At 40.2% G+C, this 109,924-nt stretch overlaps 1 protein-coding gene and 1 long non-coding RNA gene across 8 annotated transcripts; one reads left to right on the top strand and one right to left on the bottom strand.

Moving 5' to 3' along the window:
- Positions 1-4,317: 4,317 nt before the first annotated feature.
- VEGFD (vascular endothelial growth factor D) lies at positions 4,318-80,657 on the bottom strand. Of its 7 annotated transcripts, none has more exons than XM_064407623.1 (9): positions 80,566-80,657; positions 35,202-35,246; positions 34,601-34,659; positions 17,097-17,307; positions 12,939-13,129; positions 10,388-10,536; positions 9,026-9,123; positions 6,448-6,643; positions 4,318-4,983 (listed from the first exon to the last, which is right to left on the bottom strand). In XM_064407623.1, exons 3-9 carry the CDS (start codon positions 34,607-34,609, stop codon positions 4,857-4,859), a joined length of 981 nt encoding a protein of 326 aa, XP_064263693.1. In that variant the 5' UTR covers positions 34,610-34,659; positions 35,202-35,246; positions 80,566-80,657; the 3' UTR covers positions 4,318-4,856. The 7 variants fall into 7 exon arrangements, with proteins under 7 accessions (XP_064263693.1, XP_064263692.1, XP_064263696.1 ...); XM_064407622.1 differs by lacking the exon at positions 80,566-80,657 and adding an exon at positions 36,276-36,490; XM_064407626.1 differs by lacking the exon at positions 34,601-34,659 and having other exon boundaries at positions 80,566-80,648.
- A 6,993-nt stretch (positions 80,658-87,650) lies between these two features.
- LOC135295214 (uncharacterized) lies at positions 87,651-94,316 on the top strand. The gene is made up of 3 exons (XR_010357242.1): positions 87,651-87,741; positions 88,587-88,726; positions 92,287-94,316. It is a non-coding gene; the product is annotated as an uncharacterized LOC135295214 (long non-coding RNA).
- Positions 94,317-109,924: the final 15,608 nt, after the last annotated feature.

Raw genomic sequence — 109,924 nt, 5'->3', positions numbered from 1 at the left:
ATCCTGGCTTGCAGTGGTACAAGAAAACAAAAAATAAACCTAAGCACATTCACATTTGTTTTCGCTGGAGTACAGGAAGGGACCTTACGAGTCAGGTGGAGTGGATGCCCAAAGGATTCATACAGATTTATATGTTTGCAGTGTATATGAGTATGACAGGATTTATATGTGCTCTGTCAACCTTCCAGTGAATAATTCTTGCCATAAGCAATGTCACAGCATATGACCTGTGATAGCTTTTGAAGTAAATGAGAGCAGTGCTTTCAGGATGTGCTTGAATTTCTTCCATGTCACCAGCATTGGTAAGACCACACGTATCTCTGTCCTTCTGAAGTCAAGTTTGGTTTTTGCAAGTAGATAAATATTTCCTGACTCAATTAGCTATTATTCTGATTTATATTCTTCCTTGTCCCCTTCCTGAAGAAACCACATATAAGCGTAAGCTACTACTCATAAAAACTGATGGTTTGAGAAACTTCATATGTGTTTATTTAGAATTAAAAATTATTGTTTATGTACTATCATTCATATTACACACATAACACATATCACATTAAAGACATTCTTACTATATGAAAATTAAGACACACCACAACAGGAATTTGTAGCACTATTATTCTGCCTATGAAATCTCTAAATCATGTCCATATGCCTAAAAAGCACGTCATGCTGAACACAGTAATAAAAGGCCTTTCAAACTTCAAAGAGAACATTCCACTGCTCAATAACCTTCTCTCTCTGAGGGTCATTTAGTCATAGGTTAAGAGTTAATGACATCAGTCAAAAAAGAGATCTGCTATGAATTTTACATGCCTCATTTAGTTCTTCTGAGTTTTTATATTAAATATCCTAATTAAAAGTCAATCTGATGTGTCAATATGAAAAATGACGTAAAGCATTTCTATTTTAAAGTTTGTTGAATATTCTTAAATGAAAAATCCAGAATTTCATCATCAAAATAGCATTGAAATTTTATGGGTTCTCACCAATCTCTAATTATCTGCATGTGTTTGCATCTTCACCCAGACCCTCTTTTTAGTCCTGGTCTTCCATACAGAGAATTTATGGCTACACCATAGAGTTAGTGACATCCAGATATTCTTAGGGCTGTGGCAGTGAAGACCATCACACAGTACTGTCATTCACAGCATTGTGCTTAAATTCTTGAGCTTTTCCACATGGTGTTTCAGTGAATTTTACAGATATGCACTACATGCTCTAGCTTTGGTAATTTTCTAATGATTAGGAGAGCAGGGTAGCAAAGAGCAGCATCCTACAAGAGAGCGGCACAGGGCCTTAGAGCAGACAATCCACTGGGGTAGGAATTTATTTTAAAAGAAATAGACTGCAGGATGCCTGTAGGTTGCACCAGAGCTGACAATCCTGCTTGAAGCATGCAGAAGTACATTCATAAGGCTTCTACAAACTAGGCTGAAACCTCTAAGGAGAATCCAGGTTATAAACTAAATAAAAGCTTGTGTCTTGGCTGCTTAGGCCATCCTTGCTAGTGAATGTCACCACAAGCAGTTTCCTTTTCCATCTTCACAGTGGGCCTAAGAACCATTCTTAATCCACAAGCTTTCAGGCACGTTTCTCCTGCAAAACAGAAATCCTTCACAGGCACAAGAACCTGTAGGGGGTTAAATTCAGTGAGAATAACACTGAATTTTACATTGACCTCCAGGTGTGTTTTTGCTGTTCGCACATGCTCTGTTGCTTGAGCATGTTTGTATCTGTCCTGGTTTGGGCTGGGTTAGAGTTAACTTTCTTCTGAGTAGCTGGTACAGTGCTGTTTTTAGTATGACAATAATATTAATAACTCACTGATGTTTTGGCTATTGCTAAGCAGTGCTTTTCAATTTCCCATGCTCTGACAGAGAGCAGATGCACAAGAAGCTGTGAGGAAGCATAGTCAGGATGGCTGACCTCAGTGGGCCCAGGTGATATCCCAGTCCATAGAACATCATGGCCAGTATATAAACAGGGGGAGTTAGGGAGGGGGAGTCCCATCGCCCCTGGGATGGACTGGGCATTGGTCAGTGGGTGTGAGCAATTCTGCTGTACATCATTTGTGTTCCTTGGGTTTATTCCTCTCTCTCCCCTTTCCATTACAACTACTACTAGTAGTAGCATAATTATTCTTATTGCTGTGTTAGCTGTTATATTTAATTTTGTTTCAATTGTCAAATTGCTCCTACTTCAACCCATGAGGTTTACTTTTTCTTTCCAAATCTCCCCACTAGGGTGGTGGTAGGGAAAGTGAGTTGTGGGGTACTTAGTTACCAGCTGGGGTTAAACTACACTATCAAAAATATTTGCCTAAGTGTTTAACAAAGTGATCCATAAGATTTAAGAGCAAAATTTTGAGGTTAAAGGTTAAATTCACCCAGAGGCTTAGACTGAAAGAAGCCTATGGATATAGCAAAATCTCATCTCCCTCCATCCCAATGGGATCTTCAGCCTGCGTTGGACATCCAGGCACTGGTCTCTTTTACAGTGGAATGGGAAATGTGAAAAGCTCAGAGCAGGGCTCACAGTGGTGGTCAGTGATGGCACCTTTCCAGCCTAGGTATTCTAATGGCCATTGTGATTTCCTGGAGGTTAGGTGGTTCATGTTCAGATCCCTCTCCATTTCTGTAAGAAAAGCTCTGGGACATGGTGTTCAGCCCCTCAGTGACTGCTTTATCTAAGGGCCTTCTGGGGTTGAAGCAGAGTTATTTGTCTGTCTGGCAAGAGCATTCCATTTTGAAAAATGAAGTTAATTTATTCACTGGTGAGGACAGAAAACCAAGGAAGCCTCTACAGATCAACACTGACAAGACACAGATGTCATTAATACAGCATTCCAGTTGCTGAACTCCAGATAAGCTAAGAAATGTAAAAGCTTGGTTTCTTTCCACAGAATTTGGCTTTACAAATACTTTTGTGTGGTTTTACATAAAGATGTACTTTTACTCCATATACCTCTGGTGCTACCAGTTAAGTGTCAGGTTTGCCTCTGCAGCTGCCTGGCTTTCTGAGGAGTGTGCTACAGGTTTAATTTATTGGCAACACAGCCATTTGGTCAGGATGCCCCCAGATGAGATAGAGGGGAGATGATGGGGAAGTTCACTTCTTTCACTCCCCTGTGGGGCTCAGGGACCTCACCCCCACACAGGTGTTTAAATTTAGAGCTTCTAGGAGGAGCAGGAGAGATGTGAGAGTCTGCTTGTAGTGCCAGGCTGCTTCACTTGGTGTTGCACTGGGATTGCCTTCCCCTTCTTGTCCATGCAGAGTTCACCTTGGTGGCACACGTCCTCTCTGGAGGGGCACCCACAAGCAGGAGCCCAGTGCAGCCAGGGGTAGCCCTGCTGCAGGGGCTGCCCCAGGATGCTCACGGGTCAGTCAGGATCCCAGGCCAGCTCACAGAACAGGCAGCACAAGCAGCCTGCAGGGATGTTTGCACAGACCTAGGTCCCAGCTGGCTTAGGAAACACTCTCAACACTCGGGATCAAATCCTGAATGCCTTACTGAGACTAAAGGCATGTTAAATTGTTTGGTGCTTTGTCCAGCCATTCAATCAATCTTACAGGATTTGGCTCCAATTTTACTATAAAGCAATCTGGTTTTCCTATATGAATAAAAAAGAAATCTTAATTGCACATCATAAATCCATTTCCTGTTCCCTGTGTTGTGTCAAACATTCCATCTCTGTGGCTTTTGTTTCATATACTTTATTCCCTTTGTTCACAGTGCAGTGTAGAATTGGAGAATTCAGCAACTGGGAAAAAAATCATACAGATGTCAAGACTATCACTTCCAGTTCAAGATTATTGCTCATAATATTTTCTCTGGACTAGCTCACACCAGACTTCAGTGGTTCAGAAAATAGTACTGCCCCTTTCTGATCTGCTTAAAGCACTGTTACTCAGACCTCACACTGGGGAGAGGAATTTCAGTGCGAAGGAGATATTTTCATTGCATGGTAGGCTAAAAGGAAAACCATCTTCTAGTGAACAGTGCTTTTCCAAAAAATCACTGAAGAGTTACTACTAGTGCTGTTATCCCCTTAGGAAGATTAACACACTACACCAGGAACAAATAAATAAATCACACACACTGTCAAGCAGACATGGGAAAAAAATACTTCTTTTTTAATGAAACTATTGGTCAAGTGACCTTGTTTCGACCTGGGTTCGGGCAGGAGCCAGTCCCTGTGGAACAAATGTAAGAAAACTGTACTTGAAATGGCTTTGGTGTTTGTTTTTTGTTGTTGTTTGGTTTGGGTTTTTTTTGTTGGGCAGAGTTTTAAAATAACAGAGAAAAATCAAATCCACTCGAATAACTGATGTATTTATTTTCTTATATACACTTAAATATGGCACATCTGACAGTAGTTGTACAATAAACACAAAATGATAATCAAAGCTGAACAGTAGATCAAATAACTCAGTGCTGAACCTATTAGAAGCCAAATCCTGTACACTGAATTTCTGAAGAAAGTTTTACCCAGGAGCTGCATTAGCTAAGGATTCAGAGGCTAAGATTATCAAGTCTCAATTTCTGAACGACTGGCTGGAGACTGTGACTCTATTTCCAATACACAGTTTCATCTTCCATAGTGTAACATTGAACTGGTACTTTCCAGTCTTTCTTCCATGCAGCCAGAAATTCATCAGCTGTTGTTACCTCTTAGAGAACAATTACCAATGTCCCAGAGGATTCACTTGCAGTTAGTGATTACTCTAATAAATAAATGCAGACTGGATTAATTCTTCTGCTAGTAATGTGGAAGATGTTCATGTTTACTATTATTTGAAAGTCAGTGACAGCTACTTGCAAAGCAGTGGATTTTCGAAGAATAGGGGAAGCTCAGTCAAGGAGTTTCTCTGCTTTGGGACCCATGAGAACCTCTCTTCTCCTTTGGACAACGACAATGCCTGGAACACACTGGTTTGGCAGTTGGGCATGTTCTGGGTTGGGATGGACATCTGTCTTCACAACTGTTTGATTAAGGAGAAAGAATACAAAAGAGGAAAGCATTTTAATATGAAAATTCTTCACGGTCACATTCCTCAACTTTTTCATCATTGAATACTGCAATGCTTCCTACACACTGGGAAAGTGTTGGCATCCTACAAACAGAGGGAGACAAGAATTTGCTGCCTCACAATTTCTGTCTACAGTAACAAATCTTGTCCATTTGTCCAGATTCACAACTTAAGTGATGCTTTCCTTTCTTAAGACCAGCGAAGTCCTGAGGGTTAGCATTGGAAAGTGCTGCCCTTGGACTCTGCAAAGTAGCTGATCTCACTCACTGATTCAGCTTTGCTCCTCCATAGATACTGCATGGAAGTCTGGCATTAAGGTCCTGTATCCAGATTTCAGGAATTTTCAGAAGCCAAATTAATGTAAACAAATTATTTCATTGCTCCCCTCCCACCTGTCTGAAACATATAAATAACCAATTATTTCATGCTCATTTTTAGCTCTGCTAATTGTTTTATCTATTTTTATACTTGCCAACTTTTTTTGTGTTTGTCCTTGTTTTCAAAGCTGAACCTGAAGATGCAAATGCTAATTCTTCCACAGCATCTTCCCTGTCAATGAACCTATGAAGCCACTGGGAATGAACCCTGTGGGTGACCACTCAGTGAGCTACAGCTCTGCCAAGGTACCCAGGGAAACTGGATGCTGACTGTCCTTATATAAACTTTGAGACTAAGCTACTGCTTGCTCCTGGGTCTCTACACAGGACCAAAGCCTTCTGAAAAATTAAAAAGAAATTAACTAATCCATGAAAACAGGTGTTTTAAGAGGGCATTTTCTATCTGAGGTAAGACACAGAAACCTCAGAACTAATAATACAAACAGATTAGGGAAATTTATGGAGTATAGTAGCCCCAGAACCATTTTCCTGCGTCTCAGTGGAGTCAGAGCTGGTTGAGTAGATTTATATGTGTACAAAATTGCATTAGGTTTAGAAAATTACTTGCTCTGAGGACAAACTGGACAAGGAATGTGCTGTGTGCTCTGTGTGCAAATTTAGGGAGCCTTTCTCCCTAACCATCCATGAGATTGCCTTTAGCTGGTGCAGAGAACAGCTGTCACAGGATGAGCTCCGCCTACCTACAAGACCTGGTATCTCATTGCAAAAACTAATGCCAGTTGTAGTACAGTTTTAATCTTCATTCCCTAAAGATTAGCACAAAAAAAAAAAGGTAGCAAGTATTGACACTTGAATAGCGGCCATGTCCAGATTTCTTAAAAATACAAACAAGCCTTATATTCCTTTTATATGGTAAGTATTGTAAATATAATCTCTATTATTATTATTATTATTATTATTATTATTATTATTATTATTATTATTATTATTGTCCCAAGTGGAAATCCCAACCAATTAAGCACTTACATCTCTAATTCAGCTCTTTCAATGTAGACACTGAATGGCAAGGATCACTTACCTGCAGGTTTCAGCATGAAATATCTTGTGTTTTAGAGCACAGCTCTCCTGGCTCTCCCTACACAAATAGCAGCTGCAGTTCTCTTTACTTTGAAAGAAATCTGTGGGACACTTATGTCTACAGATGCATTCACAATTTTCTTCATCAAATTCCATATGTTGTCCACACATAGCCAGCTCAGCAAGAGGAGGGAGTCCTGCAATGGCACATACATCTTTTATCAGTAAGCTTTACATGACTAAATCCTGCTTTTGAAGATACTCTATATGTTCTATATTCACTAGGAATCACTCACACATGTACTTCCTGATAGATTCTAGACTTCACAATTTCTGTTGCAACTTCCTGAGCAGAAATGGACTCGAGAGGATTGCGCTGATTATTTCACTTTATTCTAATACTGCTATTTCTTGTAGGTTGAACTTAGCACAAAAAAGTTTTGGGTGATGTATATTGCAAGCGTTATGTTTTGGAATGCAAAAATATTTACTGGACAGCAAGATTTAAAAAGATAATCTTAAAAAGGATTTAGTCTATACCCATGACAAAAAAGGCACATCCATGCAAACTACCACACCCACCACATGTGTACTTCACTACACAGTCACTGCAGAAATTTTTTTAGCAGTAATGTTATGTCTACTAGGGGGCAAGCAGGCCTAGCACTTCAACAAGGAGCACATTCATATTTGTCAAAGATGAAAGAAAATACTTTGTTTCAGAGAAAAACCAGAACAGCCAAGGGAACTCACTGTCTAATGTCTCCCCTGAAAATGCACATCTGGAATACAATATGAAGCAAATTCCAGCAAAAAGGGAACACATTTTGTGAAAGCTGTATTAAAGCAAGCAGCACATCCCTGGTTAAAGGTCATGGCATATAAGGTGTCTTTGGGAAGGTAATTTCCTGTAGCTTTACAATTAGCTCTTGGATATAACCTATGGAATGTGAAATGTAAGCTGCACCTCTGCCATCTGATCCCTCATCTCAGTGGCCAGCAAAGGCTTGCACCTTACTTGAAAGAAACTTTCATTATTATTCACTCAGTGATGAAAAACCAGTATCTCAACAGAATAAAACCTAAGGCCTATTGAAAGCAAGGAAGAGTCTGCCCAAAATTCTGGGAAGACAAACCCTTTCCTTTGGGTGATAAAACCTGGCATGTGTGAAGTGGTGTTGAGTGTTTCTATCTCACTTTGTTTCAACATCAAAGACAGATTTTAAGTTATTTTGTCCCAGCCACTTGCCAAACATAATGTACTTCAGAGAGTGGTATTTTTTCTGAGGAAGTATTGAGTGTATGTCAACAAAGGCCATAATTACACTAGCCACAGATTTTAATGCTCCAAGCTGACTATACAAAAGACTGAGTTAAGAGGGCTCTGGCTATTCTCAATTCTTCAGACTCAATCTAAAATAGAGTACTAATCTTTTCTGGATTGAAATATCTAACTTGTGTTTGACTGCCTACCCTGATGGTCAGAGGATCCTATCCAGAGTGAGAAAAGATCCAACAGAAACAACTATGCAAATTATTTCTTGCTTATTAACATTAAGAGACTGCAATCAATAGACCAGTTTATGAGGTGATTTAGCTTTATTTTAGTTTGCTAGTGTAGGAATTGCTTGCCAGATTGATTTATTGTTGCCTTCAGTGGTTTATTCTTTCTCTTGCTGAATGTAGCTTAAAGCACAAAGGCAAGGTTTATTTCTCTATCTGTTTCCTCTAGTGCTATGACTGTGTTGTTTTGACCAATACAATTTCCCGACAAAAACAATTTTAAAAAACTTTACGCAGAACTTGGAGAAAATTTTATTTCTCTTAATATTTATTGCTAGTAGAGTAAGTTTAGACTTACACTATTACCACCCAGAATATTTCCTGCAATTTTCTTTGACAAATTAAAATTTTACAGGAGAAGCAGAGGAAGAAAGGCAGTTACTATTCTTCTACAAATTTTATCCTCTTCCATTTCCTTCCACAGAGTTGAAGTATACATAGTCCTGAATATGTAGGGTATATCAGTTTGAAAGACTCCTAAATAACTTAGGATTATCATTAAAAGTACTCAAATATTTTGAAAGGTTAAGGAACTTTTTGCACTGACTCCAGCTAATGAGCAGGACTGGTTTTGTCTATCTTATTGCTTATTAATTATTTTCTTAAGACCAAAAAATAAAATAAATAAAAAAGTACCTGCTCCATACAATGTATTCTAGGGCATTTTTTCTACAGTTAAGAAGTTTCCCTAATGCTCATCATACAATTTAAGGTGCACGTTAAATAAAAATTTGCACAGGGTGCTTATTTCACAAAATCTTGTAAATACTTTCCTATGTCCTTCTCAGGTTGCTGATACAGAGAGTAAAACATCCAAGCAAAAATACATGAGATATGGGGAAGCATATATGTGTGTTTATTTTCAGGTGAGTTTCCATACCATAATCCAAGTCTTATCTAGGGATGTGGAATAAAAACTTTAACTCTCTCAATGGAAAAAAATTAAAAGACCAGAATGAGAGACAAAGAGCTTGGAGAGAGTATGCAAAAGTGTCTCTTTGTCATTCCATCTTTACCTTCTCGTCTGCTGGAGTGCTGTGTGTCTATAACACATTCACATTTGTCACTATCCCAGATCCATCCATTATGGCAAAATTTGTTGGCAAAGGGGCATCTGGAAGAAAAAGAAATTGAGATAGGAATTTAAAAAAGATAATTAGGGGCATCAGAGTAGCCATTTGGCAAAATGAGCTGCTGGTGTGCTGGGTCTGCTGCCTGTCCCATGTGAAGGCGTGGCACCTGTGTGCATTACTGCTGCCAACAGAAGGAATGGGGTCTGGCTGGTCCTGGTGACAGCGGGGAGCTCCCTGGTTCCCAGTGGCACAGGAAGGAAGTTTAGCACCTATTTCAGACTACAGTCTTAGGAAAAAGCTACAGTTTTGCAGCTCCACTTTTGCATAAAACAGCTTTACCCCAGGCAAGGTGGTCTTTGTCCTGCAGTATTCATGTTGTGTAACTTCACTGAATTTTGCCTCGCTGCCAGAAGGTTCAGTTCCAGTTTAATTTGCCCATGCTTATGGATGCACAGGGGACTGTTTCAGTGTCAGAGGAACAGATTGACTTGCAGGCCCTTTCCTCTGGGAGGGAAACTCACAAACTGAAAAAAGACTGAGGTTCTACTGTGTTTGTCAAAAAAGCAGATTCAGAGTGGCCAGCTGAGGGAGGGCTGGAGTGGCTTTGCTGAAATGACACCTCTCGCCACCCCAAAGTCCATCTCAAGGGCAGTGATAAGCAGAATGCAGGGCTTGACAGAGGTTTTCCAGCTGACTTCCAGGGATTCACTCAAACTATTTCAGTTTCTAGAGTCTTTGTTTATTTATGTAGCCTTTTCTCACCAAGAGTACTAATATTTTATGCCCCATTTTGGAGTGAGATGTGAGGTCACTTTTCTCCTGTCCATGAGCCCAACAGATGCAAACCAAGACTGGATCAAAGAGTGAAAAGCCAAGATTCACACTGATTCTGACCCAGTACGCCATACAGTGCAACAGAGGGCTTTAGCTTGAGCACAGGACTCAGTGTGCCCTGGCTAAATAATGCACAAGCAGAGTTGCTGTGTCAGGCTGAAAACGTCTATGCACACATTCTCAAATAGCTCCAGAGGAGCATAGTGCCAATATGAGCACTTTGAGTCCCTGCTGAAGAACCTAAATATCTTAGTGACTCCAGATGCTGCTGAACTGGCCCTCAGTTTGTTGGATTCTGATGAGCATTCACTTAAAATTCACATGGTTTGGGTGAACTTTCTAACCATGAGCGACAACCAAGTTATTCAGAAAAACTGTTGGGATAACAGAAAGAGAACGGACCATTATAACATTCAGAGAAGGACAAAACAATTTCCATGTGTGTAGAAGTTTGCAAATGGGGGAACTTACCCATCTTCCTCAGGGTACTGGACAGATCTTCGTATTATGGTGTACTGCTGGCGCTGGGTGTTTGATGTACACTTACAGGCTGTGTGATTGGCAATTTTGATGGGCACAGGCTCGGGAACACTTGTCAAGGGAACCGAGATCTCAAAGAGCTAGATGGCACAAATAGCATTTATTTTTTAGTTTCCGTTCTACAGTTAATAATTAGTTATTAATAATAATTAATAATAACAATTTAAAAGAAAAATCTTGTATTCTTTTCCACCATTTTTCCTACCCATGCTCTTACCTAGAGGTAGTTACCATAAATATAAATGAGCAGAAGTGCACTGAGGGCTTTGAAGAGTCAGCAATGCCATCAAGGTAGAAACTTGCCAAAACGGGCATCCTAGTGCTGTATTACAGCTATTAAACACCCAAGACTACTCAAAATTATTTGCAAGCAAACACAAAAACCTCTTTTGGATGCCAGGGCCAAATGGGAAAGAGGTAGGTGTTGAAAACTTTGTTTTTGGTTATACCGTCAGATGAGTCTCCACTACTTACAGAGACCTATTTAACTGTCCTTGGGTATAATCACAGTATGCATCTTTAGGGACCTAACTTAACCCCCAAAGCCTCCTCAGAGAGGGAAGAAACAGGAGTAAATAGAGGAAAGTTCATTCTGCTTCAGCTGGATTTCTGCAGGGAATCATCCTGGAAACGTCTCTCTGTTGACTACAGCAGGAGCTGAAGGAGCAAAGCAGCCTGCCTTCAGAGCATCCAGGTTGTTGAGTGATCTCTGAGTAGGCCTGAGGAGGCTCTGGTTCCTTGGGCAGCTATGTGTAGGAGCTGTTGAAGGGATCCACACTCCCTCTGCCCCTCAAACCAGCTTCCTCCCATGGAAACCAAAGCATTGGGCACCTCCTGGTGTGCCAGCAGGTTTTGGCTCAAAGCTGCATCCACCTGCAGGGACTGAGTATTCCTAAGCAGACTGCTTAGGCATTAAAACTTATGTGTGGCAGTGTCTAACTTTAGATGGCATCAATATCCTGCAGTCGATATTTTATACCAAGGGGAAAAATTCTCTCACTAATATGGGAATATGGGAATAATTCTATTAGTTGAATAAATCTGAACTGATGATGGTGTATCCAGAAATGGAACTTAGCTGGGGACTTTTGAAGGAATGCTTATTTTGAAGGATGCTAAAGGAATGTTACACTCTGCAAAATTGCAGTTTTTCAACAAACTTATGAACTGTTGCTCAAAAAACACATAAATAAATAAATATTTCTTAACCTGACCTAGCTCCCTGAGCTGATCAGATGTCTTCTGTGTGTGGCCAACAGCTCATAACAGCTTTCTTCTTCGGGTGTGGAATGAAAGCAACTAATGAGCATTGACGCAAGAAGGACAGGCCCTGATTTATTTTACTCCAGCTATATTCCAATACAACCAGACACAGTGGAATTGCATTCCAACAAACACAAAATAAATACAGAAGTGAATTGGACCTGTTCCCCATAAGGGCTTCAATTTTCTTTTTGAAACAATTGCCCTTGATCTTTATTATGATTTAAAGAAAAGGCTTTTCATAAGTAGAATTTCATTTATTATGCCAAGTGAAATAGGAATGCACAAGACGAAGGTTTATCAAAGAGGACCAGTGTCCTGTGCTTCATCTGTGGGTATGAATCATAGAATCATAGAAAGGTTTGGTTGGAAGGGACCTTAAAGATCAGTTCCAACCCCTTACCCCCTCCCATGCGCAGGGGTGCCACCCACTAGACCAGATTTCTGATGAACAATGGATGGTTTCAGCCACAGGGTGGATTGAAGATACTAAACTTGGAGTTCTGCTCTGTCACCCACGGGAGCAAGATATCTCTGTACATAGCCTCTAGTGGGAGTCTACAGAAAGAAGCTGTCTGGCTATCCTATGCTCAGTTTTTGGGACTGGTCATTAAGACTTGGGTATCACCTGTTGCACATATTTAGTAACTGACTACTGGTTTATGCCTTTCTTTTCCCAAGAGGTGTGTGAATTGGGACATTCAGATCCTGAGGCATGCTAATTAAGAGCATCTGGTCTCTCCTGATGAATATGTCTCCTTTTTTGGCTTGCAAAATTGCACATCCAAAATTATTAGCCAGCCTTCTTGGCACGGATAATAATGTTGAAATACAGCAGCCCAACACAACAAAATTTCCTGGGGTTAAACCTTGGATACAGAAGATTCCCAGGAGACAATGCTCTCAAGGGGTCTCCAGTCCAAGTGACAATATATTAAAGAAGGATATAACTTCTGATCATCATGAGCCTGCAATTACTTTCTCAGGACCTGATTTTCCATCTCTACACATATATAAACAATTTTTAATAATGCAACATGGTAAAATGGTATTGCACACTCCTGCATTCACTCCACATGGATAAAGAATTAATTCTTCTGTTTGTTATGATAGTGCAGACAGATATTTCATAACAGGATCTCAGAAACCAAACATCCTCCTTCCCCTCCCTTTTTGGTGAGCCAGGGTAAAAAGAAAACAGATGAATAGCCTCATTTACCGTTTTCGACACGTAAGTTGTGCTTGTATTCATGCAGCTGAGACTCTCCTCGTTGCAGCAGCCTCCACATCTGAACACATTCACACAGGGAGGCTTGAAAAATTTGTTGGTTGTTGTACCCAGTTCTTTGGCAACTTCCACACAGGTTTCCCTTGGCACACACTGAGTCTTTTGCCATTCTTCATCTATGACTAGAGAAAACAGCATTTTTATGAACAATCATGGCAAAGCTAAACCTCTTGATTAGTGAAGGAGAAGCATTATATAAATAAAAATTAAGTGCTGGCAGGCCATTTGCACTTACTTGGATCAATTTGCACTTATTTGGATCAATCTAAGGAGCAGAGGGAGTCTGAGTGCAAAATTATCCCAGTAACTTACACCAGCTGCACTGGCAGAGAGGTTGTTGCGTTTATCTGCCTTTAGCTTTCAATGCAAATGACCAAAATCTCAGTTAATTCCAGCAGATCAGGTAGAGCTGCATTGGTTTCCCTTAGCTGAGGGTCCCCAGCTCCACAGTGTCTGTCTGACCAAGCTGCCCCACACCCTGCTCCCCTTTGCTCCAGGGCAGCCTTCCTTATTGTCACTTTATCCTCTCTCTGAGTGTACCGCACCACGGACTCAGCAGGGCCTGGGCCTTAGTGCAAAAGCACATTAATGATTACCAGATTCTGGTCAGAGGGTTTGAGTACTCCTGGTGGATGTCAGCCAGAGAGCACAGTTTCCAAAATGCCCAGTGAAATCCAAGACAAACAGTCTCACACCTCAGTACCACCAGGGGGTTCCTGAATAACAGGAATATGAGTTCAAGCGTGAGCTGTCTATTCAGAACACCATAGCATCTTTCAAAGTCTGAATTGCTGTGGACTAATAGACTAGGCTTGACTGATTTGTTAAATTCTGACAGTGAGAAGGAATAATGAATTAACTACCTGAGCCAGACAGACAAAAAAGTGATATTTACCTAATTAACATAATACAGTCTTGAGTTTTGTCAAGAGGTGGCTCTCCTTTATCTGCCTTTTGCTTATTTGATTCAAGTTATGGAATTGCTCATGAGTCATCAATGCTTATGCTTTAAGTTCTTCTTAAAATGATGAAAAACATTTTTCTTCTTTACCCCTTACATCAGGCTTGTGAAATATTGAAAACAACTTTTATACTACTAAAAAATGCTCTCTCTTCAAGCACAGTACACCTCCCTACCTACCTCCCTACTTGTAAAAGCAGTGCCTATGTTTACAGTGAAGTTCTGACAAAAAAGAAATCTTGGAATACTTTTAACCTCCAAGATATACCTCGCCTTCAGGTGAAGATCTATTTTTCTCATTCCTGACTTTCCTTTTGTTTTTTTTAACTTTTTCTTCAACTGACTTTGTATATTTAAATAATTTTGTTTATTCCTGAAAAGTCCTTCAACAGAGTTGATTTGCTCCATTTTTCAGTCATGCAGAGAGTACAAGAAATAAGAGTTTGATGTCTGAATTGTGAAGAAGAGGCATAAATTAAGAGAAGAATAATCATTACAATTAATAGAATTTTCTAGAGCAATATTAGTTCTATCAAACACCAATCTCATCCTAACATTAAAATAGAAACTAAAGTGTTTGCCAAACTCATTAATGTATGTGCATGTAATCACTTCAGATGTCACTTCAATGAGCATAAGCAGCGATGACCTTTCCAGCTACACACATCCTCACTTTATTAACCACTTCTTCAGCAGAAGGGCTGCTACAGCAACTGGCTGCCAAGCAACTGAGTGTCACATCTTGTTCAGAAGCCCCATTGTCACCGTGGTCATTTCTGAGACCAAGCACAGAGCAGTTTCTGAGAAATTTGTCTGTAATACAGTCTTCAGCTTGAAAGTGCTGCAGTCCTTAATGACTGAGCAGCTCAGGGGAGGCTGTGGTTAGATTAAGTGACACAAACTTTCAGTGAATTCATTGTTAAAGCTTTAGAAAGGAGGAACGAAGTCCTGAATTTTCCCCAGTGGAGTTTGGAGTGCTGTGGAAGATACTCAAGTGAAACAATGGTAAGTCTTGCACGGCCTTCTCATCAAAACATTTTATTAAAACAAAACAGATGCACTTGAAAGAAAGGTCACTGTTTCATGACTGGAAAGGGTGTGGGAAAGAAATACATGTTTATGGGCTTGTGGTTTTTAAAAGAAGCTTTAGTACCTTGAACATATTAATATATTAGAACAAAAGTACTTGCTGTCCTGGGATAATTCCACTTTGAATGGAAGAATGGCCAGCCCCAATGGGCTTTTTATAATTTGAATTTCAGCACCTTGACTTTTAATGAGCAACTTGACATCTCTGTGTCTAAATTTAGACTTTCAAAGGGAAAATAGCAAGCAACATAATAGCTGTTCCAACCAGAAAACTTTATCAATATGACCATAGTAAAATAGGACCACAGAACAGTTTAGTTGGGAAGGGACCTTAAAGATCACCCAATTCCAACCCCTCTGCTGTGGGCAGGAACACCTTCCTCTAGACCAGGATGCTTAGTGTTCAATCCAGCCAGGCCCTGAGCACTTCCAGGGATGTGTCATCCGCAGCTTCTCTGGGCAGCCTGTTCCAGTGTCTTCCTGATACCTAATCTAAGCCCTCTCTTAGCTTGGGAAAAGTCCCTCTCCAGCTGTCTTGCAGCTCCCTCTTAGGCACTGGAAGGCTGCACTTAGATCTCCATGGAGCCTTCTCTTCTCCAGGCTGAACAGCCCCAACTCTCTTAGCCTGACTTCATAGGAGAGGTGCTCCAGCCCTGTGACCATCTCAATTCACAGCACACTAAATGTCATAGTGACCTTATTATCTGAACATTATTTATGTTATAAATATTGAGTTACACCATTTTGCCATTGAAAAATGCCCATTTCAATGTTCCCTGCCTCAGTAACATTTAATAACATCTCCTTTTGTCATGCTGTTTTGACAAAAGGGATGCTTTAGTTTTGCAGAAATGTTCGTGTTCATTAAATGAGCAACAGTGAGTAGAGGATTACACCACTTGACTCTGGGTACTCCTAATAACTCTATGGATTTTTAATGTATTTGTGTAGAATTACAAGGGTATGTAAACAAAATGTTTATCACTATTAAAAACTGTCTTAATTGTTCTTTATGTATGTATTTGTTTTAATTTTTTTTCTATACAAAACTTCTGTGAAAAGATTAAAGCCATGCCTGTGATATGAAAATCCTCTTCAGACAGGCACTTGTATACACATTTTTGTGTTGTGGCTCAGAGAAGCAATTTAAGGCCTTTGTTCAGACATAATTTAGCTGAGTAATGGTGTGTGAATGTGGCTGGGGTTGTTATAAAAGTGGTATTGGAACAGGATCAGTAATATCTGATTTCCCAAAAGGAAAGTGATATGATAATATCACAGCAGGATAAAGACAACAAAGATTATCTTAGCCTGTCCTTCATTTAGCTACAGTTTAGGTTTGCTTTTAGGATGTCCATTTGCTGGACCAAAATATAGTAACTGATCTTTTGTTTTTTCATCCATGAATATGTAATGCCTCTTGAGCATCACAGCTCCAAGGAATAATATTCATATTTGCTCCAGATGGAAGGAGTGGGTTGTGATTCTCCACCTTTAGTTGCCTCAAGGTCATCCTTTCTCTGGAGAAACTTCCTCAAACAGATCAAGGTTAGGGCAACAGCTTCTTTCTCTCAATTCCCACACAGACACTGCTGCTGGTGCAGTGCCTTGTATCAGAGCACACCTAATAAAAAAGGGATTTCTATGCCTGCAGTAAAGTTTATTCATTTCTGCCTGCAAACAAGTTCTGAGATAGCACAATGCTGCTCTCCAGCCCCTCATCCAGTCATTCTGAGCTGGTTTTTGTACATTGACTTCTCTTTCTTTTGTGCACTGACATATCCCTGAACATTTTCCCTTTGGAGAGTATGCAGAGAAAATAAGCCTGATTTGGCCCCAAAACAGGGAGGTGTACTCAGGCTGTTGTCTGACACTTTTTCATACAAAGTCATTTTCCAGAAAAGCCCTGTTGTTTCTAGTATGGGTATATTCTAGGAAACCCCTTGACAGATTCTAGGAAACTTCTTCACAGTTTACCACACAAGAATCAGGGAGGGGCCTTGAAGCTGAGATAGACTTGGCCACAAACCTGCACCTACCTTTCAGCGTGTCGATATCATAGAAAGCAGCAGCAAATCTGGTAGAGCGGTGCGAAGCAGAGCGGGAGTCTAAGTTGGCCAAGCTCTTGAGTTTTAGCCTGCATTTCCACAGCTTCCAGTCCTCAGAGTGAGTAATGTGAAGCAGCTCTTCCAGGCTGGATGCTCTCCTGATCTGCTGTTCTGACCGCTCCAGTGCTGACAGAGATGTCCTCTGGAAGGAAAGGGGAAGTCAGAGAGGCAGCACTTTGCAGCCTCTCCCCAGTGCAGCACATGGAGCACTTGTCCCAAAGGGCAGCACATTACTGAGCACATCTGAGTGTGCCTGGAGCAGCACACAGAGATGTCCCAGGCTTAGAGAGTGCCCAGCACCAGACTTATCTACAGGATTTGTGCCCACATAGATTGGGAAGGGGAGATGCCCACTTCACCCTCTTCACCACAGCCCTCAGAACTATTTGACAAATGCAGAGTTTACTGTGTCCCTGGTCTCCAGGGAACCTGGTGGACACTGGCCACATCACTGCTGTGCCTGAGCTGGCCAGTCGTGCCAGAGTGAATCCCAGGTCACCCCACAGGTAACCTGAATCAGTTCAGCTGGTGAGCCCAGCCCATGTGCCTCTGCAACATGCCACCTCGGGTGCCAAAACTTGGTTCCAGCCAAGAGACACCACTGCAGAGTCAGGTGATACATCTGGAAGCTGCATGAAGTACAAGGGCCCATCCATATGGCAGGCAAGCACATCAGCCAACGTGCTGCAAAGTGCAGGATGCATCTGCCCTCTCCCATTGTGACTACACTTGGGTCCTGCCCATGTGCAGCCCCAGAGCTGTGGCTGTGCAGCCGCATCAGCACAGTCACTGCATTTTCCACCTGTGTGATGTTCATGACCACTCTGCTCCCATTGGAGGAAGCTCCCTACAAAGACCTGTACCACCAGTTTGAAGTTAATACTCACTTTAAAAATGGCTGTTTAACACTTCATATTGCACAGTATCCTGTAACAATACTGCTTTCTTTGGCTGTTGCTTTCTGACATCTGTGTTTGTGCCTTTATCAAGGCACTGAGTATTTGTTTCCACTGACTCACCAGATCTGCTGAAAACAGTCTCCAACACAAGTAAGAGGTTATCTTTGTAAAGGTCTGTGTTGCACTGGGCTGGCGCTCTCTCAGCTGTACTCTCTGGTCATACAGTGAACTGTATTTTTTGACTTGCCAGCTGTCATAAAATTCCAGCTCTTTAAAGCAAGGCTGCAGTACAAGAGGATGTCCATGGGGTGTGTAGCAGACAGAAGTCTGAACCAGTGGCAAGCGAGTGCTCTGTGTAGGGCTGGGGAAGGAGTGAGGGAAAGGGCCACCTATAACAGGAAGATTTTTAGATGAGATCTGAAATCCAAGCACTGAGTGCATCTGTTACTTGTTATAAAGACATCTGTGGCATTTAGTTTGCAACAATACAGATGTTAGCCTGTACACATGGGCCAAGTTAATTTTTGGGTAATTACCTTTCACTGACCTAAAATTCCTTAAGTAGTTAACTCAGAAAAATTTGTTTGCTCTCCTTTTATGCCCGTACAGAATATTATATTGTGTTTTAGCAAGTTGCCATATTTCATTATACAGATGGCTGCTTCATAGGTGAATGATTTCTCATGTATTTCATATGTGGTCAAAACTAGAAACCTCATCTCAATACTAATGGACAAATAGCTCTGAAGGAATGTGAATACTTAGCACCAGTAACTGAATTTCTAGACAGTTTTACAAACAAGATACCCAGAATTTTGCTGATCCAGGAAAGCTGAAATTCAGCTTGAGGTCAATGCGTCAAGACTTATTTGTTCTAAGAACCACAGCTTTTGCTCACTCCCATTCACAAACTGTCTCCTTGGTCTTGCAAAACATGCAAGTGTAGGACCAGAGCTGGCATGGTAATGGGACCAAAGACATCAAAACTGAACTCTGTTAAACATTAACTTTTTTCCTCTCTCTTTGTGGTACAAAATAATGTTCTAGCTGAATCAGCATCCAACACTTCTAAACTAGACTTAATTTACAGAGAACCTGTAAAATGAGATGATAGCATCCTGGAACTTGGAAGACATATCCCTGCACTTCTTGTAGGAGTCAGCAGTTTGGGGTGACTAGCTTCTCAATTTCTCTTACTCCTATATCAAGAGGTTTTATTAATCACAGAATTGTTAAGGTTGGAAAAGACCTGTAAGATCATCAAGTCCAACCATCAACCCAACACCACCACTGTCTTCCCCACTAAACAAAGCCCTGATTATTAGATGAGCAAAATAGGAGCCTGCCTAAGCTATTCAGCCCTGAAGTCAATCTGTTCCCCCTTCTCTTGTTTCCTAACATTGATCCAAGCTCTGCAGCTTGATGGGATTGCCTATCACGATAACACAAGAATAACTGTATTCCTGCTTATTATATTTGCCTTCTTCCCAGGGGGAACACATTTCACAGCTGCCTTTTTAACTTCACAGGATTCCCTATTCAGTACAGAATTTCCTGGTGCCCTTTCCCATAACAACAGCACTACAAGAGATAAAGTATGGTCTTTGCCTCTGAGCATTGCTGAGACTAGGCAAGATGGTGAGCTGAAGGCACTGTTGGTGTCCAAGGGAGGTCTGAATCTCAAGTAGTTATAGGATTTTATAGTAGGGACATCTATTTTGTTTGTGAGCTGGTTGCCCTGAGCTCCTTCTGTAGCAAAGACAAGAAATATAGACACTTTCAGAGCACGATTCATTTGAGATCACACTGAAAGTCTTTTTTTCTGGATGACTAGCAAGGCCAGGCTTACCAGATCACAAGAGGTGTCAGTATGGTAGATCTTTGATCAAACATATCTCAACACAGCTATCTGGGGTATAAAACATCTGAAGAGAAGCACTGAATTTTGCCCCAACCTTGCTAAGTGTCAAAACAGGAGCAGTGAAAAGCCCCTTATGTGTTTCTTTTAATTTGTTTACAATGCTCTTATCTAGAACCTTGTTCTAAATGCTTGCTAGAGCACACAGCAGACAGTTAAGCCACCAGAAGGACATCCTTATTGTAGTACACCTTGACCACAGAGGTGGCTTCCCACATCTTAAAAGCATTGAAAAGTAAAAGCTTGAAAAATGAAAAGTGTAGAAGGTGCATCAGCTCCATCAGGAGGGCAAAGCCCTACAGCCTGAACTGCTTCTGCTGGCCACCCTCTTCCTACACCACAGCACCAAATAGATCATTGTCATGAAAACTTTCCAAAGGATTCAATTCTGATCATACTATTTTGAAAAGGACAGCACCAAATAAAAACACAGAACCTCTTACAGTCTCAGATAATACCACAGATGAAGTGCAATAGGGCACCATGCAGGTCTGCAGACTTCTTTAATATACTGCTGTTTAAATTCAAATTCTGTTTAGATATAGACATGTTCTGGCAGACTGAAAAGATCTACTTAGAAGAGTGCAGCTTTGGACAAAAACGTGAATAAATGTGAAACTGGAGGAGGGTGTTAGATTCAACAGAGTCCCAAACTTTCCTATACTTTGATTTAGGATCTTATGCCCTCTCACCTTGATAGCAAGTAGAAAGCAGTTAAAACTAGCATTTGAACAGGAGGGAAGCTCTTCACTCAGCCACAGAGCAGAGGAAAGATACATAGATGTCTGACATTTCACTGACATTTCTGGGAGATCCAGCTCCTCACAGAAAGCACAAGGGGAACAGAACCACTGACTGCTTCCCCTGACTGTAGCCATCTACACATGCCGTTTCCCACTTTTTAGATATCCTTACCTCCCTTTTTCCGTCTTTCTCTGATGATTACATTCCTTCCTTCCTTCCACATTCCCTTCCCATTCTCCACTCTGCTCTCAGCATCTTGAACAGCTTGGATCCCACTGTGATTTCATATTGTTTGTTTTCACTGCTCTCCCCATATTCTGCTAGGTGGGAGTCTAGTGAAACCTATCTCAGGCTGAGCTGGTCAGCCTCCAAGTCTAGAGGAACATCCATTTTTTTCCCTTCCATGCCCTCATCCAACTTTCCTTCACATTGACACAGATTTTAGTAGACAGCTTGAGGGTGAGCTGTCATCATTGTGGAAGTTGTTGGTTGTAATGGTTGCAACCAAGATGTGGAGCAGAACTTCACTGCACTTGGCATGGTACCCATAGGGAGCAAAATCATGAACTCTGGCTCCAGAAACTTTAGAGCATGCATTAAGAGTTGAGAGAAAAACAAATTAGACAAGGGGTCTTTGGGAAAGGACCATGGCAATGTCATTTCCGTGCTCTCAAAATGAAAAAATTACCTGTGAATCCATATTACTGGAAAGCTCCACATGTCCTAAACTTTCAGTACCCAGCAATGTACAGCCCATAGTCCACCAAAGACATAATGCTATTCCCTGTGAGGAATGTTTGAGTAGAACTTATCAATAACAAATATCAATGTAGCAGGTTTAAGTAGTTCATTCTTATCTCCTCAGCTTGCTGCTGCTATTAATGTAAATTTTCTAAGTACATTATCTAAAAACAGATCCCATACCCCGAGATAAAAACTAGATTCATAATTAACTGAAGTCACATGTTTTCCAAAACACTGACCTTTCATATGTTCCAAAATTATTCTTCAATTCAAAGAGGAATATCTGTTTTCCTCTATCTTGGCTATGAGCAATCATCAGGAAATGATAACGCGAGTTAGCATTGTGATTTTTGGATAATTACAACTCTTGTCCTTCCAAAAGAAACCATAATGGGCTATCTTTCTTCTTCCCAGTAATCGCAGATGCCAGGAAAAGCCTACAAGTAGTCAGCATTGGAAAGGAACAAGAGAAAAAGCAGTGATACATCCAGTGGCCACCTTGGACACCGACTAAAATCAGCCACTGAGTTCATTTCCCCACTGATTTATGCTAGTCCAATGTTTGGCCTATGCATCATGTCATACAGATGCACAATCCCACAGACAGCCTGCCCTGCTCAAACTGGGCTCTTTCTTGAGTATTAGTACTGACCATACCCTCTCAGGGGCTGCAGCTCTGCAGTTTGCACCTCTTCTCCACCCTGACAAGCTCCTAGATTTCCTGCTTAGGAAAAATAAATCAAAATTATGTCTAAGAAAGCCATCAGAACCCACCTTTGCAAAACTCCTTTTTGTTTTTTCTTGACATGTGCTGCTCTCTTCAGCAGCATTAATGATGTGTTTCAAGACCTCCTGGAGGTATTTTGAACAACAGAGGAAAGATGTAGAGTACAACAGTAAAAAAAGGCCTGCTAAGGGCCTAAATTTATTTGAGGACCTACAGCATAAAAAAACATATGAGGTTGTATTTAAGAAAACAGATGCATGAATGATCTGCATTGATGCAGATGAATAATACTTTGTGTGCATGGGAAGGCAAAAATAAAAAATGATAGAAACTTATATTTTGCTCAATCTGCCTGCATTTCACTCTGTACTCAAGCATGCTCACAGACCCAGGAAATACATCCTGAAAGCTTTACACATGATTATTTTCCTTAAGCCCCAGCCTCACAGTCTTTCTCTACAGCAGGACATAAACCTCTGCTTAAAGCTAAACATGTGTAAGAATTCTTCTGATAAGGAATGTTTTTCTGAGTTAGGGTCACAGACGGTGTCATGGCAAGTGCTGCATAAATACCAATGGAAATTTTCAGCACTACCACTGTGTCTGGAGCCAGGACAAATGATTAAGGAACCTCTCGATAACCTTGCACTGTTTTATGATCCATCCTCTCAGCAGCTAAGCAATAGAAAGAAGGTAACACATTTATCATGCCAGCTAAAAGCAGATTGTAGCTGCATAGCACAGTGATGATTCTCTTAATGCCATTGTATCACAAACTTGGCCAAACAGGCTTTAGATAAGGTCAGACTAAAGCTTTCAAAATTAACCAATCTGGGGGGTGGAAGTTTTGTGTCAAAATGAGGGCACTTGAACACAGAGCCTGTGTTGGCAGCATGTGAGGACATTTTGAACCTTTATGCCAGTGCTGTGTGCTTTATGCAGCTGTAGCAACTGCATTCAGTTCAAAAGAAGTTATGTAGAAGACAAAGGCTTGATGCAACCAGAAGGTGAATTCTCCCTGTTCCAGTGCTGCCTGAAGGCTAATCTCTAGATTAGAACTAGATTCAAACCAGTTTAAACACTAGGTAGATGATTCATCACCTCAAGAAAATACCAGGAAATTTTGCTTCTGTGTATGCTACACCTGAAAATAACCTCCTTTTCTCTTCCATGATGTATTCCCCAAGGTGATTTTCAACAGTGTATAAACTGATTATAGTTGCAGGCTTATCTTGTGAAGATAGAGGGCCTACAGCTCCCTGCCACCCCACAATTATTAAAAAAAAAATAATCTCGTTCTATGATTCTATTCACCTGAATGAATATGAACTATTTATCTGAGACCCCTCTCATAGATCATGGAGAAAAATAAGGCCACTGGGTGAACATTCATCCCATTCTAAAGCCTGCTGAATTAACTGTGCCTCCAAAATGCCTCTTCCTTTCCACTGATGCTGAAGGATGAATTGGCAGATCACCAGCTCAGCCATAGTGAGGAGACCTGAATCCCACTCAGCTGAGAGCAGTCAAATGAAATTAAATAACCTCCCCTAAACTAAAGCAATTTATGAGGTACACAAATATAACCATCCAGGAAGTGCAATGCACCAGGGTCAGAAGGACCTGGGACTGGCTGAAGGCCAGGAGAAAGCCCTCCACTGCCTGCCTCAAAGCCACAGTGTCCCCAGCCATGCACACAGACTGTGAGCTGATGTGGCCAAGGAACTGCAAGGGAGCTCCCCTGGAAAAGTTTGGTTCTCTCTTGGCAGGAAAATGCCAAGCAGCTCCTGCCATTATGACACCAACACAAAGAACTGCATTTTCCTGGTAAGAATGACAAGCTTGTGTGGAGTTTTTGCAGTAAGAAGAACTCTTTTGAGGGTTTTCATCATTATTATTAGTATTTTTAGCATTATTGTGTCTCCTATCAGTTTGGAGTCAGGTAAAAACATGAAATGCAGAGATGATACCTAACCTGGTGTCTACAGCCAAAGCAAAATATATGAGAAAAGAGAGGAAGGCATTCATCCAAAGGGAGTACCAAGGAAACAGAAGATATCGCTCAGAGTGATGAGCCATGATTTTTAGGTAGCCGGGGCTCAACCATTGCTGAATTTTATCATAACAAATATTGTCTATAATACAGCATCTTGTATCCTTGGGGTGTTGCATAACAGGTAATAAAATAGTGAGAGAATCTTCTGCAGTTTGAAAACACGAGGCTTGGAGGAGTGACTTACTGCCCTATCAACAAACAACTGCAGCACCCCATAAATATCTATCATGAGGCACTAACTCTGCCACATGTCTGACACATATTAGCATGCAGTAATTTTATCATCACTTTGTATTTCACTTCTGAGGAGAGAAAGAGCATTTCCTTTTCAACAGCTCCAGTAAAATCATACTTTTGATTCTATGTCAGCTATGAACTTCTGATATATGAAGTTGCATCCCTGGCTATATTCCCTCTGGAAGAATCACTGTACTTTATTAGCACACAAATAAGTTATTTTTAATTATAGTGAACATGACCATAGAGAGACAATTAGATATTTTGACTTCCTACTAAAATTATTCTCTGAAACATGATGGGCTTGTCATGGGATTTTTAAGCGGCTATTACAGTCTTTGTTATCTCAAAAGCATGGATGAAATTTCAGGAGCATGCAGTACTTCACCTTCAAAATATTGTAAACAAATGCTCAAATCTCTTCTAAAAATGTTTCATCTCTCTCAGTGCACTGCTTTGTCCAGATTAACATTCATTTGAATCATCACAGTTACAACATTAATAACCTGAAGGGGCATTCTGTTTATAGTGGGAACAAGTTTGGGCACTGTGACACAAATCTCCAGCTGTCACTTTTTAATAAGGTTTTTTTCTCCAGTGAGAGCTGTGTTGAAAGCATACAGCGATATTGTTCAAGTATACAGCAAAAAAAAAAAATACACAAAGGGATGGAACTTCTTCCCTGAAGAAGGTCAAGGACTGAAGAACAGGCACAGGAAAATTTCGCTTCCCTCACCCACAGTCTGTTTAAAACGTCTCTGCAGTCCACCTTGAGAGTTAGAGAGTGTTGGCCTTGCTGTGCATCCTCTCAGGAAAGGGTGACTGTGATCACAGCACTCCATCCTGAAGTCCTGTGTGCCATGGCTGCTGGAAGAGAAACTGCACAGAGCCCTGGCTGTAAGAAGGGCAGTGCAGAGGTGCCAGAGCACACAAAGGAGGACTGACAGATATGTCACTGGTGGGTTTGGGAGGAATAAAAAAAGGTCAAACTTATAGTCTGGCCAGGTGTTGTATGAGGTGGCAGAGGGCTGGCAGGGCGACATTGACCTGAGACTGTCACATTTCTCACTGATACATTTGTGATGTTTGAGGGCCTCTTCTGCTAAAAGCCTGCCAGTACATCGTCTGACTGAGACACAAAACCAGAGGAGGAAGAAGCTCCAGACTGCTCCACCTCATGTTCAGTGTGGCAAAAAGCTTCCTCCAGACACTCCTTCTTGAGAGTCTGTCTTCTTGGTCTCCAGTTTAACTTCCACTGAAGAAGGAGACCTAATTACCAATTTTCTAAACTTGGTGGTGATAAAACAGCTTCTACTTTAGCTGAAGATGATATGCTTTCACAAGTAAATCATATTAACTTCTCCGGGGCTTCAAGAGAACAGCTGGTTTATATTTTGAATGGCCTTTTGAACTAGAATAGATCTTTTGTGGTGTTACCACAAACAAATCAGACTTCTTGCACTTTAGTAGCATGCTTACATTATAAAAATCCTTGGAGATGAGATATTTTCATTGCTGTATTCTCTCTTGAATAAACCAAAATATTGAAAGCAAATAACTGAAAACATCAGAACTGGACATGGTTTTGTGGAAGCATGAATCTCAGAATATTTAATATAATTTTTTATGTCCAAAGCAGAAACTGATAATATTTTATCAAAATACCTCTCAGAACTATATACCTTTAGCCAGTTAGGTGTTTACACCAAAATGAAGCACTTTTATCAGCCAGAACACATTTTGAGTATCAGCTACAGCTCTCTTTGAACAAATGCTTCTTCCCACAGCCAGGTCTTTTGGCTCTCATAGGAAACATCCCCCAACTGTGATTTTGAAGGTAACAGCATCCACTGTGCATCAGTTTGCTGTCAGTAATGGAAAAGCTGGGGTGGTATATGAAAGAAAAGAATTGGTCTGCCAAGGTATGGATTTTCTTCCTGTTCAAGCCAAGTCAACTACATTGAGAGTTTACCTTTAGGTCCCTTCTACAGTGATCACACAAAGAACATTCATAATGTCCAGTGTGGTAACTCACTTTTATATCCTAAATTCTACTGACAACTTTGGGAGTCTTACAGTACATTTTCTGAGCTTCTGCTAACATGCTTGCTCAGATGGTCTTGCATTGCTGCAATGTGTTGAGGCAGATGTGCTGCTCAATACAGAGCTCAGCTAGAGCATTATCACTCCACTGTACACCAGGTTAGGTGCTGGCCCAACACTATGACAGGATGCACACATCAAAAATAGCATATTAAATGTGTTTACAAAGAGCGTGTCCAGGCTGTAGTCACTGCCCCTTGATATTTGTCCATTCTTTGGAAGTCACTGGGGTTTGGAGAGTGAGTTTGGAATGGCTCAGTAACAGAGACTTGCATGAAATCAGATGACTATATATCCTTCTAATATTTGAAAATATTTTTTAATGTGATGAAGGGTCCTTCACTTAGTGCTTTCACTGGTTTTTGGGTTTCCCCCAAGACACTTTAATAAATGTTTTGGAGGTATGAGTAGCCAATTGGACAGCTGGGTTTCAAAATGTCACTCACAAAGCAAAGCCATTGCCAACACTGAATGAACTTATGTTACCCCAATCACACGCACACATTTTCCTGGAATTGTAGTTTTTCTTGAGTAATATTTCCCCAGCAGTTCAGAAAAGTATCCGAACATGGTTTCTGAGTCATGCTGCTAATTAAAGTGAAAAGTTTTGCCTGTCTTTGTGGCACATTCTCTGTGTGCAAAGTGACATATGATATAGTAACATGATGCAACTTTTTTGCAATTCATGGTGACTCAAATAGAATTCCCTCTCCAGCTGCACTCGGACAGTGACCGCGCTGCCGTCGGTGACCGTGAGCTGTCAAACGCAGCACAGCCTGATTCCCATGAAAGCACGGCTCAGGCAATCCCATCCTGACAGGGAGGAAGGTGGTCACCCCTTTCCAAACCCATTCACGTGGTGCCAATCACGCTGGATTGGACTCCCTGGAGTCCAGCTCCATTCCTCCAAACTCATTGTTTGTGCTCAGTACGACTTTGGAAGCAGCAGGACCCTAGATGGCGTCCTACCACCGGCCGAGTGCTCACACACCTTAAATCAACTTCGGCAAAAAACATTAAAAAATACTCAGCTGTCCTTCACGAAGGAAGGAAGCTGAATTTTTCTTAATGCAAGAAAGCTAAAATGGCCTGTGCAGTTGTTCTGCTGTTCATTGGCACAGAAGCCCATATCTCACTCTTGTGCCATAGTGTTAAAAAAAAAAAAAATCTGCTTGGTCTTCACACAGGCAAAGGGGGTCTGTGCAGCTGTAGTGGGGGCACTCAGCATTGTGTTTGCATTCCTCAAATCCCAGCAAGATGTATGATGATTTGCAGAGCATGCTGGGGAGGAAGGCAGCAGGTGGAGAAGTAGATAAGGGAATGTTACATAGTGAGAGGAATAAGAAATTTCTCAGGAATAAATGTTTCTGTAGGAAAGTTACCATATCAGATTTACTTCCCTGCAGCAGCACAGCTCAGGTCATTTTCCCCCCTCAGCAACATGGTCTCAAAGCCAAGTCCAAGAAAGGGTAAAGGCCAGTTTTGTAACTGGACTAGCCCTGAGAGAAAGGCCTAAAAGAATCACAGATCCCACCGAGTGATAACTGTAAAAAGTATTGTACAAGAGTTTTTAGTGGGAATTAGAATAAACGAGTTATCTCCTACAACAACTGTACCTCATTTATTTTTCCCAAATGCTGGGATGGTGTCCCCAGGAGATAAGACACAAGTAAACCTTGTGTGGAATAGTGGCAGTGTTGATCAGGACAAAAGCTGCAGGCACCGTGGCAGAGGTCTCACCAGCCAGAGTGTGCACCAGTTTTTTTGCTGTTTGCAGGCATATCTTTTCTCTGCTTGCCTCCTGTGTGAGCCTACATTGATACCACCACACCACTAGTTATACACAACACAAATGCCTGGGGGAGGAAAGCACCAGTAGGCTGCAGAAAACAGAAACAAGCAACATTTGCTGAGCCTGAGCTGATGGCTTGTTTTGGTTGCTTTTAGACCACTAATTACCAAAATTATGGCCCACTTCCCTCTGAACCTGCCCTCTGAACCTGCCTCCCCTTGGTTTCACAGACTTTCAGATGTGAGCTACAACTGATGGCAAAGTTTAATTAGTGCTTAATTTCAAACAGCTGATAATTGGGTTTCTCAAATTCTGCATCTGAATAATCTACACAGCCTGGTGTACATTTCCAAGCTCTGCTCTATCCTCAGACATTAAAATCCTAGCTGAGATGGGCTGGATTGGATCAGCAGCTGGGAGGGATTTTTTTGCTCTTTCTCATGAGCGAGAACTGTTCTTGATAAAGTAGCAGCGTGTTAGTAGTTGCCTTTCCAAACTGATAAGAGCCAAGGACGGATGCTCTGTGGCATGATAACAATACAGGATTGTTCTGTTTGCCTTCAGTGCACCTTGTCAAGACAGTAGCAGATAAGTCAGAACAAATTGGCTTTCCTCACCACTTCCCTGATAGCTTCTCACTTCTGAAGGAAAACACAAACAATCATTTCTGCAGGAATGCTGTAAGTATATTTTTGCACATTTTTGGCTCATTGTGCCTATCAGAGATGATAATCACAGAGAATCAAAAGCAGCAGACAAAACTGGGGGAATGAAATACTTCTGAAAACCACAATCTCATAATATTTGTTTAGAAGTGTTTCCTAACTTTGAAAGGAACCTGGATTTGAGGATGAAAATCCCACTTTAAACAGAGGAATTGTTTCCAATGACATTTCAAGATTCTTTTTCTAGCAGTTGAGCACTTTGCTGGAATTTCAGGAGTTGCCTTTGAGGAAGAGATCCCATGACACAGAAGATTGTTAGAATCTAACTGTTCTAGAAACTGAGCAACATGTGCAAGCAGATTTTAGAAAGCCGTGAAGATCTATCTGAAAACCAGTGTCAGTTATAATTACAGAGACAAAAGCTCACAGCCAGCTCTGCTGCTCAGGTTTCCTCACAGAGCTCTGTCTCAGTTGTACAGACAGACAGACAGACTGCAGCTGGCTCTGGGAGAGGAGATGTAAAGAGCTTCCTGATTTCTTCCGCCCATGGAGTGATGGCTCTCCGGGATTTCCATGCCTTCCCAAGGGCAAGGCATTTTCCACTTAGGTGGTCCAGGGCCTCAGGAGGGTGGGGAAGTGCTGCTTCCCTCTCACCAGCGGACAAGGACTATGCACCAGCTGTGTTTGGAAAGTGCAGTTCACAGGGACAGTCGGAGATGAAGGAGATCTGTTTGAGCAAGAGCCACCATTGGAGGCTTGAACAATGTTTAGGCAGAAGTAGAAAAGATTTAGCTGAGGAAAAGGAGTGCATGTAACAGAGACCAGCCATGTTTACCTCCCAGCTAAGCCCACCTGACCCCTTGGTCTTTTGATCAGAAAGCAGCTTTATAGTTCAGGGACACTCCTCAGGCCAGCTGTGGGTTTCTCTCTAACAAAACCAAAGGAGGGTTGAACATGGGGAGAACACCTCTGCAAAAGGAAAAGGTTCTGAGTCTAACTGGGAAGTGACCAGTTGTTCCTTTCTCTTGCCTGTCCCCCAGCGCTCTATCAATAATGTGAAGCAGCAGAACTGAGGAGGAAAGCAATGAGATTTTAATTCTCCAAGATCAAAACTTGCTGCCTCATTAGAGAGGCAGTTTTAGTGTTGGAAGGCAGAGCAACTCTGATGGATCGTTGGCTTTTCTTGGCAAAAATTTGCCTCAGCTCTGATGAATATAGGACATAGCTCTTCACATCTAATTTTAAAATTCTGGAAAAAGTATTTTATGTCTGTTTCTGCTCTAGGAGAGGAAAAATTTGAGGGGGAGAGACAGAGAGACAGTGAAATTTGCGGTTCTCTAGCTGAGAGGTTCCAAAACGTAAGAGACTGTCAGGACAAAAACTTCAATACGGAATTTTTAAAGCATTTCCTGATTAAAAAAAAAAAAACCTTAAAAAAATAATTCTCAGTCTTCAGAAAACCCACGTGGAAATCTAATTTTTCCATGAGGACTTTATATATTAGGTTAACATCCTGAACCAAGCCACTGGAAGGCAAGGGCCACCCTTGACATCAATTCAGCTCTGGAGCTGAGTCCTGTTGGACACCTGTGTGGCTGTGCTGCCCTGTCTGAGGCTGCCCACTGCTCCCCACCATGAGCCTGTGCTCCAGTTGTGCTTCTGACTGGCAGACATTTGATGTTCAGGCTGAAACTTTCCATACCAGATGTCTGCCTCGAAATTATTTTAATAATTTTTTTGCTTTCTCTGTCAAAATGGTTTGACCACAGTGGAGGATGAAGCTCCTCCTTTATCTGTGAAAAAAAAATTTCTATTTCTCTACTATTAATCACAGATGTGCATTTTTGACACCTGAGGTGCCTTTTTTTGCCTTAGATGTGTACACTGCTATCTTTGAAAAAAATTCCACATAGGCCTCCCAGGGCTTTGCAGCAGTTGGGTCCTGTGCTGGTTCCATTCAGGAGCAGAGCAGGACCTGGGTGCAGGCCACCCATGGGTGCAGGTCCAGCCTGTGGGGCTGAGAGCACAGGACCTGCCCTTCTTCACCCCCAGGCCACAGGGGTCTGGCATCCAGGGACAGGAACTGCTGGATTTGCCTGGGGAGGAAAGGAAATGAATACTCATGGAGGAGGGCAAGGCCTGGCCAAGGAGGCTGAGATCATCTTTGAGATCAGAACAAGAGAAGAGTCAGGAAAAGGAAAGCTGGGGCAGTTAAAACCACAGGAAAAAAGAAGGAAGCTATGGATGGAGAAGGGAAGTGGAAGCCATGGTCAGATATGACTGGAAAACAAAAGTGTCCATTAGGGCTGTCTCTAAGGAACTTGGACAAAACTCCTGAGGGTCTGTGAGAGAAGAAGGATGTCCCCATCCAGGAGGAAGCAAGTGGGAAGGAGGGTGACACTCGGATAGCACAAAAAAGGGACCAGTTGGAAAACTGAGTCCCTGAGTCCTGGAGGTGAGGGAACAAAGGTCAAGTGCTGGGAGTAGAACAGGGAATGGAGGAGGAAGGAGGAGCTCCAACAGGCAAGGAATACATGTACATGGTGGGGAAAAGGGGTTCATGTGCTCAAAAGAGGATGGAGTTTTTGAAGGGTTAGGAAAAGCCAACTTCCATGGAGATGCTGGATCACATCAGATTTTACATAAGTTTTTTAACATTCATGCCTTTAATCAGGATATTTGAAGGGGGAAAAGAGAATTTAAACCCTTAGCCCCGTGCAACTCTTGCATGATACCACACTGACGCCACCTGATGGTTTGAAGCAGAAACAGTTTTAAAATTTCAGGTGTCCTGGGCAGAGCTCACCTAACTTGGGTTCATGTAACAGGGGGCAGAGCAGGTTGCTGGTGCTTAACCCTTCCTAGGTCTCATCAGCTGTGTATTAGCTGCATCCTGACCTTGTGGGGTTTATCCAGGCAATGCTGCTGCTGATCTCAAAGAACTTTGAAAAAACAAGGTAGGGTAAGTGAATACAATACATCATTTCTGTGTACTGCAAATTCCATTTGAGGTGCAAATGGTAAAAATAATCATAACTCTGTGTGCCATCCAACACTGTAAAATGAAGCACGTTTTGTGGTATATTTCCACATGTGTACATACACTGAAGCCCGCAGGTCATACAGGAGAAAACAACCCAGAGAGCTAACACTCTGTGTAGAACGTTAAAAGAAAAACAAATGGTCTAGCAAAAACCTCTGTCTATACCAAAAGAGCCAGAACAAGCAGTTTTTTCTTTTTGGCAGTCAGCAGCCAATGCAAGTGAAATACAGCATTTGAATGTGACACCTTTTTGAGTGTGACCTGTAAGATTCCTTTAAGATAGACTTGGGAACTCTCAGTGAGTTGTTTCAAGAACAGTAGCCTGTGGCTAAGCTGGCTGCTTGACAGGGGTAACCAAATTTCAGTGAAAATAATCACAACTGCACCTATGTTGCATGGACAGCCCTATCACAGTGAATGAACTGTAAGCCAGCATAAGCTAGCAAGAAGAGCTCTTGCATTTACTCTAGCCAAAGTGGATATGGATTCAAAGTTTACAATTAAAGGGCTTTCTAGTGGTTTTACTATTGTGCTGAATAAACCTGTGTCCCACATGTGGCTAGAATTATCAACCCTGCCAATTATGGAATGGTTACTGTTCTGTGTTAGAAAGCACGTTCTGGTTTAAATGAAGTGATTCCTACGGGTACAAAACCAGCGATTTGTCATGCAATGCACAAAGTTAATGTATTAAACAAGGCTTGTTGCTCTGGTCCTAATGCCTTCAAAGAATTGATTGCTGAGGTTGTAAATTAAAAGCTTGTGAGCAGTCAGCAGGCATCAGTCATCCTGAGGCACACACTGCTCACCACTGCTGACTTACTGGGCTGGCAACAGCAGTCTGCAATTAGGCACACAACCTAGCATTTCTTTCCTAAAGCACAGGTCAGCATGCAGCAGCTCACAGACTAGCGTGTGGTCATTGCTTGCAAGCAGGAGGTTTTCTGAAGTGGAAAAAAAAAAAATTAGCTTGTTTTGCTCTGCTAGTGAAAAACAAATAATTTGTTCTGGACCACACAGTGAATTAATCATTTTTGGACAGACTGCACATGTAGAAACTTGTTCCAGTTTTTGCTCTGATTTTTCTAAATGATTGTCCTGGATGTTCTCACATTGTCTCAAAGCCAGATCTGAAAAATCCTATGCTCATGGTGAGGCTTCAGCTTAAATTTTGTTTCATGTACTATATTCAGAAGAAAAGTTAATTTCTGGGCAATGTGCTCTATTATTACTAGTTGCTGTTTATTTTAAAATCCTATGTAACCTTTTCTAATGAAGGAAAAGAAAAATGTTTCTCTGATATCTGCCAAACAAGTGAACAACTGATGAACACGTGTTCTTACAGGGAAAATTTCAATGCCAGCATACTAATTCCTGCAATTATAAATACATGAAATAAAAAAGTGCATTTACCAATTATTCTAAATACTCTGACTGGTGCTTCTTTTTCAGATTTTTCTTTTATTTTCCATGACTGAAACAAAAATTTTAACTGAAGAACAAAGTACACAACAAGTACTTAATAACTAGTAAAAAAGTACTAAAATATTAAACAGAGAATATGGATTTAAATTCCTTGTAGACTCATTTTCCTCTATGGCTGCTAAACATCTCTGCAACTAAACCATCACCAAACAAAAAACAACAATCCATTACAAAACAGCAAGAAACCTACTACCTTGCAGATTAAATGCAGCTAATTCTGGAAATTTGTATTATTAAGAATCACAGTAAATAAAGTTCACTTACCTTCACAGAACCATTCTCATAGTCAGATCCATGCAGCAGATGTAGAAAAGAAATTATGAAAATATTCACAGTTGCCCACGGTTTGTACATTCTGATGTTTAAAATCCACAGGTTACTGCGCAGTCGTTGTTGTACAGCTGGAAGTGTCTGTTCCAAAAGGCATTTCTCTACCACCAACACAGAAAAGCTTCCAGAATTTCTCTCATAAACTCACAAAGGATTCCAACATCTGAGAGTAAATATCTGTCTCTTTGCTGCTCAAAACAATTGTAAGTTCCTCTAGAGAATGTAATTTCTCAAAGCAGATATTAGATACACTTGAAATAAAATCATGATAAGGTTTTAAATAGATATATATCTGTATGTGTACACATACACACTCACGAGCGATCAGGTATGGATTCCAGTTAATGAAGTTAATATATCTTCCATCAGGACACAAGGAGACATTCAAAATCCATCTGTGGTCCAGAACATGTAAGAAATCTGCTTGATTCTGTGCTCGGTGTTACAGCAGGCTTTTAAGATGGTAGTGCAATGGCCAGTGCTTTGAGCCGAGAGCTGTAATCCAACTCTATGAAAACTTTTTTCACAACCTTCATGGAAGCTTGCAGAAGCATGTGTCTTAAATCTGATACAGACTTTGGCAGTAACACAGGCAAATTTTGGCTCAAATCCCATTTTCTTCCTACCAATAGCATAGCAGTTTTTAAACTAACTGATGCAATCTAGACTCCCATTATTTTAAAGGAGATTACCTGAAACATGAAACTTTAGCACACGTTCTTACACCACACACATATTTTATGTTACTTCTCTGAAAGAAGAAAAAAAAAGAGGGCGGGAAAAGAAAAGAGAAAGACTTTCTTTCATGCGTTCTATCTTATGTGTCAGAGAGGTTTCTGAATAAATTTTAAAAAGCAAAGTTAAGAACTATCTCTGACAACAAACAAGATTTTTATTTCTTAAAAGAAAACTCATGAAGCTGCAGTATAAAAGGACAAAATCTCTTTTTATTGCAACAAAACACAAGCAGCATTTGGCTCCAAGATAAGTATGTATTTTCTCTGTATATCCCTGCAGTTTAAAACAGAGATTTAAAAACAGAAATCAATCATTTAAAATTATAGTGGGAACAAAGACTTCAGTAATTATATATGTTAAATCTATATTGCTGTACTCATATATATCGTGTTCAGGAGAATAGTTCCACTCTCACAGGTTTTAGTGTTTGCAGAATCAGACTCCACAGTTGTTAACATAAAACAGTCAAGTACATAATACTTCAGAGTCCTGGTTTCCTACCTCTGATGCCCAAACAAGTGCTGTCTTAAATACAAGTTACACTTCTCTACTTACCATTAGGTTGAATAATTTCTTCTTCAGTATTGACCACAAATGGACCTTAGAAAGAAAATTATTTTAATGCAGTCTTTCCAGTTGTTGTCTGTTAATTTTCATTAGGTTTAAAAAAAAATATATGTAACTCTATTATTTTTTAGCTTTGTCTTTTCCCACTTGACTTGTGAAAGCAATCTATTTCTCTTTTTTTTAATTTTTACTCCCCCTCCCACCCCACACTGGTTAGTACAAGGACAGCAGGAATTTCACCTCTTTGAAATGAGAGTGAAAAAGCTGCTTTGTCAGTGTACCTGCTCCCTCCCATACCTCCCCTGCACCCAGCTGCCAGAGACATTCACACAGTTTTGCACAGCCCACACTATGAGGGTCACCCTGTGTCTGTACTGTAGGTAATAATTAACATTCTTTAAACTATTTCATTCATCATTTTAAATTATTGTGTTATCTAAAGCTTGTGTACGGTCCCCTTGACCTCATTTAATGTCTCTGGTTTGCTTCTGATAGTAATGTCCATCTCCTTGCAGGAGCTGCAAGCCTGCTAAAAGGAATGGATATGGCTCAGCCTCGGATGCACAGCTTCCGAGTAAGGGATCAAACCAAAAATAACCTCTGTGGGCTCAGGACTACATGAAAATAACTTTATATCGACCTGCAGGTAACTGGAGGGAGTGTCTGGCCATACTCACCTCTCATCTATGGGATCATTTGGAGCACAGACCCAGAACCACGGCAGAGTCAAGGTGCAAAATGTGCCTCCACAGCTCGGAGCCTGCTGAGTGGGATCCTTACACAGCCTCTCCCCAGTATTGTTCAGGGATGAGCTGCTCTGCTCCCTGCTAGGGCTGGTGCCAAATGCCCACAAACTGCCCTTGAGGGACTCTAAGCAATCTAGCATTAGAAAATTAAGGCTGTTTGGTTTGGAAATGTTGGAGAGAAACACCTCTGTATTATTTTCTGTATGTTGTAGTTCATCGCTGTTACTTACCAAATTCAGCCCTGAATCACAATGTTTGGAAAGAGCAGGCCTGTATCTTTCTGAAAGCAAACCATTCATCAGAAAAGGTCACCCACCTCTGGCTTCAGGGGGCTTTTTGGCAGGAAGGCTGAGCTGACCCTCAGGCACTGAATCAAACTCCTTTATACAAGAGCAAGTGAGATGCTGCAGGCAGAAGACAAAAAGTACCTAGTGTCTCCCTTAGGACTCAGACACAAAGACTAGCAAATAGAGAAAAAACCCTCCTGTTAGCTGCAGAGGACTCTAAAGCTGGCTCAAAGCTGTTGTGAAAGCAAAGGCAAAGCAAGAGAAACCAGCTGATAGGACAGGAGAGCAACTCAGATAATGAATTTCTGGGAAACTTTTTTCACCATGTGTATCATTGTGCTCATCCCAGTTCTTGTCTCTCTCCTCAGATCCTGTTAAGAATCAGTTCTCCCTTCAGCACCACCTCAGCTCTGCTCCTTACACAGCTTTCTTATGGTTTTTCCTGCCTCGTGTTTGAGAAGAATTTAAATACTTTTGTGTTGGAGCTCAAATCTCAGAAGTATGATGAGATTATACTGCAGACTGCCTGCCACAGCAGTGAACAGACTTGCTGTCTGGCCAGACACCTCTGTTTTCATTTAATTTATGAACATAAGTTAACAATACGCATACTCTAGTTTCTTCTTTTATCTCGGTTAGCAGTAGTAGAACCACCTGCTCAGTTCTGTGCAGGGTTTGGGGTTTGTACTTCTTTTGAAATCTAGCACTGTCTAAAAAGAGGTTTAAATAAAATTTATATGACTATTTAAATTTCTTTTGTAACTGGATAATTTGCTCCACAGACATCAGCAATGCTAAATACTGCACAATGAACTGAAATTTCAAACATTTATGCCTCCTTTGGGTAAGCAGCTAATACATTAATATTGTGGCAGAGTCAGCTCTTCGCAAGAAGAATTTAAAATTTTGTTTAGTTAAATCTGTTTCTAATGTTGATCAACACTGATGTCTGAAATGGATGAACAATACAGATTAAAACTTTAAAACTATTTCTCTACAGGCATTATGTATGATTTTTTTCAACAACATTTGGAGTATGAGTCTTTCTTCAAAAATAATAGTCTCACATTGCACAGAAACCTGGAATCACTGATTCCTATTTTCTGTTTTTGTGATGGAAGAGAACATATAAATGACAGAACTTGGTAAATGAATGGATTAATCATAATTTATTGGCTTTTTTATGATAAGATAGACAGACCAAGTGCAGTATATTTACTAGAACTCCTCACCATGATGAATTGGGTGTTCTATATTTGGACTGTGCTGCACATAAAGAGAAATAAGGCCAGTACAGATGATTAAAACTAAAAACCAGCACCATGTTTAACTTGTGCATTTAGGAAGAGAAGAATTTCCTGACAGTGCTGAACAACTCATGTTCTTCAAGCTGAAATCTTTTCAGGTGAGACAGTAAATTCCTTCAGTAATCTGAAAAGAACTTAGACCTGCAGAAAGGCCCGTACTAGTGTCATTATTAGCCAGAAAATATCAAAAGAGAACATTTCAAACAAACAAAAAAATCTTCATTTGGAAAAATGTAACAAAACACCAAAGGAAGATATTTCTGGCTTTTAACACAAGAGTAAGCCATAAATCAATAGGACTACTTAGATCAGGGAAGGTTTGTGAGGATATGCCCTAGATAAACTCCAATTGATAAACTTAAATTTATCAGTTTGTAAAGTTGAAATTGGAGATAAATAAAGGAAGTCCATAGCCTTTGCTTCAAACACAGCATTGTTTCACCAGCTACTTCAGATTTGAAAACTCCACACCATTAGAAGTTTCAGTATGGCATAATGTTCAGAATAGCATAATTCCCAGTGAAGGTCATTAAGTATTTTCAAGATGATTCTGTAAGTAGATCTGTACATTCCCTCTAACTAATCCATACACAGAGGAACTTGTTTTCTTGAAAACTACACAGAAAAAGAAAAACTGGGAGAGTATATAAAATATTGCAAACAAGGAACTAACTTAGATTTAATAAAGCACTCATGACATAGCAGTTATATGGTAGTCTGGTCACTTAGTACACATTATTAAACTAATTATCAAGTAATTATTAATTTAAAAACATTTTTTTAAATAAAGCAGCATTTATTAAAATGCCTATTGGCATAATAAATTTCTGTGAAATAGTAGAATGCTTGAAATATCACACCAATGCTAAGCTGGATTGATAAAATTTAGGGGAAAAAAGAAAAATCCCATGCACAGAATCTCAGATTCAGAGCTCAAGGAGACTCTGCCAAAGCTGAGCAAGTGGAGTGATGGGGACAGCACCACAGAGCCAGATCCAGAGCCATCCCTCTCACCAGCCCCAGCACTGCTTCATCTCCTCAGGTTACTCTTTAGTTGCCTTAAATTAGATCATTTAATTGTCTGCTTGCTGCAGCAGAGCTGGAGCTCAGAGCAGGATGCAAAACCGGCCGGGAAGAGGGGAAATCCCACTGGGTGCCTCTGCTGTGCTCCAGGCTGAACTGCTATCCACACCTCCATCTAGCTGGCTGAAAGTTCACCTGGGAACGTCTGCACAGGCTACAAACACACCCTGGGCTGAAGGGCAGGCAAAGTCCCAGCTCTCCACAGCATCCCCTGGCTCAGTCCTCCCCTGCTCCAGGGAGGGACACCCTTGTTAATGGAGGAGTGCTGTCAGCAAAAGGCAGATACAAATCACAAACAAACACTGTTTGTTGAGCTTTTGAGAGATGTAAACACCGTGTAGCTGCTCTGTTTTTGAATAGGCTCTGCCTCAACCTTGAGAAGAGCACAGCTGCCTTGTTACCCTTCACAAGTTCACATTTGTCATGCCTAATGCATGGAAAGACAGAAGAACTCCCTGGGGCATGGCTGATGTGCTGAGCAACAGCTTTATATCAAATGTGAAGAAACTTCTGCTTCTTTTTTTTCAGCACTTCCTTTGTGTCTGTTTGGGTAACTCCAACTTCTAAGAAGTCTAACCTACACAGAGATACCTGATCCAGAGAGCAAGAGCTCTCTCTGGATTCCTGTTATTCATATTTATCTTCAATAATGGGAGCTCTGTGTCTGCTTGTCTTCACACCCATCTGTGTTTACATACCTGTTAATGAGGGCACAACTGAAACAATAATCAAACTTTAATTACAAAGGTGTGTAGTAGCTTTCATAAGCCTTTGTTTCACTTGTTATTTTATAAGTTCTCATTTCTTTCTACAGAGAAGTGGGAGAAGCTGAACACAAAGACAAAACAGGCCTTGCAGTTAAGGAGAAGAAAGGGAAAGGAAAAGATGGGGAGGTAGGGGATAGGTGAAACAGAAGAGAGAGGAGGAAGGAGAGGAGGAACTCTGACTGGATGATATCCTTCACATCTTCCATTGACTGTAGCCTGGCCCTTGCCTCCAGACTGACTGTGCAGCACTGGCTGGTGTTCAGGTACATCTGAGGATCACTGCTTGTTCAAGTCAGGTCTGAAACAGTTCACAAAGCCAAGGCAGGAAGCAGTTACCAAGAGGATGGATTCAACATCCAGAGTTCCATGGCTACATTCAGTCTGAGGCTTCATCCTCAGCTAATGTACAGCAAGAAAGGGAAGTGTGACTGCAGAGCACAGTGAGTATCCAGACTACTGAATCCTGAAGATGTTGCAAGCAAAGCAGATGAACTCACGGGTTCTCATAAGGAAGAAAATAATAATACATTCTCATTTTCTCCAGCACACGTGGCACTGTTGCTAAATTACCCTTGGGAACTGAGGTATGCACAGCCTGCACCAACTTGTGTAACTGAACAGACATTTGCTGCACTGTACACATCAAGCCCAGACTTTCTCAAGAGAAAGATGTGACTGCAGGTGATATCAACATCCTTAACCTGGCAGTCTCTGGTGATGTCTTGAGCCAGTCCACATGGCAGAGCAACATTACAGCTTGTATTTCAAACATTTACTTTCTTCTCATCCAGTAGAGCCTCACAGCAATATAATTCAAGTGACTGTAGAGTGGATGGTGCCAGAAGAACAGCTACAAGACATCAAGGAAACATCTTTTACATGAGAAAATCCTCATTTATTCTAGAGACTGCTGCATTCTCAGAGGTCAAGAAGCAACTATATGTTATGGGACTGGAGAGTCAAAGCAAATTTGTGCAAGAACATTTTTCTGAAGAAGTTGTTACCACACAATCACCTCCAAATGCTTCTGGAGAGCTTCACCCATCTCATCACAACACTCCTTGAGGTAAGGCAGACTTTGTGACAGGAGTGGAAAATGTAAGATCAGTTTCATCTTTGCAGTTCACACACCAGGCTAGAATTTGCCACAGGCTCCCATAAGCAGCTGGTGGAACTGTTGGCATAACTGTCTATCAGAACAGCATATAAATAGTCTCACAGTCATATCTACTCACAATTAGCTTTTGGACTTTTTCTGGACTTTATAATCATACCCAGTCTGCTTTAAAAAAGTTCTTTGTTAAATGCAGTGCAGAATACTTCAAGTTCAAGTGCCTGGCCAAGTTCCAGGGCTCATATTTTTTATGCTTCCTATTCTGATGTCTTTTCAGGGAGATGTGGCCATGAAATAAGAAGAAACAATGCCCTGGGAATAGTTTCTGTGCCAGAGCCCCAGACTCTTGACCCAGCGAGTACAGCCAGAGGATGCTGTGAAAACATCCTGCCCCTCAAGGCCAGCAAGGAACTCCAAGGCTAAGCCCCACACAAGACAGCTTAAAAATACCTCTAGTCACCCTCCCTGCCTCTTTCTGTCTTCATTGAGCACAAAGCAACTTTTTGTAGGAATTTTCAGCATTAAAAAGTCTTAGGAACAACTGCCTTTGCCCAGAATTTCTCCTAAACACAGTCTTCTGCTCCTCATATAGCTATTTTCACAAATAAAGGCTACTAAGTGATCAGAGAAATCAGACAGAGAAGTAGAAGTTAAAACATTCAGAGGCAGAAAATTTTGTTACAAGTCCAAGGATAACTGAAACAACATTGTAGGAAGCAGAACAGCAAGAAGGTGATAAGGAAGGAATTTATACCTTTATTTTCTATAGGTGATTTCCCTACTTACTTCTCTAGCACCTTGAAGTGACATCCTCAGAGCAATATGTACATTCATGGCAGATGGTCAGAGAACCAGTACAGGGTTTAGCATAATCCTCATTGCAGGGAACACCCCAAAAGTGTGCACACAGCTATTGCAAAGCACTGAAAGTTAATTTCAGGACTTACACATATCTGAGGACACTTTAGGGTAACAACAGTTCAGTACTATGAAAATAAAACCCTTCTGGTGCAACTTAGAGTTTGAGGATGAAATGGGTATTATTTCCATTTTGTTATGCTGCTTTGACACTCTCAGATAGTGGGCCAGTAAAAGGACAAATCAGCTCCCTGACATGAGCAGGGGAGAATAGATGAGATCTCTGTTGAATGTTTAGATAGAAAATGTAAGCTTCAAAGTGTGTATATTGCAAAGTTCATCTCTAGCTCTTATAGGAGGATTTTTGACACTTAAAACACAAAAGCAGTTCTGTGTTTTTACAAGAAACCCACCTGTTTTTATTACATCCTATTGCTATCAATAATGTGTAAGCATAAACACAGTTTGTCAGTCTCACCCTATATATTTCCCACTGAGGACAAAATAAAAGATGGCTTGGCTACCACTGACCCTTCTACAGAGTCTTCATCCCCACATTGTTTGTGCTGCTCCAGCTCTGCCTGCATACAAGATCCAGTGAACATTTCAGACCCATCATCCTCTGGCCAGTCACCTGTGTGAAACAAACTACTTATCTCTCATGCCCATTCACTGCAGACATCAGGATTTAGGGTTCAGGTCCCCCCAAGGCTTCTCAAAGGACAGGAGGTGCCCTGAAGCAGCTGAGAGGGCCCTGACATTCATTCATTCATCTTGGAGCCTGCTGGTCTCACCCCCAATGCAAACTTCTTTTTCTGTGGGTGAGACTGCTGCCCCACCTCTGCTCACAGTGTAGGGGTCTGCACTTCTGCTCAGGTGACACAGAAAGCTGGATGGATCCCCCACCAGGAGCAGTGGTGTAGAGGAGAAGAGTTCACTTGGGCATACGAACTATAAGGTTTTAACCAGAGGGTTTTATAATGTCACAAGAGCTCTGACAGACCTCCTTATCCATCTGGGAAATACCCTCTTGTTGGTCTTTGGTGAATATACCATGGACTTAAGCCTCCAGCACTGCCTTTCAGCCAAGGTATTCATAACAAAATCCTCCAAGTCCAAAAGGGCAGTCAGAGAACAGAAAGTAAACCTATGCTCCTTAAAAGAAAAAGGGAAAGAAAAGAACCAAGTGAAATAATGAGATATTTATTCTTGAGTCCATATCAACTGCTGTATTATTCTTTAAACACAGTGGAGAAATTTTATATAAAAATTTCCCAATAGAAAGATTTAGATACTGAAACAGGAGTTACTTATTTAAAGAAAAAAATTATAAATCAATACTTAAAAAACAAAGAAAACGCGCAGACACGAGTCCAAAGGAAATTAAACCTTAATTACTCAAAAGCTCTCTGGGAATAGATCAGTGCTGTGACATGTTGAAAAACAGTAATAGTTAACTTTATATCAAACTTTCAACAGTTTTAAAACACTGAAAAAAAGCCCAGTAATGTGCTCTATCTAAATGTACCTACATCTTCAATTCCAGCTGTTCTGATCCCTTCAGTTTGACAGAAAATCTTCAGTAACAGTCTTCAAGCAGGCAAGATTTTAAAGAGCTGAAGATGTTGCAAAATCTTTTCAGGCTCCATGAAAAACACTAAAAAGCTGATTTTAATCCAATAAGCAGGTTTTAATCAAATTATTTTTTCAGTATTGACTGGGAACCAAGAATATCTGTAGACTGTTAGATATTAAAGAGGCTGTGACAGTGGGTTGAGTATTGGATCTCTGCTCCCGTGCTGTAAGTCACAGTTACCTTGCTCCATGGTCCTGTTTTGGACCACTGCAATTAGCTCACTCCAAAGCAACACCCAAGCATGGTTCTGGCAATAGATCATTCCAGAGATCTCTTTCCAAGGCTGAAGCAAGGGGATTCCCTGATTCCCCTCACACAGAGCTTTACAAGCAGGCTTTGCTTCTTCAAACATGCACAAGTGTCTTCCTGCCATGCCCCAAGGCATGGTACATGCATAATTATGATCTAATAATTAAGTCATTAAGGATAATAATGTTTAAAAAGTCTTTTAAAAGGGATAGTTATTTCTTAAAGCCACAGGAACATCACATGGAGCTTAGAGGAGATGTCTGGCCAAAAGCTCCACAGCCCAGATTCAGACAAATTACGGTGAGTCCTGATGGCCTGAAGTACTCTGGACACAAGTGTTTTGTCCTCAGAGAGAGATCCTGTCCTTCTTTAACCCAAAATCCTACACATAGTCCAAGGCTTGAGGCTTATAAAGCATACCTCAAGCCATATCAGCCTTATAAGCCACCTGAGGCTTATACAATATGTGCTGTTAAGAATGTTCTGGGCAGATCTGAATCTTCACTGGCCTTTGATACAAGCAATCTTACTTGATGATACTTCCCCGATTTTAATTATCTTCTGCAATTGAGGGACAAAAGCAAATACAGTAAACTCATTTCAGTAGATAATTATTTAGGAATCTTTCTGCCAAGCTGGACTTCACAGTCAGAATATTTCTCTGACATGCATGATACCCCACCCACCATTTTTCTGCCTACAATAAAGAGCACTTAGCATAAAATGAAGCAGAGCACAGCAAAAGATCAGATGAGACAGAGGGTGAGAGGATCCCATCATGATGTAGATTCATGAAGAATCATAATGACTGACTGAGGCTGTCTACTTTGCTTCCCCAAAGAGACACTATTTCCCTGTTACAGTCTCACAGAAATCCCCCAAGGCTGGAAAAATAGGCCAGACACAAAAGAAACTCATCTGGAGAATAGTTAACATGCTAAATGTAACTACAGAATTATTATTGTGTCCTTTTGTCCTATTTTTGGGAAAAGGGACTTTGTTCTGGGATAGCTAAATTTTTCTAATGGCAAAAGACATTTAAAAGAAATGATCAGTCCAGGTGGAACTAATCCTGGTGATGTCAAAGAAAAGGTCCCCTTCACAATTCCAACCTCAAAATTAATGCAGAGGCTGAAGGATTGATGTGAATAATAAAAATTAAGAAAAATGTGACAAATTAATGAAAGACACTACCATTATGAAATATTTAGGAGCTTTCTGATCTGAAATACTTAGAGTAGGTTTGTAAATTTATACTTCAAAGGAGGTGTCAGGAAGGTGATGAACCAACAGTTATGGCTTATAGCAACAATGTCAGCAGCTCTTATCTTAAATCTCACTCAGAAATGTCCTTCAGGCCACAATCATTAGGGCAGAAATACTTTGTCCTCAAACTGAGCAGTCTTTTTCAGTCAATACACTATGGGGAACTTCAAGTTTTTGTTTAGCATCATCAGGATCTTTGAACAAAAAAGACATTTAAATAAGAAAGTAAATGCAGGAATCAGGCTGTATGTTCTTTCTAAACACTTCTGGAGGGTGGTTTTTTTGGTTTTTTGTTTTTGGTTTTTTTTGGGGGGGGTTGGGTTTTTTTCCTCAGAAATATTTCTGTTACTCTTACAATCCATTTAAAATCCTTACAAGAAGATTTTTTTTCCCTTGAATACATTCAGATTGACTCTTTCTTAGTGTTGACAGGAAGAAGGCTTTATTCTCTCTACTTTTAAGACAGATATGAGCAACCAGCCTTTTCTCAAACACCAGATATAAAGGATGGCCCCAAATCTTTTGTTGTTTCATGGACTACTGGTCTTCACTGTCTCTCCATCCCCATTTAACCATTAAATACCATTTTCAAAGCCACATATAAGAATTTTTATGTAGTAATCTGAAATTTGAATACATCAAGAGTGCCTTTTTCATAAAGGGCATATACACTCCTTGGAGAATTTATTTTCTCCTGTCCTTTCTGAGAATTCTAAAAGTTGCACATCATTAGTACAACTTTGCCAAAATATTGAACTTCTGACTTTATATGAGATCATTTTTCCTTTCCTCACTTTTCAAAGGGATGGCTGGAAACATCAATGTTGTGATATGAAAGATCATTTCTGATTACACATAAATGTAGTTTCTATGGCCTGTTGCTGGACTGTCAGTTGCTGTCTTCATGGTTAAATGACAGAGCTTTGTCTATAGTCCCAGACACTGAAGTCAGTTTACAAAAATGGGGAAAGCTAGCTATATAAAGATAGATTACATATGTAAAATATGTTGCTAATTATACATAAATTGCTTACAAAAGTTTTGCAGAGTAGCATCAAAGACAATTACATAAATGTTCACAGGCAATTTTTTTGATACATTATGAACACTGTTATTTTTTGTAAATCAAAATGTTTCAAAAGACAAAATACATATTACATGTCTTTCACTTATAAATACAGCCAGATCAGATAAGAAATATTTTCCATTGCTAACCTGGGCCAAGAATGCTAACTAACAGCACAGTTCACAAGGGTCTCTCTGAAAATAGCTGTTCTAAATATGTGGTTAGATTAGGCTGTCTAAACATTTGTAAGAGCTCAAGGAAAGCTATCTGGAAAGGCTATCTTTCATTTCTAATTGTAATATTTTCATAGGGTATGACTTTTATTGGCTACCACATTTAATCCCCATTGACTCTGCTTCCCTTCTTCTAGTACTGAGGATTAAGCAATAATTCCCACCATCTTGAGACACACAGACCAGACCAATTAAACTGTAACACACATTTTGAAATTCTGATTACTGCTTCATGTTTTGGTTGGAAGTATTGAGCAGACTTACAGATTGCCCTAAATCTCATAGCAAGAGAATAAGAACTGCAGACATGAACATGGAAAAACTGTCCCTGTGCTGATCATCCTATTCATCCATTCCTGAAGAGAGCACAGGAGAGCTGAGCAGTCAGATGCTGCAATACAACATCTAGGTCACTCTGCTGGGTTGGGCACTGTCAGGGGCACATTTTCCCTCTGGGTTGCTCTCTCTGGGTGGCCCCTGCCTTCCCCAACAATGTACAGCACACAGCCCCACGGAGATAAAAGGATGGAGAGCACTGGGTCCTACATCAGTTCCAGCAGGTGGGAGAACGGATCTGATAGATAACATTGAGCATGTAAATAATAATCTCATCATAAAAACCTCTTCTGTGGGCATTTTTCTTTAAAGCCTGGTGGTGTCAACAGTGCTCAGACTGAAGAGGAAATGAAAGCAGTAAGCTGTCAAAACACCAGCACGTTGTTCTGCTCAGCCACAGACTTTTGTTGTTTTTATTAAGTGCAGTGTCTCACATACTTGCAAATCTTGTCATCTTGCCGTTTGCCACAAATCTTGTCATCTTGGCATGCACCAGAGTGCTGCCTTTGGAGAGCTGAACAGAAGCTTCAAGGAGAGTTGAATAGAGATTTACCAACCATACACAGTGCCAGGCATGGTATGAACAAAGGTTGTCAGCACTGGCATACAATGAGACACAAACCCCAAGTTAATATACAAAGTTTTAGGAAACAGATAGAAAGGACATCACTGAACTGACCTGAGGGGTCTCACAGACTTGGTCAGTGAGCTGTTTATGCACAGATGGGTCTGTGGTCGAAGTCTGTAAGCCTTAGGTACCGTTGCCACAAGAACAGATTTAGAAAAGTGTCTTTTCTCCTTGTTTCCAACCTCACAGACAAGGCAGTGTAACAGACTGGGACTATTCTTAGTGTTGCCACACAGCTCTCTTGCAATCAGCAAGGTAATTTTGGACAACGATTGACTTCCACAGGAGAGTTTAGCAGCTCCTTCAAAGGCCAAGTGTACATTGGTGCATGTGTGTCAGCCCTACCAGACAGCTGCAGCTCAGTGCTATTCCTTGGTTTTGTGCACACAGAACCTTGCACAAATGTGCTCTGAACAAGCACCAAAGCAAATATCAACACAGCTTTGGCTGTGGGAGCCCAACAGTCCTGTGCACTGAAAATCTGAAGCCCAACTTAGCCTCTGAAACCGCTTGCACTGAGCCAAATCACTCTCTATTTAAGGAACTTATTGGTACCTATAACTGGATTCATTTCCTCTAACTCTGGATTTTTTACAAACAAGTGTATGGGTTTATCAGACCAAGTACATGCATGTGCTTTGAAATGAGGATGGTGCTCCAGTGAGTGTGTTTGCCTCCACTGTAGTGGAGTCTGGGGTGACTGGCTCAGGTGCACGTGGATTCAGTCTTCACAGTCACAAGCAGCTCCTTCAGCTGTCATTCAGCCATGGAATAAAATCACAGTGTTTTCCAGATACATTTTTTTCTTCTGCTTCTCATATACTGCATGGAAAATGTCGGTTTCCTAGAAATATTTTGAATTATTATGCCACAAGGCAATAAATTACAGCTTGTAGAATTCACAATGTATCCCATCTGGGGCTGTTGCTTCATACAAATGGAAATATTTGTGTCCTTCTTTTCTCAAGGTGAAATGAGGTCTCCCAAAATTTTCTGCAGGTGCCTTAGGCTTGCAGACATTCTCTCAATTTCTTAAATAACTTCAGACTAATAACTAATAACTCTTTATGCCCTAGTTGCTATCCTGTGGCATTCACCTCTAGCAAAAGATTTCACTTTAGGTCAGTTTACTCCCTATTTTATTAAATCTATTTGTTTTGGTATAACATTGTTTTCGCATTTGAAAGCTTCCCTCCATTATTATTACCACTTTTTTCACAAGGTACGCAGGCTTCAACAGAGATTCCTTAATAGTAAGGAATCAACTTTTGTTCTGCATTGAACAATGCTGCAATACTGCTGTAAGAAATTATTACATTCAGTAGAAGACATGGTTTACTATCTGAGATGTAGAGTAGTCTTACTGGAGATGCTATTCCAAATATCACATTCACATGGGTTAAATTCCAATACTCCTCAACTGGAGTAGTTTTTCTCTAGTATCAGAACACTCTCAAAGCGGCTTATTTTCAAATATTAATCAAATTCTTAAGCCAAGTGTCCTTGGCACATTTTTCCACGCTTTGATCACCAATGCAGGTGAGTTAATATTGCAATCAAATTATAACTTAGCACTAAAAGGATTTTTGGCGTGTCAGATTTTCAGTTAGTACCAAAGTGAGAAACATTCATATGTAAATAATGCACACACATTCACTAACTACTTAACAAGCCAATAAATAACCCAGTTCTATTTTGGAATACATTTGCTATCAGGAATATATCTGCAGTAAATCAGCTGATAGGAATCCCACTATATTACACTGACCACATTTTCTGCATTCCCTTCACCTGCCATGCACAATAAATCATTTTTCTTGGTGATCACCTCTGACAGCAGGGAGAGGTGTAGTCCTTAAGTGCTGAAATTCTCAAAAATGTCATCTCATACCTTTCACACCCCCATTTTTCCCCTCCAGAGTCACTGGAGAATGTTACAGCAACTCAGATTCCAAGGATAATATAAACCTACAGCAGAGTACTGCATCCTCCCAAATGATTTATTCTTAGAAAGGTGCTTTGGGATAAAGAAATATCTTCCAGCTTCTCTATCAGATGAACTGTTGGTTGGGAAAACTGAAAGGACTTGACCTCTTTGTTTTGCATGGCATTGCTTAATTTTGCTTTTCTCTCACCTAGAGCTATGACAATATATCAGCCTTATCTGGTTTGGCTTCTATTTGTGTTCTTATCTGCAATTCTGAATTATCATAAGTTAACTGCAAACTATTATATTTTGGCTGCAAAGAGGTAGGAAAATCATCCTACCATAATTTCTAAAATTTGTGGGATCATGTTCTGTGCTTTTAAATGTTTAAAGAAATTAGTTTTAAAATTACTCAAACCCTGGAACTAAATTTTACATTACATTGCTCACTGAAGAGTGCTTGTGGCAAATGGAATGCAAAATGCTTCCCTTCAATATATCATGTCCACCATCAAACTAACAAATCTGCCAGAAGTAGTGATAAAACATCTGGTGAAAAATTAGACCAAAGGCAACAAAAAACAGTAACCTTGCTGTGAAGCTGCAATATAAAGAAAATTGGGATGTCACTTTTTTTTGAGACATTTCAGCTAATATAACTATAGGTTTTGCTAGAATATACAAGAGAGTCTTATAAAAACTGTCACTCAAATCAAACCTTACCCTGTTTTGGATTTCATTAAGGTAAGAATGAAATTCCTACTCAGCATTTTGAAAGCAATTATCTCTTGTGGGTATGGTTAATATGCAGAGGCAGAAGAAATACAGGATGACTCTTTTTAAAAGGATGAGGTGTACCTATATGTTATTAAATTAAAAATTCCCATGATATTCAGTTTACCTCAAAAACGACAGGTCAAAAATTACTTGTTTTATGGCAACTAGAATACTGCTGAGCTACCTACACTTACTGCATTCATGCATTCACAGGGTTAGAAACTCTCTCTACAAATATGCATGGAGGTGTCATCATGCAAGGAGAGATAAGTGTATTGTGATTAAAGTGATCTGCTAAATCAGAGCCACCATCTCCTAACTCATTCACAGCTTGAGATCATTCATGGATCACCTTGTTACCCTGACTCTTTGCTCTTGTTAAATATTTGCTCACTAGGTTCCTGTTACTTCACATGCCATGACCATCTCCAGTCATTCTTCCAGCAATCCAGGGCCAAGATCCAGCATGCTGATTACAGCAATGGAATACAATCCTGACCACTCATCTACAGGTCTATTCATACACACCTGTATTTAATGTGTAGTTTGGGGTGATTCACTTCACCCAGCTTCCCATCTTTATTGCTCTTCTAATATGTAAGTAATTTGTAACCTGTGACCATAAAGGGAAAAGAGTTCTTTGGATGTGCTACATGCTCGTAATTATTATTATTCCTCATCTGACCTTTTTATTTGTAAGCAGCTAAAACCTATCTTTTGTACTGCAAATGAAACTGATTTCTGGTGCAAACCAAATCCACTGCCGTAGATAGTAAGGAATCCCCTTTCATACAGCGAGCAGGAAGAAATGTGTTACAAATGTGAAAGAATTATGCAATGCTGGGATTCTGCTAATCCTGAGGGCAACCACTGACTGCTGAGACTGGCGCATGCTGTGTGGGGAGCTGCTCCCAAGAGGAAGGCTTATCAGATGGGTGCAGGCTGCAGGATGTGGCCTTGGGTTCTCTCCAAGCCACGCAGAATGTGCTGCTTTCAAACCCCCAGCCTGCCTTCTGCTGCTCTGTGCTGAAACATCTGTTTTCTATGAGGCCAAAACCACTGACCAACGGTTTAACTCTTAGATGTGCTAGTTTAAAGGAATCATCCAGGCAATTAAAACAACTAGTTCCCTAAAAAATAATCCAATAGATGTGTGCCAACTTTTATTTCTTTTTTCCTTTCACTCCTATGTGAATTCTCAGATGTTGATGAAGTGCAGATTATGAGTGACATTTTCCCTGCGGTTCTGGGGCACCTGCAACACCCTGTCTCATGGGGGTGCTAAGAGTGGAGCCCAACTGCTGCCTTCCTCAGTACAGGGCTCTTAATGCAGCCTCCATCCCTCCCATTTGCAGTAAGTCTAAATTATCACTTGAATAATTGTTCATGAGCAATCTCCTCTTCTGAACTGACTGACACCAAAGGTACGTTCACACAGTAAGGCCTCCCCTTGCTACCTAAAAAAAATGTAAAGATGTTGTCTGCCGTACATGGTTTGTATATATTCTTAGTGCTCCAGACTGAAGTAAATAGGCATTGCAATCCCACTCTGTTTCTCTTTCAAAGTCTGTCTGTAGTAGATTAATACATGAAAACATCTGATTACCATTAGCATCTGTAGTTAATCTTCCAGTTGCAGTCTGACAATTAAGAAATCTACAGAAGCCAAAAAATGAAGGAACAATGAAACAACACACTTGAAATACCACATGAAAAATGTTACTGTTTGAGCTGTCTGTGTTAAAATCTTTCACCCCAATGCCTACTCTTCATCAGTTCTCACATTAAGACAGCCAGTATGTATGAAGGTGTTTGGAATGCCTCCTCACAAGTTCATACAGCTGTCAACTAGACCTTTGCTGCTTCTTAATTTTATTTTTTTTTTAATTCACACCAAGTGAAACTATTAAACTGATTAATCAGCATGAATCAAGCATTTTTCATTCACTAAAGGCATCACAATCCACAGTCTCACTTGAGGGTGTTTTGAACCATCAAGTGTAGGCTTTTTTAGGCAGAAGACAATTTCATCTCTCATCAAGTCCATCATAAGCTGAGACAAAGAAATTCAGTCTTTCTGCTGAGCTTTGACCTTTTGTTATCCAGAAAGCAATGAAGACCTGACAAAATCAGCTCTGGTATTAATCCACAATTACCCTTCCAAGGAAACAAGCTCTTTACAAACAAGCCACCGTAGATTATAAAAACTGTGTTCCTATGTTCCAGTCCAACACCTCAAAGTCACACTTGGTAGGCAAGGCTTACATCTTTCAATTCCTGTTGATTTTCTGTCAGTGGAGTTTGAGCTGCTCTGGAGTGCAGTTTTAGATCAATAGAGATATTCCACCCCCATACAGAGGAGCCCAGCCCCCATCAAACACTGTGCTGCTCCGTCCTGAAAGCAGGATTTGGGAACAGGTAACTGCCTTTTTCAATATGTTGCCAAACACTCAGAATGCAGAACACTGCAAAATTAATATGCTTTTCACCCTATAAAGGTGAAATATTCTATCTCATTATGAATCACACACAGTTCATTATATTCTTCTTCTCCCACTTTCCTCCTCCCACAAAACCAATAACGTTTCTGTCTGTAAGAAAGTGTGTGTGCTTGATTTCTTTGTCCAGCTTGAAGCTCAGGTACTTGCATGTGGCTAAGGATAAAGCAAACAGGGAGGAAAAATATTGTTTATATACTTAGAAGCTAGTCTGTAATTTGTAAGATGTCTAGGGCCACTATTCAAAATCAGTTTCCTTTGTTCTTTGGAAGTCAGCTGTAATATCCTAGGTAAATGGAGTAGGAATTGAGGAAGATTTCTACATTTTTAGCACTACGGCTGTAGTAATAGAAGCTGTAATGGCAGCTGTATAAACATAATGTGGAAACAGAGAAAAAAATAATTGTAAAAGGAAAAGCCAAAGTAGAAAACAGGGGGAAAAAAAAGGGAGATCTGGTTTAGGCTAACATTCAATACACTTCCTCAGGTACACTAAACTGAAGTATATAATGTCCATTATTAAGGAACGAGGTCATACACAGTAGTTTTATTTTCTTTCAGCCTGACAGCTCCTGCACTACATAATTTTTCTCTGTATTCTTGAAGTATTTATATAACTATGAACTCTTCAGAACAAAACAGGGAATTTGAAACAAGAATGAAATTAATAGTATGCATGAAGAAATGCCTTGTTGCTGTCACCAATGAGACAGTGAAGCAAATTAAGGGAATCTTAGAAAAATTAAAATTCTAACCAATATTACACTTCACTGAAAATGTTATGCTTGTCTTTAGAGATTACTGGCAAACTAGAGGAATCACCACCCTTGGACTGATATTCACTGGCAAAAATATTCAAAGTGTTACATCACACAGTTTTATAACAAAAAAATTTCTTTATAGAAATCAATAACAATTGTGAAATCTCATCCATGCAAGTGATATGACTAGAACCTGAATACATAAATCAATTAAAATATCCATTAGGAAAAGCAATGAAGTTTTTTTTTTTTTTTTCCCAGTGCATCTTTAATTGACTTACCATTATTTGGAAATATTTCTAGTTAAGAGGCAAATCCAGATGCACATTACAAAAAGCTTTCTATTTCCCTCCCTCCGCCAAATAAAAAGACAGTGTAAGCACATTGCAGTTAGACATCGATGTTTTCCAAAATATACATCAGCCCTCCCCAAAAGAAAAGCAGTGAGAATGCTTTGGAACTTCCTGCAGTGCTGTGTAACAGCCCCAAGGCCCTGCTGCCCTCCCCTCTGCAGCTGAGGAAAGAAGCCCAGGTAGCTTTTGGCCACTCAGCTGGAAAGAACAGGGTTAGGAGGTCAGCAGAAGCCTGCCTAGGTTGAAATGCTGGCAGACATTTCTTTGTCACCTTTTCCTCAGTGGAATGCTGCTGCATTTGGTCACCTTATAATTCTTGTAGAGTTTTCTTCTTTTCTGAGTTAACAATTTAGGGATTGTTCCTGGAAAGGCTGCTGAGATCATGTCCTTTCCTGAAGGCCTATGGAATCTAATGTGCATAGCAAAACCAAGAGCAAATCCCTGAGAAAAGTTGAAGTATCTTAATGGAGAACTAAATTTCTTCTGAAGATTTCTAGAAAAAAGCTGAAAGCTACTCAAAGCTCAAGAAGATTTTCAGGGAGCCCCCAAGGCATTGTTTCATCCCCATGCTGCCCCACCCTAAGTTTTCCTCATAACTCCTCATGGACTGCAGAAGGCTTCACATGGCAGTGTTCTGTCCATCCACAGCCACAATGAAAAGCAGATATTGAACTGACCAGAATTGCCTGGACAGCAGTAAAGCAGGAGCACAGACTTCCTCTGTGCTCACAGAGATTATTCAAATACATACTGCATGGTCGCAGACATGGCTTTCCTGGTCCCTGATGACTGATTTCAGCTGCTGATATGTCTCTTTGGCAGGAAAGCCAGCTGCCAACAAGTAAACAAACAAACTGGACCTGTGTGAGTGCCAGGCTGCACAGCAGTTACAGAAAATGTGCAACAAATTGTCTTTCAGCATCTGTGTTCTGCCCAGACATGACAGGTTGGACAGGTTAACCAGACAGTGGCAAATTCCTGAGCTAAGTTTTATGCTTATGGTCATATCACAGTTGCTTTGAATTGCCTTCTCATCAGCTATTTCATCAAAATACTGAGTTGATAATTTCAGTGAAATCACAAAACCAATATAACATAGTACTTGCTGTAGATAATTTTTTATAGACGTAGCCTGCAGCATTCTTTATTTATACGTATTGGATAAAAATGAAGTAAATTGAGTTGGCAATTGGCAATGCTCTGTGAAACTTAGACTTAATCTAGAGCTGCAACCACATAATAAATGTGTACAATGCATTCCAGTGCTCTTAGGTAGAGTTTGTTATATTTCAAAATGCTTAATGTCTGTCTACTTTTTCCATTAAAAAAAAGGTGCCCACAAAACCCAGAGATTTCAGAAAGATTCCGGGTGTCAAAGCCTCAGAAGATGAGTTATTACTAAAAAAATAACACAGTGCTTGTACATCACTGAAATAACAAAATGGTATATTACACTCACCTGGCTCATTCAGCACATGAAGTCTGAATACTAATGGCAAGGAGAAATCATAGCTGGAACTTTTGAAAAAGACACTGGGGAAAAAAACCTCAATGAATCAATACAAAATATTCCAATAGCCTGAACAGTCTGAGATAGTCACCTTTGGCTGCCTTTCTGGCTGATGGAGAGAAACAGAGATTTCAAAGGGTTATTCATCTTCTCTTGAACAGCAAAAAAACTCCTGTGAACATAATCCAAAAAATCTCTCACATACTTTAAGGAGCATCTATGGCAACCAACTCTGCAGTACATGTTCCACTACAGACTTCTTAAATTTGGGAAGATAAATACCATCCTAGTTTTACTGGATATGTTACATTTGAGCACAGTTTACATGTGTTTAAATGCAAGTTTGACAATGGAAATCATCAAAGAAAACAGGAAAAAAACTGAAGAGAAATGAGATTGAGCATCTTCTTTACAGCACAGGAAAGATCACAGAGTCTTTGAGGTTGGAAGGCACCTTTGAAGACTGCCCAAACAGGGGCAGCTACAGCAGCCACATCCAGCCACATTGTGAGTATCTCCAAGGATGCAGATTCCAGCACATCTCCAGGCAGTCTGTGCAGTTCACTCAATGGCCAATCCCACCGTCAATGTCTCCAGCAAATGTGCTGAAGAGTGCTGGTCCCAGTACTGGCCCCTGAGGAACACAAATCATCACTGCTTTCCGCTTTGACATCAGGACAGTGACCACAACTCTCACGGGATGTGACCATCCAGCAGTTTCCTTCTCCACGGAGAGTCCACCTATCAAATCCATGTCTCCAGTTTTGAGACAAGGATATCATGCAAGAGAGTCCCAAATACTCCAGGTAGGTCGTGCCATTCATTCTTCGTTCTCATCAGGAAAGGACACCAATTTTATCAGTCCCAATTTGCTGTTGGTGAAGCTGTGTTGGCTGTCACCAATCACCTCATTCCCCATGTGTCTTAGCATAGCTTCCAGGAGAATCTGCTTTATGATCCTGCCAGGCACCAAGGCAGGACTGACCTGCCTGTATTTCCCACATTTTATTACAAACAGTGAGACTTAATTATATGTGCAGACCAAGGAAAGACAGACTTACATTTTTTAAGAGTGAAAACACCAGAGGACTAGGCTGTAGTCTTACAGATCTCCTTTCAGGCAAAGAGGTTTATTCTTTCTCCTGTGATTCATGGACTTCCCAGAACATTTATTTGGGGGATGAGGATGATAGAGAGACTTTCCAGTGCTGACAAATTCCCCAGTCTGTCTTGGTCTTGGGTCACCATTGAAAACTGGAGAATCTGCTGAGGAGCAGAAGAGGCCACAGAATACCCTGGGTCCAGGCAGATGGTGAGATGGTCCCTACCTCCTAATAAAGTGTTAAATGATGTAAAAATTGAAGCTCTTTGATGTTCTTTTCCTTCCTGCAATTTTGCCAATACAATCTCTGTCACCACCACTGCATAGTTCCCTAATTAAGGACTGAACCAGCTGAGGAACTGGCCTTTAGCAAGTAGTCTCACGTTGTAATGGAATGTACTGTCTTGATGCAGAAAACATGCAAATCAAGACTAAACTGAATTATAAATACCCTTTCTGAAATGAAGAATTCCCTATATTGTGCGCCCTTCAAAGAGTTTCCATTCAGAAGTCTTTAATTTTATCACCCCTAACATTCTTTCCTTACTTTCCTGGGTTTTATTTGTAAATGTGTTCTTAATTATAAGAAAAAAACATTGCCACACATAAGCTATGCAGCCTATTGAAATCCCAGCTGCTCCAACAGGAAGGCACTGGAGTTTCTAGCACAAGAGGCAGGAGTATGTATGTCCACACAAAATTCCCCTCCTGCAAATTAGAAATTATTTATGAACCTTTTTTAATATGTCCATTTTATTGCCATAGTGAACCAAAATATAAAACATGAAATCAGTGAGAGGCTGAAACAGAGTGGGGTCTGCATACCAGAGCAGTCATAAATTTTTCAACATGTGGCTTCAAATGTATCCATAACTATTTTACAGTTATATTTTAGAGGTATTTTTATTTTATATTTTCTTCAAGCTTGATCAATTTTTTAGATTTCTACAGAGTATTGTATTTAATTTCCTGCTCCAAGTATAATTTGCAACAGAGGTATGAAACACCATGTCTTAAGACACTATAAAAAATGAATTAGTCTCCCTCCCTGGATTTTTTCCTTTTATTCTAGTAATACTTTCCTAACAGAACAAAGAAATCAATAGTTTGCATGCAGAATCTGTATTACAACCACCGATTCCTATAATGGTTTGGGTTGGAAGAATCAGTTATTCATAATTCCAAGAACACTATAAGCTGTGCTTTGCATGGGAACCAGCCAAGATTTTGTCCAGTTTTTGCTTCTTAAAATGCTATGTATTGGACATACCCACTCTGTGAACAGCTGTTCTGTGGGACTCAGATCACTGCACCTTCTAGAATGATTGCTGCTTGTTAGTAAACTATATGTTGATTACAATCTGTGTTCTGTTTTTATTCATATATTGCAGCGTTAACTTCTTTTAACCTGACACCTTGCTTCACCTGCCTTTGTTTTTCTCTTGTACCTCTCATCCATTTAGCCTTTCCCTTTCTTCTCTTCTTCCTTCAGCATCAATGAATCATGACCCAAAGGTGCCATTCCACAACCATCCTCTCTTTTTAGTTCCTCTCTGCTCTCTCCCTAAATCCTTTAAGTCTTGGGCACAACTTTACTCAAGCTGCTCTGCAGTATTTTACCATCTATGTCCCTTAGGCATCCCACAAGCCACTCTTCCCTGGCCTGTACAAACACAAACCAAAAGGCTTCAAATCCTAGAGAATGTAAGGATGATCTTTATGACAGAAATCATCACAGACAAATGGCGGGGAGAGAGGGCAGTAAGGCAATCTGGTGATGATAGGGAGTGGGCTCAGCACAAACTCAAGTTATTATCAAGCTTGCTACAGACAGCACGGTCAAGCTAGTTCTTATGGAGAGATTTAGTAATCTAGATTTCACTAAATGAGTACTACACTTAACAAATATAAACTTTTAAATGGTGCAAGAGGTTGTATCTAAATATATAGCAAAAATAAAAAGTATTGTGGGGTCAAGGCAAAGAAGGACAAGGCAACTCTTAGTTTTAGCCATGTTCATTTTTGCTTTTCTTAAGACAGATCTTTGTAACCATTTTGTTACTATCATTCTCCTGTTGCTTTCTGGTTTCTGTTCTTGCAACAGATATCCTTTCTGCCCAAGTCTGTCTTGGTATCTATCTGGTATATATCAGCTTCATCCAAAAGATCAAAACCTCTTTTTGCACATAGAACTCCCTTCAGCTAAACATAATTTCACACCAGTTCAAGATTCTTTCTATGAGGATAAAAATGCAAAATAGTAGTGCTACATTATAGATTGTTTCAGACAGGGAACATATTTGTGAGATTCTATGAAGTGCAGAAAAAACTTTGGACAGCTTAAAAATGTCTGCAATCAAGAAAAGAATTGCCACTGAAGATGGTAATTAAGGACTGCAAGCAGGATTGTCAGGAGAGAGAGAAGGAAAAAAATTATTTTTAAAAGCAATAGCAACCTCCAAGTCAATAATTTCCTGGCAGTTAATGACCAGACGGATCAAGATCTCCTCCAGATGGCCATTAACTGCCAGGAAATAGTCAACTTGTTGGCCATTAGTGCTCAAAACACCATTAGGGCACTGCTCTGCATTAGTTATATTTGTGTGATGTTACTATTCACTAAGGATATGAATTCAGCAGAAACCCTTAATTTTGACAGACAACAGAACAAAACCAGGGCTGAAATAGATGGATAGTTTTACTTAGGCAGGGCTGCACTGCTGCTGGAGCTGTGAGAATGTGGTGCTTGTAGAAATCACTGTCAGCAGCGTATGCTTCACACACTAATCCACTTATGTGCCTTCTCTTATGTCCTGAAGGGACCACCCCAAGGGGTGAAAGGTTAGTCTCCATGCCAAATCAATGAATGGTTTCCTGCTAAGATGTCCAAAAAGTATGTGACTGTTGAGATTAGGTTACTTTACCAGTAATAAGAAGACTAAGGGAAAAATTCCAAGTGTAGAAAGTACAACTGTTTCCTTTTATAGTGTAGACACACAGGTATGTTTCTTCCAAGTAATCTCCAAACACTGTAGTTTGATGCAGTTTATATATAGTTTACTATATAAACTATACTATAGTTTTTATATACTATGTTATATGTAATTTACTATGATTTATGTACAATTTCCTATAGAACCATAGGTCACAGAATCATGTGCTGTATATAACTACTCTAGCTATTTACAAAGCTGTGTAGTAAGTTTAACTGATGAACCCACAAAGAAATAAAGCCTTCTTTATGATAAAATTTCCAAAGTTAAAGCTAGATTAAACTATCTTTGAAAATACTTTTTGTGAGTCTTTATATGTATGTGAACAAATGTATGAACATCTACGTTCATAGAGGAGTCATTATAAAAGTGCCTGAATACAGATGGTTTATGAAAAAGTAATGCAAACATGTGTAAATTAATAGTTCTGGATACAACTATTGTAAGGTCTTAAACTAATCCATCAATTTGAGAGGAATTGAAAGTGTGCACAAACAACTGGGGCTGGCAAGCAGGCTGGTTAGTCACTAAATGGAATCTTAGCACTTTGATTTAACTTCTGTCAAGATGCCTCTCTGGAAAAAGAAGTGTGGCCACAGTATGCTCTTGTAGCCAGTGGTGCATTAACACAGCATTGGCTGAACTCACCAGTGCAGGGTGAGCAGTGGAATCCAGGGTGCCTCTTTCATAGGGAGCTGCCCCTCAGCACAAGGGAGAAAGTCACAGACAGTTGGAGAGGAAAGGCTTTCTTTTATTCCAGGCACTCTACACTGGTGTGCTAACATAAAAATAGTTTCTAACAAGCTCAGAAGAGGGTCCTGAATGTCCTGTATAGCAATGACTTATCAAGCCCAGATGTACAACACAAGCTTTCTTTTAGCTCCCTTTTCTAGTGATTTGTACCCTTTTCTTCTGTTTGTGCCCTGACAGGCCTGTTATGGTGAGCAATCAGATGGTTTTCCCATTACTTGATTGCCACACCCCATTTTTAGCAAACAGTGGTGCCAGTTACAGGCTACAGATGCCTTACAGAGCTCACTGCAAAGAATTAGAAAGTGTTCCTGCATGCACAGGTGACAGCAATGCCAGAAACTTAATTTTTATAATGAGGAATCATGACTTAGCTTCCAACTTTTAGCAAGTTAGACCCAATACAGTCATGTTGTATGTGATTGTCACCTACCCGAGGCAGGCAGTACACACAGAACATTCTCTCCATCTGGTGATGGCAAGATATCTACTGACATCAGAAGGGCCAGAACTTCACCCCAAAAATGTTCTGATAATTTGTGTCATTAGAAATCATAATATGAAAAAAAAAAAAAAACCAAAAAAAAAAAAACCTAAAAACAATACCTCCTCAATGGATTTTATTGACAACAATGTAAAATATTGATTTGTGTGTATGGTTATTGTGTAACTGAGTATCCCTTTAAGCAAACCTAGGTGAGGATATTTTTACAAAATAGCAAGATGCAATGATAGTGCAGTAAGAGGGTTGTTCTGAAGACAAAACTGTGGACAGCAAATCAGGACATCAGTTTCCATATCCAGCTTTTCTGCCAATTATCTGGTTGGAGAGACACTGCCTTATCCATTAACAGACCTAATAATTGGTGTAGTATCCCTTATTTACCCTCTTTTTTGTGAATTTTCCAATAATTTTCTCCCATTACTGGCTGAAAAGATGGGAAAGAAACAAATGGTAAAAAAAAAAAAAAAAAAAAAAAAAAAAAAAAAAAAAAAAAAAAAAAAAAAGAGGTTTCCTCCCTTTTTTGCTAGGGAGGAAAGAAAACCCAGGAAAAACATCCCAACCCTACCACATGGACCTACTACGTTTTTGCCAGAGGGCAGTAAATGTCAACACTGTAGTATATTTCCTGTTTTGAAAATGAACCAGTTTACTTCAGCACTATTAAATGTCCCAGCAGTGGTAACCCCTTCCTGTCTGTTGTCTTTCTCTTGGGCAGATCTCTTAAATCATTCAAGGCTGCTGCCTGCTGGAGACTGAGTCCTGAGCAAATGAAACTGCCCCTGCAGTCAGATTTCTGCAATAAGGCTACGCTTTGATCAGAGCCTTCCTTCTTTCCCCAAGGATGAGTTAACCTCATAAAAATGCATATCCTGCCCAAATGTTTGTTTGCTCTCATTTATTCCTTTCTTAAAACTACCAGCGAGGTCGCTGAACAAACAAACTGCTGAGCCTGGGTATAAACACCCACCCTCCAGTGGCCATTTGTCAGAGGTGGTCAGGGCCATCCCACAGCTCTTGCTCTAATTGTAGGCTGGGCGGCTGCTGTTTTTCTTGCACTGGTTCAAAGACACCCTTTGAGAACAAGCATCTGGCCTTGGAAAGGAAGCAGGGACAAGAAATCTTAAGAGTATAAGCAGGCACAAGTCTGTGGGGTTTTTAAAAACGTATCTACAAATTCTTCTGTGTTCTGCCCCAGTAGATATAATATAATTCTTACTGGAAATTAAGTTATGAATGTAACCAGAACTGCCTACCACTACAGGCTTTGTTTAACACCAGCTGAATTTAGATCTGATTGTGCAGATTCCTGCCCTTATCTGTACCCCACTCATCAGCAGCGAGGGGTCTGTGGATCAAGACAGGGAAGGATCATGGTGAAACATCATAGCTTTATTCTCTGTTTTATAATAACATGAAATAGATGAAGTTGCATGGACCATGACCATCTGCCAAAGTGAATTTCCTCCAAGTCAAAGCAAATTATCTGGCAGACGGTACAGGAGGCAGCCCCTAGATGTTCAGCACACTATAACTGCTCACAGACACTGTCCCCTGATGAAAGACTGAGGAGTAACACACTTTATCACTACTGTGGGGAGAAAAAAAGGACTATAAAAGATAGAAGGTGAATGTAATGCAGCCAAATTAATGTTATCTTTGCAACCTTGCCCACTGTTATTTCTTCACTACTTTTACCCCAGAGGATCTCTATCACAGAACTTGTGCTTTCTCTGGTATTTAGGGGTTTAGATTTTTACTGCTCTATCAACAATTCTAGTTTTTTGAGGGTTTTTTTGGGGGTGAGTAAATAAAAGTAGGAAAGGAACCAACATCATCCAACCATTGTCAGCTGGAATTGTGCTGCCAGCTTGATCACAGCAATCCAGAGGACTGAGCTGTTTCCACATCCAACCGTTCCCATAGTTCCTTTCCCACAGATAAGGACAAACATCACAGCTGCAGAACAATGAGAAGTGTGTGCTTAATCATCATACCTGAGAGAACCAACAAAAAAATAAAAGGCATCTGATTACAATGTTAGTAGTACATATAGAAGTGTTCCTGCAATATGCATTCAGCTTCTCTTTCCCTCATACAGGTTAATCTTAATAAAGATAATAAAACCACAGCCATGCATCTCTGCAAAACAAATAATAATGGAGGAGCCACATAAGACTGCCTTACATCATGCAGCAAGAGTGCCTGAAGTGCGTCAGAGGTAATGGGGTGTTCAGTTTTAGGGAGTTATTAACTGGGGCTGGTTAGTTAATGAGCATTAATTCAGTCCTTTGACTGAGACAACAGCCTAAATTGCAGTGGCCTTTTCAACTAGAGAAAAATGCAAAATGCCATGAGCATTTGAGTCAAAGCAACAATTATCTTCTGGCAATGAAAGTCTCCCATGGCACTTGTGTTGAAAATCTGGCTTCATTCTGTTGGTAACAAATAGTTGACTCTTATCTTGATTTGCTGAATTCTTTATAAGCTTTAGTCTCTGTGGCCTCCAAAATATTGGCAGAACAGTCAGAAAGCAGTTAAGATTTTGTTTTGGATGGACAAAACAGCATCAGAAGTTCAGCATTAGATAAAAAGTCAAGCTGACTACACTCTCATGGTAAGGCTGCCCAACCTGGCAATACTGTCTGCAGAAGAGAAGGAGCTAGAGAAGGCAGAGTTTTTTTAAACTAATTATTAGTGCTGTGCAACAAATCCATTAAGAACGTGAGTTCCCAAGCTTCACCTCTTCATTTATCCACTGCCATGAGAAATATTTTAAAGTGTGTTCATAGTGGTGCATCTCCAGTTCTGTTTCCAGGACCTGTGAAAGTGCGGGGAAACAGGTTTCCAGCCCTATCCCACACTTTCATGTGAAAAAGGAGGTGACAACTAGGCCATGAACCATTCCCTAGCACAGGAAGAAGCATTTGGGGAGCACTTTGAAGTGACATCTGTAATACTGCCAACAGCTGTTCTCAATGTGGAAAGTGACCTGTAGAATGGTATGTATAAAAATGAGAGCCTGCCTTTCCTGTCTCTTTTGGTATAGCACAGAGTAACACAGCTCCCCCTCCCTAGTAACATCAGGAAACAGTTTCTTTTGATCAAAAGCAGTCATATAAAATGCAGACATTTGCATCTAAACTACTTCCTGAGGTCAACAGGCCTGATTCAGATTGAGCTAAAATGGAAATCCAAATTTAAAAGAAAATCCTTATCTTCTCCAGTGATAGCTGGGACCTTCAAAATCAGGTGAAATAATTCCACTTCCTATGTTTCAAAAATAGTCATCATTTCAAAATACAGCATCAAGGCCAGAGTCCTCCTATTCAACATCCATCTGTGGTCTTTGAAACTTCAGTTACACCCTTTTATTTGCCTTTCTGTAAACATGTACTTGCTCCATCTGGCAAGGAGAACCACAAATCTCCCTTAATAATAACCCTACTGGCTATTCTGGCATTTTTGCAGTAGTCCACACAGATGGGGTGTATCTACAAAAATGGCAGAAGGAAAACACTTCTGCACACATATCAGTGAAATTCTCATCTACAAACAGTATTTCTTCTGTGTTAGTCTGTAAATTCATGATGCTGCACATTTTGAACTCAGCTGCACCTTCTGTCTTTCAGCACTAATTTTACTGTCTCCTTATAATGGCTTTCAGCTAGAAATAAAGATCAGTGGAGGAAAAGAATGCAGCAAATACTAACATTACACCAATCTGCCTCACAAAACCTCACTTGCAAAATTAATGTGAGCCAGCCAGCACGAAACAGTCACATGGACTGAAAACCTCCATGCACATAAGCAGAGGGTAATGATAAATATCAAAGTACATAGGTCAGGGGAGACAGCTAATGGAAGATTTAGGCATCAATGTAAATCTGGTTTTATTTAAAGTATGTATTTACGATCAGGAAAACCAAGGGGATACCACATAAATGTAATTTTTAGACGTAATTAAACCAGGAGGAATGTCAGCTACCAGAAGGAAGGGAGAAGTCCTGCAAAGAGTATTTCATGAAAAGCAGAGGGTGAGAGGTTTGTGAAACCATGTCTAGGAGAAATGTATATCTTGGGGAAAGGAAGGAATCCGAAAAACTGATGCATACAGTAAGAAGAGGGAGACAGTGACAGTGGTGCTGAATGGCACAAATGGGTAATAGGAACAGCAAAGTAGAGAGCCCTTCCTATTACACTGTAATTCCCAGAATGGCACAAGATGCAATTTGGAGTTCCATGTGCAGAGAGGTCTCCACACACCCTCCCCAGTGTGCTCACTGGGACACCGCTGGGCACCACGGGGCTGGGAGAAGGAGGCAAGACAAGGAGATGTTGGTTTCTCCAGCTTCCTCTGGAAAATGGTCTGTGTCTGCTGTGCTAACCACTCCATGGACACAGCTCAAGCAAAGGCAGAGACAGGTTGTGAGAGCCCACAGAAGCAGAGCCTCTTTCAGCTCCATGGACTTTGGGACTGTAATTCACAGGATTCTCAAAGCCATAAAAATGCACAGAACCATCTGAGGAGTAAGCCTGCACCTGAAGCTTCTGTTAGAAATCATCAGTGTCAGAGATAAAATCAATCATTAAAGCCTTTTACACTCCCCATTAAATTGTTCTCATCACTATTTTCATTAGTGAGAAACTGCTCCTTATAGCAGTTGGGGATCTATGAAATAACTGGATACATACAATCAATAATTCCTCAGGAATTTGTTGGAAGTGGAGACAGAAGAACTGAGGGGCTGAATTCAGACAGACATCTGGATTTTGCACTGCTCTAATCTTTGCACACAAGATGAGCTCTGCTTTTTGATTTACTGTGCCAGTGGCCTGGCAAGGAACAGGATGCTAACAGGAACATCACAGGAGCATTGCATGCTCATATGTAAATGCCCAGAGAAGAAAAAAGACTCAGATCTTCTGACTTGAACTCTTTCAGGGATCTTTTTAAATAAATGTGTGTGTAGAGCACTAGGAAAGGGAATTATTAAATCAATCAGTCCAGCATCTATTCAATTGCTCGGAATCATTTTTTCAAGTAGCAACAATCATTAGGCACTCCAGAGGGAACATAATAAACCTCACATCAGACAGATTGAGTGTGTTTCTGTTTTCCATCAGAGACTGTCTAAAACTCAGAAGGATGTGGTTTAATATAATTTTGATATTTTATTTTTTTAAATAAATCATCACCATAATCCTGAAAATTTATTAACCCTGTAAAGCTATCAAATGGTTTATGAATCTTGTTAAATTCTCAACATCAACAACCTCCTACAGCCTGAGTTCCAAAGCCTAAATTAATTTTTGGTCAAAAAAGGTGCATTAGCTTATATCAGTCTTCAATTTGCAAACTCCAGGTCTGCACTGAATGGACCCTTCTTGTCTCTGAAAATCAGAAAACCAAGTGCTCCTGGATCTAGTGAACTGCCATACTCTATTTAAAATACAAATTAGTTCCCACTATTTGCTCACTTCTAGTATCTCTGTATATGATTTTTTAATCTTCTGTAATTAAAAAAAATCCTTGATTACTTTTCATTTTTCTCTAACTCCCTTCTGTTCAAATGGAATGGCACATTCAGTGTGATGTGTGGGACTTACCTGTGGTACTAAAAACCAAGCAAAAATTCTACTTGCAAATTCCCTTTACAAAAATTATATAACAATATAGGCAAAAATCATCATCAATTAATTTACATTTTAAACACAAAGGGGTTTTGTGTCCCAAGCTACTGCCCTAGACATAGACCATTCAGGGACGTGACCATGACCAGCAGTTAGAATTCAGTGTGAATTTCCTTCTTTGCTCTCAGAAGAGGTTTTGGCAAGCAAGCCCTCATCTGTCCAGCCTTCTGGATGTAGCAATAGACCCTGATCCTGCAATTTGTCCTTTTAGCTGCCTTTTGTCTATTCCCACAATGAGGTGATCATTATATACTCATTGCATCTTTACCAGAAGATATTCAATTGTCTACAATTTTAAGTCTGGTTAGTTGTTTTTTCTCCTTAAAAGAGAGAAGTCATGAAAAACTTGTTTTTTAAGACTGAAGCCAGTGACAGCAAAAACTTTTGATTGTTTGTTTGTTTTTGGAGAAGTATAGACATGGATTGGAAGTACTTCTTGAGGGACATTCAGTGTATTCCTGAGATCCAGGTCCTTTCTGAATTTCTCTCTTGGTGCAGTTTTCTGTGCTTAAAGGAGTCCTCCCTATTCATCTACCAGTAACAGAGATTAAATAAAATAATTTCCTAAACAGCTTGCTTATTTCTAAAGGCACCATTAATGCAAGAAATTCAATCACAGCATTTCATATGAGCTGCATATCTGCAAGCCTGAGACTCATTATACGCCCAGCCGAGGTTTCAAAGTTAAGAACCTTGCAACTCCAGCCACCCTACCCAGACAATAAAGAATGAGGTACTTCTTGGTGTTATCAAGGCTGCACAGCAGTTGGGAGTTGCCTCTTTATCTTAATTGAGAAAGGCTACAATGACTACAGACATTGCTAAATAGAGGTAGAAAGGAGCTAAAATCAGAATGAGAGCAGGCCTGTCCTTTATTTTACTACATGCTCAGAAAACCTCTCAGTCTCCTTCCCTCAGAAGTAATCTAGCATCTCCTACCATATTGCATCTCTTAAAAGCAGTTCTGGTTTCTGCTGGTTTTGTGGCATAACCTTACTGTAAATACATATTTGTTGTAGCATCAGATTTGCAGCAGTGATAGGTTTATTTTCATTAACTCTAATATATCATCCCTAATGCTCTTGGTCTCAAGTGAGAAAAAGCTTGTGCATTTTTTCTCTGTATACACTCTTATTATCTGTCTTGAAGAGGAAGGAATATCCTGTCCAAGCTACAATGTGCAGCAAAAAAAATTGATTCCTTTCGATCCACAGTCTACAGTAACTGTCATATCAGCCTATCAGAAACAAATTAGAACAGCCAAAAAAAAGCTAAACATTCCTGCAATGATCGATGCTTTTTCTGCTCTTCATTTATCTGCCTGAAATTACAGATGGAATGCACTACCACCCAGGTCCTCAGTTAGGAAATGGTCCCTCTGTACACTTTGTACTGCTCCTCAGATCTCCTGGGTGCATTTATCCAGAGAGTTGTCAGTGAATTCTGTCCCTGCTGCAGGCAAGTCAAATGAAAGCCAGCTATGGAGCAGATGTCTTATGGAAAAACCAAGGATACCCAGTGAAAAATACCTAAGGCCTGACCACTGCACAGCACAGCTCCCCTGCTCCACACTTGAACCAGCTCATGCACCCTGTGGATGGGAAATCCCACATCAGTCTGAAAACACTGGGAAGATGTGTTCTTTTACATATATATATGTGTATATATATATGTGTGTGTGTGTGTATATATATGTGTGTGTGTGTATATATATATGCATATATATATATATATAGTTTTGGGGTTTTTTGGGGGGTTTTTTGGGTTTTTTTTTTTTGTTTGTTTGTTTGTTTTCTTTTTGTTGTGGGTTTTGGTGGGTTTTTTTTGTTTTTTGTTTTTGGTTTTTTTTGTGAGCAGAGACTTGCTGGATAATATGGTGCCCAATTACTTACATGTATAGAGTTTATTTCTACCTATAAATTTTATTTTCTTTCAACAGTGCATTATTTACCCTCAGCCTAATGTCAGCTTCCAAAAAAAATACATCAGGCCTGTGGGTTTTACATAAAAGGTTTTGTTGCCTTACTTCTTCTAAGGATAGTGAAGAAAAAGAAGCACCTGGCCAGTTTATCTGGTTTGAAGAATGTGTAAAATTGAGAGAATCTTCTTTTCCTATCAATTACTCCATGATCTCCAGATGCTCAGCTAATTTCTGTAGAATGCTACCAGCTCTACAGGAAACATACAGAACCAACAAGCTTTCTGACTGGGTAAAATTACAGCCTGTAGATGCCATTTGTCTGAAGAATACCTCTTATCCATCCTCACTGAACTGGAGGCAGAACAGTAAGACACAGACAGTTCTTTAGAGCACTCAAAGCTGCCACAGACAGCTTCATCTTCATGCAGTGGGAAGGAGGAAAGAAAAAGCATTTATGAGAAGGTATAATGTGATTTGCACATTTCCTCACACAAGTTGTTTATTTTGCACAGACCCTCTTTGTAATTCTGCAGGCTGTCTCCTCCAAAGCCATTCCTGGGCTGAACTGCCCTAGGTGACATTGTAGCTTCCTTGAGCCAGGTCTAATGAGCTCTTGGAGGCCTATATCACACTCAAGATAGCTCAGCTACCTTGAAGGCATAAAAATAAGCAGGATGGCTTCTGCTGCAGTGTTGAAAAAAAACAGGTTTAATAAAAGGCAAAATAAGAAACAGAAAAACCGAGCCAGGTGCAAGAGACCTTGCTCCTCACAAAAGCGATTAATTTCTTTGTTCTCTTCTTTTTCTACTAAATTGTTCAGGCAAGATTTTTTTAGTTTCTGTCCAATTAGCTATCCTTAACTCTGAAGTGAAGTCTCCAAAGTCCTATGAAGTAACTTTTCACGTAATCAATGAGAGAAGCTTCTTGGCTTCTTTCCTTTTCAAGGAGACAGAGGATAGTTTTATCACTCTGTCAACAAGAAACACACTCCCACACCTAGGGCAGGCCACGGCAGCCGTGTACGCCCCGGCCCTGCTGCAGAGCTCCTGGCATGGCAGGAGGGGATGAATGCAGGGGCCAAGGCCAGGGCTGCACATGGGAGTAGGAGGGTGGAGCAGGAGCACGGGCACTGGCAAGCTGTCCTGAAATATTTGTTTTTCCTTCCCAACTTTTTCTGATAAAAATGTCCTTCTGGTCCTCAGCAAAGAGAAAAACTCATTTTTCTTTGGCAAGACACATTTCTGTAGATCACAAAGGCATTCTTTTATACCTAAACCTTGCCCTAAAGAAAGGGACTTTTCTGTCTTGATCTGTGCAATCAATCCCTAATAACACACTGAATTCTAATCCCAAATTTATAAGTGAAAATAAGAATCTTGACTCATTCACATTCAAAATCTCTTACCAAAAAGACGTGAGAGATTGAATTCTTTAATTGCTCAGAAACAGCAAGTCAAACATGAAAAATATTATTTTTTTTATCGTGTTTCCTTTCTTTTGACAAAAAGCACACTTTGCTGCAAGCTACTAGGATAGGAAATTACATAAGCAGGTTAACTTAAAAGGGTTTTCTCTTTGCTATTATTTAAATTTTTCCATTTCATACTACCCTAGTACACCACTGAAATTTTTCCAAGACAAGTTCCTATTTGACCAGACATTTGGAAAAAAATGTGTGGGGTTTTTTTTTTTTTACTTCTAACAAGAAGCATATAAGGTTGCTGTCTTTCTGATACCCGTAACTTTCATTACTATGAGTTACAAGTATGTAATAAGAAAAAAAACTTCTCCTAAGGGTCAGTGGAAGGGAATTTATACCTCTGAAATATATTTACTGTATACATCTTAAATACACTGAAGACCTTCTAATCTGGGTGCTAATACAAGTCTTTACATTGTCTGTAAATAGTCTTTATACTTCTTAAGGAAAGAAAAACAAGTAAAGAAACACGCAGTGTTTGACACCAGGTGGTTGTGTCACCTTCCAGCGGTGGCAGAAATGGGCCAACAGGAACTTCATGAAGCTCAACAAGGGAAAATGCAAATCCTGCACCCAGAAAGGATCAGCCCTGAGGCAAAGTGTGGGGACGTGACACAGCAATGGGTGCTTGCAGCCTGGAGAGCCAAACACATCCTGGGCTGCAGCAAAGGCAGCATGGCCAGCAGCACCAGAGAGGGATTCTCCCCCTCTACACCACTCTTGTGAGACCTCACCTGGAGCACTGCATCCACCTCTGAGGCTATCAGGCAGCCACTGAATTTTAGAAGACAGAAGTGGAGAAATGCCATGAAACATTTTGCAATGTAAGAGAGACTCACAAGAAAATACTAAAAGACAAAGTATGGTGTGATGACACAGGTAGAAATCTCACAGTGTTAAAGGCACCATAAATATTCTATTCTCCTTCAGCTGTAGAGAGCACATTAAAGGAAGCAGGTGGAGAAAAATAAATACTAGAATTGCATTTGATGCGAGAAATATAGGTGAGGCTTTCACCTGATTTCAAGTATCAAATCAGGTATGCAATCACTTCATATCTATTATCTGTTGATTTCACTGTGTTGGAAAGGTACATGCAAAAACATCCCCTTAAATGTTAGTGAGGCTTAGCAGATGAAGAAATCATGACAATGCACTGCTGGTGGACATTTAAGCAGCTCAAATATAAAAATTTTCAGTAAAGCAAGGCATGTTGAGAATTCATCTGGGATGTAAACGTGCTACATTTGTGAGGGCAGAATACAATGCTTTGGCTGACTTCAACAGCTGGTTGCAACACACCAGGGAGCTATGGTAACAAAGACCTGCAATATTTTTAGGCTGCAATTTCTTCATCTATTCACACAAGGCAGATGGAGCCTCTTAAATATCAAGGGCTCCTTTCTGTCAGGATTCCCTTGCCTTAAAAAGCTTAGCTTCAGTTTAGTTACATGTCCACCAAAATATTCATAAACCTTAAAATCTCCAATGGTTAAGAAACCTTGAAGAACAAGGGATACAGATTAACTCAATTAGTGCTACATACATTCAGAATTATTACAAACTCAAATGCTTTACACTAAGAATAAAAATACATATTCTAATAGAAAAGGCAGAGTACAAAAGAAATAGTGTAGTCCTTTGCAGCAAACAGCTGAAGTCAATTTGTATAGTTTTCTACATGTGATGTGAAGAGTTACACTTTTGGGGTTTGCTTTCTTTATTCTTCTCATTTCCTCATTTCTTTTCTTTTAATTAAGCCTTTCTACCTTTTCTGCTGTCTTCTTCTTACATCTATATCCTTTCCTCTTTTTGTTCTGTTTTTGTTTTGTTTCTAGGACAGGAGAAAAAGGAGAAGAAATGAGAAAGGACCTTAAAACCACAGTTTTACAGTTTTTGTTAAAATATTAGTGCAAAACCTGCACATTTTCCTAAGCCTGTCCTCAATGAGGAAAGCAGAAGGAGAAGTACCACAGCACAAGCCATGGTCAGTTTTTCCTGCAGCAGCATATTGAAAAGAGCACTGCCAAGACATCTGCAGAGGAGTGTGCAGATCTGGCTGTTCCTACAAGCACATAATACTCATTTTGAGGTTTTCAAAGAACTGCAAATTAAATCTGAGTGAACCAGCTGCTGAACTCGCTGGTTAGCTGGATTGTAACTGCTGAGGCAAGAAATACCTTCCACTGCCCAGCACCTCTGGGCCCCAGTTGGCTTCAGCTGCCAGCTGGGCACAGGCTCACACACCTCTCCACCTGCCTTTGCTTACCTCAGATGAGCCTCAATATCCAAAGCTAAAAAATGGTGCTGTGCTATCTTCTCTCTGGCTCAGCTTCAAAAACAAGAAGTTGTAGTTTGAGCAAAACTTTGGTTGAATGAGTTACAGATCTGGGACAATAAAGCCAAGAACTGAGGAAGTCCATGAGCATAATTAAATGGGAGAGGAGGTCAGAAGTCAAATCTAAAGGAGCCTATATGGGCACCTAGAAACACCCAGAATGAAGAGCCAGTTAAACCAAATGTAATCTCCCATGCAGAAGGTGATACAATGGTTGTCAAAAAGCCTCTGTCCAACTCAAGTGAAAGCCTCAGTGCAGCCCATCCAAAACACTTACAAACCACAATCCAAGCCTCCAGAAATCGTGCTGCTCTAATAAATATTTGTGCATTTTTAGACATTGCATACTGTGTCTGATTATTTTTCCAGGAAGTTCCTAGCTTCAGTGGGTAAGTGAACAGTTCAATTTTCAGTACAAAAGGGAAGCAGCAAACAACAGTCCCTACTCTCCATATGAGGAAAGCTCCAGCTATGACGCCTAAATTCCCCACATCAGGCTGGTGGGTATTTTAGGCAACCTCTCCTGTCTCCTCTAATCTCATCTGTTCTATTTCATGCACCTTCTCATGCCCCCTTCTCCATCTCCTCAGTCTGTCCACACGCTTGCATTACACCATCCCTCTCACACTACATCCCACTTATCCCATCTCCAGAATGAGGTTTTCCTTTTTGTTCTCTTTGTTTGGTTGTTTTGTTTCATTTTTTTGAAAATAAGTTGCAAGTGACCTTAAGTGAGTAAAACAAATGACAGCCATCCTGCCATTCTGCCTCCATTCTGACATCACTGAAAGTGATGGAAATACACAGTTTTTTGGAATGAAGAAAAAAGAACTGAGGTGGAGGTCAGGAATAAGGAAATTACATGTAAATTAGGGACAAGTCTCAGTATCACTGGACTGAATTCAGATACATGTCACAGAGAAGAAAAATTATATGCTCACTGCTCACTTATGGCACAGGTGATTTTGGTGCAGAATATTTTTTTTTAATTTATGAAGAAAAGTTTTTTCAAAATATAGTTTCTGCAAGATGTCTGCAAAATGATCACAACCTCAACAAAAACATCTGTATTCTTTTACAGACTTCTTGTTTATATGCTACAATGCAGCAGCATTTTGTGCAACTATGACTTCATTTCAACATTTGCATAAAAATGTTGCTGAAAGTCAAATTTTAAGCACAGTTAATCCATCTCCAGAAATACATATACATTAATATTCTTACTCAACTCATCTATAAGGTTATAATAAAACCCTCTTACTTTTTTATCAAGGAGCTTCAACTTGAATTACTTCTAGCATTTATCCTGGACATCTAAAAAGTTACTTTAAAGTATAACTCAATTGTAAGAGTGGTGCTAACATTTTTAACTCTCTGAAGTTAGAATTTTGTGCTTTATGATGTTTGCACTACAAAATGCATCAAGTGATATGGAATTTTTTCAAGACATGTGTTATTTTACACAGAACTTGGTAATTTCTATATAATCCTTATCCTGTTTTCAGTACCCACCACTACTTTAACTTGGATTATGTAACAAGACCAAAAAGCAGTTTCAACACAAAAAATCTGTGTTTATCTTACATCACTACAAAACTGATGCTGTATCAGGCACTTGAATGATGCACACGAGAGAAAAGTTTTATGGATTGATCTGTGACAAGAACTTTTGTACAGATTTTGTTTCACCCTTTCAATCTGTTATATGAAAAGTTTCACTTAAAACTGCTTTAGAATTTATTGCAATGCCTTTACACAGATTTTTCTTTAAGAGGTCTAGCTTGATTTTTAACTAAAGCTAACTATTAGTCTAGAGATGTGCATAGATTCAAAAGCAAGAGCTGCCCGGTGTCGGAACCAAGGGCAATGCAGATACCTTTGGGTCACCTCCTTAAGGTGAGATTCAGAGCTGCCACTGGCAGAGAGGCTGCTCATCCAAGTCTGAATGCTACAGAAGCCCAAAAAAGGGCAACTCTCATGCCTCTGAGCAGGTGACCCTGGGTCTTGCTGAAATGAGGTACTACTGAGATGAGACAGCAGAGAAAAGATCCAATGGTAAGAGGCAAATTTTACCTCTCTTTTGCAGAGGCATTCAAAACTTTCTAAGGGTGATATCAAGCACCCATTGCTCCTCCACAAGTACTAGCTCTGCAGAAGGGTTACTCCTGGTGTGCTCAGGCCTTCTAAAATGCAATGCACAACTAGCACAATTTGCAGATGCATTAGTCACCACTTACTCTTGTCAGTGAAGCCTCTGTCAAGTTTAAAACAAGTGCCTTATGAAAATCATCAGATAGAGCCACTTCTTCACCCTGAAACAATGCTTGGTTTTAACCATAGCATTTACTGCAATGAATGAGCTGAACCTCCAAAGGAGACGGATATTCATTTAATAGTTGAACAAAGTTTTACACAAATTCTGTTACATAATAGCTAAATAAGATACAGACATCAGATAAGAGTCCCAGCAACTCAGAATGCTCTGCCCACAGCAAGATTTATAGACCTAACCAGACCTTAATTTTCTGCCTTGGAGATGCTGCCATATTAAAAAAGGTGGAGAAGGAGGAATAAAAACCACTTCAATAGTAACCAAAAAATTAAGGGGTTCTGCCAATGGAAAATATTTGTTTGGGGCAACGTCAAGGGAAAAAAAAGAAACCTTAAGTCTTTTAACATAATTTGAAACCAGATCCTCCTCAGAGGAATGGAAAAAAAAAAAAAAAGCTGTTGTCCTGAGGCAAGGGATGAAGGCACACTGCAATATTTCCAGCTAAAGGTCACTGCTCCCATGACCATCCTCCTACAAACACATACTGCTGCTCTGAAACAACACGAGGCTCTGGGCACAAATGAAGCGAGACTAATTCCATGAGATTTATTTTCCTGTAGAAGAATCCAATCAATGTGCCTCACACTAATACTGCTGTGACTGTATTTGCTTTTAGAAAGCGTGGCTGGGACGTGCAGGCACAGAGCAGGAGCCAGCAGGATTAGAGAGTCTCCTCTGACGGGCAGCAGCAGGAAGGCCTCGCCACCTCGGGATGGGTTTTGAGCAGGAGAGAGGAAGCCATCTCCTCCCTTCTCAGATTCTGATGTCTAACACTGCATCAGAATTCCCAGCCCTTATCAAGGAAATGAAGCTTCTCTTTAGCACATAGCAATGAGTTTATGGCAAAGCCCACAGTTATGTTAGTACAACTGCGAGGGTTGCAGGAACATGAGAGAGCAGCCAAGAGCTGAGAAAGGGCAAAAGCTTCTTGTCTCCAAAGAAAACACACTGCAGAGCACCCTCCTGAGAGCTCGGCTGGCTTCAGCCAGGCTCCTGGCTCTCCAGAGCTGCTTCCCAGGCCTTGGCCCAGCACATCTGCTCCCTCTCAGCATCAGCTGCATTTGCCACATTAATGGGAGTTTCACAATTCTGTTTTCTGATAGACCTTCTGCTCTGGCAGAAAGAAAAATACTCGTATATTAAAAAACAAATTTAAAAAATTGTGCTATGAAAGCACAATTGATAATGTGAACCCTGATGACTTGACACATCTAGAAGCAAAAATGCTGCCTGAAATCAGTCATTCATTAAAGGGCTGGTTTCACATCTTTGTGGACTGACACAATAGTACGAAGTTCTATACCTGCAATATTCCTGTGCAAATTTCACTAGGTAGGACACTGGGTTGCTTTCCCTCAATTTGTCCATGGTTTCACCCAAAGACAATCAACTTGCTCCTGTCAATATAATGTGAAAGCAACTCAGAATAGAGGTGGTTTTCTCTCTATATGCACACATGCCCACAACAAAGCAAAATATTATGGAATTAAAAGGGAGGCCATTGGCTTTATCTACTCCCAGAGAGAATAAACAATTAATGAAGAGTGAGAACACCTGCTCTCCTCTGCCGTGCCCTGCCACCAGCACTGTGTCAGAAGCAGTGTCATGACATGTGGTGAGCTACCACAAGAGCCTGCTCGTGCCAGCTGCACACTCCCTGCTCTCTTGTTTGTGCCAGCTTTCAAGCTGCTCCTCAGAGCTCTCTGCGAGCCAGCGTACCTTACGCAACACACAGGAACAGCCTGGCAATAACTGATGACACTTCTGTTCTTCTACTGAGTCAAAACACTACAGCAGAAGGTGAGCCACCAACCAGCAGCCTCTGCCAAGGAGAAAGCAATCTGAGTGACCCTGCACAGATCATTTTGTCCCTTACCTCAGCTTCCTTTTTCAGAAATGAGAGTCATTTAGAAAAAGGCCTGCTATTAGAAATGGTGTTTTTGTTCCGAATGTTCGCCAGTTGTTTTGGCCAGACTTGTTTTTGTTTTCTCATGTTTTCAGCTTCCTGTAGTTCACCAGAAGCCAGTTACTTGTTAATTGGAGGCTAAGCAGGAAAAGATAAGCAGCCTCTTCCTAGCAGTGTGGCCACTGTCTGTGACCAGCAGCTCTCTGCTGCAGCACACGAGGCTCTGGCCAGTGTTGCACAGCATCTGCTCTGGGCTGTCTCAGCCTCTGCACAGCTGCTGAGTTCTTCCAACACTGAGCTATTTCTCTGCTGTGGAAACCTGCACAAGGTTTGAGCACAACATTTCTACGGGACATGGGAGTCTGAGAAGCAGCTCAGCATTCCCAGATGGCTGGAATTCAACGCCTTGGTCTGGATTTGAACACAAGTAAATTTTATTTACATGCTGTTTAAGTCTCAGACAGATGTTCCCTCTAGAACCAGAAATTTTACAAAGACAAATTTAAACCAAATTGGATCTTTGGAAGTGGGATAGGTATGTGAAAAGAGTGGGAATCCAGTTCCTGGCCTTGCACTTGTCACCTTTCTCAAGGTCCCCTAGGTTAAACTGGAAGCCTGATATGCTAAGAAACTCCTCATTTGAAACAACCATTTCCTGAAGAATATGAAACCTTTCAGATTAGCGGAAGTATTCTCGAAGTCTTTAGCAGCTACAGCCAAGGCTCTCTCCACCACAATGCTCTATGTGTTTTCAGGACATGTGCACCAGGAAGTGTTGAGATCAGTCAATACCAAAGGCTGCTCCCTCCACAGAATCTGGTTTTCATCTCCTAAGTGAAATAATTCCTTTGAAGTAAAATCTGTAAATTTCAGATGCAGAGGTATCAGACAGCTAGTATTTTTGTTATATAAGAACTGCAATTTGACCAATCATTGATAAGGTATTCAAACCATAAGCCTTCGCATAATTCCAGTATAGTTAAAAATAAAATCAAGAAACCCTTTCTAGATATTTTTTCTTGCTATTGTCTCTGAATCTTGAGATTTAACATTTAGCCTTACTGCAGCCCTTCACATAAAGCAGACATATCTGAAAAACTAAGGTTGTCTTGGATGCAAAGAATGCATGGCCTGATACATTAGTGACTGGCCCCTTGCTCAATATATCTTTCACAGGTTCAGGGCTCTGAATCATAAGGCTCATACTTGCCTCAGAATAGGTCATAAAAGTTGCTTTCATTTTAAGTACTAATTCCATGTATTTCAGCATTTTGGTTGGAACATGTGCAATGCAGAATATGGAATTCTTCCAAAGAACAAATTCATAAATGCAAACATTTTGTTTTGACAAAGACATTATGCAACTTAGGCTCAACTCTCAAACACAATTCAAGTTCAAATAAGCCAGCTAGTGGGATGTTGCACTTTATTTCAAACCTCATCAACAACAATGTGCTGCACTGCACAGTTCTCATTTGTGTGAAACTCAGCACATTTTCTTCTCTCAGCTTCAAATGGGTTTGTACCTGCTGAACCTCATTTAGAATTTCAGTATTATTGCAGAATTGCCTCCTAAATTTGCTGCACACATCATGAAAGCTGAACCTTTTATATTACACAAATACAGTGGGAGGGCCTGGGTATGAGGAAGACTCATGAAAACATCAACACCAACAAATGACTACATATAAACAAGAAGGGAGAATTAAATGTGGTTCTTTTAAAACATTTATAATCCTCTTTGAAATATTTGGCTGCCTTTTTGAGAAAGGACATTGATGTAGTCCAGAGAGAGTCAATAAGAATGATAAAATTTGATTGCTAACATGCACAGAAAGTCTGGAAAAACATGAATAGCATAAATTGAAATCTAAGCTTTTAACCTCTTCAACTGGTGTTTCATTAAGGAATGAAGCAAAACCAGCAGTATCACTCCAGGGATAGATCCTGCCTATTTTGCAGTGCAATAACTGAGCAATAATGGAGTTCCTTGCTGTGGTTTCAGGAATAAGAGTTCTGTTGGCCTACTCTATGGTTACATATTACCTCACCTAGCCCTGAGCAAGCCTGAGCCCACCTCTGAGCTCTTTCAGCATTTTTACTTAGATGTCAGCATTCCCTCATTTACACACCTATGCCAGTGTGTCCAGCCTGCACTAAGTTCACATCCAAAGATTCAATTCAGCAAACAGGGAGCAAGCCCTATCATTCACTTTGTCATTTCACACAGTTTAAAGATGAGTAAAACACAGATAGGTTAGAGGACAGACTAAGATTTTCCTCTAGGAAGGGGTGCTGTTGTGCACATTCCCTGCCATCCTTACACGAGGGTACATACACCACAGGAAGAGTGTGTACATCCACAGTGAGTGTGTTTGTTTCCTGTGCCCTGATCCACCTCTGAGGATGTGTCCTATTTCTCCTCCTCCCCCTTTTCTGTCTTCACTCTGAGCCTTATTTGATGGCATTCATTTTACTTCAAAGGGAATTTAGACTGAAAATAACCATATGTTACTCTGCACGACCCTTTGCTATGGCTGGGTCCTGGTGTAGGAGCTCTGACATTACCAGGCTGATGACAAACAAACCTTCTGAAATTCCAGCACCCCCAGGGCAAAAAACTCCCTACTTCAGCACACAGTTAAGTGTTAAGTGACCCAACAGACTCAACAGGCTGTCTTCTGATGAAGACAGAATGAAATGTTCTGTTCTTCTCCATTTCGCCTTCATTTCTGGCCACCAGACAGCCTCTCCTGCTGCACATTTCCACCAATTCATTTCATTGACTGGATTTTAAAGCTCCACCTTGTCTGCTAAACTCAGTAAGCACTAAACATTAGGAAGAAAGGGAGCAGTCTTTTTTTTTCAGAGCGAAAACCTGAAAAAGACATAAGGAAGACATTAAAATGGCTGAGGGCACCCTTACACTGAGCAGGGGAGTATGGCACAAAGACCTTCAAATTGTCACACAACAAATAGCTCCAGAACAAGCAGCAGTGTAACTACATCAGAATCTCATTATTCGTGGGCTAATTACCCTTGCCAAGAAGCACCATACTAATGCAGTTATTGTATTTCCAAGATGCAAGGTCCCTGGGTTTGTGGCTAAATCAAATCTAAAATTCATTTCTGTTAATACAAAACTTTAAAAATAGTGATTCTGGCAAAAGACAACATTAAAAACCCCAGACACAATCCTCTTAAGCATGTCATTGTTGGTATTTTCTGTAATACATGAGGCTAAACTCATTAGGATGCAGAAACAAACCCAAAACCTCTCTAATGTTCTGCATAGCAGTCTTGGCAGCTTTGCAGAAGAGTGCAGCTCACTCTCTTTCTCTGCTTCACTGTGAGTAAAAATTTGAACTAAAGCTTTGTCTCCTGCTCTGAGCAAAGGAGAACCATCACATTCATTCTTTCCCACCAGTTCCAGTACCCAGACAACTACAGGCCACAGAGATAGAGACTGACATTGTGATGGTGATTAACAAATTCTTTGGGGAGGTTTTGGTTTCATCTCTTAATCTAGTACATATTTCACAGAAGCAGTTTCAAAGACCAGAAGAAACCACCCTGAATTCCCTGTAGCCTACAGCAAAACAAGCTCCACAGGACCACATTTCCAATTCTCTCTCAAACTTGGCAAAGAAATAACTTAAGGAAAGGGGCTCCTTTTCCTCCCACTCCTCAAAACCAATTCTCTGACCACTTTGTTACAAGGGTGAGCTTCCAGGGCTAACACTAAGTAATTTAAAATTTGTTTCTGTATTAACTTTAGACAAGTTTCATCAAATTAACCCCACTACCACCATTAATCTATCAAATACCACTTCCATCAGATCACATTGTTCTCCTCAAACATTCATACAAATATATTCTATGTCATCACATTAAACATCTTCGAACTGCTTGGTTTGGACCTGCCTCTTTGTCCTGTAATTAGGAGCAATGGCATTTCAATACTATAAATCCATCATTAAAAAGATAAATCAGCTTTTACTTCAAGCAGTCAGCTAAATTTTTTTAAACTGACAGTAATCCCAAAGCCCTCAGGTGTGAGTAGTCATCAGCTTATAAAAAACGTTTACATTACATGTCTGCTCATTTCCATGAGTTCCTCCTGAGATTAAGGTAATGTATCCATACAAGCTGAAAAGAGCTTAGGAAAACCTCTCTGCTGCAATATTCACTTGTGTTGGATGTATCTGAGCATGGTACATTGTGATCATTCACTCACTTTTTCATCCATCTCTGTTTACCAAGGCAAATATTGCTCAACCAGAACTCTTTTGCATCAACACAAATAGTCTGACTTTTTACATTGGTTGTGGTATATTCATGGCTTTTATAAGAGTACAATAACACCAACAGCAGAACAAATCAACAACAAAATTAGGTGGAGACTAATCAACTCTAACAACTATTTCTGCTCAATTGAAGATAACCTTACACAGAGTGCAGCCTGCTCCCTCCCTCTGTGCTTCCCAGGGACTCCTCAGACACACATCAGCAATGAGATATGGGCTAATCAGGTAAGCAGCAGAGTCTCAAATGCCTTCTCCCCTCAGAGTCCCACGTTCTAGTCCCGTTGGTGACTGCTGATGCACTTTTCTGAGGATCAGCCTGTAATTCCCTGCTCTGTTGGAGGATGATGCCTGGCATCACTCGACATGTGTGTGACATGAGACTGAAACTGCCTGTCCATAAAGCACCTATAGGGGCTGTTTAGGTGTTCCTTAACCTGTCAATTGGCCTTCCTGTCAGGAAAGGAGAGCCAAGGAAAGCCACCATGAAGCTGCAGGGAAACCCTGTGCCAGGAAGGGCTACCAGAACAGAGCAGTGTAACCTGGCTTGGGCACGCGGGCACAGAACACACCTCTGATACAAAATTGTCCAAAAAGTGAAATTTTCTCTTAAACTCTGCTTACTTACCCTCTCTGAAGTACAACTGGTTCTCGTTGAGCCCCTTTTCTCTTCCTCAACCTGGGTTTTTCAGCGTTTACTCCAGTGAAGCAGCCCTTAGAGCCCCTGCACTGATCCTGCAGTTGAGCCGTGCCACCTTCTGGCTCTCCCGGGAAACACAGGCTGCCTGCCAGCCACCTCCGGCGTCCCACACCCCTGCCGGGAAGGATGGCCCCGCATGTGTCTCGGCTCTTTCCACCCCGACTCTGGGCAATTTCAATAATAACTCTTCCCACAGTTAACTATTTTTTTCCATATATACAGACAGAATTTCCCGAGGCAACTTGTCTGCTGCCTTTTGTCCTGTCCTTGTGCATCTTTGTGAAGAGTGTCTCCACCTTCTGCAGAAATACCTTTTAATATATTTAATTAATATAATATTTGAAGACTGGAACTAGTTCCCTCCAAACCCTCTTCTCTTCTCTTCTCTTCTCTTCTCTTCTCTTCTCTTCTCTTCTCTTCTCTTCTCTTCTCTTCTCTTCTCTTCTCTTCTCTTCTCTTCTCTTCTCTTCTCTTCTCTTCTCTTCTCTTCTCTTCTCTTCTCTTCTCTTCTCTTCTCTTCCCCTCTGGTTTCTGTGACTTTTCAAAAAGGATAACATATCTTTGCAATGATATTAGCAAGTTCTCAGCACTCTGAAATATACCCAAGCAGGGCCCGCTGATTTTTTTTCTTCTATCTTTATCTCTATTTTGAACAGGCAGTCCACAATCAACTTGATGCTACTATTGGTGGTGTGCTGTTCCAGCCCTGCTCTTCAGCACAGAGCCAGAGCTCGTGGCTACACACATGCATAGGTCTGTCAGAAATACCTTATTTAAATCCTTGATAGAGCAATTCCAAGGCATTTCACGGTTTGCTTTATCTTCTGCTACTGAAACCAGGCAAGTATGTAAAAATTATCTGTTCTCATTAATGTTAAAACCAGCTTTCAAGTTTGTGTAAAAAAAAATTAAGTGTCCTGGAAAAAACGACTTACAATGACCTTTGGTTTCAATCTTATGGTCATTTGACATCTGTTACTTTGATTGCTTGGCAAAAATATGAAGATATTCTTTCACACCTGATATATACAAGTGTATATAATTTACATTGTTAGCTTCATTTGTCTAGGTTGCTGCTTAAGAAATTCTGCAAAACCTCAGTGATTTAAAGGCAGGTTAACAGGATAACAGATATGTTAAGTCCATCCTGCTTTCAGAGGGAGCTTGGGTCACAAAAACAGTAGAATAGTGCTCACATGAGAGTACCAGAGTATTCCTGCTTCCTAAATGTCTGCAAGGCAAGTCTGACCCTCAGCTGCAGCCCTGTGCCACCAAGTGCAGGACTGATGGGACCTTCAGACAAGAAAATAGGTTCTCACCTATTCCTGCAAGATGTGCTGCTTGCACAGTGTTAGCAACCATCAAAAGCAGCCACAGAACAGTCCAGTCTGAAAGAGATTTTCGGGGGTCATTGAATTCAGCCTCCCACCCAGAGCACAGGTCCAGCTCTGGGCAGCTGCATCATGACACAAACAAGCAGGATTGCAGCTGGTCACCCTGTGGAGCAATCTCCCATTTCACACAGAACTCATCTGGCACCTTGTAAACAAATGGCTAATCCTAAACCTGAGTAAATTAAATGCATGTTTAAACACACTTCAGTGATCATATTTTAAGGGATTTGAGGCTAGATTCCACTAATACCCCTTCATAAATAATTATTGTGGCAGGTCACCACAAAGTACTTCTGGTTTTATACCCTGTGTATATAAGTTCTGTCCCTCAGCAATTTTTTAATTGCACAGAACAAAAGACTGATGGAACAAGAGAGCTTGGGGGGGCCAGGGGGGCAGATGCTGCATGGAGTGAAATGAGACTGCCACTTAACATACAAACCAGTAAGTATAATATTGCAAAGATTTTGCATGTCTTGTCGTGTGAGGAAAAATACATTATACCCTTTTTACTGAAAAGTGAGGGCTGAAATACAGGACCATTTAAAACACCATTTAAAACTGCGTTCTAAAATTAGAAGGCAAACAACATTAAGATTATTAGGACTATTTTCCATGTGTACTTGTACTGTCTCTTCCACTGGTTTCAATTACATCAGGATCAGGAACCTGTCCCTTCCATAAGCCTATATATGACCTGCTAAAATAAATACCAAGAAGATGCATTTTTTATGTTTACAATTTTATTATACTAAAATAAATTACCTTCCTCATTTCAGATCACTTTTCATGCACTGTTAGAATCACCTCAATCATAAATTATAAACATCAAGATAGTGTTTTGCAAGTGGTTTAATTAACTAAAATGTACTTCAAGTGTGGTGGATTGAAAAAGGTCAGTTTATCAAAACATTCAAACTTTAAGTTTTTATGTCTCATCAGGAAGGTGAATAGAATTTGTAAATGAGAGATGATTGGTTTTGCAGGTCTATCCACAACTGGGAAGTCATAGAATTAGTAGCTCTTGCCCTCTACATCTACTTTATTTGGAGTTAAAAAGAAAATTTGTAATATTCCAAATTCTGTGGTTTTTCAGAGCTCTGAATAAACAGCTCAGATAGATGAAATAGTTCACCTGAAATGAAGGAAAAAGCTCTCTCTCAATCTGAGTGAAAGAACACCTTTAAAAGGCATTAATAATTAAAAGTATAATAAAAATAAAAGCTGTTTCGATTAAACAAAGGGGTATTTGGCCTTCTTTAGCACAGGGAATGCCAGCAGGGCTTGCTGCAGTGCCCTTACACACCCTGGGGGCAGGGTGGGAGGTGATGGAGTCTTTCCTCAGGGATATCCAAGCAGCAGAATGGGAGCACTCCAGTTTTCAGACAGCTTACCACCACCTGCCTTTACCTGACACCTCTCCTGCCTCCTCAAGCCCCCCTTGTGCCCTGCCCATTGTCCCTGCCCTGCCACCTCCCAGGCAGCTGCCCAAGGCCCTGCCTGCTGCAGGCTGTGCTCCCATCACTGCCTGTTCCTCTGTCCCATCCCCACATCCTGCTCTGCTCCCTGCTGCCCAGCCTGCCCCGCCAGCTCTGCCACTATGTAGCCATGATATTTTATGAAAAATCCTCTGCTAAGATTTTTCCCATCCTGAGGAGCTGAGAGCCTCAGGAAAGAAATGTTAACAGTAACTCTCTGCTGCTGTGGAATGCAACAGGTGCATCTTCCATTGGTCCATGTGGATTGTTTTCAATTGATGACCAATCACAGCCACCTGTGCCAAGGCTGTGAGCAGTCACAGGATTTTGTTATGCATTCTATTCTATTCTATTCTATTCTATTCTATTCTATTCTATTCTATTCTATTCTATTCTATTCTATTCTATTCTATTCTATTCTTGTTCTTTGTAGCCTTCTGATCCTTCTTCTCTCTCTGTTCTTTTAGTATAGTTTTAATGTAGTATTTTAATATAATATATAACATAATAAACCAGCCTTCTGATAAAAATGGAGTCAAGCCTCGTGTCCTCACACTTGGATGGTCCGCCTCAACACCACTGTCCCTGCCCTGTCCCACCCCACCAGCTCTGCCACTGTCCCTGCCCTGTCCCACGCCACCATCCTGTCCTGGCTCCTCAACACCCACACACAGCCCTCCCCAGCCCTCCCTTGCTTGCTGAGGCTTTTGAGGATGTAGAGCCAAGCCACAAGGACAACCAGCTTGTTCCAGTTTGTTCCCAGCCAGTTTGTTCCCTTGGCTGGGTGGGGGACATGTTTCTGGGTGTTTGGGAGTCAGGAGCTTCACCCTGAGCCCACCATTTCTGAGCTGCTGGCAGGGCTATTTCTCCAGCCACCCTGGATTAGTCAGATTCCTCTCCAAGCTTCCCCTGTTACAACTGCTGTCCCTTTCCATCTTAGTTTTCCTGCTGCGCACTCTCCTGAACCAGGAGGTGGCAGGAGGGAAGGAGCCAGAGTACCCTGCCATCAGAAAATGCTTGGAGGTGGCCACCACATCCAAAGCACTGTGCCAGAGAAGGGGACAGAAGCAGCAGCTAGAGAATGCTAAGGACCTCTAACCTCCAGGATGTCCTAGGCCCTGCTGCCAGTTTCCAGGAGCTGGCTCAGTGATTCTTGTGTGTTCCTTCCAACTCAGGATATTCTATAATTTTATGACTCCATAAAATTGTCTCACAACAACCATCTTTCTGAAAGACAGGAAAAGTTTCCAAGCCCAGCTTTTGAGATCTGATGGGGAAACAAACCTTTTATGTTTGTCCCTGTGTTACAGAAGGCAAAAAAAAATGCAATTGTCCTCAGTACAAGTACAATTTAAAGTTTGGAAAAATAATCAGAGATCCTTAGATCTTTCATGTTTCTTCAAATCATAGAGAACAAACGTTCACAGCTGATTCCACATGGCTTTTTATTTTCTTCCAGGGAGAAATTAGATTTCACAGTTGAAGGAATTGAGCTATAGGCAGAATAAAAGGGAGGTTATCATACCTGGCAGAAATTTGTAAACAGCTCAAGCCACTCTTTGCACTTTCTGCCCTGAAGAATCATCCATCTCCTTCAGCACAACCATGCAAGCATGACCTGACTCAGCACAAGAGGCTCTGCTCACAGAGGTAGGGCAGCCTGAGCAGGAAAAAGGCAGTGCAACACAGACATATTTTATTCCTGGACCTGTAGCCTCATTAAAAAAAAAAAAAAAAAGAGAGAGAGAAAATTTGAACATTTCATCTGGCATAATTTCTTTGGTTTCTTTTCCAGAAGTGAAAAAAGAAGACAATTGTGCAGAGGATCTGGACAGGAAATAGTTTCGTTTCTCTGTCAAGTTTTAGAGATTGAAATATTTTTCTCTTTTGAATTGTAATTAGAAGTCAAAATCTGGGTAACATTTTTTTAAACTTCAGCCAGAGCACTGCAGTAATGAAGTGGTTTATACATTCTGCAATGCAAACAGCTGCTCCTTCAAAGGCTGAATACTCTGTATTCTGTTTCAGAGAAATAAGGAAAGTACAGGGGTTTTTTGAGTGTTTTAGGTGTTTCTTTTAACCTGTACTTTTACCCTTCTATTGCACCTTAGAACTAGGTCATGTGCTTCCTACAGGCCCCCAGACAAAGAGGCACAAGGCGTGCTTTCAGATCACAGGGTGATCCAGGATGTCATTTACTGTGCAAGGGCAAATCCACCGACACCAGGTACCTAAATGGAACAGAATATTTTTTTTTTTCAGCTAATTACCTTAGAAGGATGAGCATGTGTCTTTTATCAAAAAAACCCACAATTTAAACTATTATGTTCAACTGCACTTACAATTTTATTATATAATTATTTATAATATTAAATATATTTAATTAATCTTGTAGGATTTTACTATTTCATAGCTTGAATTGGATCTATTTAACATATCTCCCTGCATTTTAATACTATTTGTTAATAAATAAGTGTTGCAAGGTACAGTTTGAAAAACATACAGTTCTAATATTTAATATTATGATAAATCCTTCTGTCTCTACTCATTTCTTGGCACAGCTTTGTCAAACCCAGAGATTGCTTTGCTAGTGTTTCCACTAATAGTAGTGGAAGTACTTGGCCTATTTTCTAAGCCCCACTTAGTGTAGGTTATTGTCATTCCATGTGGCTTCAGCTGATTCTGTCTCAGTGGTCACAGTGTTAGAGCTGATGTGGATTTGGCACCTGGTCTCACGTGCTCAATGTTATCAGCCCAGGCAGTTCAAGCAATTGATCTGATTAATCCAAGCACCAGTAGGTTAAGATGTTTTGTAAAGATCACTGTGACAACCACAGGAAAAGGACCTGCAAGTAGTGCTTTAAAATAAAACTGGCTGAAGCTCCATCTCCCCCATCCTTTTTCCTGGCCTCCTGCACCCCGTGAGCCCCATGAACTTCAGTGGGAATGACAAGGTTTTTTACAGTTTCTCTCAAACCTGGTATTTTAATTGCAATGACAGCTTCTCTAAGCTATGGTGAACTAACTTCTAACTTCAGACCATTTACTACTGCAGCCAGTCAGGGCAAGTACCTGCCCTGTAATGCCTGAGAAATTTCCTAAGAAATGGGGTGTCTATTCCTCCTTTGCCCACATATAAAACATGTAGAAGAAAATTATTATATGTTCATTATTACAGTTTCTATAGTTGTTGGTGTTTATGTTAATAGTGGTAATAGAATAGTAGTAATAAACAGTGTTAGTCAATAATGACAATACAAGAAATTGTGATGTTATTTTAGGGAAGTATAATGGAGAAAGAAACAATTCTGGAAGAACTTTTAAAGAAGTCACAACAGAAGTAAAATATCACTAATCAATTACAAGAAAACTTCTTTGTTCAGACAAAATCAAGTACTTCTGATTAGGAATATGACAAAGGCATATGAAATATATTTTTAAAGGAAGCTATTTTAAGATTTTCCAGCACCACTCTCATTTTCTTCTTTGAAACTTGATTAGATGTGTTAGAACAACAGGTGTACTTTGTTTTGAGTTGAATTATAAGGTATCAAATCCTAGTCTCATTTCAGGAAAACACTTATTTCCAGGTTTAAGAATCTTTATATTCCAAACAACCCCTACTGTTGTGCTTACCATTGAGCATCTGTTTGTGTCCTTCCAAGGAGGACTTAAGCAAGTAATTAACATTGGCATATGTTTACACACTGCCTTGGATAGGGATGTTTTCCTTGTTGAGGCTTTGCTCTCAACTGATTTAAATAACTGGCTTCAGAATTTACCCATATGAGGTGTAATTAGTGCAGAATCTTGTACTCAGCTACACAAAGCAGATGGTTAAACTATCCTTGTTTCCTAAGGAATGACTGTATATCACAAAAGGTGGCCTTTCATTCAAAAGATCTCCCATTGGGAATATATGTTCCAGGCAACTTATTTTAATTTTTTTTGCTCCTTTTCATACACTTGAGCTCCTGCTGTGAGTTACATCCCATTACATAACTGCAGGGAAGCTCACTGAGAATAAACTCCATTACCTTGCCAAAATTATGAATGCCACAGGTAGGCTTCTGGCTTGCACTCAAGGTGTTTCCCCCTTAATTCCTCCTTGTTTTCCTGCTATTCCCCCCTTCTGCCCTGCCCTCCTGCAGCTGCAGCAGATGCTTTCTCAGGTGTAGGGCTGAGTCTTGTGACTGACTTAGAAAGGAATTTGATCCACATATTAGAGGCAGGTAAGGCATCAAGGAGATTTCTTACTACCTTTCTCTTTAAATTTGACAAACCTGAAGCTATGGTTTATACATCTTGAAGGACAAAGTTATCCAAAATCTTCCAAGTGTAATACTTTATATTGTGTTAACATTACTTCACAATCTGCTGTGGTTGTCTGCCTTAGGAAGAAGGAAGTGCAGGGGGGTCAATGAGGATAGAGAAAACCCAATTTGTTAAGATAGTGCATATCGAGGAAATAATGCCTCCTGCAAGACATTTTTTTTTAGGTTAGCCATTGAATTTGTTTCATTTATGTTTCTTGTGAAATATGCCAGTTATCCTAAGGTTACCCTTTGTGTCCCTGCCCTAACCTGATACTGCTGATACTGATAATTTATGGTTGGACACAATGGTCTTAAAGCTCTTTTTCAACCTAAACAATTCTGTTGGTAGCAAAGAAAGGACCAGTCCCTATTAGTGAAGCTGCAACTTTCTTGAAATATTTTAATTGACTGTAATGGAATTTAAATCAAGTATTGTTTCTTTTATGTTCACAAATCTATCAGACGCTTTAATTTTATCTGGAATATATCTGTGTGATTATCATTTATTTTAAAGAAGAATTGAGCACATAAAATTCTTATTTTGATTCTCTCTATCTAATTCCACTCCTCTTTTTTGGCCTCAATACTAAGAGCAAGATCTACCCCCTGAATTCCTGATAACCATTCATATGTGCCCCATTCAGGAAATCCAAGGCTGTGCCTTGTATCAGAAGATGCAGCTGCACAAAGCATATTTGTTCAAAAACTAAATGTCATGAGAAAAGTGTAACTTCAAATTTGCTGCCTTTCATCAATGTCAGATGCCCGACTCAAGTTCCTCCTGGAGCCTCCATCAATGCCAATTCTTTGGGCAGTGGGACAAGCAGATGTGGAGGTGGTCACAGATTCCTTGCTGGAGTGCCAGTGACAGACTGCTCCACCAAAGCAGCAGGCTGCCACAGTGAGTAACAGGTTACTGAATAGTGTGTTAATTCCTGACCTGCAACAATTGCCTTGCCTCAAGAGCAAGCCCATGACAGATACTTAACATTTAACTGCGTGGTTGATCCTAGGGGTCATTCCAAATCTTTCTTTTTCCTTCTCCCTCTCGCAATGTTGTGACACCAAATGACACATTTATGTTAAATTAATATATTTATGTCAGGAGAGCATAATTCAGTAAAGTAGGGGAAAGTGTATGCTATAGTTTCACCATGGAGGACTGGGAAAACAGTGTTTCTAAACAAGATTTTAGGATCCTGAGAGCTGAAGATAAATTCCTACTGTGATACTGTGGCCACAGCAGCTAAAGGCCTCCTTGGACATGGAAGCAGGCACAAACTGAGTAAAAGCACTCAACATGTTTTGACACTGCTGTGATCACCAAGAGAATATTGTGTCTAGTTCTGGTGACTATAATTGAAGAAAGATGTGGAGAGCTGAGCAGATGTCAAAGGAGAGGCTTGACAATGACTGATGGATTGGATGGATAAGGTGTCAAAGGGAAAAGCTCCCAGGGCTCCACCTTAGGGAGGCAGGAAGCACATTGATCAATGGGTGTGCACTCAGCAGGGGGAGCAAACTTTTAACAAGGGTCTTTGGGCTAACATACGAAAGCACTGAAGTGGCATTTGAAAGGCTGTGCAGATGACTGAAAAGCAATGTACACAAGGGAAATGAAAACCTGACCTAACGCAGACACACACAGAGACAGGCCAGTACTAAACATGGTCTAAAAAGCAAAGCAGATGTTAGTAATTATCAGGTAGGAATTGAAGGAAGATAGGCAGAAAACAGGCCAAAAAAGCTGATTGTTCATATTGTTAGTAGTAGTTAAGCTGCAGGAATACTTACTGAAGGATGTTATAGATTCTAGTTATTTGTTTAAAAAGGTAACAATGAATTCAGAATAGAAATACACCCCTGAAGGGGCATTAGATATAACTGCACCACCTTTGGGTCAGGATTCTCTGATACTCTACAGCTGCCTGGAGCAGATATTTTTCCTCAGTATTTGTTACTGGATCTGAGGTTCCTGGACTTGAGTGTTTGATCTGGCCTAGTGTAACACAAGCCAGAAGCTGGAGGATGAATGTGGAAAAACTGAGCTGGACATAAAGAGTTTGCATGTGGACTATAAGGAGTTTTGTACACAGATGATGGGAATATCCAGAAATATTTGATGCCATACTTTTTCTGCAAATGTTCTTTAGGACACTTTGGCTAAGACAGTACACATTTATATTATTTAAATTTATATCTTTTCATGAGTGTGCTTTTTTCAACATCATAGCTGCTATAAAATGTAGCTGTTAGTACAATGAGAGGAAATAAAACACTATATCTGCCATGTTTGATCAAAAAGTTAGTAATATTTCTACCTATGAAATAAACCAGATGGAATTATTTTTGTCTTTATTCTTAATATCTCTAGTTAAATTCTAGTCTTTGGCTGTAAGACCCTTCTAGTCATGATGTCCCATAAGCTGGACAGGTAGGAGCAATACATATTGAGCAAAGAGAGTGTATGGGTGAGCGTAAAACAATAAGATTTTAGAAGCTAAACTCTTGTATTAATATTTTTTTTCTCAACAAAGTGATTTCATTTTCATAATTTATTTTAACATGCTTTTCTGACATGTTTTCTGTACAATTTAGTTGCAGCTATTTCAGGATTTTAGTTTTTATCTGCATAGACCTAGAGAGGAACATTCGTACAACAGTACCCCCGTAAGTGCCACATTTTCAGAAGGGAATTCTCTCATGTCTGTGCACATGCTTAACAGTGAAAGACCATGTTTGGTAGAGGGAACAGCAGTTAATGGATATTTGGGCTTCAGCCTTCTAAAGTTTGATTATTTGAAATTGTAGGACACTGGTAGATTGATTTGTCTTAAGCATTTACAGTCAAAAGTAAAAAAAAGCACGAACCCAAAATTAAAAGTTAATCCAAAAATGTAGATGTGAGCAGTTGGGAACTTGATTTATGATTGTGAGACTGCCTGTATCAATTTTGAAAATTGAAATTAATGATACTGCTTATTTACTATTATCACGGGTTTCATCATTATAGAACACTTAATAATGTACAGAGTTGTCAGTTGATTTGTAATAGTAGTTTGAAGAGCTTCATGTACCTTCAAAATCACTTGTTACAACAGCAAATAAGGCCATGAAACCCCCAGCCAGCTGCAAGGGCAAGAGAGTACCTCATTACGAGTCATGGCTGGATTGCCCAAGAGAAGAACTAAAAATTTTTGCTTATTGAACTCTTCAGTTATGTCAGATAATAATGCATGCATGATAATGTGCTGTGTCTACTCTAAATTTGTTCCTAAATAAGTTCCTGGTGTTGCTAACAGAGATGTGTGGAGCACAGGGAGACTGTCTCTGAAGGGATGGCTCCAAACAGCCTTGAGCCTGTGACCAGTGGATAATTCAAAGCAGTATTTCTTAATCACTGATTCACAGACTAAAAGAGTCAATGGAAAAAAAAAAGTCAGCAAAATTGAAGCCAGCTGAACATGAGCCATTGTGTGCCCAGCTGGATGAGAAGGCCAGTGCTGGTAGCAATGCTGGCTGCAGCCAAAATGTGTATTAAGTAAAAGGCTTGTTTCCAGAGGGATCAGGGAATACCATCAAAATTAGCTCTCTAGTAGGAAGTCCCCATTCCTAGAGATCCCAGAATCTCCTCTCCACCACCCTCCCCAGTGGAATCAGAGCAGGGTGAACATTGTGCCTGGCCTGTGAGCAGCTATACCTGCTCTGCAGGGGGAGAAGTCCTGGGGAACTGCATTTCCCTCAGGAAATCCTAAGCTGTGCTCTTCTGGGCTTGGGTCAGAAGTACAGAAGCCTCCTTAGGAATGTCTGTTCAGCCTAACTCTACAGAGGCAGCCTCTAAGTTAATGAATTGGGAGATGCATCTGAGCTCTTTATGAGCTTTTGACTTTATCCAGGCTTCAGATCAGTCAGAAACCCAAGAGTGTGGTGTCCCAGCAGCATCTGATGGGCCATGCTGTCCATCTGAGAAAGGCAGGATTCCACAGAGCCAGAGACAAACAGGAACCAGGATGCCAAAAAGTACTGCTCACACTCAATTCAACCTGAGCCCTCCAGCACAGCAGTTGCTTGATCAAGAAGGTCAAGAGCTGACAGCGTTAAGAATAGAAGTAAATTTGAAGATTTTCTTCTCTTTTTATTTTCTCAATATATCTCCTCCTCCTGGACAAGTGCTATAGCAATAGTAATATATATATGACCTTATATATGACCTGCCCAATTTAGTTATTGACATTTGTAGGTGGGAAGGAGGTAACAATTACAAGAGAAGAGACCAAAGTGTCTTAAGTTATGATGTTTTTATCTCCTAAACAGAAGGACTAACAGTAGGATCTGACTGTGTATTCATCTATCATTACAAAGCCTCCAACAAATTTAACTAGGTTGTGTTTCAAATCATGGGATTTTAAAATCTGTATTTCCTGCATTTTTTTAAATTTGTCATCTTTTCTGTATATTTAGATTTGGGTCTATTTCCCGGATTCTCTCTGTTAATCAAAAAGAAATTTAAAGAAAAAAGAGAGCTGGAATTTTTATTTATGTGGTTGATGTGAACAGCCAGAGCTTTAAGAGACACATAGATTGTCAAGAGACAGAAGATAAAAATCACAAGAGCTGTAAAATAGAGCTTTGAGAGGAAATAATAATAAAGCCTTAGAGAACAGCTATGAACAAAGAAGCTTTTGACTTTTTTTTCTAATAGATTTGAAAGCAATAGCATTGTGAGCATGTACCAGCATGACCAGTTTTGAATATTGTGGTCTGTTATGCCTCAGTTCTATCAGGAGATGCTTTGTCTATGTGGAGAGATCATCAGCCATACAAATCTGCTGCCGAACATTCTGGATGCTGCTAAGTCTTTATGATTCATTTCTACTATCTGCTTGAGTTCAGAGAAGATATTTTGAAAGCAAAATTTAAAAACCAGAGACGTGACATTTTTCTGATGGGTACTTCTAAAGCAGGTTCAGTAAATGAAGCTATAATAATTGCCACATCTGGATTGCACAAATTGACCACATTTTCTAAAGCCATATGATATAATCAGGTTAAGAAGGGCAATATTGGCTTTTCATAGTGAGGAACGGTCTATATTTAGACACAGAGCTACTTCTATAAGCTCTCAGCACATTTTTCCTTTGTCCTTTCATCTCTTCAGTTTGATCATCTGAGGTGTCACCATCCCCCCAGCCTTCTTTCTGCCTACCTCTCAGTTCATGTCCCTCACCTCTCCAGCCTCTGCAAGCCTTTCTCCCTTGCTTTCTTCCCAGCTGACCTGAGGTGTTACTTTTGTACAAGGAATTCCTTCTGCATGCTCACATCCTGCACCTTTGATGGCTCCATTTCTTTCCTCAGTTCAGCATTACACAGAGAAGCTGGCGCCTAAAGAGTGATGCCATTACAGAGCCTGTTGGGAACAAAAGGTCCCCTCTTGGGAGCCAGAGGGCAATTCCTTTGTGCTTTGATAACCACGGGAAGCAGGAGCTTCCTGCCTGAGAAACACTTTCACCTCTGCTGCTGCCTGGCACCCACATTCTTTGCCTGGACAGGGGTTCATGTAGGTGAGACCAGCGCTGCAGTAGAGCAGAGGGAAGTTCACTGAGTGAACACACGTATCTTCTCTTTGTTATGTATGGGACAAGCCTTGTGGAAGCTGAAATGATCCAGCACACACTTCCAGATGTACAATAGGAATGCAGTTCTGCAGAGAATTATAATTTCTGATATACACATCAGAGCTGAATCTCGGGCTGTCACCTGTGGCTCTCTATAGATGGCAGTGGCACAGTCATCATTATGAAACCCACAATAGCGCCACTGCAAGCATAAAGGAAATAATAAGATCCACTCAGTTACTCAGGAAATGCTCTGGGGCTTTCAGCCAGTTTTGGACATGGAAAGCTGCATATATGGACACAAATCAGGACATTAATCTCTACAGATTACAATATCCTGAAGTCTGTCCAGCATATTGCAACAGTCAAATATACACCCAGCAATGAAACACAGATGTGCTCATCTTGGACTGGTTCTTTTCCCTGGCAGGGTGGACAAAATAAAATTAATTTCCATTATAATAATTCTGTACAACATTTACTTTTCCCAATGCTTTCTAGTTTCTTCTGCTCAAACAAAAAGATGAAAGTTCCATCAGATGATGACAACCTCATCAGGTCCAAAAAGAAAAACCCACAGGAAATTGAAGGAGCAATTTAATCTTCAAAACTCTTCAAAAATTACAAAGGCCTAATATCAGAGGTGCACATCAGTTCATAAATATGATTACTGAATATCAGTTTTCTCTAATGCCACTAGGTGCTCTAAAGAGACAACAGTTTAATTCCTGTACTATATTTTTCCCATCTTTCTGACAACTGCAGGCAACTCAGTTATTATTCCACAAAGCCACAAAGGCAGTTTAAGATTTGAATCTTGACTAACTCAGGCCCTCAGCTATAAGGTCCTTTCCACCAAGGTCAGATATGACCAACAGGAACCACCAAGCAGCATTACTCACTGAGTAACAATCTGCTTCTAGTCAAGAGAAGAGGATCTTCTGTGAGTGACACCTCTGTAAAGAATGAGTATCTCATTGGAGCTCAGTGAGATGAGATTGAGATTTGTTGTTTGCAGAAGAGATTATGTGTGTCTCCTGGCTCAGTGGATTCAACCCAGTGCTGTGTTTTCTTCTTGTTTAAATTAAGAAATGTCAGTAAATAGAAAACAAGCATACAATGCCATGGTCACTTGGACTTGATTTGAAGGAATCACAGCCTACTGAAGGACACTTGGCATTATTTCCTGACAATGCATTACAATTATTTTTTAGTGACAAATAAATAAATAGGTGGCATTTGCAGCCTTTTCTCCTACATCATTCTTATTTTCTCTCATCCTTAGCTGTCAGTGTTTCAAGTGTAGCTTTCTCTGCTCTTAATTAAAGAACTGTGATGTCTGACATTTCTCTGATTCCTAACTGCATTTCAGTGCCTTCATTTCAGATAGGCTTTTGCCATGACTTGACTGATGTCACCTAACTTTAATGCCAGGCTTCTCATCCAAGCCATTTGTGCAGACATCCTCAACAATCCCTGATGAGAAGTAGACACTTCTGTAGGATGACATATTTCATGTGAAGACATGGGTCAAAGTCTCATAAGATGAATCCCACAGTCACATACCAATTACATTCAGCGCTGCTCAGGAAAAGTTAGGCACCAAGGAGTGACATTCCTTATATCCAACATGCTTGGCAGAAAAACATCAAAAAAGCATGTAAAGGAAGTGATTTAGAATTGGCATAGCTTTTTGCTTTCAGTGATTAGTAATAAACAGTTGATTAATGCTTGTTGTGCTTGATGATAACATTGCTATTGATCAAAAGCCATTAAAAATAATCCCAAAGTTATTTTTAAAATATTCTGATGGTATCTTTTGACACAACAGTATCCCATCACAGTTACAGTAAAGCAAAACTTGGTCAAGTGGTGTCTGGAGTGCAGGAAGTGCAACAGTTCAGAGAGGTGGCAGGATTGTGACATAAATCAGATCTGTCCTGTAATTCTGGTATTGAAGGCTTCCTATTACAGCAGTATCAATCTCCACTCAGAGTTAATTGCTTCTGGTGTCATTATCATGGAACTTGGTCCTGTCCTCAGCTGTCTCTTACATGTGTACAACAATGGCTGGGCTGTTTTCCTCATCCCTTCTAACTGGACAAAGGAAAAAACTGCATGCCTGTGCCTGTCTTCTGGGCTTTGACTGATCTGATTAATCATTATATATGTTGAAGATACAAGTGATCCTGTACATGTCATGTGTTAATTCTTATGGCAGTCTGTGCTGCATCATCTTATCATTTATATCCTCTGTCTTCAAAATTGGAAGTGGCAGAAGCTTGTCCTGCCCCAGGGGCTGCCACCAGACAAACCAGCCCTGAATGTGGCTGTGGCTCAGTGCAGCCATGAACACAGAGGAAATTCAGCCATCCAGCTTGTCAGAAGCAATAACTACTGTGTATCACAAGAAAGTCATTCTGACTGGTGGAAAGTAAGGGATTTGGAAGCGTAGATATGCCTTGCAGAATGCTTTTATTCCATGACCAAAGTCTTCCACATATCTCATCTTCAAAGACAAGACTGCAGACAGTCCTGGCACCTTTCAGGATCTATATTAGAATTACCTCAGTATATTTAAACATTGCTCTACAAGGCTTGTTGTCTTCTGTACAACTCCATTTTCATCACCATCCTTGGCTGGCAGGTTGAATAAAATTTACAGCAGTCACTGCCTAGTGCAATAGCTAAGATATCCAGTGGCCTTTTTCTTCATGTGTGCCTGAAGAAGGACTTGTTCACACAGAACATATACATTTGTTCCAATTATTTAGTTCAGGTGAATAAAAATACAAAATCATTCTCAACAAATGTTGCCTCGTGTGTGTGCAAACCATAGATCAGAACCACTACAATTGAAGTAGCACAGCATGGGAGAGAACTGCTGAGGCATGAATCCTGTGTCACTTCAGTCTCGAGTCAGCTTTAGCAACACTCTTTCCCAAAGGCAGAGCATCCCTATCCTGCACAGGGTTTATTATTCTTTTAGGGGTTCACAAATGGAGAAATTCCCTTCAACAAATTAAAATGAGATATTTTTTTATTAATATCCACCAGGGGCAGAAAAGAGCACATTTTCTGAGTTATTAAATGAGAAACAGCTTCAGGAGTTCACCAAGGCAGTACAACAAACAGGAGTTGCCTAGAAGAGATAAGGTTCCTGGTGTGTCTCACGATGTATACTAGCTGAGTTTAATTTTGTGTGCTTGATAGAAATGTGGAAGAGAAGAGTTTTTGAGCCAGGGGATGATCAAATTGCTTTGGAACAGACTGAAATGACTTATCTACTCATAATTCCCTGATTAGGTTTACAATCACAAGAAAACCAATAAAAAAGCCACTTAAGGTGAGGTAACTCACAAGATTGCACACAGTTATGGATGAAGAAAGCAGCACAGGACCCCACCAACTCAAATAAAATGATACATTGGTAAGCTGACATATGCTCCTAAACACCTTCATTTATGGTTATGTAAAAATATATGATACAGGCAGCTTTGCTTATGGAGGCTGATTAGAGGGCTCTAAGATGGATGAAGGAGCAGACAGACATCAAGGGAAAGGCAGGACATTTACAGGGTTTTTTTTTTTTACTTTGGGTTGAGAAACTGAGACTTTTGCAGTCTTGATTGTATAAGGAAAAGTCACATGTACACCCTTAAAAAATCTTTAAATTCTGCTTGAAAAAATGAATTAACATCTCGATTTTTTGAACGTCGTCAGAACAAACATCAGGAGTTACCTGTTTCACCTGTTTTTATGAACTATCAGTTTTCTTGTGCTACTGAGATCTGTGTTAAAGGAACTCATCCCTCTGTGCCCAACCATATTCAAATATACAATTTATTTTTCTGATGGGCATGACATCCAGTCCACCACCTTAAATCTACAGATGCCTGTCAGCCCCTATAACATAGAGCTGTCATGCCAGCTGCTCTGAGCACAGCTCAGCTGTCCATATTCACTTAGCTTCTCAATTTCATCTGGCATTGTGCAGGGAAGAGAGCTGAGCCTGCCTGCAGACTCTGTGTTTGACCTTGGGTAGTTTGCAGGCAGCATTAGTCACTGGTGTCCATCACAGCACCTGAGATGGCACACGAGGACATCCTGAAGCAGCTGCTCCAACCTCCCACTCGATGAAACCAACCACACAGGAAGAAACTATTTCAGAGGCCAGCAAAAAAGAGTTCTTCATTGAAGTGCAGTTTTCTACAACAAATTGCTTCTATACTTTTATGCATGGTAAGTAAAAGCAGAAATGTTTTAACCATGAGCATTTCTGTTAGTGGTGTTCTGAAAAGTGTCTCTCTGATTAATCTCTTTTCCTGTGTTAAGTGACCAATTTAAGATGCAGTCATGTATGATATCTAAACCAGGAAATGCTTATCTTGTGGGAATGAAAGATCTGTACCAAGTGCTTACTTGAGAAAGCTGCCTTGGAATGATGATAAGCTAAGGGTAATCAATATGCAGCCATCTACTGCTTAAATGTTTTCCACACCAGACTAGCAAAGATTAAGCAACATTTCTGGAATATTTTTCTTTTTAAATAACCTTTTGAGCATTAAGCATAAAGTTTTCTGAAATGCTTAGAATCAGATAAAATTTATCTTCTTGATTCAAACATTAATAAAAACCATCCTGGTTTAATTTAAATCAGTAGAGTTTTATCACTGACTTCAGTGATGCTGGGATTTCAATCTTTGTGCTCTTCTTTCAACATTAAATCTGCCTTGCTAGTACTCCTGTGCTTTTGTATGTATGTGTGTGAGGAGTCCAGTGCAGGATAAAGGGAGTCCAGATCAGATCCATCCTTCCCTTTTCAGTAAATAATTGGATGTAAACCAAACTATTTGAATGAAACAGAACAGGTTTTCTTATAATAAACCATACTGGAAAAAATTCAGAGATTTCCTTGAAAAATCTCTATTCTTCCATTATCCTGTGAAAGAATCATAAATAACAATCTTTATTGTTTGTGTAGAAGATGTTGTTTTAGAGGCCTCTTTCTCTGTCACATGAACTCCTGTCATGTCATGCTAAGGACATTATTTTGGAAAGTCTAGGGTTGTGCAATTTTGGAAAGCTTCCCTGTAATATTTGAAAAGGTAGATGCAATCTCCTCCTAAGGTCACTCAAGGGATATGTAGTGTCATTACCTGTTAGGGCTTGCACTGAGGATATTTGACTTTCTAACATAGTGCACAGTGGAGGAGTAAGGCTGTTTAAGTGTTCAAGTGATAAAACATCCAGGCAATTACATTTGTGTCAATTTTTTCAAATATTCACCTTAGACCATGGCATAACTACTCAAAAAATATATATGTATAAAAGCACTACTTTTAACTCAAGAAAGGACCTTTACATGGAGTCATTTTCGTCTTATAATGGTTTGTGTTTCAGGGACAAGGAAAGGGACTTTTAAAGATCATCTAGCCCCTGCCATGGAAAAGGATGTTTTTCACTAGACCAGGTTGCTCAAAGCTTTACCTAACATGACTTAAAACACTTCCAGGGATGGGGCTTCCTGTGGAAGTGGCAACTTCTTGGCAAAAAATTCCAGCATCTCACCACCCTCCTCGTGAAAAATACCTTCCTTACATCCAGTATAAATTTACCCTCATTCCATTTAGCACCATTACTCCTGGCCTCATTACTACAGGCCTTAGCACAGAGTCTGTCTCCATCTTTCTGATAAGCCATTCTAAGTATTGAAAGGCCACAAGTTTTTCACAATTTTAATATATTTTCATTGCAGAGAAAACTCCAATGTCAGCAAACTGACATTGGCAGGAAAGCAGAGCATTGCTAAGCATGAGTGAATTTATAGAATCCATCTTCATAAGAACCAGAAGATTCTTTGGGCAGGGCTTACATTTCCACTTTATATGTCCATTATACCTACAGCAGTGATATCAGTGGTGTGTATGGCTGTCGTAGTAATGACAATAAATACAGATATTGTCATTGGGATCATCACTGCCCACAGATTTCTGAGGACATGAAGGTATTTGTTTTCATCTAGACAAATGAGTCTTGTAGAATAAAGTGAAGCTTCATGAAAGGGAGCTTCTATTAAAAAGATTTTCATTGGTGCTCCCTGAACTGATCTGACAGAGCATGTTTGGATTGTTTCGCCCTTTGGCAACTCTCAGTTTATTTTGTTTACTTAAACATTATGTAACCAGAGGGTTACACAATAATAATAATAATGATAATAAGGTTAGAGGAGAACTATGTACCTCCCAGGTTTAAGGCAGACAGCTGTGTCATGGCCTGCAGGAGACAGAGCAAACTGCTTCTGATAGAGCTCTAGGCAGAACTTTAGGGCTGCAGGATCCTCCTCTAAGGAGTTACCTAAAAAAGTCAATGTCACAGTATGAACCCAGATATTTAGGGCAAGGAGAGTTGCTGAGGAGGGAAAGCAGATGGAACTAGTGGTTTCCCTGTAATTTCATGGCAAATAATCACATATGCAGGGCAAGTCCCAGATCTACCCTCTGGTTTTCAAAATCAGTTTTGAAAATATTTACAATGTCTGGCATTTTTTGTGTGTCTACTGCACTTTATGCAGAAACCAGCTGGTGAATAAAAAGCCAAATATTTCTCTTTGTAGTTGGTATGCAGGTAATATCTCCCATGGCCAGTCTGAACAGCTGCTCTGTCAGAAGGTCTTAGATATACTTTATTGCTTCTAAATGAACGAACATGGAACAGTTTCTGTGTGGTCTTTGCTCTACTGTGTAGCTAGAGGATGCTGATGCTCTTCAAATAGCTGTAGTATTATGAAGTGTTAGAAATTCTTGTGCTGACTTGGTATTAATGGTCATATTTCAAAAAAAATGCCTCTTCTACAGAAATGAACAAATTTTGCACCTCTAAAATAGGCTTGGAACAAAGCCACACTGAGTGCATTTCCTCTCAAGCTCTGGGTTTGGTGGGGTTTTTTTGGGGTTTTTTTTTGGTTTTTTTTTGTTTTGTTTTGTTTTGTTTTTTGTTTTGTTTTGTTTTCACCTCTAGTCCTGTGTTGTTTGCTCCCAGTGTGGTTTTCCTGCAGGCCAGTCTAGAGGAATCCTCTAAGACAGTTTTACAATATAGAAATGTGGAGTAAAGGCAGCTCACCCAGACAAGAACACGACCCTGAGCAAGCTCAGCCCTGTGCTCACTGGGTGCTGACTGGATGCAGCTGACTCGGAGCAAGGAAGGGCAGCACCACGGGACTAGTCAGGTGCACAAGGAGATGGCTGCAGAAATACTTGTCCATGGACCTTTCTGGAAGAGACACAGCCTTAGCCATGCTTTCCTCTTGAATATGCTGTGTAAACAAGTTTTCCTCTTGGGGCTTGCCATTTGCTGTCACCCAGTCTTGGTGAGAGCTTTGATGGAACACGATCCTTTGGGAGCCTTGGCTCACTGTCCTTTTCCTTACACCTGCACAGGAGGTTCAGAATGAAGTTCAGGCGAGGCCAAGAGGCTGGGAAAAGCAGTTATGTCCCAGTCCCAAAGAGGCTGGATACCACTGGCTCTATTTAACTTTAGGAACAGGAAATTCCCTTCAAATTTCACAGCAATGAACTTCTAGGTTTCTTCTTTCCTCTCTTCAATATAGAGATGTAGCTGTTAAATGCACTCTGAAAACCAGAATTTCTAGCCCAGTGTGGCAGGCAAACCATTAACAGAAGTAAAGCTGGATAGCAAAAGTTAAGATTGGAGTACTCCATAAAGACTAAAAAGAGTGCAAATACAGATTACAGTGAGAATCTTTTTACTTATTCAGTATTTCAGAAATACTTGGGCAATAGAAAATATAGGACTCTAATTCTTAATGTAAAGAAGTTAAGTGTGGTGGATGGGGCTCTTATATGTGGCAGTGTTTGGGTCTGATAAACTCTACAGCCTCTGGAGGAGACATGGGGTTAATAACTCTTCATCTCCCCACTTATAAATCTGTATCTGTGCAGCAAAACAAAATTGCAGACAACTTGCTTCATGTCTGGGCTGGGGGAGAACTCATCTAATTTTAAATATTTATAATGGGATACCACAACCACTTTCCTAGACCCTCTCTTTAGTGGAAAGAAATATTTCTCAGGCATAATTCATCATGTCCTAATGTAGTCCTTTAAGGAGATCAGATGATTCATGTCTCCTTCTTTCTGGACATAATGCTATAAAAGCCTAAAGCTGACTGAAATCAATCTCAGCCTCCTTGCTTCTTTGTTTCTTGCAAGTTATTATTATTTTTTTTTTAAATTAGGGAAAAGAAGGTGCTTTTCTGGTTCAGTCTAGCTAGGCAGGAATGTCTATAGTGTCTGTGTTCAACAAAGTTCCTTACTAAGTATCCAGTGAATGTGCAGCATTTCTGTGAGTGTGCCCTGGACACGCTGCTCAGTGTGACTGGTCAACGACAAAATCCCTACATTGTGTTTAAAATGAACCTGGGGCACACTCAGGTCATTTTCATTCTTTGAATTTGAACATGACAGTGGCTCCCTGAATGGGAAAACAGAACTGTCCAGAACTGCCTCATCTCAACAATGGCATGCAGCAGGCACATACTGTAGGGGAATAGAGGAGTCTCAAGAGTGAGAGAGAAGGATGGGAAATGGGAATGGGAATGGGAATGGGAATGGGAATGGGAATGGGAATGGGAAGAAGGCAAAGGGAGAAGGGAAGGGGAAAAGGAAGGGCAGGAAGGGAAGGTGTTAAAAATTGGATGTAGAACCATTGCAAGGGCAAAATGTGAAAGTCTTTTGCTCCAGGTGTAACTGCTGGGAGACAAGTACTAACCATCAGACTTCATTAGAGTGTGCTGCAGGAACCTCCAGTGGGCTGGGAGCCTGCACTGCATATCCCAGGTGCCAAGGAGGGAATAGCAGGCTGAGGCAAACGTAACAGCTTTCCTGGTGACATCTCCTACATATTTTGTTATTTGGCCAGCTGGAGCATTGCAGCTCGTGCAACAACTAACTAATCCTCTAACACAAGGGCTGGAAGGCACTTTGCAAGGTTTTGACATGAACTGCATTTATATTAGTAAAAAAGGAGGACTTAAGCATTAAATGTGTACAAACCCCTGAGAAAAAGAAATGCCCCACTGAAAATTACTACTTTGAGACAATTCCCAACACTACCACCAGCACAACTTAGCTTTCTGGAAGTATGTTAGGATGTTTTTGGTGCTGTTTCTGGAGAGCTGTCAGTTCAGGCAGGGAGATTTTGTGAGGTGTCCCACAGGAATGTTGTGGGGAAGGCAGGGGCATGACCTGCCATTGGTCAGTTCTACCCCTGGATCAGCCAGAGCTGCACTGCCTGTGCTGGCTCTCACCCCGGCCAGCATCGGGCTCTGCTGCCACTGACACCAGCTGGCTCAGCACGGGACAGCTCTGCAGGATGCACTAAAGCCACGTGTGACCAGCACTGCCCCCACGATCCCTGTCGGTCCCTTCTAGCCCGGGATATCCTACATTCTACAGTACTCTGCTTCAGGGTGGAGCTGACAGATCTACAGCACTGCACGTTGTGCTGTCTGCCCCTGTGGGCTCTAGGCAATTAATTAATGTGCCACTTCACAGCACAGATATCCAAAATACTTCCAGAAAGGTAAAGGGTAGAAAGGGTCCCTTCCTGTGACTCTCTAGGTAGCTGACCAAACAGCCATTAGACAAGTATTCAGTCAATAAATAGATGGAATATAATGTTGAGCATACACTATACAGCACAAAGTGTTTGGGATGATTAAGCTTCCCACCCCCCCCAAAAAAAAGGAAAAAAATTAAAATAATCAAAGAATAAATAAAAATTACTGTACATTTCTCTAAGTTTTGTTCTTCAAATATCAATACAATGTTCTGAAATAAATTGTTGAAACTGGGTATCATCCCATTCTCATCTCAGACTTCAAATGCTCCATTTCAAAAGGATTGAATGTCCTTCTGCTTTTTACTTTGAAACTTGGTATTGATGACAATCAAAAGAAGACTCAGTATTGATAAAATTACAGTCTTATAACCAAAACCTGAAACAGGATTTAGCAGCACAAAAGTGCAGCCTTAATGATGGGAACCCCCACATTTATCTGCTAGTTTGCAAGGATTTCAAGTTGCTTTTGATGAGGTGATCAGTCCTTTCTAGGACCTGTACCTAAAGTTTATGCAAAACTTAGCTTTCAAAAATGCTTTCCTTAATTAGGGAAATAGGATATTATTTTACTGGCCTAATAATAGTGAACACAACCAAATTTCTGGTGCATTATGCTTCAGTCAGTTGCAATATTTTGCCCTCTGACTTTAGACAGAAACATGCTGGAAGATTTTTGACAATTTATGTTCCAGACTTGCTTCATTTTTCAACGAGGGTGCAATTGCCTCAGGTAGCATTTTAGTTGTATTGTTGATGCCTTCAAATAATTGTCTATGTGTAAACAAAGTTGTTAAGCCCATACTTCACCAGTTTTCACAAACTGATTCAGAAATCAGGAATTTCAGACAACTTAAGCAGCAGAATTCAAGCTGTAAATATAAAGTCAGTTTCCTGAAAACTGGCTGTGCACCATGGGAAAGCCAAAGTAAAACTTGAGCTTGATTTCAGGTTGAGAACTGTAGACACAAACAGTGTCACAGAAGTTAATGAGCATGCACACAGAGAATACAGCTCCAGACAAATGTTCTCAAGTGGTCACTTGCAGAAATAGGCTTCTTTGGAACATTTCACAAATCAAGCTGTTTAAATTGCCTTTCACTCTGTAATGCACTGCAAATAATCCAATCAATGCTTTTCACTTTTTGATGCCTTGGTAAATTCTGAGACTACTGAAAAGGGCCTGGAGTAGGAAGCCTTTTAAAAGACAGGGTGTAGTTTCTTGCTGTGTTGCTGTTTTTCTAGAGTAATGTGGGTTTCTCACCTCTGTTTCTCATCCTTCAATTTCCTTATTTTTTAAGCTGGGATAATGCTACAGAACGTTTCAATAGTCAAAAACTGAAACAAGAGAGCAACTTACTATTCCCTTACAGTTTCAAACTTAATTGCATCAATCAAAGATGTCATTACTCACTGAAATGCTAGAGGACAGTAATTATAAGCAAACTCCTGATGCTATTTGGTCCTCTTTGTGTTCTTTCCACTCATCTCTTTTCATTTCTCCACCAAAGGCTGCTAGGAACTGTTTGATTGACAGCAAACTTACTTTGAAAGCATCTGACCTTGGGATGACAGGGTAGGTGAAAGAACTGGGAGCCTGACAATTAGAAGCTCTGATGTTGGTGGGTATGCAGTTTACTGGCATTGATCAGCTGCAGCTGGCTGTCAGGGGTGTGATACAGCACTTTGTGTTTTCTTTCCATTAATGACCATAAGTCATTATGGAATAAGAATAAAAACCAGAAAATAGAGCCACACAGCTGTCTCAAAAAGTTAAGGCTTAAAGACAAATCACAGCTGAGATATTTCACTAGTCATGTTTGCAAAGAAATCTCAATGTTTACTTTGACTACAAGGTTTGCAGCTGATTTGGGGACCAAGCATCTTAATCAGTGGCCTCAGTGAAGAGAAGTTGGAGACGATGAGCAGCCTATGGAGCCTGTCCTCTGAGGAGAGGCTGAGGGAGAGAGCTGCTTAGCCTGGAGAAGAGGAGGAAAAGAAGGGATCTAAAAGCTGCCTATAGCCACTTACAGTTACAAAGCTAATGGAATCTCCTCTGTGCCAGGCCTTGGAACAGCAGGCGTTGGCCACAGGCTGCACCTCGGGAAGTTCAAGCTGGATAGTTAGAGAAGTTGTTTCTCCAGGAGGGTGGTGGAGCAGTGAAACATGCTCTCCAGGGAGATGGTAGTCTTTAGGGGCTCCTAAGACTTAGGAAGACAGAGCCGTGGCTGACCTGCTCTGATGTTGGGGGTAACCCTACTGGAGTAGAAAGCTGGGCTAGATTGGCCTGGCAACAGTTGTTCCTGTGATTCTGCATTATTTCCCTAGTAAGTTAGATAGCAATGATCTCTTCTAGATTATAGGTAATGCCTCTATCTCTATCAGGTACATTGGGAAACCTGGGATTCTGCCTAGGCTTTGTTTAGGAACCTTATGATGTTAAAGCAGTAAATAGTATTTCACTGTAACTCGGTCACAACCAAATTTGGTTTGCGCTTTTTAGGTATGTTCTGGAGAAGCTGTGTCAAAGTTCTCTAGGAAAGAAGTTTCCACAGAAGTGCTCAGTACCAGAAGTTTTTCATCACACCAAATTTAGCAGCAAGTCAGATGCATGGGCCTTTGGCATGTATGGAATTTCACATGTGAGTTTGTATGTATATACGCCATTACATTTGGATTTCATCAACTTGTTAAGCAGAAATGTTAGACATTTAACACACTGAAGGGTTATAAAAAGCAGTTATAGTTTGTGTTCTTGTTCGATATTTTTATGCAAAGCCCTATCATAGTTGGATTTTTAGCCCTAGAATTCTTTTTTTAGGCAAACTGAAACTCTGCCCACTCCACATTTGCTGCATGTGTGTTTAATATGGTAGACTTTGGCAGTGTAGATCAAGTCAAATCCTTGGTCTGTCTAGACCATAAATCAGTGTTGCCCAGCTGTGGAAGAGCCTCTCTGGGAGCTGGGAGTCTGAATCTCAGAAAAAAGCATATCTGTTTGCAGATCACTTCCCACCAGGAGTTTCAAACATTTGAACTTCTACTTCAGTGGTTTCAAGCTGTGATTTCCAAATCCCCAGAGTCTGCTCAGTGTTTCTAAAAGTCTGCAAAAGGTGTCAAAGGAAAGGGAACCTTTTGTGAACAGGCTTGAATTCCACTTATCTGGGTCTGCTCCTCCAGAAGGAAAATTTTGGCAGCTGTCAAACTGATGAAAGATTGGCAACCCACTGTTCTTGGCATGGAAGCACAGTGAATAAAGCAGATAAAAGTGTTTCTGGATTTTGGATTGCTTCTTATCTTTAACCTCAGCTAGCCTCCAGTGTTAACCACTCTGGCAGAGAAACAATTCATTCATGTCCTTAACAAGTTGTTTATAATATATCCAATTAAATCAGAAGTTGGACTTTGTGGTGATACTTTTCTTTTTGCTCCTATTGATTAAATCCTGGCCCCAGGCTTTACTTTCATTAACGTCAATATTGGCATTAACTTCAATGAGAAATTTTATTTTTCCTTAGAAGATATTTTTCTCATTTTAACACTATCCATTGATGCAGTGGAAGCAAGGGGAGAGTGGGATCAGTCAGTTCTTGTTTGATTGTTTTTAACTAATGAGCCTTTAAAGGGCTAAAGAACAGAACTGATGTATTCATATCCCAAAAGCAGATGTCAGAGAACAAAGAATCCTGGGTTTTTTTATGTTATCATCAAGGAAAGCTGGGATTTGGATGCCATTTTAGTGTCACTGTGACACTACAATGCTCCAGTCTTCAAGCTGGAGTGAAATAAAAGATCCCATAAATTTCTTTAAAAAGAAAATTACGGCCAATATTATATATCATTGTGAAATAAATATTTCCCTTTTTTTTTTTTTTACTTTAGGGTAGGAATATTTATCACATATATTCAGTTACAAGCAAAATTGCTGCTTGCAAGGTCATAATTATGAATTTATGATATTCAGTGTTTCTATTGCTTCTGTGTACTCCAGCTTTTAAAGGTATATATACAGCTGACACTGTAAAATATTTGGAAATCTTTCTCATACCAAAGAAGTGTATGTCCCTCTCAGAAAAATCAGTATTTTTTTTTTCTTATTATTTTATAAAGACATGGATACCTATAGTTGTCATTTTGTTTTTCCTTCTCTCTGTGTACACACACATACTTAAGAGGATGTTTGCATGTGTTCTGCAGAAAATTCAGCCCAATATATTTAATTGACTCCATTAAATACATTTTGTAACTAACTTTATCACCTAAATTAATCTCCTTATGCAGTAGGAGTTGTTTTACATTCAGATACAGAATCACACTTGTCAGTCATTTATTTTGGATAATATTCTCAGAGTCTGCTCATTTTTATGTTGCATGTGTATCTTGTTCTGTGAAAAAAAGACTTCTCTTGCATTTATTGACATTCATTTCATGTCTTAATGTGGGAGGTGTTCACTTTGGGAAAGCAGCCCTATGAGCTTGATGAAGATTGCAGAGAGTTTCTCAAGGATACAGACTTTACAGAGCACAGCAGGTTTCAAACATCACCTACCAGATAACAGACAGCTGCTGGTATGAGGTATCCATGTACATCTGCAATACAAACTGGAGAAAACAAAATAACAGGAGCCACTAGGAATCCCTGCTGATAGCTGAACTGATGCTCATCATGAAAATATCCTTTATTAAAGCCATTGCTTGTAAATAATACATTCCATATTATCTAGTTCAGCACAGGGTTAATACAGAAAATGAGGCACAAAGGCAGGTTGGCTCCTTTCTTTCCAAAACCACATATTTAAGCATGACACCTTTCAACATCAATAAATACAGGATGAGATTCCTCTCACATATTTCAATAGCCTAAAAATTGTGTGCTGGGCTAAACTGACTAAATTTCTTCCACAAGTACAGCACCATTATTGGTACCTCCCCATGGTAATTTGCCCTTTCTCTCTTAACAGCCACAGAATAAAAGATATTTGCCTTCCTGTACAGAGATTTTAAACAGCAGACTTAGAAGAGACATCCAGTTTTTATAGACAGCTAAATCTGTGTGAAATAACCCTGCCCTTACAACAGAAGGATGTGTTACCCCATCCATGAGTCTTCTAGGGGCTCTAAGTCAAATGCTGATCATGCTGGTTTTATTTTGAGATCTGCATCTCCTGTGCCAAAAATTATCCTGATTTATTGTTCCTCTTCACCTAAATTTTGATCAGCTGTCTGTAGACCAGGACTTGTTTCTAACCAGCAACAAAGAACTGTTTTGCACATTATTGATGACACCATGAAATGACTGTGATGTTCTCTTGGGCTTTTTAATATAATTGCCAGAAAAATGAGTAAAGTGACTTATATTAGAGGATAAATTAAGGCAAAGAAAGAAGATTAAACTATCACAAAGTAAGATAGATATAAAAAGTAAGCAAAATTTTATTTACCTCCTGCAACTTTATGTTAGCATGCAGAAATTTGTAGTGACATCACTGTCTATGAATTTCTGCATGTTAAAATTAAAAAAAAATGCAAATTACAATTTCTGAATTATTTCAAAATTAAATAACTATACCTATCATCTTTGCTTCATTTAGCTACCATAACAGTGCCCTGCTTTTTATCAGCTGTTACCATTCTTTTGAGGCATTGAGAGAAGGCAACAGAGCTTGAAAAATAAGACTCACAAACAAATGACTGTGCATTCTGGCTCCACATCACCTGTCTGCTATACAATAGCTGAACCTGAAATCTGCCTGACAATACCCACACTTATTATTCTATGTTTTAGTGTTCTTCTCATTTAATCAGGGGGTTGACCAAGAAGCATATGGAGAAAGCATTTCTGACACTCTGTGGGTGACAGACTTTGGAAGGATACTGTGGAAAAATATAATTTATTTTGTTAGCATTTTTTCAAAAGATTTCTCAGACACTGAGATATATATACCAATTATGTGCACTCCTTCAGTGCCTCCAAACTGTCATTGTTTGCCCTTAACTGGAAATGTAAACAGGGAAATATATGCTTGGTGGGTTTTCTGATTATCATAACTCATCTGAATGTGGTTTTTCTTCATAATCACTTGAAGCTGACACCTGAAGTCAAACTTAGAACTACTGAAAGGGACAGCAACATAAATAGATATACTCTCACTTTCAATTACTTAGAAATTACTACAGGTAAAATACTATATCTGTTTTCTCACCAGTATTATTGACTCTAGTTTTGGCCCTCAGGGTGTATATTTGATTTGGAGTTCATTCTAAGCTGCATATTCAGGATATTTTCAATTTAGCAACATACGAGGCATCTAGTAGAGTATTATTGCTTCCTGAAATAACAGGTAGAAATAAAGAAAATGTTTTATGCAGAATTCTACAGTCATTGCAACATTAAATGGTAAATTTGCTGATCTCTACAACACTTGAAAAGCAAAAATTTGAAGATAAATGAAAATGCTAATAATATAATTGCTTAGCCAAATATTTTCTACTGACGCACTGAAATTTGGCTTCTGAAGTTAGTGCTTAAATAGGAACACCCAAATTTCAAATGTGCACAGCACCACAAAAATTAGTGCTAACTTCAGCAAGTCTTGAGATACAGATACATCAGAAGCTACAAAACAGAGGCATCTAAACTTAGACATTAATAGTTGTAAAATGCTGATCTAATATGTATAGAGAGGTTTTGAAACAAAGTAACTTCTGAAATAATTCCTTTTCTCTCTCCCTATATCTGAGCTAGTTCATCATGTGGTGCTGGTGAGAGTCCAAGTGATGTCTGCTTGCCCCTTCCCTGATGGAGCTGGCCCAGCCCTAACAGGGACCTCTTCAGCTCTAGCTTG

This window comes from Passer domesticus, chromosome 2 (assembly GCF_036417665.1).
Source record: "Passer domesticus isolate bPasDom1 chromosome 2, bPasDom1.hap1, whole genome shotgun sequence".
Taxonomy (NCBI): Eukaryota; Metazoa; Chordata; class Aves; order Passeriformes; family Passeridae; genus Passer; species Passer domesticus.
The sequence above is the reverse complement of the archived record's forward strand: the minus strand, read 5'-3'. Positions and strand labels throughout refer to the sequence as shown.

Excerpts from the sequence above, each read along its gene's own strand:
- VEGFD (XM_064407620.1), bottom strand. The coding sequence starts at position 33,932 with ATGTACAAACCGTGGGCAACTGTGAATATTTTCATAATTTCTTTTCTA. Across the intron at positions 13,130-17,096 it reads TGATATCGACACGCTGAAAG|TCATAGATGAAGAATGGCAA; the intron begins GTAGGTGCAGGT and ends TGTTTTCTCTAG. Across the intron at positions 10,537-12,938 it reads CAACTTACGTGTCGAAAACG|CTCTTTGAGATCTCGGTTCC; the intron begins GTAAATGAGGCT and ends TGTGCCATCTAG.